The sequence below is a fragment of the Ictidomys tridecemlineatus genome, chromosome 7, assembly GCF_052094955.1.
Source record: "Ictidomys tridecemlineatus isolate mIctTri1 chromosome 7, mIctTri1.hap1, whole genome shotgun sequence".
Taxonomy (NCBI): Eukaryota; Metazoa; Chordata; class Mammalia; order Rodentia; family Sciuridae; genus Ictidomys; species Ictidomys tridecemlineatus.
The window spans coordinates 171,680,030-171,824,208 of NC_135483.1; the positions used below are offsets into that span (position 1 = coordinate 171,680,030).

Consider the following 144,179-nt stretch of genomic DNA (forward strand, 5'->3'; position numbering starts at 1 on the left):
CTTTCAATCAGTAATGAGGACATTAAAAGATAGAACATATGCTATTGTTTGGTTCTTGAAGTCCCTGAAAGGTCCATGTACTAAAGTCTTGGTCCTCATGATCACCATCTCCAAGGCTTCCCGCTACTGGGAGATGGTGGGACCTTTAGGAAATGGGGTCTATGGAAGGTCATCGAGGTCATGCACGTAAGGGGATTGTGGAACCCCAGTCTCTTCTTCCTCTCTTGCTCTGTTTTCCTGCTCATGATACAAGCAGTTTGCTCAACCATATGCTCCCCACCATTGCCCGCAGACACTCCTACCAGAGCCCCAAAGCAATGTGTTCACCCAATCTTGTAGGGGAACCTCCAAAATCATGAGCCAAAATAAGCCTTTTCTCTTCTAAAACATTTCATCACAGTAATACTACACACAAACTAAAACCAGCTCCCTTCACCAATCCCACCTCACTCTGTAGTTTTTGTTAGCTTACCTTCTATCAACCAGTGAGGAGGCAGTTCAGTCCCCTCTCTTCACCAGTTACTTACATAAGCTTCTAGAAAGAATAATTAACCATGAAGACACATTTCTGTACAGCTATAGTTTTAATGTAATCAAATGGGTTTGAATTCTGTGTCTACCATGTGCCTCTCAGCAGTATTACCTATAAAATTGGAGGTAAAAATATACAAAAAATATAAAATTGCAAAGAGGAGTAGGTAAGTTATTTGTATTATTTCACTTAATCCACTTAGAAGAGTGTCATATAGCCATGCTCAATAAATACTAGTTTTCCCCCCTTAGATATCTTCATATCAATTCATATAGTTATCTCATATATATCTATTATATATAACTATTTTATTATATGTATATATTTTTATTGGTACTGGGGATTGAACCCAGATCCTCACACAGGCTAGGCATGTGCTATATCACTGAGCTATATTTGCAGCCTATAATACTTACTAAAGGCAATATAAAGCTTCCCTTAATGGCTATCTACATGTTTTCCAATTTTCCTATTACATCTTTGCAAGTTTTTGCAAGTACATCCATTTAGTAATTTTTTCATATTTAAATGAAGAATCAAAGAATGTGATATGTTTAAATTTTAAAAGATATTACTAAATAGTCCTTTAAAAAAATTATACCAATTTGCATTTCTACCTACAGAGTATGAGAAAATCTGTATCCAATATACTTTATAACATTCATTATTAACTAGCTTTGTAATATAGTGAACAAATTCAACACACCTTATGGTTTTTTTTAGATAAACTTTAAAAAAATAACCTTATTGATATATAATTCATATACCAGACAACTTATGTATTTAAAGTGTACAGTTTAATGGTTTTAGTATATCACAGAGTTATACATAAACCAAAAGAAATTCTTTACCCTTTTTCAATCACTCCCAGTCTTCCCTCAGTTCCCATCTATACCAGCTCTAGGCAACCATGAATCTGTATTCTGTCCTCTGGATTTGCCTATTATGGACAATTCATGTAACTGGAATCATATGACAATGGTCTTGTGTCTGGCATCTTTCACTTAGCATAATGTTTCCAAGGTCCCTGAGTCCAAATTTCACCCCCTTTCATGGCTAAATAATAGCCCATGTGTGAATGAGTGGGATCCCATCTTGTTTGTCCATTCACCAGTTCATGAGCTTTTGGGTTGTTTATACTTTGGGGTTATTATTAATAATACTGATTTTTATTGCCAGATAACTTCATTGTATGGATATATTAATTGTTTTTAGTTATCATTATTTAATTGTGAATAAGATGAAGATATTAATGCGTTTAACCATTTTCTTTTTGATTTGTTTCAACTTTTCAAGTTGTACAAGATGGCCTACACTTTATCTCTTTATTTGCCAAATATAATGCAGTTTTTTCCAGTTTTATATGTTCAATTTTTTTGTCCTCTTTAAGTGATTTGAGATTGTGTACCTTACTTAAAAAGTCCTTTTATACTCCAAGATTATGCAAAAATAAATTCACCAAAGTTTTGAATTATGTATATTCTTTATCTGTATATTACAATTCAATCTTTGAAGCTTCTGGAAAGTTTTGAGATATAAAGAATCTGATTTTTTTTAATTTTTCCTAGAGAGTTTACCCATCACTACTTATCAACTTCCTTCCTCCATCAAACCCCACATAAATTTGACTCATCTGCCTTTTCTCACATTAAGTTTGTACATGTATTTGGGTTTATTTCAGGTCATTCTATTTAGCTAACTCATTCTTCTCTAGAATAAAATATTTTATCATTAAAAATTAATTGCCCTTCACTACTCTTATTTTTCAGAATTTTTATAATTCACCATGTATATTTCCTGATGAATTTTAGTATTTTTAGGTTAATTTTGGTGTTTTAATTGACTCTGCATTGAATTGATAGATCAATTAAGAAAATTAATGTCTTTATTATTATGAATAGTCTTCTCTCAGTGCTGTAGGCCAAGAGGAGAAATTTGATGTTAAAAAAAAAAGGAAGAAGAGGAGGAAAAGGAAAAAGAGGGAGATTTTTAAAAACAAAACAATTTTCCTCATAATTTACATTTTAAAATATAATATAACCGGGTACAGTGGCACACATCTGTAATCTCAGCAACTCAAGAGGCCATGGCTGGAGGATTACAAGTTCAAGACCAGCCTGGTAATTTAGTGAGACCCTGTCTCAAAATTAAAAAATAAAAAATAGGCTAAATTGTAGGTCAATAGTAAAACACTTCTTGGGTCTATCTCTAGTTCCACAAAAATAAAATTCCATCTATCTATCTACCTACCTATCTATCTACCTATCACATTTTCCTCTAAATAGCACCGAACACTTTAAAAAATCACTTTAATTTCTAAAACATTCCATAATCATGCCTTGACTGAAAGTTCAAAACAGAATCTTGATCAAATTTTCCCTTTTGTATAATCATTCTCAAGTGATGTCTTTTGGGGGGCACTTATGAAAAATTGAGTAAATCTTTTATTCCTTCAGGTTTTTGGCAGCTTCTACAAGACTAAAATAGAGTAATGGATGGGTGTGACAGAAAACTGGAAGAGAGAGGGGGGGGGGAGGGAGGGAGGAGTGATAGATAGGTAGATAAAGATATCTATACAAGCAATCCAATTGATGGTTGTTATATCTGATATGAGCTACTGTATATAAATTTGGACTCTTACCCTGACTTTAACTCTTATCCTGCTGTCAAAACTATTTCCAGTTTATCCAAAGTGATAGGCAATAAACAGTAGCTTTTCATACCTTATAAATTTGAAGTTTCCCTTACAGAATCATAAAATTAAAGGTTATTTTTCTGCAATTTTTCTCCTTCTAAATATTTGGGAAACACACTAGGGTGACTAAATGGATAGTTCGAATCTACCACGAAGACAGCCAATCTGTAAAGAAAAGCTAGAGAACAGGGACTCCAAATGCACTTGGAGTACCTGGAAATTACACCTGGCAGCCAGCAACCTTTTGTGCTTCTTTGTTGTACTGTATTTTCTGGCAGCGAGCTTTCAAGGGTACCTTTATTTCGCTGATTACTAAATTAGTGTTGGATTTAATGAGAGAGATCTGTCCTTTTATTTGTGCCTTTTTTCCCTTCTTCTTCTTACTTAAAAAAAGAAAAAGGATCAGCATCACAAAAGCTTTGTACATCCCTAGTTTGCTTTTGATGATGTGACCATTTGCTCCCATCTGTCTCCATGGTAATAAGCTTCCTCTACCCCCACTTTTAGAAGCCTGGGATAGTCGGGAGGCTTCTGGAATAGGGTTGCATGCTAAAATAATGCAGAGAAACAAATTGGTCTCTGTAAATAGGCCTCATCTTCAAAGACTTCACATTTTCTTCAAAATGTGATCCATTTTCCTTAGCTTGAAAACAGGTGCATTGCAGATAAGATATTTGAAAGTAAAAATTTGCATCTCAGAAAATGTATCTCAGCAAATGCCCATATTCCAAAATAAGACTTGGACAAGGTTTTAAAATTGGAAGAGGTCTCAGACTTCATCTAGTCCAAGATGTTTATTGGGCACATAACTGAGACTCGAAGTAGTTTATCGTCTTGTGTCTAATCATAACTTGGAGCTAGGACTTAGGCCTCGCAGCAAGATGTTCTTTCCTCTGTTACTAATATTTCACTAAAGGTTATTGTTATGTTAATGACATTAGCTACTACTGATACTTAAAGAGATAATTTATGTCTGATATGCTATAAAATCTAAGTAATTGGTATGCCTATGCTAGACAACTTTTCATTATAACTTTAAAGTTCTTTTAGAAGTCGATCTTTCAACTTTCAAATCATGTTCTCTTAAAGAAAATACTCGTAGAAGTCAGTAGTCCTAAAAAGGTGATTTCTCTATATAAATATATTCACATAAACATACATGCATATCTGAAGTATATGAGTAAAAATATTAACAGATAGTCTCTAAGTAGTGGTTATAGCTAATTTAAATGTTCTTTTAAAGATCATTTTATGTATTTTTAATTTGTTTATATAAAATGTGCATTATTTTTCTTAAAAGAAAAAATCCTTTTGTTTCCTGGAGGAAAACATTTCATATATGATGCTTTAAAACATAAATCATTCATACTTGGTCTAATCTCATTGTTCTTTTTCCACAAAATGCAAAACAATACACAATTCACAGTGGCTGAAGACATTCTGCCTTCCTCTATCTCCTATTTTTCCACTATTGAGGCCCAGAGTGTTGTGGCCTTCAAAACATTCCCACATTCCTCCATTTCTCTGCTGTTTTTCCTCTCCCCAGAAGAAGCTTGGCTCAAGCTCTGGTCATCTCTTGCATGATCAGCAAAATGACTCCTACCCGGTCTCCCATTTGTACCCTCACTACCATCTGTTTTCTCCATGGCAGCCAGATGCAAGATGTAAATCAGATCGCATATGTCATCCCCCTGCTGAAAGGTATCCCATTTCACAGAACAGAATCCCAAATCCTTTTATCTAGAGTGTCTCCCTGATCTAGGCTCAGCTGACTTTAAGCCTTTTTCTGCATGTCTTTCCCTGGCTTTCTCCTCTAGCTGTGCGGACACCCATGATGTCCCTTGCTCTGCAGGTCCTCCAAGGACCTTCTGTGGTTTAATCAATGCAATTCAAGTCTTCCTAAGTGGCTCTCCCAGGAAGGTGTTCCCTCATAGCAGCCCTCCCTTTCTCTTCCTTCCTTCCCTTTTCTAAAAATTTAATTATATTTTGAACTGTGCTCTATCATTTAGCTTGTTTTCTGTTTCAGCCTCCAGCATGCCATCTCCACAAGGAGGGATGTAGTCTTTCTTGTGATCCACTCCGTGCTCAGCTCCAGAGCAGTGCTTCACATGTAGAAGGCACTCTGATATTTGTAGAATGAATAAATGGTCTCATCATTATCCTTTCTTCTTCCATAACTATTTTGAGAATGAGGCTTCATGTGAGAGGTAATCAGGATACCCGAAGACTATAAATCAGCATGCCAGAGGAAATATGAAGTGCAAACAAATTTCATTTCCACCATGGGCTGTTTGCAAATACTGGATGTTTGGACTGCAGATTTCAGTGGCTCAGAGAGACGCTAACCTGAAAGATACTGTATTGAAAGCTATGAAGCCTCACTAGAATCATTTATATAAGTGCTTCTCACCTGCTTCAGGTGGCTATCTTCTTGAGGACAGAGACCGACCCACTCATCTTATATTCTATGATAGTAATTTACAAACAGTAGGTGAAACAAAATACTTGCTGAAATTGGTCCTTTCCACATCTGGGATGAGTTTGTAGAATCTGTTGTGCATGTGTGTGTATATTTAAAATATCTAGTTTAAAGTCATCAGGTTTAGGGGACATGTCAGTTTTTCCTAAATCAATTTATTGCTTACCCATGAGCAAGTCCACTGTGAAATCCATGACAAACATTGTTTTGTTTTGTCTTTTTAAGGGAACAGTGAGCAAGGCTGAGGATGTAGCTCAGTGGTATACACTTTGCATGTGTAAGGTTTTATGTTCGATCCCCAGAACATACCTATGCACGCACGTGTGCGCGTGCACACACACACACACAAATGAGTTAATTGGAAACAAATATTTTTAATATGTACAGAGATAGACTATTCTTAATATGTAAAGAACTTTTAAAAATGGAGGGGTATTAGACCAAAAACCTGATAGAAAAATGGGTTAAGTACACACTGGTAGAAAATCTTCATAAGGAAAGGGGGGGATTTTCAATTTTGTCACTTTAAGAAATAGAACATCTATATCAATCTCCATTAGTTTTTTTGAAGTGGGGGTGGGTGGGTACTAGGGATTGAAACCAGGGGCACTTTTTCACTGAGCTACATGCCCATTCCTTTTTTTAATTTTTTATTTTGAAACAGGGTCTCTCTCACTAAGTTGCTATGGGTTTCACTAAACAAAGGGAAATTAGCCACATGTCAGTAAATTCATTAAGGCTGGCCTTGAATTTGTAATCCTCCAGCCTCAGCCTCCCAAGCCACTGGGATTACAGATGTGCGCCACCAAACCCAGCTTCTATTAACAGAAGAAAATACTCTACTAGGAGAATTTAATCAAGAATCAAGGTTAAGGGAAATAAACAAGAGTGGTACAGTACTCTAGAGATAGCAAGAACCAGGAAGCCATTACCATGCTAGGCCTGAGCAAACTCAGAGAGAAAATGGTGTCAACAAAAGGAGAAGGTAGCATCATGAAGCCAAACCATAGTGACTCCGCTGAGAAAGAGGTGGGGGACCAAACACAGCGACCCCACTCATCCTCATCTGCTTCCAGTGAACTTCAGCTAGAACCAGAGTCAGAAAATAGGAATCAGCTTCCTGGGGCATGGAGCAGTGAAACAGAGTAAAGACAGTCCCTGGAGAAACGAAAGGGAAATTAGCCACATGTCAGTAATTTCAAACCCAGTGGTTCTGTGTGCTGAACTGAGCATCAAAATGATCACAAGAACTTGAGGCCACCTGCTTTGTGAGAATGGATCTGTGCAGAAGTAAAATCACATCTAAATCTTTGTATCCCAGAGCTTTACTGTATTTTAGAATAAAGGTATTAAAAGCATAGGGGAAGAACGATAACCACACATTATTTGACACTATTCTCACTAAGAAAAAGGAGCCTATGACTCCTCCCTTTCTGTTTTGGCCAGCAGAATATTGTGAGAGTGGCACCAGTCCTGTTCCCAGGCTTGGCCTTTAAAGTCTGGTAGCTTTCATTTGCTAATGCTTGGACATTGAGTAGAGCACCCAGCTTCCAAGTAAGAAGTCTGACTATGAGTAGATGCCAGCAAAGGAGGAAGCTAAGCTGCTGCAGGAAGAAAGTGTGTGGAAATAGGGGAAAGAGAGAGAGCACAGTGCAGCCAGCCCCAGACATTTTGTTCCTTGTTGTGCCATTTTGGAATATGGTAATAATAAATTGTTGTTTCAAGCCCCTAAGTTATGACACAGCAATAGATAATGTGAGCTGATTTTGCTCTAAAGAATAAATTGTCCAAGTTTTTAGCAGAATTGGAAGGAAATACAGGGACACCCAGGATTTGCTGAGTTCTAAAACAAAACTATAGCTCGTTTCAGCCTCTCCCATCAAAAGATTCACACAGCAACTGGGGTAGTGGCTCAGTGCACTGAGTTCGATCCTCAGCACCACCTAAAAATAAATAAATAAAATAAAGGTATTGTGTCCACCTACAATTGAAAAAATACTTTAAATATAAAAAAAAATTCACGCATAAGAAGTGACTTTGGAGCTGATCACTGCTCATGATTGTAATCCTAGTGACTCAGCAGTCTGAGGCAGGTGGATGGCAAGTTTGAGGCCAAACTCAGCAACTTAGTGAGGCCCTAAGCAATTTGGTAAGACCTTGTCTCAAAATAAAAAAAATAAAAAGGGCTAAGGATATGGCTCAGTGGTTAAGCACCCCAGGGTTTAATCCCTAGTAAAAAAAAAAAAAAAAAAAAAAAGAAGAGAAGGAGGAGGAGGAAGAGGAGGAGGAGGAGGAGGAGGAGGAGGAGGAGGAGGAGGAGGAGGAGGAGGAGGAGGAGCTTCAGAGCTAAGATCAAGAGGCTATGTTAGAGGGCTGGGGATGTGGCTCAAGTGGTAGCATGCTCGCCTGGCATGCACACAGCCCTGGGTTTGATCCTCAGCACCACGTACAAATAAAGATGATTGTTGTGCCACTAAAAACTAAAAAAATAAATATTAAAAAATTTTTAAAAAAAGAAAGAGGTTATGTTAGAAAAATGTAAGTGCAGGCGTTAGAATCCCAAGGCCGTGGGGCTGGGATTGTAGCTCAGTGGTAGAGTGCTTGCCTAGTAAGGCACTGGGTTCGATTCTCAGCACCACATATAAATAAATAAGATAAAGGTCTATTAACAACTAAAAAAAATAAATTAATTAAAAATTTTAAAAAAGAGAATCCCAAGACTGTGCCTCATAGACCATTTCAGTAAACAGCAGAACTTTTAGGAAACTTAAAGCAGTGTCCCACATCACCCTCAAGGGAAGCCTTGGTGTTTCCAGAGGGTAATGTAGACCCATTCACATCTACTGCATAGAACCTCCATGACTATTAGACACAGTAACACCCACTCATTCTAACTGTATGTGGAGCACCTACTCCCATGCCAGGCACTGTACCCTGTGTTTGAAAATTCCTGATAGATATCAATCTTTAGGATTCTGGAACAAGAAATTAGAATTCTCAGGGAGTCCTCAAAATTTTAAGTCATTCTGTGCTTTCTCCAGAACACCTTCTTTGTATGTTTCAAAATAATAAGGACTGGAAGTAAACAAAGAGCCATTTTCTGTGATGGGGTTATACTAAAAGTTTCTGAGGTTTTTCTGCCAAACGAAACACACAAACAAGCAAAACTCAAGAACTAAAACATTGGTAATAAATTCTAGAGTTGTATGGTTTATTATTACCATAGGCATATATATTTGGACAAGATTATGCTACATTTTAAAAATATATATTTATTTTTCAATTGTAGTTGGACACAATACCTTTATTTTACTTATTTATTTTTATGTGGTGCTGAGGATCAAACCCAGGGCCTCCCACATGCTAGGAGAGAGCTCGACCACTGAGCCACAACCCTAGCCCCTATGGTACATTTTGATGATCTCTACTTGATATTGGCATTTGAGAATATAAAATATTAAAAGAAGGGAGCATTAATTCACAGTAAATGCCAAGTAAAATGATTTAAGCAATTGAAAGATAATAGCACAAACATTTAAAATTTAAAGGTTATCTTTTCTTAAAACGAAATTCCAAGAGACATTGGCATTCCCACATTCATTGCAGCCTATTCACAATAGGCAAGAAGTGGAAGCAATCTAAGTGCCCATGAACTGATGGATGGATAAAGAAAATTTGGCCCATGTATCATGGAATATTATTCATCCATAAAACAGTGAGATCCTATCTTTTGTGACAGACAGCATATAGAACTGGAGATCATTATGTAAAGTGAAATAAACCAGTCACAGAAAGACAAATACAGCCTGATCTTACTCAGAGGGATCTAAGAAAGCTGATTTCATAGACGTTGACCATTGAGTGGTGGTTACCAGAGGCTGGGAGAGTGAGCAGGGGGAGGAATGGGGACCAGTTTACCAATGGGTACCACGACAGTTAGGGGAAAGCAGTTTTGGTGTACCACCATACAGTCGGTGACTTGGATGACAGTAATTTACTGTATGTTTCCAGAGGCTAGAAGACAGAATTCTGAAAGTTTTTACCTCAAAGAAATAATAAAAGTTTGAGGAAATGCATATATTTAAACTAATTTAAATATTATATAATCATTCATTATATCATTATATATTCATTATACTATTCATCATGTATGTTATCTCATTAATAGGTACAATTTAAATTTTTTAATGTAACATTAAAAATAAAGTTAAAATTTTATTTAAAAAATGAGATTTCTGAAATCTCTAAGACAAGATTGACCAGTCAAGGGATAGTTTCTAGTCTTCATTTAATTAAAAAATAAAAACCTTCCCTCCAAAAAAGAAGTTAAAAAAAAAATCAGAAAGAATGAATTGTGTAGGGCTGGGGAATGAGGCTCAAGTGGTAGCACGTTCGTCTGGCATGCGTGCGGCCCAGGTTCCATCCTCAGCACCACATACAAACAAAGATGTTGTGTCCTCCGAAAACTAAAAAAATAAATATTAAAATTCTAAAAAAAAAAAAAAAAAAAAAAAGAATGAGTTGTGCTGATTGTCTTGGTCTTTGTTTCATGTAACATATTCCATATGTTGAATGTTTCTTTAATTTTGTGCTAATGTTAATTAAATTATTAAGAGCATGTCTAGAAGCATCTTCAAATTAAGATATATATTACTTATCATAAACTCATTCTCTTTTTATAATGATGAAAAAATTGTCTTTCTGCCAGGCATAATGGTGCATGCCTGTAATCCTAGCGGCTTCGGAAGCTGAGATAGGAGGTTCAGGAGTTCAAAGCCAGCCTCAGCAAAAAGCAAGATGCTAAGCAACTCATTGAGACCCTGTCTCTAAATAAAATACAAAAAAGGGCTGAGGATGTGGCTCAGTGGTTGAGTGTCCCTGAGTTCATTCCCTGGTAACAAAAACAAAAACAAAAAAAAATTGTCTTTCCAATCTGATTTTGATTTTTCTTTTAAAGTCAATATTTGCCTTTGCTAATTCAGATTTTAGATCAATTTCTGACTTCATGGTGGAATAGTCCTCAGTGACATTCACTGTTCTTTTTATTTTTTTTCCCCCAGTGCTGGGGATTGAACCCACGACCTTATACATGGTAATCACACATTCTACCGCTGAGCTATATTCCAGCCAGTGTATTTCTTCTGATAAAGCATATTTTCCTACACAAAAGTCTTTCCATTAATGATTCTGCTAATTGAGCTATTCCATTTTTGTTTGCCAAGGTAAAAAAGTTTTCTACCTCATCAACTACTAACATTGCTTAAATATTTAATGAGAAAGTACATTTCTATGCATTAAGCAATTTGATTATAATGTCTTTTAAAAGCAGACTGCTCAAAACAGAAGTCTGTTTTTGATAACAAGATTTGCATTATGTTTACTTAATGCTTCAATTACTATCAAACAGATTTTAAGCAATTTAACATCTCTCTCAATTTCATAACATTTCTCTTCCATCAGAGCTAGCTTCAGTGGTTATAAAACAATTTTATCTCAGCTACCTGGTACACTGAGGCAGGATGACTACAACTTCCAGGGCAACCATAGTGAGAATCTGTCTCAAAATAAGAAAAAAATTGTAAAAGGCCAGAGATGTAAGTCAGGGGTGAAGTGTCCTTGGGTTCAATCTCCAGTAAGGAAAAAAACATTTTTTTTAAATTACAATTTAGGGTCTTTAAAATTTTTTCAACTATTTTCTTGTGTATGTTTTAGTGTTTTGCAGTTGAAATGACACACAGTTTCCTTTTTATTGTTTTTGTTGCAAAAGAGAATTTCTCAGACAAAATTTAAAGAGTCTTATCATTTTTCTTATTCTAAAAATTGCCATGAAGACATCATCTTATAGAACATATAAACTGGTTCCAGGTTCAGCACCTGAATCAGTGTAATTGCTTTCATCCATCTTATATTCAGAATCCGCACTAGATTTGCTTTCTCGGCTAGTTGTTTTTGACGTTTCATCTTCAAGTTTTTGAGCAAAACACTTTTGCTACACTAGGGTGACACAGCATACCTACCTTCTGTTTGTCTATAGCATATAAAATTGTACTAGTTCATTAGCTGCCTGAATGAGAAACTGTTATTGTCATATACCAGATCCACAATGGAATACTTTCTGTAAGGAATTTGGGGTGCAGCAGATGTAAGGAGCCTGGTAGTGGAGGGGAGGTATTAATAAGTAAGAAAAAGTCAGAGTGTCTCCGTCTTGCAGTCTGCTCTCTAAAAATGTGTGAAAGTCAAGAAAAGGCTTTTCTTTAGATAGATTCCTTTCATCAGGCCTTAATAACTTTTAATTTTTTTTTCTTTTTAAGGTCATTCTGCATTTGGTAAAGAATCTGCATTTTGTTGTTTGGCGGACTAACTAGCAGCATCTAAATTTCTAATTTTGCCCTCGAATTCTGAGGTTCTGTTGAGTAATTTGTGCTCCTCCAAAACTATCAAAGAAAGATGAGGCTAAGCAAACTTCATTAGGAATTGCCATAAATGCCTGTCTGTGATCGCCCTCTAGTGGACCACATTCGCCTAACGTCTAAAGCTACTTACGCATCAATCTTTTTGGACCAGAGCCTTTTCAACTCACCCTTTAGACTCAGGCTTCTCGTATTCTTCCCACCCCTACTCCTCACCATCCTTGCATATTGATTTGAGTGGTTATTTGATTGACATGGCTCCTCCCCTTTCTCAACTCCCCCCTCCTTATCCCTCCTATATTGATTTGTGTGCCTATTTGATTGGTATTTGTCTCCTCCCCTTTTACAAGTTGTACTTTGTCTGAGGCAGGGACTGTTTCCCTGGCATCATTCTGCAATAAATATATGTTAAAGGGCTGAATGTCCAGAGTCTCTAACACTTCTTCCCTCTAGCTGACTGCAGTGAGTAATAGAAAATTTAAGTTTAGCCCGGCGCAGTGGGGCACACCTGTAATCCCAGCAGCTCGGGAGGCTGAGTCAGGAGAAAACTGTTCAAAACCAGCCTCAACAATAGCCAGGCACTAAGCAACTCAGTGAGACACTGTCTCTAGATAAAATACAAAATAGGTCTGGGAATGTGGCTCGTTGTCAAGTGCCCCTGAGTTCAATCCCCAGTATCAAAAAAAAAAAAAAAGTAAGTTCAAAACATCTGTGCTGGAAATTTTCTTTAGAAAATTTATGTTACTTAATTTTAGAGAAATCATTTTTATTCATATAACATACATATAGAATAGCGTACAAATTTTAGTGTATATACTGTTCAATAAATTTTCAAAAATGATCACATACATGCAACCAGTATACAGATCAAGAAACAGAATGTCCCAGAAATGCAGAATCCTTTCTGTTCCCTACCCTACCTGAGGGTAACCACTATTGTGGCTTGAACAGTATATATTCATTTTTCCTGCTTTTATATTTTATAAAATATAACCTTGTACAATATGTACCCATTTGTGTGTTTTTATCTTTTTTTTCTCCATATTACATTTGTGATTACATTTTGTGTTACATTTTCATCCATGTTGCTGTCTATATTGCTTTTTATTTTATTTATTTTTAATATTTATTATTTTTTTAGTTTCCGGCAGACACAACATCTTTGTTGGTATGTGGTGCTGAGGATCGAACCCGGGCCGCACGCATGCCAGGCGAGCGCGCTACCGCTTGAGCCACATCCCCAGCCCTATATTGCTTTTTAAGTAGTGATTCCAAAGATCCGAAATTATATTTGTGTTAAAACAGGAAAAGGCTGTTTCAATTATTCTAAGTGGTAATTAATAATGTCTCTTTTTTTAAAAAAAAATACTTTTTCTAGTAGATAGACACAATGCCTGTATTTTATTTTTATGTGGTGCTGAGGATCAAACCCAGTGACAGGCAAGCGCTCTTCCTCTAAGCCCCAGCCCCAGCCCACAATGTCTCTTAAACTGAGCATAATCTTGCTTGATCAGTCAGAAAAGCAATCTCTAAAGATAAACTTGAGACTTGAAACAGTGACTCAGAGCTGCCCAGCTCCTCTCTGCAGTTCGTTGTATTCCACCTTGTGTGGCTGTTTCTCTCCTAGTCCACAATGCTTTTGGGTTCTCTCCTAGTCCGCAGTCCATTCTGCTCTGATGTCCACTCCCATCTCTGGGTTCCATGAACACTGGCTTCTTTCTATGTATCTTCCTATCTTTTGACTTCCTTGCTTCTTCTGCTGTGTGTGTGTGTGTGTGTGTGTGTGTGTGTGTGTGTTCCTTTCCTGCTTGGAGGTGAATAGGTGGATTGGGGTACGGAATGTGAAGCTGAGTGCTTTGAGGTCTGAGGGAAGAAGGTGAAAAATGATATAAATAGTAAAAGGAACTGAATCTGGTAAACTGTTTTGCAACCCATTTATTTTTCCTTAACAAATCTGAAATGTGTAAAGACACATTTCAATGTATTGGTGTTGATAAAGATGTGCAGAAAAAGTGAATGATGCTTTTTGGAAAAGCCTGAAGGCTATACAACTATAGGACAGATGACGAACATAGCACAAGACAATGCTCACTCAACCTGACCACTCCACTCTCCACATAGAGAGGGTACAGAAACTTCCTTTTCTCTGGGGAGGTGATTGTGTGGAGGTAAAGACAACACTAAACTTATGGTTAGACAAACTAGGACTTACCGGTCATGGGCCACCACAGCAACTTGGGAGGCGGAGGCAGGAGGATTACAAGTTCAAGACCAGCTTCAGCTACTTAGCAAGACCTTGTCTCAAATAAAAAGGGCTGGGAATGTGGCTCAGTGGTAAAGCACCTCTGAGTTTAATCCCCAGTAGCAATAAATAAATAAATAAATAAATAAATAAATAAAAAGAAAGAAAGAAAAAGAAAAGAAAGAAAGAAATAAGAAGAACTAGGGTTGAGTTTGTACTTAGTCATTTACAATTTCTGCCCTTTGGGCAAGTCATCCAATATCTGAGTTTCATCTGTTAAAATGAGGGTGCTGATACTTATCCTACAGAGTCATGTAGAGGAGGAACAAAATAATTTCCCTTTACCCTTACTGAGTACTTAGCTCAGGAAATGAGTGCTTCCCTGGGAAGTACTGTAACAGAAGACAGATTAGCAAGAAAAAAAAAAGTATGCAAATTTATCTACTACAAATTTATATGATATAGAAAACTTTATAAGAAAATAAAGACTCAGCTGAGCATGGTGGTACACATCTGTAATCCCAGCTACTCAGGAGGCTGAGGCAGGAGAATCATAATTTGAGGCCAGTCTCAACAACTTAGTGAGACCATGTCTCAAAATAAAAAATAAAATGGACCAGGGAATATAGCTCAGGTAGAATGCCCCTGGGTTCAATCCCTAATATCACTAAATAAAAAAATAAAATAATTGAAAAAAATAAAGACACAAACAAATAGTTAAAAATGAATGTTTTTTGGTAGGTTTGGTGAAGAATGGATAGTCAACAAAAGAGTATGATCTAATGGTAATAAACCAGGGAAACTTAGCAGGCCTGTTGGTTCAGATTCTTCTCTGTGACCTTTCATCTTTGCAGATAAGATGTTCCTTTCCTCTGGATACAGGGAGAGGGAATACCTCTCATATAACCTTTAAGGGAAGGTCAGAAAATCCTTGCTAGGTTTTCTGATCTGCTCTGGGAAACAGGGAAAATGGAAGGCCATAGTCACTTGCCTGCTTCTGCAATTTACTCAGAACATTCTATTGGCTTAAAATATTCAATGTGCCAAGGTGCCATGTTTTGAGGTAACATGTCCTATACCCCATCAGTTGGAATGGGGATTAAGTAGAAGGCTGTGGCTTTGTAATCCCAGTGGGTAATGATGAGCTCTGAATCCGTCTCTGAGCACTGTCGTTTCTTGCCTGGGTTATTGTAATAACTTCCTAATGGCTATTGTCCCTGTCCCCACCTTTAATAGACTTAAAGTTCTGAGAAGAGTCTGGACTACACATTTACACGTGAGCTTGAACCCAGGAGGCTCTGGGGTGTCATTGCAATTTGTCCTTATGTATTCCTTCTGAAACACTTATTAGATTGCTTTAAACGGATGATTTATGTGTCCCTTTCTCCCAGTTTCTGCTGCCACCTTGACATGGGATACAGTTTGGATCTGGAATTTTCCCAAAGGCCCATTTGTTAACAGCTCAGGCCTCAGCTTGATACCATTGGAAAGTGGTGGAAACTTAAAGAGGTGGGGTCTAGGATCACTGGGGTGTGCCCTTGAAGGAGACAGTAGGACCTTGGCATATCCCTCTTGTTTTTTCCCATTTCCTGGCCATGTGGTATGTGGCTTAGCTATACCACATGCTCCAGCCACGACGTGCTGCCTCCCCCACCAGAGGGCTAAAAGCAATGGTTATACCCAATTGTGGACTGGAATTTCAAAACTATGAGCCAAGATAAACCCTTTTTCTTATTGAGTTGATTATCTTCATATGTGATAGTGATATCTTGAGGGACAAAAATTGTGTATACAGTCGAGGGGGAGAAATAAAGAATGTCCACGCACTTCTGCTTTATTCACTCAAATCACTCAATACAATTTTACTCTATAGGTTTTTAATCAAGAAAAGGACAATGTTTAATGCTAGGCACTGCAATAGACGTGATCAATTCACAGCAAATGATTCTAGATTAATTAATTCTAAGCACTGCAAACACACTTAATCATGACAGGCTCATGACAGACATTCCCTCTGCATGCTAAGTTCAAGTGTTAGATCAAAAGTCTCAAGCCTTAGGCTCTAAGTCCAGCAGTTACACACTCACTCAGACCGTGGTGATCCATCAGGAACCAAGGCAGGCTCCTCCTGGAGTGGAGCTGACGGCCAGTTGAGGAGAAGGTCTTAGGGAGAAGTTGTGACTCTCACTAGGGTCAAAATGTGACTGGAGAGTTTGAGAGCAGTGAGGAAAATGCAGAGGATCAGCAACAGGCTCTCAGCATGAGGGCACCAGTATCGGCTGGCTGAATATCTGTTCATTTGCTCTATTACTTATACAAAATTTGGGGGCTTTTGACCCCCTTTTCAATCCTTATCAGCTGCCACTAAATTTCTCAGTGACATCATTTATCCTGGGGTTAAAACATCTGGTCTGGTGGTCCCCACCCTGATCTTTTCTCCTTTCCCTCTTATCAGCCAGGATAGCCTGACAGAGGCTTTACTCTGAGTTTATCAGGGTGGGGAGAAGTGTGCTTGAGGGCCGTACTGGAGGGCTCTGTTAGCTGTGCCTGCTGAGACTGCAGGTTTCAAACTGGAGTTTTTTAAATGGAGTTGCTTAGGCTCAAGTTTAAGGCCATCCTCACAGATGAAAAGCTAACACAGGCAGGCATTAGCCAGTGCATTGAGACCCCAATAGAACAACACGATGTAGGAAGGATGAATGTAACCGTTGAATGGGACATCCATCTTTCTCTGCCAACACATTTAGTACTCTTGATTCTCAGGCCTTTGGGTTCCAACTGAGATTTACAGCATCAGCTCTCCTGGTTGTCAAACCTTCAGACTGTCTTCCCATGAGATCACACCATCAACCAGCTTTCCTGCTTGCAAGAAAGATTCCTCTTTAATCTTTAATCTCACAGCCTCCATAATCATATGAGCCAATTCCCATAGTTCATCTTTTATATGCATATCCCATTGGTTCTGTTTCTCTGAAGAATCCTAATACGTGGGGAGACTTGGCCATTGAAAGGGATGGGACTTCTTGTAGATCACTCCAGTACTTTGCCTGTAAGACTTCAGCAAGTTCATTGGCCCTATTTTCTTTCTTTTTTTTTATTAATTTTTTTTAAAAAAACAAATGACAGCAGAATGCATTACAATTCTTATTACACACATACAACACAATTTTTCATATCTCTGGTTGTATATTAAGTATGTTGACACCAATTCGTGTCTTCATACATGTACTTTGGATAATGATGTCTATCACATTCCACCATCCTTGCTAATCCCCTGCCCCCTTCCTTTCCCTCCCACCCCTCTGTCCTCTCTAGAATTCATCTATTTCTCCATGCTCCCCCTCCCTACCCCACTATGAGTCAGCCTCCTTATATCAGAGAAAACATTTGAAATTTGTTTTTGGGGACTGGCTAATTCACTTAGCATTATCTTCTCCAGCGCCATCCATTTACCTGCAAATGCCATGATTCTATTCTCTTTTATTGCTGAGTAAAATTCCATTGTGTATATGTGCCACATTTTTTATCCATTCATCCACTAAAGGGCATCTAGGTTGGCTCCACAGTTTAGCTATTGTGAATTGTGCTGCTATAAACATTGATGTGGCTGTGTCCCTGTTTTGTTTTTAAGTCTTTTGGGATATAAACTGAGGAGAGGGATAGTTGGGCATTGGCTCTATTTTCTAGACAATTCAACGTAGAAAAATCTTGTGACTTTACACAGTAATTTCACTCCAGAATCTTCTCACCCTTACCAAGATGAAGCTCTTACCTAGTTCTAAATCCTTCCAATATTTTTTTTTCAAAAAACATTCAAAATCTCAAGGAATTTACTCAGTTCCGGCATACCCAAAAATGATACCCAGGCTGGCCCTAAACTCCTGAGCTCAAGCAGTCCTTCTGCCACACCCTTCCACATAGCTGGGACCACAGGCATGTGGCACTGCACCAAGCTTGAGGTAGTTTCCACTCACTTAAAATTGAGAATCCTTCCCAATACATTAAAACAGTGATCCCATTTGGGACTCTCTGTATGCTGATCCCAGGTAGACTAATCTTACCTTTCCTATTCTGCTAGAAGACAGAAATGTGAGCCAAGGATAGATCAACAGGGGCTGCTAATCTTCTGTTAAATGCTCTCTAAACAAAGTTGGATCTCAAGGGTTTGGGGATTAAGTGTAAAGCATCTTATCTTTAGCTATGGAGTTACTTGTTCATTCAAGCATCTTCTTTAAGCAGTCAATTCTATCTTTAATTATAAGTTCAGGTTAGGCTATTACAAATCTCTACAAAAATCTATTGCTGAAAAAGTTAGACTTTTTATATCTTTTTTTATTACCATGCGTGTGAAAACTGAAGACAGGATCTTTCTTTCTTTCTTTCTTTCTTTCTTTTAGGTTATCATAGTTACTTGTGGTACTTTAACTATAAAGAAAAAGTCAACTCTAATTTATAAAATGGAGAATGACACATCAACTAGACAATAATACAAGGTACAATGTATAAGATAATACAACAGATACAACAGAAGCTTATATATTGAGCACTTACTGTATGCCAAGTCCTGTGCTAAATGCTTAAATACATTATTCAATTTATATTTATCTTTCACAGAAACCATGCTAATGGTCTTGTATCAGGAGACTCAGAGAGGCAATCTAAATTGCCCATGACCTCCTGGTTGGTTAGTGGAAAAACCAGAATTCAAACCAAAGCTGAACTGACTCCAGGGATTAATAACCAAATTACACTGTCTGGATTTTAAGTCTCTCTTTTATTCCTAAATGTGCAGAAATTTAACTGAGTATGTTTTGCTTTCTCTTTGTGATGATTTCAAAACATTTAAGAGACATTAAGAACCAAAGTGGGGGTAGATAGTAGCATTTGAAAGTACAGTTTAGATTTTCATCAATAATGAGAAGCTCTGGCCACCTTGGGTCCACATTTCCACAGCATGGGGTCAGGAGTGAAGTCCAGTTGCCTCTTTTGACATGACAAGTCCACCTGGAGCTGGCCCAGTTCTCTGCAAATACTCTTGTGGCTCCCTGATATTCAGCTTTGCCAGTTCTTGGGAAACCTGGGCTAACGGAAGACTTCCATGGTGCCCTGTTATTTGAAAGTCCTTCATACCCTGCTCTGACCCCTTACCTCCACCCATCCCTTCTGCCTTGCACTCCCGAGAGGAGCTTCCCACGTACACACTATACTGTGCCTCACCTTGATCATGTGCCAACAACCCCTTCTTCTTTCTCAATTGCTAAATTCCTATGTGTAATTTAAAACCCATCAAGCGTCAACCCCTCAGGAGATAGAAGATCCTGCTCTGCAATTCTCCTTACCTACTCATGGAGGGTGCTTTGGTAGCCCTTCACATCCTTGTCTCCTACACACTTTTACCTCAATGAGATCATTGTAGGCTGGGTTCCTCTGCTAGACTCTGAGCTCCCCAAGAGGAAAGGCCCATCTTATTCCTCTTTGCATTCTCAAACCTGTTATCATGATCGGTGCAGAGCAAGTGTTCAACCAGTGGTATTTCCTTCCCCTTCTCCTTAATGGCAGTGACTGACTTATCCTCTATGAAATTTCTCTGCTTAACTCAGCAGTATTCAGATCTGATTGTTGTGACTGGTATCTCATCTCTTAGCCCGTGTCTCAGGCCATATTGAGCCTGGCTGTTCTAGTATCCTTCTTAGTCCCTCATGGCTTGCGTCAACCCAGCTATCAGCCATATATGTTACCTTCAGGTTCTGACCTGATCAGCTGAAGAGAAAGTTTACTTGTTAATATAAAGGAACCTTGACTCTCAGGTGTGGGAGCTTTTACTACCCACATGTGTTATACTCAGGGTTCTCAAAGCAATAGAGGGATACAATACCCCAGATTCTTTTCTTGATATCAAGCTACTTCTGTCTACCAGCCTGCCCACTCTTCTAATGGATTTAGTATTTTGTTTCCCTGGCTTTAATTTCTTGCCTGATTTTCCATGGATCACGCCTTTCCTGGTCTTTCTGGCCACCTTAAATAAAATGACAGAAGTGACAGTATCCATCTTGGGCTTCCGGGGCCTGAAGTCTCCCAAGTAGATTTCACTTTTGAGTTGGATTCCTGTCTTCCTTGCTCTCTGCTTCCAGTCCAGTAGATGGCGAACTTTTTCTGCCTCTCCCTGGGGTCGTTTCTTCTTTTGGATGAGAAAATTACAGCCTTTGAGAAAATTGCTACAAGATGCCACGTCCAGGGAATAACATGCATGTCTCTTTGTAATCATCCCCTACTCCATCTTCCTCTCTCCAATGGTTTTCTTATTGGCACAGAGGCAGATCATTTATCGGTGAAATGTGGGGATTCTGGAATCCGAGAAATCCTGCTTCAAATCTGGTTCTGCTCTTTTTATTTGTGTAGACTGAATTAACCCTTTAATCTCTGAATTTGTATCCATGTTAAGTGCAGAAACTACTGACCTGATTCATGTGGTTGTTGTAAAAGAATCGAATAATCAAACAAGGAGAATGTGACTGGCACAATGCCTGGCACACCAGAAACAGGCTATATATGTCGTCAATTATTATTATGGGCTGCGTGGCAGAAAGACATGTGGTAAATGTGGAAGGACAGCCTCCCAGAACTGCTATCCTTCTCACCTGCTCTGTCATTGCTCACAATGCGTGGGTTAGACCACACAGTGCCAACCAGCCAGAAATAGATATATGGAAATGGATGCTTAAAGAATTTTAGTATGTCCTGTGCAGTAAAATCTCAGGGGAGAATCATCTAAACACTGTAGGTTAGGCTTTATCTCTAAAGCGATCACAATGTGTATTGCACTACATGGGGGGGGGGGGCGGGGAGATTTTTTGCTGCTTGAGTTAATAGATGTATTACCATCAATAGCTCCAGTGAGGAAAGGGATAGGGAAGAAGCCCCTTCTCTCTAGCTCATGATAGTTTAAAGCTCCCTGTAGGGCAGCAGTTACAATCAATCGTCATCAGCCCTGGACAAGCTGAGCTAGAACAATTTAAGTTGTTTCAGCTTTCATCATTAGGAACATCATCAAGTGGGCTCTTGTGTTCCCTTTGTCCCCCTCAACCTCACTTCCCCTCCCTCCCTCCCTCCTTTCCTTCCTTCCTTCCTTCCTTCCTTCCTTCCTTCCTTCCTTCCTTCCTTCCTGTTTTCTAAGCATTTCCTTACTTTCTGGCACCATAAGGCTCCCCAGACCCATATTGTATTTTCTCTGCTCCAGTCCTGGGATGAACCATTCTAGGAATCTTGTTTTCCTTTTATCAAAACAAACAAACAAATAACCCAATCAATAAATGGGCCAAAGACCTGAACAGACACTTCTCAGAAGATAATATACAATCAATCAATAAATATATAAAAAAATGCTCATCCTCTCTAGCAATTAGAGAAATGCAAATCAAAATTATTCTAAGATTTCATCTCATTCCAGTCAGAATGGCAGCTATCATGCATGCAAACAACAATAAGTGTTGGCAAGGATATAGGGAAAAAGGTGCACTCACACATTGCTGGTAGGACTGAAAATTGGTGCAGCCAATATGGAAAGCAGTATGGAGGTTTTTTGGAAAATTGGGAATGGAACTACCATTTGTCCCAGCTATCCCACTCTGGTTTATACCCAAAGGACTTAAAAACAGCATACTACAGGGACACAGCCACCTCAATGTTTATAGCATCATAATTCACAATAGCAAAACTGTGGAGCCAACCTAGATGCCCTTCAATAGATGAATGAATAAAAAAATGTGGCATATATGTACACAATGGAATATTACTCAGCAATAAAATAGAATAAAATCGGGGCTGGGGATGTGGCTCGAGTGGTAGCGAGTGCACCTGGTATGTGTGGGGTGCTGGGTTTGATCCTCAGCACCACATAAAAATAAAATAAAGATATTGTGTCCACCGAAAACTAAAAAATAAATATTAAAAAAAAGAGAGAATAAAATCATGGCATTTGCAGGTAAATGGATGGGGTTAGAGAGGATAATGCTAAGTGAAGTTAGCCAATCCCAAAAAAACCAAATGCCAAATGTTTTCTCTGATATAAGGAGGCTGACTCATAGTGGGCTAGGGAGGGGGAACATGGGAGGAATAGACGAACTCTAGATAGGGGAGAGAGGTGGGAAAGGAAGGGAGGGGGCATGGGGTTAGCAATGATGGTGGAATATGATGGACATTATTATCCAAAGTACATGTATGAAGACTCGAATTGGTGTGAATATACTTTGAATACACTCAGAGATATAAAAAATTGTGCTGTGTATGTGTAATAAGAATTGCAAAATATTCTGCTGCCATATATAAATAAAAATTAATTTAAAAAATTTTAAAAATAAAATAGAATAAAATTGAAGACCAAGATCTAGGAGTGTTCTTATTGCCTTGAATATCAGTGTATTTAGACTTTCTCAGCAGATTGAACTACAAAATATGTGTATGTCTAACTCACATAAACACATATTAATATCTATCTCTCAATCAAGCCATGAGTTTGCATTGAAACCTTAGATTCTAGTCCAACACTCCAGTGTTCATTTTAACATTCCCTTTTCCTTATTTATATCTTCCTACTAATTAACTATAATGCATTTACTTATTTGTACATGCATGTTTAGCAATTCAAGATTGTAATGCACACCCTTATGAGAAATATTTTCACTAACTGGAAAGCAGCATGTATGTGAGGTTCTTTTAGTCTTTAACTATTAAAAGGGGATAGTTCTTAGACCCTCACAATCCTGATGTCTTCTTTAAAAAATAGAACATTTTAGGAATAATCTCTTTACAAATGCATTGCCTAGACTGAGCAATTTATTTGATGAGTTTGAAGAACAGTATTTATTTATTTATTTATTTATTTATTGTATTCCAGGCACTGTAGGTCTATAAATACACTTTTATTGGCATTAGTTGTAGTTAAACTGCTTTATACCTAAGACACTCTTCATTAATATTTGGACTTCATGATAACTTACAAAAATCCACAAATACAAACACTGTAGCTCAGAGAGGTTAAATGGCTTCCCAACATATCACAATGAATTCATGGTAGTTGGAATCTCAGTTTGATTTCCAGAATTAGGTCTCTTGTTCACAAGCTATTGAGAATATAGGAGCAATACCTCCAGCAAGAAACCAGCTGGATGGGTCTGGTGAACTGTAGTTGTGACTACTAACTTATTTTAAAGGTTCTGGTAGTCATTTGTTGAATTTGTTGTTGTTACTTCTTCTTTTTAAATGCAGTATGATGTACCATGAATCCTTGAATGGAGGTTTATAATGGAAGACGAGGGAGGAATAGAAAAAGTTTAAGTGGAGCTTTATTAACAAGAAGAACAAGATTATTGCAAGGGAAAAGGGAACCATGGAACGTGAAAACCATGGAGAACAATCTGAAATGTGGAGAATGGTGGGTTTCTATGGAGAGCGATGCTGAGACTTAGCTAAGGGACTAATGTAATTTCACTGATGAAAAAGATGATGAATTAAGAAAGGGTTTATCTTGTTTTCCAATCCAGGACCGGAGAGTGTAAGGCAGGTGGCTACAAAATCAGAATGAAAAGGAGAGGGTAAAGCTGGAATCTGGTGAATCCGTGAAGGGCTTTGGGATCTGGTTTTATTGGCAGGGGTCTGTGCTTGTAGGAGGGGCTTCCAGGAATGTGTAACAAAGTCCAAAGGGTGTGAGAACACCAACTAGATTTATTAGCCATATCAATAGTTTATATGTCCTAGTAGAAGCCGGAAAGAGAAGGGCTCAGGCAGGAAGACAAACATCTCAGAGCAGCCTAGAGATGCCTTGCTTGGTGTTTTTTCTTTTCTTTCTTTCTTTCTTTTTTTTTAAGGGTCAGGGCTATGGCTTTCAAATGTAAGGAGGGCAGCAGAGGAACAACATTGCCATTATCTCTGAATATACTTAGATTTATTTAAGATGTTTTAAGATGAGTGGTATGATTGCATCCTTATATATCTATAGATATTGAGAGAGGGATAGAGGAGCAGAAGCCAGTCAACAAGATTTAGAATAGATATCTTTTCTTTTTTCCTTTTCTAAAGGAGATTAATCAAGAGTTGCATGAAAAAGTATTCATATACAATGATAAGAAAAAAAATACAGTGCATATCGAAAAGTTGTTTAAGAGAAATCATAAATAAATAAGGATTGGGTTTGAAGGTAAAATGGAGGAAATATTTGGACAAGGATGTGAGATCTACTTTACTCATGAACTCAAAGTTCCATAAACCAGATGCAGATCAGTGGGACATTGAGATCTAGGGATGAGGGGAGTGGGGGGCAGCACTGAGCTCTATTAAAATATGCAGTAGGCATGACAAATTACCCATTTAAAAGGCCTCCACCTGCTCTGGGGAACTCAAGGTCAATGGTCTTGCCACTCATGAAATGCTTATGAGATGTCAAAAATCTATGCTGGACATTGAACCCAGGGCAGGCCTCACACATGCAAACAACACTTCTTTTTTAAATAAGATTGATATTTGCTTAATGAACTCTGGCCAGATTATACATTTACTCTGCACACACTGCATAGCAAAGTATATTCAAAGGAGCAAAATGATTGAAAAAAGTCTTTAAATCACACCTTCCTTCTGATGAGCACTGGGTAGAGATCTGATTAAACTAAATAAAAGCTTTGTCTAAGTGGAAGAAAAATCGGCTATTTTAAAGAGTTGGTACTTCAGGAATTTTTATCTGTTTAATCTCTATGCAAAAGGGACTTCCAACTTTTTGCTAGGGAGAAGAAGAAGTGAAGGAGAAGGGAAAGATAAAAGGGAAGAAAACACAGGGAAAAAATTAAAGAGCCATAAATCAATAATAAAGAAAGGGGTAAGAAATGGGGCACAAAGAGAAAGAGATGCATGCCACATGAATGAAAAACTGACAGTGACTTTAAGTCTAGCTGGGTTCTAAAGATTTTTCGTGTTCTAAGAATCCTGTTCTTAAGCTAAATAAATGTCTTGTTGGTCCTCAGGTGGTTCAACTGGCCTAACCAGTGAAAAGCCTACCTTGGGATAGGTTGTGGCCCCTTTGTCACTAGGCCTCTTCCTGGCTCTCTGCTGGGCCATTTACTGTGCCTAGCTCTGCCACCAGGAGGGCACCTGCAAGTGGACAGCTGCCTCTGCCTGTGTCTGGTAGTTAGGTCAATTTGTAAGGAAGTAGGGACCCCCATCTTGATCCTGCTTTCCACCCAAGCTTTATCTTTCTCAAGTGTTAGGAATATCTGGATACCTAAGGAGAGTTGGTAGAGTTTAAATCAAAAGAGAGAAGTTATTTGTAAGTTGTGTAATTGATTCAGAATTAATGCATGAGTGGGGCCCAAGTATTGACACTCAAAATAGCTTCATAGTGACTGTACAGCTAAACTTGAGAGATCCATATATTATTTATTTTGGGGGCGTTGATGATGGGGGGACACCATCACTCTAGGATATACTTGTACCCTTTAGCTGTGGGATCTCAAACTTGTGTGTATATAAGGACCAGCTGAGAAGCTCATTAAAATGCGGCAGATCTGAGGTGCATCCCAAGATTCTGCCTTTTTAGTGAGCTCAGGGCATGCCCTGTACTGTTGGGTGGCTGCCCTCACTTAATCTAGGGAGTTCATTATGCACCTAGTTCCTATTGCTGGGCTTATTAGAACTTCAAAGTCTCAATCTCTCTTTTAACCAAATATGAGAACATGGACATTATGGTATTTTTCTTTAGTTTTTAAATTTTCCTTAATGAGTCAGTAGGTAGTACTGTCTAATATAATGGGGGGGGAATAAAAAGTGATACAAAACAATTTTATTCCACTTCTGTGATTATACTACAGTGTTCCTGCTGACTTCAATGATCCCAGACTTATCTAAATAATTAGTTAATAGTCGTTATCATTTTCAAAAATTATTTTTAGAAGTTAACTTACTTTAAAGTTAACTTTTAAGTTAACTTACTTTTTTTTCTTTTTCTTCCCTTATTTATTTATTTATTTGTTTGTTTGTTTATTTATTTATTTATTTAGGCTTTGTTACAGCAGGTAGCCTTCCTGACCCATTCATTCTTTTTATTTATTTATTTTTTTAATATTTATTTTTTGGTTGTAACTGGACACAATATCTTTATTTTATTTATTTATTTTTATGTGGTGCTGAGGATCAAACCCAGGGGCTCCCATGTGCTAGGCGAGCACTCTACTGCTGAGCCACAACCCCGGCCCCGCCCCCCATTTATTCTTCTTTGCCTTGCCCTTATAGCTGGGTTGCCCCAGGGCCTTCTCATACAGGTACACACATACCACCTTGGGTACCTTATCCAAACTTATGACTTTAAATCCCATCTCCTCATTAATAATTTGCAAACATTTATACCCAGCCCAGACACTTCTCCCTCCTTTTCTCCCTCCCTCCCTTCCTCCCTTTCTTACTTTCTACTTGGGATTGAATCAAGAGGCGCTTTGCCACTAAGCTACATTCCTTGTCCATTTATTTTTTGAGACAGTCTCACTAAATTGCCAGGACTCAAACTTGCAATCCTCCTGCCTCAGCCTCTTGAGTCACTGGGACACAGAGCCTGGCCCACACCTCTTACTTGAACTCCAGTCTAATGTAATTAGTTGCCTGGTTAACACCTTCTCTTGGATGATCATGGGTATCTCAAACTCTTCTTATCCCAAATAGGACACTTTCCTCCCCAACTCTTCCTTCCCCTGCAGCCCTTCCTATTTGGGTTGAATGCAGTTCCATCCTTTTAATTAGTTGCTTGGACCAAATCTCTTTTGCACTCCATTTAACCCATCAGGAGTTTCTGTTGGTTTTACTTTCAGTATATATTAGAAGTCTGACCACTTTGCACCTTTACCAGTGCCAATACCCTGCCTCAAGCCACCCTCTCCTCTTGCCTGAATGACAGCAGCAATTTGCCCCCTGGCCACTATTTTCTTCCTCACCTCTTCCTCTCTTAAAATAAAAGTTTCTTTAAATAAACTTAGCAGACAATAGAACTAAAATAACCCATGTTATAAAACATTGTTGTGTTAGTCAGTTTTTCCTCACTGTGGCCAAAATATCTGACAATAACTATTAAAGGAGGAAAGCTTTATTTTGGGCTTAAGGTTTCAGAGGATTAAGTCCCTGGCTGGCCAGCTCCATTACTCTGGGTCTTAGGTGAGGCAGAACATCGTGGCAGAAGAGAATGGCAACTGGGAAGCAAAAAGACAGGAAGGGGACAGGACAATATGTAGTCCCACTTGCCTCCAATTACATCCAGGAGTCCATTGAGCTGTCAATGAATTAACCCAGCAAATGGATTAATCCACTGATGCGATCAGAGCAGTAATCTCTGCTTAAAAGCCCCACCTCTGAACCTTGCTGGGGATCATGTTTCAACACATGAGCATTTGGGGGGACACTTTATATGTAAACAATAACAACTGTATACAATATTCCAATTTTTCTTTTTAGAGGAAAAATTGTTTTACAAAAGCTGGAAGGTCTGGATATAGGTAAGTTAAGAAGTCATTAAAATAGTTCAGATGGAGGGAAATGAGAGGAGCAGAAGGAAAATGGAAGCATTTTAAATAGCTTTCATTGATTCTTGTACAACAACCTCTTCAGATTCAGAGTCCACATGCCCCCCATGCTGCAGCTTTGGAAGGAGAATATGGTGGCCTTGCTTGGAGTGGAAGGAGCAGGGCCAATGTTTTATACTGATGCTTCTCTTTAATGTTTTTCTGCTTCTATGAGTTTGAAATGGTTTTGCTTGTTCCATCGTTTTCCTGGTCTCCTTTGCTTTGGAGCTCAGGTTCCAGACACCCATGGTTAGCCCTCTAATGACATCATTCTGTCTCAGTTTAAGCTGATCAGTAATGCCACTTCCCTTCCAGATTTTGGCACCAGAAGAGGAATTCCTGGAGAGGAGTTCCTCAACTCAGGACACCTGAGGTCCTTGATATAGATGGTGGGAAAAAATTTCAGCACATGTCAGAGACTGAGATTTATTTAGAAAAGCAGATACACATTCAAGGGAGAATATGGGCCATCTTAAGAGGAGAATGCACTTTTGGAGTCCCCACCTTTTTAAAAAAAAAGAAAGAAAGAAAGAAAGAAACTTGGTGATGGTGGGCATGGGAAGGTATGTGGGGATAGCATCAGTCTGATTTATGGTAGTCTGGTTGTTCTTGGGTTCTTTAAGCTGACATGGTCTCCATTATTTGATGAACAGATAATACTGGAAATCCCCCTAAATCATAGATTTTTAAAAATATTATACCTCAATTTGCCTAATATTTTTATTGCACAGGCTAGTTAGCAGTGCACAAGGTAATTATCATAAGTGAGTCAACTTATGGCAACTCTAAGATTTACAGATTTCCTCGTGGCAGGCCTGGAACCGAGACTGGCTTGGAGAATGACAGGCGTGGAAAGACACAAAGAAATTTAAATTAAAAGTATATCTCCTTGTGCTTCCTTTTATCTCCTTTGTAACTTTTTTGTTGTTGTTGTTTGTTTGTTTTACTTCTATCCTGCATCAATGTTGCCTGAATTGCCTGACTACTTTCTCTCTAAACTTTCTACTCTGGTTCCCTCATGTCTCTGTCAACTTGAATTACTCAGTGTTTCCTTGGTATATGTCATGCTTTCTTTCTATGATTCTACAGGACAAAATCAGTTCACGACATTTCTATTACCCAAATCTTCAGAACCTAATAGTAATAATAGCAGACACTTGATGAGAAGTGCATATGGTCATTATGTCATTTTAAGCCCATACCTTACAAGGTAGACCCTTCATTCCTACTGCCTTGATCTGCCCAGATCCCCACAGGACCTCTTTAGCAGCTCTCAGTGCTCAAACTGGCTTCTGTAGGCTTTGCTGCTGAAACTTGCCCTGCAATCTTCTGCAGATTGCCCCTCACTAGTAAGGAGAGTTAGAAGGCTCTGAGAGTCCTGTGTCCTCCTTTCCCATGACAGAAGAGACTGATGTGGGATTCAAGCATCTGGAACCTTTGCGATTCTGTCCCAGGGCTCTCCCAAGATCAGGCCCAGCCAGCTTCTTCCCAAAGTATGTCTTGCTTCCCAATTCCCTCATCTTTTCCCCTGGAAGAACTTCCCTAGTAATAAATCACCTCCCCCTGAGTCACTGGTTCATGATCTGTGTCTGGGGAAACCCCACTTGAGATTCTTGTTTGTAATACAAGGTGCAGTTCAGAGTCAAGCCCTACCACTCAGATTTCAATCACCTTTCAGAGTTCCAATCCCTTAATGGTATTGCCTGTCATGTCAGTGTGACGACTGTTTCAATTTCTTTTTCTATAAAATGTTAGATATTTTACCAATCAGTTTTGGAGCCGCATCCTTGATACTTGCGCACAGTGATCTGCATGGTCTTGGGAACATTCAAAATCGATCCTAGCTGTGGTTGCATTTGGAGCACTTCAGAAGACTGCCTAGTGTCTTGGGTCCTGTGCTCATGCTCCCACCACTCTTTAGACCCACGTGCTGCTAGTCTGTTACTGGGATAATTATTGTACAAATTCTATAGGATCTTCAGCTCTCCCATTATGAGCTCTCAGGTGTGTCATTCTGATCATTGTTGTTTCCCAGTGAAAAGTGCAGTATGTAAATAGGGATGTGCATGTTTTGGGATATAATTCTGTATTACAAACATGTGATTTAGAACTGTGGTTCTCAAACGTCATCTGCATAATAATTACCTGGGATGGAGGTCTAGAAATTTGAACTTTAACAAGCATGGGTGTGGGGAGGAAGATTCTGATGCAGTTGATCTTTAACCCACTATTAAAACACTAATATACAATCCAAATAATAATAAGCAAGGTTATAAATCCTTATTGTACAGTAATTATTTTGTGGCATCATTGTAAGAGAATTACTATTAGTAGCTCTTTTCATCTACCTTTAAGCCTCAGGAGGTGAAAAGCATATTACCCCCACATTTTTACAAACTAGGAAACTGAGGCATAGAAATGCTAAATTACTTGTCCTACACCGGTAGCTAGTAAGTGGGACCCAGGCACCCTGGCTCCAGAGGTTGTGCTCTTAATGCTACTCTATACCACCTTTTACTTATTTATTTATTTTGAGAAGAAAATCCCCATTATTCCTGGTTACATTTTTGTTGAGCCTTTCGAAGGAGGCTGAAAGGAACAGAGCGGTCCATTATTGCATGAAACACTCAGGAAATACTTTATTAACTTCCAGATGGAGAAAAAGGAAGAGTAAAAACATTTCAATAGAAATCTATAACCCTCCGCAAAGAGCCCACTCGGGCACTCAGGGCGCCCCAGTCGAGGTAGCGCCTGTACTCCCCCGGCCTCAGCAGGTACTGTCGCCCCCGGTAGTTGGGCAGCTCATAGAGGACCCAGTAGCCCTCTAGCACGTGGAAAGAGTGGATGTCACTGAAGTGGAAGCGGTCCTGAAGAGAGGAGCAGTCCTCGGTGATCTCTACCATCTGGCCCCTGTAGTCCTCTCGCTCATAGATCCTGATCCTGTGAGAGCTGGACTGTGGGTCCAGCAAGAGCAGACGAGGGGACATCAGAACACCTGACCGCATTTTAGCAACCTATCGCACCCGCCCCTGGGTATGGGCACTTCTTTACTTTTTCATAACAAGGTGACCAAATTAAGAGACTGCCCAAACCAGCACCTCTACAAAAGTGAAACTCAAGAGGGCGCCATCCACCATTCCTTTAACATGAAGGACGCTCCTTAGAGTTTTCTGGTACCACAAGCTGCAGGAACCATGAGTGGCCCTGCTCAGGACCATTTTGAAGTAATTATTTTTTGTGTATTTGTTTTGTTATTTCTTTCTTAGATTTGTGGTGGTCTAACTAAGGCTTTCCTTGGATGACATACAAAATAATTAGACATTAGAGTAAAAAGACAAATATACCTCTAGCAAAAGGCATTATTTTGAATCTCAGTAGCATTAAGGGAAGCTAGAGAGAAAGTCAGGTTGTTTTTCCTGCAAGAGGCACAGACTGGCTGCAACTCAGGAAGAAAGTTCAGCCTAGGCAGCCCTGTTGTCCCTTTCCGTTTCAGAAAAAAACAGAGCAACTTAATATTGGGCTTGGGTTCCCGGCTCTGATGAACAAAAATATAAATTCAAGCTCATAAAGAAGGCCTGAACAGGGTCAAGAGTATAAAACTTAAAAAAAAAAAAAAATGGAGGTGAGAATGTCTGTACAGAGCAAATCCTCTCTGGTATGTTGAGCTCCTTCTCTTCCTGCATCTGCTAGTTCCTTCCCAGCAGGCCCCTGGTGTCTCAGTGACTTTCTTCTTCCCCCATCAAACCCTCTGGAGGAAGGATTCTCATAAACAACTCAGTTTGAGGTATAAACGATTGCTCCTAATGTATCTTCCCTCGGATCAGTGTTTCACAGTTTGCAAAGGACTCACATGTGTGCAGCCAAATTTGATCTGCAGGACTGTCTGGCCCATGTGAGACTACCATTATAAGCCCTTCCTTCTTTTATGAGAAAATGAAGCCCAGAGCTTGCAGCCTGGAATTAGAAGTAACAGGACTAGGAAGTGAAAACCCAGGATTTTAGGCTCCTAATTGCATCCTGGGCCTTACCAAGGTATTCACCCCGCCCCCCGCACCCCCCCAGGGGTTCAAACTTCACAGAAGTGGTTCATTTTCCATATTAGAGAAGCCGCACTGAAATTCTCTGGGCTTCCTTTGGGTAACAGAGGGCTCTGCAGGAGCTTTTGGAATCTTATTATTGGTTCCTTGTTTTGCCTCATCAAAAGGCCAGAGACCCTTAATGTTCATAATAATAGTTAATACTTTGGGAGGGGCAGCTCTCCAAGTGCCAGGTGACCTCCTTTTATCCTTATCACAACTCTGTTAATGAGTTCCTCTTATTAGCTCCATTTTACAAGGTAAAGAAAGTGAGAAACCAGCCCACGGCCTTCTATTGGAAGGAGTTATCCATTGCCCATTTATCCCCTGTGGCCAATAAGTTCTGAATTAAACCTTGCACTATGCATTCCCAGCAGAGCTGAATTTGATTTAGCAAAGTAAAAATAAACTGTCCAGTTAAAAGCTTTGCACCATATACTTTTCAGTGGAAGGAAACCTTGGAGATGTTAATAAACGAAGAGAGACCATAGTTGGGGCAAGAAAGAAGGCGACAGCCATCACGCCCTTAGTCCAAGGTGTGGACAACACGTCTGGATCACTGGATCACAGGGCAGGAAGGGACCCGGGAACCGGACTTACGTGGGGGATGAGGCGACAGGAGCGGACAGAGTCGCTGAGGCCCATCCACTGCTGGTAGTCAGGGTAGTCGCCCCGCCGCAGGAAGTACTGGCCGCCCAAGTAGTTGGGCTGCTCATAGAGCATCCAGCAGCCGCTGTCCACGCGCACCGAGTTGCAGCGGCTGAAGTAGGGCTGCAGGTTGGAGTGGTCGCTGCTGCACTCATAGTGGCGGCCCTGGAAGCCCCTGTCCTCATAGAAGGTGATCTGCAAGGCAAGGCCAGGCGCGGGCTCAGAGGCCTGAGGCGGCGTCGGGTCCCCGGGTGCCAGCGCCCCTCCCCGGGCCCCTGGCGCCCTCCGGGCTCACCTTCCCCATGGCTGGTGGAGGCGGACGGTGCGAGCTCAGTGTGTGGGGCCGCGGCGGGCGGTCTATATAGTGGAAGGCTGCTGCGTTGGCAGAACAGCACAAAAGGGGCCCGCGGGGGCAGGGGCATGTCTCTCTCTTTTCTATAGAATGACCGTGGGGGTGGGGGGGGGTTGTTGTATGTTTTCTCTTAGAATCTCCAGAGCTTTCGAATTGATGACCTGGTTAGCAGTGTCACTTGATGTCGCTCGGGCCTTTAAATGAAGCCTGTTTAGGAAATTGAAATTAAGCAGAGATGCTTAATGAGTTAACCATTGTTTTAAATGCTTGATTACTTTTTTTAAAAAAAAAAAACTTTAGGGTGTCTTTTGGATCAAGGGAAGGGAGTGTTGAGTCTGAGGTTAGAATGGGCCATACCAAGGAGCATTTAGATTAGAGAGCGTTTTCTTCTTGTGAAAATGTGGAATCTGAGGATGAATTTATCTTCTCCAGGAGGTGTTTAAAGGAGGATGGGGTTTCCTCCAAGTGAAGTTCGCTGTGATCCTGTGTGCTGATAAGCAGAGAATCAGATCACTGATGGGGGGTGGGGTGAGTGACAGGAGGTTCCCCTGGAGGAAGACCTGATTAAACCCTGGCCTCAACGCTGCTCCCTGGGCCTCAGCACTGTGCCTGCCACTTCACAGCCATTGAAACCTTCAATTTTGGGATTCCCGGGGTGGGTGACCCACGGTGATTGTTATACTAGTAACTTTCTGTTTAACTCGTATATTTGTTAATTAAGGATTCGGCTTAGGTGGTTCTAACTGCCTACGAATATACCTTTAACTCACAAATGTAACACTTTTCAAATCCCCAAATCTTGCAAAGATTCTACCTTCTTTTTTTTACAGTTAAGTAAAAGTAACTTTATTTTTATTTGTTATTTTTAGATATATGTGACTGTGGAGTGTATTTTGACATATACATACATGGAGTATAACCTATTCAAATTAGGATTTCATTTTTACAGTTGTACATGATGTGGAGTTTCATTGATGGTATATTTATATATGATCATAGGAAAGTTATGTCCAATTCATTCTACTGTCTTTCCTATTTGCCATCTCCCTTCCCTTCCCTTCATTCCCCTTGTCTACTCCAATGAACTTCTATTCTCCTCCCCCTCCCATTATACCTTCTTCACCCTGTGGCAAAAACCTGGTTGGTTTCTAACTGCAGGTTCTGGATCTAAAAGCTAGAGACTCCATATGTGTACCCAAAATAGCAACTCTGGATGCTCCACTCTCTCAAAGAGTGTTTCTCAACCTTGGCACTATTTTGATATTTGTGGTCAAAAAATTCTGTTAGGAGAGGTTGTCTTGTGCATTACAGGATATGTGGCAGCATCTTGGCCTCAACCAATTGAATACCAGTAGTGCCACTCTCCAGTTGTGACAACACTAGCATTGCCAAGTGTCCCCTGGAGAACAAAGTCCCCTTCCTTCTACTTTGAGAATCATTGGTTTAGAAGACTCTAGTCCTCTGATGGATATAACCTTGCCAAACTCTCATTTCTTAGTAGGGATTCTTGCTACCTAAGTCTAATACTAAAAACAATTTTCCCTCTACAAATTTCATTTGGTTTGCAAAAGCTTAATAAGCCTAGTCACATCTTTTTCTTTTGAAAATTATAACTTTGATGGAAAATTTGGAAACTATAGAGGTGTAAAAAGGAGAAGAAATTTAAATCCTAGTCTTGTATAATAATAAGCACAGTTGATGTATATTAAAAATTTAATTTTCACTCCTTTGGCCATCTCCAGGAATTTGTTCAACAGAAGTAAATACTTATAAAGATTAATTAATCAAAACACTGTTCATAATATAGAAAATTAGATACTAATAGAATGTCCAAAATGGCCCATTCAATAAGTTTTGTATGTAACATCTATTTGATAAGATGCTATGGAGCTACCAAAACCCACATCCTTCAAAAATTTATTTAAAGATATGGAAATACACACCAGATGTTAACTTAAAACAAACAAACAAAAAAAGTCACATATAAGATACACTGGAAACTACAAAATATGGCTGAAAGAAATTAAAGAGAAATAAATGGAGAGAAATCTTATGTTCATGGATTGGGTGATTTAATATTATTAATTTGGTAGAACTAACCCAAACAAGCTACATAGTCAATGCAATCTTCTGCCCAAACTCCAATATTTTATGCAGAAACAGAAAAATTTATCCTAAAGTTCTTTAGGAATCTCAAGGGACCCAAATAGCCAAAACAGTTTTCAAAAAGAACAAATTTGGAGGACTCATGCTTCCTGATTTCCAAACTTACTATAAAGCTATAGTAATCAAAACAATGTGGTATTGGCATCAACCTAGACATATAAACCAATAGAACAGCGAGTCAAGAAAAAAGATCCTCATGCATTGCTAAATTATTTTTGACAAGAGTGTCAAGATCACTCAATGGGTAAAAGACATTATGCTTAGTGAAATAAACCAGACACAGAAAGACAAATATGCTGTTCCCATTAATTTGAGGTACCTAGAAGATTTTGATGCAAAGAGAGCAAGAGAGAAAATGGAAGCCTGGTTATCATGGCCTGGGGTGGTGGTGGTAATAAGGAGTTGTGTGTGTGTGTATGTGTGTGGTGTGTGTGTATGTGCGCGCACCTGTGTGCATGGTACTGGAAATTAAACTCAGGGACACTATCACTGAGCTACACCAGAATCCCTTTTTGAGGCAGTGTCTCCCTAAGTTGCTGAGACTGGCTTTGAACTTGTAATTCTTCTGCCTCAGCCTCCCAAGTTGCTGGGATTACAGGAGTGCACCACTGCACCTCATGAGTTATTATTTAATGGATATAGAGTTTCAGTTGAGGATGATGAAATAGTTCTAGAGAAGGATAGTGGTGATGTCATATTTTAAATATTATTAACTAGTTAAGAAAAATATATGCATTAAAAATATCGCATGAACTAAAAATTTTAACAGTGTTTATTCTGTTCTTATTTTTATTTCTATAGAGTGGGGTAATTTTTATTATTGCCTCAATAATTTTTCCTTATGTCTCAATATTTTGGGGGACAAAAATGTTTTACTTCCAAGTCAGAATAAAGAGAGTAATAGGTGCATTGTTTTTAAGCAACTATTAAAATTCTGTTGTATTTCAGCAAGAAAATGTAACACCTACCAGGAAAACATACAAATATAATACATACAAATATAATTTTGAGTTTATCGATTTCAGTGAATATTACATCAAATGGCTTTTCAGGTTACCACTTCATAAATAATTATTTGAAAAACACTGAAGTATATTCATTAAGTATAAGTGCCACTGTTGATTATTCCTTTACTGCTGGAAAAGTCGTCAATTTCCACTTGTTTTATTATGTAACTATTACTTGAATGATTCGTTTGTGCACAACATTTTTTCCATGTTTAGAATTTGTATCTTAGGACAGTTTCCTAGAAATGAACTCACTGGGTCAAAAGTTTATGTTTCTTCCTCTGCTGCTCTTAAAGACATTCATTATCACACAAGCATAAGAGACTATAAAAGTTTTTCAATAGTAGGTACTATTAAAATGCCCCCCAAAAATGTGATCAATTCCAGGGATTATAAGAGAATTAAAAGTATCTAAAACACTTTATCTTAAATTTTTGTGGTCGTCTTACTTTATAATGACAAATAATATAATTAACACCTTAATCTTTTTTTCTATTACTACCTTTCTCTTTCTGGAATTCCTCCCTTTATCTCCCTTTACTCACTCCATGTCTTTATTCCACCCAAAAATACATTCAAGAACCTGATAATATGAAAGATCCTCTTGAATCCTGGGAATTTGTGGTCTGGGCATAATTGTATTACATAGGTCAACTTTGCTCTTGGCATTTTCCTTCATCAACCTTTCTTGTATATTGCCTCAGTTGCAACTTACAGTTATCCCATGGTTACCAGGAATACCAGCTTCAGGATAATGCTAAGTATGGTGGGAAACAGACAAAAACCTGGGGCCCAGATGATAGTGTTGAGCTGCTGAATCAACCATCCCTAAATCCTGTGCTATCTCAGGACTTCCTGCCATCTGAGCTAATAGGTTTCTATATTGCTTACCTCTTGCATATGCATGGCGTTGCTGCTACTTTCACTCTAAAGCATCCTAACTGGCTCAGATGCAGTTTGGGATGGGGGATTAAAGACAAATTTTGACCTTGCTTTGAAGGAAAAGCAGAACACCAGAAGGTAGGGACAAGTAATCCAAGTCAAGAAAAGATGTGAACAAGGACAAAGAGATGTGGCCGTTTTTGGTGTGCATGGAGGATTCAGCGAGACGGATGCAGAGAACTACAGGGGCCAGGTAATAGGTAATGAAGTGGGCAAGTTGGGGCCAGGTTCTTGAAGGAATTTAATTTTTTCCTCTGTGTAATAGAGAAACAGCAAAGATTTTTAATCAGGAAAATGATTCTAGGCACTTAGTCATTCCTCCTTTCTAAAATTCTAGCAGTGAGAGCACAAGTAAGATAGAACAGGGTGGGAAATGTAGCTCAATGGTAGGGTACTTGCTTAGCATGCACAAGGTCCTGGATTCCATCTCAAGTACACAAAGGAAAAAAAAAAGGAAAAGAGAAGCAAGGGGTGGGGACAGAGCGTGTATAAGTAAATACAATGTTCTATTTCCCTGTGTTCTTATAGATATTATACTAACACACATACTATGTATGTATAAAGCTAGATAAAAATATGTAACTGCATGTATGTGGATGTGTGCATGCCTGCACAGGGAGAAATGTCATTCTGGATTATCCAAAGTATTTAATTCAATTTCTGATTGGTTGTTTGCAAAGATTTCCTGGTAAGAATCCATAAGCCAGTGCTGTCATTACTTTGACAAAAATCTTCCTGATTCCATAATGGGAAATCAGTAATTTTCTGAGCTGTGATTCTGGATTCTGATGCCACATTATTATAACTGACCATGTGACAATAGAATTGGACTTCAGTTTACCTTGTATAAAATGAATTTTCTAGGTTAGCTGGTCCACAGGGTCTAAGTTATGTAAAACATGACTACATTATTCCATAATGTCTACTTTCTCCTTCTCCTCCCTCTCTTTTTTTTCCTCCCTCCCTTTTCTTTTCTTTTTAATTTCTCATTTTCAAACAGGGAACTCTGAGATTCTGAATAAGGTTTAAACAAGAAAATTCACCTGTAGTTCATCTGGAAATCTGGGTTGAACTGCAGATAACACCCAGTTAACACTGAGCTTAAACAAACATGGGTTTGTTTTACTTCCTTTCTTGGAAATCTCAAGGAAAAGGGGTCTTGGCATTGCTTCAGAACCTCCACTAAATCAAGACAACATCTCCGCAATTCTCCTGACCTTTCTCTCATACTTGTCACTTCTTGTGTATAAATTGACAGAAATGAGGGAATTGTGGCACCAGGAACATCTGCTCCCTCTCTTTGGAAAGAAAGACATTTTTCCAGAACCATCTCTTCTATCTCCCTATTAACATTTCTCCAATTATGTTTCAATGGCCAGGAGAGTGTTATGTTACATGGTCACCTCAGCAGGAAGGGAATCTGACAGATTCATGAACTCAACTATTGTCTACAAGTTTAGGGGATTCAGAACCTTCCAAAAATCGTTTATAGTAACCAGGTTTAGAATCTCTGATCTCAAAAGTAGGTCACACTGTCTGAGTCTTGATTTTAAGAGTCTCAGTCTTCAGAGAAAACTAAAAACTGAATAGATTTCTTAAAATCTCGTTTGAAGCAGTAAAATTGTTTAAATGTCTAGAGTACAAGGTGATATTATGAAAGTATTTTGTAAACCGTAAAGTTCTCTTAATATGAAGGTGTACTTCTATTTGTATTGTGAGAATTTCCTTTCTTACCTGTGGATCACACATCTGGTTTGCCATTTGCACTGTGGTGTGTGTATGTGTGTGTGTGTGTGTGTGTGTGTGTGTGTGTGTGTGCGCGCGCACGCATGTGCCCGCACAGATGTATGCAAATAAAATTATTATTAGGAGGTAGGAGAGAAGAAAACAACACAAGCAAATAGATGCCAGGAACACAAAGAAAATATTTTATTAGTTTCCAGATTGAAAAACAATGAAGGAGAACACATTTCAATAGAAATCCATGACCCTCCGCAAAGAGCCCACTCGGGCGTTCACAGCGCCCCAGTCGAGGTGACGCCTGTATTCCCCCGGCCTCAGTAGGTACTGCCGTCCGCGGTAGTTGGGCAGCTCATAGAGGACCCAGCTGCCCTCCAGCACGTTCAGGGAGTAGATCTCACTCAAGTGGAAGCGGTCCTGAACAGAGGGGCAGTCCTCAGTGATCTCTACCATCTGGCCTCTGTATTCTTCCCTCTCATACAGTCTGATCCTGTGGGAGCCAGCCTGGCAGGCCCAGAAACAGGAAGGGGAGAAAAGCAAAAAAGAAATCACGTTAACACATTAGTGCAGGCCAGTTTGGAGAGAACTGGTTGGAGTCATTTTGAAGTAGATTAAAAAAAAAAATCCCTAATTTTTAGGACTTTCTCCTTACTGAGGGCAGAGGTTTAGTATCTTTCCAAGATAAAGTTTGACTGAATGACCAAGAAAGATATACTGCTCCTGAATACATTAAGATATTACCCCTGTACTACAGAGAAACCCAAACTTTAACACTTGATATCTCTCTCTCTCTCTCCCCCCCCCCCATTTTAAGGAAATGTTTTACATTAAAACAGAAATAAAATATAAAATGTAAAACACTAAACATCTTAGGTCTCAGACAATCCATACTCAGTTTTTGAATAGAATATGGAAAATCAGGAAGTTCAAGGACTAAATTTTCACAAATTTTAGTGTTTTAAAACCCACATAAATATATGTGGCACATGGGCAAATTCTTTGTTGCTCTCCATTGAGAAAAGTACTTCGAGGTGAACTAAAATATTCACATTGGGAGCAAAGAAGGGAAAGAGTCTTTTTAAAAAAAATCACTTATGCTCAATAACTACCATACCATCAGGCACACAATCACTCTTCTATTAGGTATTAGTGATTTTTCTACATTGCCATTCTAAATGATTCCAGGTCAGGACTTGAATCATATACATCCCTTTCCCAGGGCTGCTAACACAATTCTAGGTAATAAATATTGATTGATTAGTGGGTATCTGAGTAATGCTTTGCTTTTGTGTCTGTGTGTGGGAGGGTGGGTGAGGGGACTGGACTGAAGGAATCCACTACAGCTTTTGTGGATCTTTTTCCCAAACAGGCTGTTTTTCATTCTGGATGATCACCTGTACTTCAAATGATTAACCTTTGCAGGAAACTATGCAGTCAGGGTCCTCAGGGCCTCGTCCTGGGATGAACCGGACTCACGTGGGGGATGAGGCGACAGGAGCGGACAGAGTCGCTGAGGCCCATCCACTGCTGGTAGTCAGGGTATTCCCCCCGCCGCAGGAAGTACTGGCCGCCCAAGTAGTTGGGCTGCTCATAGAGCATCCAGCAGCCGCTGTCCACGCGCACCGAGTTGCAGCGGCTGAAGTAGGGCTGCAGGTTGGAGTGGTCGCTGCTGCACTCATAGTGGCGGCCCTGGAAGCCCCTGTCCTCATAGAAGGTGATCTGCAAGGCAAGGCCAGGCGCTGGCTCAGAGGCCTGAGGCGGCGTCGGGTCCCCGGGTGCCAGCGCCCCTCCCCGGGCCCCTGGCGCCCTCCGGGCTCACCTTCCCCATGGCTGGTGGAGGCGGACGGTGCGAGCTCAGTGTGTGGGGCCGCGGCGGGCGGTCTATATAGTGGAGGGCTGCTGCGTTGGCAGAACAGCACAAAAGGGGCCCGCGGGGGCAGGGGCTTGTCTCTCTCTTTTCTCTTTGCTGTCATAGTCCACGGGACTCATTGTGGTCCCATTCTCTCTGGAGGATTCGGGTTGGTATCACTGGCTGATGCTATTGAGATGGTTTGGGGAAAAAAAAAAAACTAATTTGGGACATTGTCTATTTAATAATAGAAATAGAGCTTCAGCCATTTCATATATAGTCCACACTTTTATTCATACAGGTTGGGAAAAAACAAAAGACGTCTAAGTGGGGGAGTAAGAAAAGCAAAGTCTTAAAATGGTAAATATAGGTTAATCTGTTAAGAACTTCCATGATGTCTATGTGCACCCATCTAGAATACTGGCTAGGAAAAAGGATGGAAATGGGTCCAAACGAATGTTGAAAATTTCAAGTTAGTCCCTTGGAAGAACTTCAGGATTAGAAGATGGAAGAAATTGGAGTGTTTTCCCCTGAGGGTTCATAGAGTTTCAGATTTTCCATATGGTAGAAAACACGGCTGACATGGATCTTCATGGTTCTGCTTTTGTTGCAGAGGCATGGGCAAGAAGTCTGAGAATTAGACCTTTCTCTGAGCTAATTGTGGTTCTGTGATTCCAAAGGGAAAATTGTTTTAAGATACTCAGAAGAAGTAAAAGAAGATGTCTAAGGAAATAAGAAAACCGAATACATTTAAAACACCAAAACAGATTACCTCTTAGCTTATTATAAGATAAAAACAAATTCCTAAGAAACACATTTCTAGTAGGATCAAAGACAGGTCTTTGTTCTCTGGTGAACAAGAGTAAACAGAGCCCTTTGACTCAGAGGAAATTAATTGTACAAACACAAAGAGGAGCTATGGCTGGAATGGTGTAGGGAGAGGAAGGAATAAATGTCTAGAAGCTGGGACGCTAGGAAGACTTTAGAAAATATTTATTCGTCTGGAAAACAGTTTGATGGACTGGAAAGAGCACTGGAGTGGAAGATATCCTATGTGTCTAGCCTTTTTCATGTTCAAAGACTGAGTCACAGCCCTCTGTCAACCCATGGAAGCCTCTGAGACATAAATCTTTGTAAGTTGATATTTATGAATAAATGTCGACTATGTGCAATATGCTTTTGATTCTTATTTTCTGGTTTCTTGTTAGCCACTATGTAAAGATGTATGTTGAAAGTTACTTATGTTTAAGTAGTGGAAAATAAGTAGCCAGAACATAACACATAAAAAATAACCTTATAATTAAACATTAAAGTAATAAAGAATAAATTGAAACCATGTTTTTCTCAGTGCTATTTCTGAGTCCAGGATTCTGTGGGGAGAAGGTTGATGGATGCAAGCAGTAAAACATGAGAAAGAACTAGAGCCAGGTGTGATGGTGCATGCCTGTAATCCCTGCAGTTCTGGAGGCTGAGACAGGAGGATGGCTAGTTCAAAGCCAGCTTCAGCAACTTATTGAGGCCCTAGGCAACTTAAGGAGACCCTGTCTATAAATAAAAAGGGCTGGGGATGTGGTTCAGTGGTTAAGTACCCCTGAGTTCAATCTCTTGTACTTTTTTTAAGTAAAAAACAAAACAAACTAACAAACAAAAACTAGAATTCAGAGTCCCAGAGAGTATGCACCGTGTGGTTCAGGAAGTAAATAAGTAAGGCAAAAAAACTCAAAAAGCATAGTGGGGACACTTGTGGGGACCACTGCCCTTGTTGACAGGAAATTATAGCTGAAATATAGGATGCATGTGGAAAATACAATCAGGGGGATTTGAACTTGGATTTTTCTTTGATCAGGAAGAGAGAAGATTTTATATCAGCCTAGCATTAAAGAAACAAGAAAGTACCCCAGACTTCTCATAGAGCTTGAAAGCTAATGACTCAGGCCAAAATGTAGCTTGATTAAATATTCTACAGAAAGTTCCAGGAGTGACAAATGTATGTGAGACTTAAGTTCTAGTTATACATAGTGTGCTAGGTAAATATGAGGCCTGAGAATCCTTACAGTGGTGGCACAAAAGCTATGGCAGAGAGCTCTTCACAATTTGCCTAGGATAACTAATTGGAGGGGGAAGCAATGATGAAGGACAGGCACTATGGTCTTGAGCTCTGTCTAGTCCAGTAACATTGCCTACATTTTGGGGTGGTTTCAAACAAAATTGATGGTGAAAGAGACTTGCTCAGGTTAGGGATTTGCTGTATGCAGGGTCAATCATTTTTATAGTTAGTGTAAATAATAGCCTATAAAATGAAGCACATAAAAATACCATTCTTATTTTCTAGAACTCAAAATATTTTATGAAGCTAAGTCTCATTCCATTAGGATGGAAAGAAAATTTAATGTTCGTCATTGTCAGAATTTCTTTTCTCACATCCACAAGCTCCATAGCAAGATTGTGTATGAGTGTGTGTGTGTGTGTATATATAAATATATATACACACACACACATAGTGCCACAGCATTTCCTCATGGGGAGAGAAGATGCATGGGGAATTACTACAGTGTCCATGGTTAGATATTTTGTTTGGCTGGTGCAGTGTGTAGATGGTTTTTATAATGCTTTGTATTGGTTCACACTGTTCACAGTTCAACATACTCCACAGCATTCCTGTTGTCTTAATGGAAGTGTTTCACTTATTGACACTATCTCCCTGGCACCCAAAGGCATTGATTTGCAAACTCCAAACAAGAGTTTTCAAATTTGCTCAACTTTGGCCAGTTTTTTACCAACTGAGAAACCTATACATCGTGTCAAAGTTTCCAAGAATTCTTTCCTGGACTGCAGTGTATGTTAGTAGAAACTTTTGTAATTTGGGGGTCTAAAATGCCCTCTTACAATTGTCTTTTATAAAATGATGTAAGAATAGATGGTACTTAGTTTTTAATTTCTTCTTTTGTTTTTATGTTTTAAATGTCTTTGCCCATCAAAATACAAGTTGGCAATATTATGTACCCATTTGAAGAAAATTGGCCTGGGAAATCTAAAATGTTGAGAACTGCTTGATTGAAATTATGTGAAAAATAAGGTAAGCATTTGGGGTGGTGGATCTTCTTGTTACAGTGTTTTCAAATCATTATAAATTCTGAAGATTCTAGGATAAATTCTATCCTAGAATTATTTCAGAAATGATTCCTCCATAGAACTCCCCATATTAGAACAAACATGAACTTAGGGACATTAGACAAATTGAGTGGCAATCTTATCCTTACTTCTGACTAGCTATGAGAAGCCGGGTGTGTTATTTAGTGTAACGGAACATCTGTTTCTTCATAAGTATTGTAATAATAGGCTTCTTGTTCAGAATAGAAGCTGCCTATGTGATTGAGCTATTTTTTAAAAACTTCAAGATAATGTTCTTTATTAACAGCTTCTATTATAAAACTGTCATTCTCTTTTTGTCACATGACATTTCACGTTGAATGAAGTGGTATTACCCAGGCACCTTCATCCCTATCTGCCACCTAAATTGTTAACTATCATTAATATTTATTGTTCTTTAAAACCCTTCACTAAGATGTATGATTCACCAAGAAAGGCACAAACCTGACTATAAAAGTGATGGGAAACTGGTTCCTTAGTATTTCTCTTTTGAAAGTCTCAAGAAAAAAGAGGCCATTTTCATGTTGGGTGGCAAACTCACTTTAATTTTGTGGGAGAGAAAGAAAAAAATAAGTTGTTTACAAAATATTTGGATTATTTTTAGGATTTTCGTTCCTTAGAAGATTTATAAGTGGACCTTAGATAATTTTAGCACAAGGAGCTGACAGCACTGGATCTTGTTGAAATTCCTCCCTTCCTATAGAATGGGGGGGGGGCGATATTGGAGGATTCACTTTGCTTGTACCCCAAGACCTGTGTACTGGAGAAGTGAATGAAAGGGAATAAAGGTAGGAGATGGAGGTGGGATGGGAGGAGGATCAGTTGGAGGTAGCAGAGGAAGAGAACCTGGGACAAGCTCCTTCTTGGCCTCCTGTTCCCCAGCCAAAGAATCAAAGGCAGGAAGTGGTTGTTCCTACAATGCAGCTCTTCCGCTGTTACCCAACTATCATGGCGAGGATAGTGTTTCCTACACACTAGAAACTTTTTCCATTGGAGATATTATTCTATAGCAGGAAAAAAAAAAGAAGAAGAAATATAGAAAGATTAAGATGCATAAGGAAGTATTAAATATGTATGTCATGTCAGGAAAACATTTTCCCAACCCAAATGTTAACAAATATAAGCACATAACAGGAGAAATATATAAACAAATATTATTCCATTTAATTTTCAATAAAAATTTGTCATGAAATGATTTTAAAATGCTTAGTAAAAGTATTCAATGAATAAGTGATTAATCTGTATTATTTTGCACTTGGTAATGTGCTTGACTTAAATAATGATTAGATATTACTAGCTAGATTTAATACTTTCTTCTATATAGAACTCTGTGGCAATAAAGATAATGCCATTTGTTCATTTGGGTGGTTATTTTCACCCTCAGTGCCATGTATACCTAGTCCATAATAGATGCTCAAATAAAAAGATCCTATCTCAGAGAAGTAAGGATCCCTAGTATCTAATAATTAGGCGGTCTTTTAAAAGAAAAAATAAACTTACACAATGAGCAGGAAGTGTCACTTCTAGGTTTCTATTCTATTGAAATTATGCCATGTCAAGATAAGAGAACATTTACAATGATATTGTTTGCAGCATTATATATAAAAGCAACAATGGAAAATCCCTATGGCGATGGAGAAAGGGTACAATAATTTAGGGGTCCTCTGGAATGGGATGTCATTCTGCCATAAAACAGAATGAGATTGATTCTAACCTAGGTACATGTCCATATTATATTCCACTTTACAAGTAAGTTGCAGACTAATATGTACAGCATGATTTCATTTTCATAAAGAAAAGAAGCACATGTTTCACAAGGTATCTATATAAACAAGGAAAGATTTCTAGAAGAGAAATTATAATTATTATATATTTATATATAATTTATTTCATATAAAAATTATATGAAATTGATATAAATTATGGCTTTCTCTAACATGCCTTTAAATTTGAGCCTATTTTGGGTAGTTAAAGATCTTTTTGTTTGTGGCATATACTTGCATTGGCTGGGTGCCATGTTATGTCCATTCAGTTTCTGCATGTTTGGTCCAAGGCCAGTACTGGCCAGGAGTCACACTCAGGGGAACTGTTTTTGAAGAAGGTGGAGGGCCTGTAACTTTGTACAAAAGCACAACAATGATCATTGGCAGCCCTGGCCTTAGTTACGTAGTATAGTATTTGAAAGTGAATAAAACTACCGTTCCTTATATAGTCTAGTTAGGCTTTTTGCCAAGTTGAATTTGTCCTCACAACTCATCTGGTTCTGTCTTTTGGGGTTTCCAACCACTTCTTGGGTCAGAAAGAAACTTCTAGAATACTGTTCTTCAAGGCCCTCAGCTGAATGCTTTTTTTCCCAGCAATTGCTCTCTCCCATGTCTCTAGCTTTTTATAAAATTTTATTGGTGCCATATAATTATACATAATAGTAGGATTCATTATTACACATTTATACTTGCACATAATATAACAATATAATTTGGTCAGTTTAGTTTCCCGATACCTCTTCTTTCCTTATTCCTTCTCCCCTAATTGCCTTTCTCTACTGGTCTCCCTTCTATTTTCATGAGACCTCACCTTCCCCACCCCACCCTTTTTTTTTTTTCTTTTTTCTATCTTCCTCATATGAGAGACAACATTTGACCCTTGACTTTATGAGTTTGGCTTATTTTGTTTACATAATGCTCTCAAGTTCTATCCACTTTCTGGTAAATGACACAATTTAGTTCTTCTTTTTGGCTGAGTAAAGTAGTAAAGTCCACTGTGGTGTGTGTGTGTGTGTGTGTGTGTGTGTGTGTGTGTGTGTGTGTGTATCACATTTCCTATATTCACTCCATTCACCAGTTGCCATGTCTCTCGCTCTGACACGTCCCCCCCCCTTCCAACTTATGGGACTTGTTCAAACTCACAAGTTCTTGAACAGGTCCCTCCCCCATTCTTTTTCTTTCTTTCTTTTTTTCCTTTCCTATATTGGAGATTGAACTCAGGGCAAATGCTCTATCATTGAGCTATATTTCCTCTTTTAAACATTATGAGACAAGGTCTCACAAAGTTGCCCAGGCTTCAAACTTGAGATCCTTCTGCCTCAGCTTCCCACGTAGCTAGAATTACAGGAGTGCCCCATATCTCTTAAACTTTAACATTTACAGGTGGCTTGATTTGCACACAATTAAAGAAAAACAGAAGTCAAGCAGTTGCCGACAATACAGACTAAATACTTTATTAGGTTCCAAAATGAGAAAATGGAAGTGTTAACCTATTTTAGTATAAATCCACCACCCTTCTCAAAGAGCCTGCCTTAGCGTCCACGGCTCCCCAGTCCTGGTAGTGCCTGTACTCTTGGGGCCGCAGTAGATACTGCCGTCCCCTGTAGTTGGGCATCTCATAGAGGACCCAGCAGCCCTCCAGCACATGGAGGGAGGGAAACTCATTGAGGTGGAAACGGTCCTGTATGCAGGAGCAGTCCTCGGTTAGCTCCACCATGAGGCCCTTGTGGTCTTCCCTCTCATATAGCAGTATCCGGTGGGAGCCTGCCTGTTCCATCCACAAAAAGAAGAATGGGAAAAAGCAAGTGAGTCTCTTCCACAATTCATCCAAACACCACATGAATCTGGAAGCCGGGGTGTTGTGGTTGTGAATATAGAATCTGAGACTCCAAAACTGCTGCGAGGGCTGTACATGGAAGTTTTCTGCTATTATTTAGCAAATATTCATATGCTTAGTTCCTTCCTTCCTTCCTTCCTTCCTTCCTTCTTTCCTTCCTTCCTTCCTTTCTAATCTAGGAGATGGGATTTTAAAGAGGTGCAGACTCTGAGAATTGATTACAAACTCAAATATCTTGATTACTAACTCCCTGTGTTAGCTTAAACCTGTATTTTGGGTAAAAACAAATAGTCTATTTTGACCAGTATTCTCCTAATAAGAATAATATCTTCCAATTAATACACATATAAACTTAACAGCAGATTTAAGATTTTAAAAATGTAATTCAATGAAACTTTGGTTTTAATAGTCACTTCCAAATTAAAAGACTTTTCCAAACTTGGATACTACCTTTCCATAACCTATTTTGATAAACTGAGTTTTCAAGTCTATAGTACAACGTGTTTAATTCATTTATTAGAAATTCCTTTCATGTAGATAAAAATATATTTGCTAGAAACAGTGCCATCTTATGCCCAGCCAGCTTTCCATCTGCAAGTTTTGTTGTGTATCTCATTATGATATTACATTTGTCACAAACAACTTTGACCTAATGGTGACAGAAATTAAAAATAAAACTGGCACTTCTAAATGGGTTCTTTTTTTCGTTATTTCCATGCCTGTACACATCTAGGCCCAGGCAGGTATCTAAAGCCCACTTAACTTTTAAAGGGAAAATTCTTTCCCCTCAAACCCACATCAATAAAACATCCCCCAAGTGAGTCCCTTAGGCAGCAGGACTCACTTGGGGGGATGAGGCGACAGGAGCTGATGGAGTCGCTGAGGCCCAACCACTGCTGGTAGTCCGGGTATTCCCCGCGCCGCAGTAGGTACTGGTTGCCCTGGTAGTTGGGACGCTCATAGAGCATCCAGCTGCCGCTGTCCACGCGGATGGAGTTGCAGCGGCTGAAGTAGGTCTGCAGGTTGGGGCAGTCGCTGCTGCACTCGTAGCAGCGGCCCTGGAAGCTCCTGTCCTCGTAGAAAGTGATCTGCAAAGGAAAAGTAATTTGAATGAAATCATTTGTTCCCAAAGCACAAAGGCTTTGTTTCCTCTTTCTTTATTTTTCTTTAACTTGTGTTCTGCTTACCTTCCCCATGGCCGGTTGACACAGACCTTGCGAGCTCAGTACATTGGAAGCGGCCAGCCCCAGTAGGTCTATATAGCAGGAGGCCTGCTGCGTTGGCAGGAAAACACAAAAGGGGCCGGGGAGGGTGATAAGGGGATTTTATGGATCCCTTTTGCACGCTGCATTCAGGGGCAGTGATTAAAGATTTGCCCTCGTTCTCTGGTATATTCTAACGCTGTCCTGTATGTGCTGCTCTGTGTCGCTTTTATTTGGATTCTTACTGTTTTCTAAATTTATCAGCACACCAGTCTGAACTTCTGACCTAAAATTCATGTCTCCACACTATGATTCCATTATACCTCGTGAGTCTCCTGGGAAAAATCTGTGCCTTTGTGGAAGTATCTCCAGAATTCTGGGAGGTTTGAATTCTGAGAGAGAATTTTCCTGATATTTTTAGATAACAGAGGCTGGCCTATCTTAGTTTTTTTTTTTTTTTCTTCTTCTTCTTTACGTAAGTTGCCAGTTCAATGCAGGACACAAATCTAGATTCAGATCTCGTGACTGTTTCTGATTGTGTTGACCTTATGCTTTAAAACATAGTTATTAATGCCTAGTTTGGTGGGTGCACCCTATGTAACTCTATTAACTTGTTATAAGAAACAGAGCAAAGGTTTCTGTGGTCATGGGGCCCGAGACTGAGAGGCACATGACTTTATGGATGGCTTCCCCTTTTCCAAGGGCAGAGGAAGCTCTTCCCAGACAAGAGGGGACCTTTGGACTGGGGCTGTCCTGACTCAAGTCCACTGAACAGCAGCATGGCCTGGCCATGGCAAAGCGCAAACTTCTCAAAGCACAAACTACTTGGGAGAGAGAATATGAAGAATGAGGAAGAAAGCAAAAGAGGAGCAGGCCTGACATTTAGAAGCTGCAGCTAAGCCCTGCTTACTCTTCTATTAGACATGAACAATCCCATAAAGTGCCAACTTCTGGCAAGATTACTCTGAGACATGATAAAATGAGATGAAATAAGGCCACTTCACCATTTTGTCTAAACTCAAGCATAAATAAAGTTGATGTGTCACCCACAAAATAATAAACACCCCCTTCTCAGCCAAAATAATTAACTGCTACTTGTTTGTCAATTATAATTATCCTCATGCTAGCCTCCTCTTCCCATGGGCAAGATTTATAGAGATAACCAATCATAAAGCTAATCCTGCTTTATGATGATTTCTAATCAAGAGTGAACCCCCACTTTTTAGACCCTTCCCCAAATCACACAACCAAAGTACAAGTCCTAGAATAGGTTCCTTTCAACCTCTTCTCACGGAAAACATTACAGTTTTCCCTATCATGTGAGTTCTCCCAGGACACAACCAGACATAAGCCTAACTTGTTTAAAAACAGGCATATTCCTGGTGGTTTTTAGCTAAAGGACTTTGGCATGAGTAAATGGGATTATGTGTATAATGTGTGTGGCACATACCGGGCACAGATGAGCTTTAGTAATCCTAGTGACATCAATACTGGTAATGAAGTGAGTGACATCATCAAGGATAACTTCAGCCTACTTATCTCTCTTAAAGATAAAGAATCTTAAGGATTCCTGAGACAATTATTCTCTACAAAGTCTTTTTTTGGGAGGGTGGATAAAAAACAAAGTTAGGTTTGGAAGGAATTTTAGTTTTTAAAAACTCTGTTATGCCTAAGAATCACCTTGTTCCAGGCACCATGGTGCATGCCTATAATCCTAGCTACTGGGAGGCTGAGACAGGAGGACTGCAAGTTCAAAGCCAGCCTCAGCAAAAAGCCAGGTGCTAAACAACTACACCCTGTTTCTAAATAAAATACAAAAATTTGGGCTGGGGATGTGGCTCAGGGGTAGAATGCCCTGAGTTCAATCCCCAGTACCCATTCTCCCAAAAAGAATCACCTTGCTTGTTAAAAATGCAAATTACTACAAAGAAAAGAAAATGCAAATTACCAGTCCCAAGATTTGACATCATTAGATCAGAACAAGACCCCTATATTTTTAACCAGCATCAATTAGTTCTTGGACCAAATTCAAAAATACTCTTCTGTGATTTATTCCTTCATTTTTTGAGAAGGACATCATGTGTTTTAGCCATCCCCAGGTAAGGCCTTATTAACATCTCTGCTAAGATTCTCTTTAAACCTGTAGACAGAAACATACTCTGCTTTGTAGCACTATTTCTTGTTCTTCATAATTTGGAGAACCAAAGCAAGGTTACCAGCACTTAAATCACACCCTGGTAAAACAGGCAAATAACATCTCAAAATCATTTTGAAATTTGTCCTGACAAATTTGTATTCATGAATACTTTGAAAATGTCTTGGGAACTCCAAAGGTCCCCATACCACACTATGAGATCTACATTACCAACAGCCTGGCTTGGATGCTGTCCAGCATCTCAAGCCCAGGAAACACAGTGGGATGCTAGGATAGTTCTGCATTATGCTTTACCCTACTCAAATCGCTCCCCCCCAAGGGAGCAAGGGATTTAATGGTGAAGAAGAAAGAAGGGTATTTAGGGTCCTTATTCTATCTTGGTGATTTTTATCAGTCTCCAGATTCTGCCTAGTCTTGCCTCCTCTCTACAATGCACTCTGCTAAGATGCTGGGATGATGGGAATAGAAACACATCAAGTTACATGCTCATCTGTTCCAAATGCTTCCTGACTCCCATTGCCTTCATGATCAAGTCCTGATTTCTTAACACCAGGCATGACCTCCTCTGTCTCTTGCCACACTGTCCGATCACGCTGAACCACTTGTCATTTCCCAAACACATGATGTTATTTTCACACTGCTCTCGGTTTTCAATATAATGATCTTTCTCATGGAGACACCAATTCTCTACCTTTCACCCAGAGGAGTGTTACCCTTTCTTCGAAGCTCAGCTCATGCATCAATTCCACTGTAAAGATTTTCTAGAACCTTTTCTAATTCTTCTGGGTTGAATTTAGTATATTTATATATACTAAATTCAAATTTATACTTGGTCCCCAAGTATTGTGTTCATACCACTGTAACAGTAACCTTCACTTATTTGATTATTTTGTTTAGAGATCACGTATTCAAAATAGATATGGGGAGCCCCAGGAGGGCAGGGACTATTTTTGTTTTAATATTCTCACTAATTGACAAAACAAATTGGCACATAAAGTTTACTCTGTAAATGCTTAGGGTGGTGGTGGGGGAATGAATGAATGTTTTTCTCTAGTCTGAAATTCATTGTCATAGTAGTCCCTGGGACTGATTTCCAATGCTCAGCTCACAGGAGCTCATATGGTATCATTCATATCTAAGTTCAGCATTGGCAACCTTCCGTGTGTAGAATGACACACTCCATGCTTCATCTATCTAATGGGCTTTTATAATGGTGGAGAAGAGTAAGCAAAAGGAAGAAAACAAGAATGTTGTGTGGTCTCCAAAGCCCTCGACTCTGCAGTCATTTTAACTGTTTAATTGTTTTATCTTGTGAAATGACCAGTTAGTGTTGCAACAGCAGCAGCAATTCTCAGAGTTTTGCTTGTGTCTGAGGCCCAGATAGCAGTTGATGTTATCGTCTACCTTTCTGCTTCTTAGCAATTAATGTGGTGTTTGTATTAAATACATGCTTGCTTAAATAATCATAGATCATTTGGGTGGTGACCATGTAGATCAAAGTGTCCCAAACAAAGAGACTGGACAAGAGACTGGCCTCTGGTTCTCTTTCTCAGTTTATCTCTCATGACCATACAACCAGTGGCAAGAAGAGAGGAGTAATCACTGACCTGCCTTTGCTAGACTCCTATAGGATACCCCTTGGAACAAATTGACGATATATTTCTTCTTGTCTAAGCAATAGGTAGTTGTCTTTGTCACTTCTGCTCTGACGAACTCACAAAGAAGAAAATTTGAACTCCCAAGTTCCAAAGGGAAGAGAAAAAGAATACATACTAAAGTCAGGACCTAACCCCATAGTAGCAGGGTGGGAAGATTAGGGAAAAAGCTCATGATGAGACCCCTTTGGGGACATAACTCAGTATGGCAATATTTGGCACTCATTTATGTAGTAGCTTCCACTCTGGTTTCATTGTTTGGTGGACATTTTAGTAAGATTAAATAGGCAAAGATATTGCAGATTCAAAGGGCGAAAAGAGAAGGAAAAAAAAAGAAGAGAAAGTTTTAAGTCTGGACTTGGAAATACCTGTGTGTGTATGGGGGGCGGGCAGTATCTAGAGTGTACAGCATGTAGGTTGAACTGGGGTTGTCTCAAATTCTTGGTTCATTTTAGTTCCTCTTCCCATTCAACTCTCTGAGGTCCCAGCGTTTGCACTAGAGAGAGGAGGGAGAGAAAGGAGTAAAGGGTAGAATTAGGAGTGGGTTTGGGTATATCTCTTCCCCAGGTCATTCCCCATGTGACTTTCTCTTCATGTTGGGATTAAGGGGAGAGCAACTTTCTCTTTGCCTAGATACTAGGAATAGGAACAACCAATTTTAAAGAATAATTTTTAAGAATAATGATTTGATTAAAGAAATTCAAGAATTCTAATTTTTATGTATTTCCAGTTCAGGTGTATAATTTCCATTTCTAAAGTCTATGATTTTATGTCTTCTAAGCAAATACTATGAAATAAATAGATAAATAAATAAGTAAATAAATAAAATAAACTTTTGGTTTTCTAATTCATGTTCCCTATATCACTGTTAGCAAATAGAGGACTCTGATTAATGTTTCCAGGAAACCAACACTACCTTTGGGAGTTTAAAGGTTAAAAAAGCTGGGCTTTAGGAATAGTTAATACAAAATAATCTGAGAATTGAACTACTTTTTTTTCTTTCTTCTTCTTCTTCTTCTTCTTCTTCTTCTTCTTCTTCTTCTTCTTCTTCTTCTTCTTCTTCTTGTTCTTCTTCTTCTTCTTCTTCTTCTTCTTTTAATGCTGGGGATTGAATCCAGGGCTTCATACATGCCAAGAAAGTGCTATACCATCAACCCATATCCCCAGCCCCAAATCAAACTATTTTCCAGGAAAGAACCTTCACATGTAATATATGTATACAATAGGCTATCCATGAGTCCTGGTTTTCCCAGAACAATCTTAGTTTGTGCTTCTTGTCCAAGTGCGATTATTAATAATAGGTCAGAAGTGACCCAGTTTAAGACAAAGATTACATGTTCACTCTGTTTCTATGCCATGTGAGGTGGGATTTGAGTCAATTCATTAGAACCTCAAAGGATGGGATACTTTCAAAGAATTTTGACCTGAAGTCATCTGTTTCCTTGATGAACTTCACAAGAAACAGCCCCAAGAACCTTATTTATTCACACAAGATGTTTTTAGGGATGTTGTTTACTCAATATCCTCTTTACCAGGACTTACAAGAAAACTTCATTTTAGGTGTTGGTACTGAGGATAATGAAGCTTGTACTGATTAATTTATTTGTCTTCTAAACTCTGTGAGTTATGAAACTGATCTTGTTTCCTTCTCTGCCTTGGCTGCTTGAGCAAAATCTATATCTATCTTCGGTTAACTTAGCATGTTCCAGTTCACAACTTGAGTTTGAACTTCACTTTTGGTTCCATCTCATCTCTTCCATTTTTGTTTTTCCTCTCACCCAATTTCCTCATCCACTTATTTTTAAATTTATTATTATGAGTTTTACTACCCACTTTAATTCACTTTGAAAAACTAAGGGGAACAAATATGCAATCACACAGTCTTCTCCAGAAAATTTAGATTGCTTATTTTCTATTCAGCAATATTTTCTATGTATTACTCATAGTACATTATTTCCTATTAAAATGATATGAGGCTGAGTTTCTTCATGGGTATGTGTTTTTGGAAAATGCCATTAAATCTTCTACAGAGTTCATAAGGTAAAGAGGCAGTGAATTATATTTGGATTGCAAAACTCATGGTGGAAAGAGGGGAAATGGATTTGGGACAGAAGGGATGGTGGCTGTTAGCAGGATAAGGGCAATGGGTAAGATAAGCTCGTTTATTTACAAAGCTAAAATAAGAGTCTAGCTGCTGCAAATGACTCCTAATCAGGGATAGCAATGGGGCCAACCTGAAGGGATAACTTGAGGTGTTTCAATAAGTACTTACTTATTTATTATTGTAGCCGCAGATATATCCTTATGAAACAACCACAGATTGCTTTAGCCCAGTTGAATGGAACTTTTCTTTGAGCCTGTATATTTTAGTCATCAGAACATGCCAGAAATACTGTTCTCCACATTATTCCCTTTATAAGCAGTTGCTTCCCATCTTGAAAACATGCTATTGTGTTTGGCCTAGTGCCGTTACTCCTCATGAATGCTTAATAGACTGAAAGAAAGACAGGACTCTATTAGTGCCAGAATCACAAGCTACATTCTTTATTAGATTCTAAAGGAGAAAAGTGGAGAATGTTAATACTTCAATAAAAATCCATGACTCGTCTTAAAGACCCAGCTTTGGCATTTGCAGCTCCCCAATCAAGATATCTCCTGTATTCCCCTGGCTGTAGCAGGTACTGCCGTCCCCTGTAACTGGGCATCTCATAGAGGACCCAGCAGCCCTCCAGCACATTGAGGGACTGGATTTCATTGAGTTGGAAGCGGTCCTGAAGAGAGAGACAATCGTCTGTGACCTCTGACATTTGTCCTCTAAAGTTCTCTCTCTCATAGATCTTCATTCTGTAAGTGCCAGAGTGCTGGGAGGGCAGACAGGAAAGAAAAGGAAAATCAACACAAACAGAGAAACTAAAGTTCCAAGCCCCATGCTTCCTTGGGTACACCTGTCCAGAAATGCTCTGGATCCAAGTTTGCTTCCAGAACAATCATATTGCAGTATTCAGAACTCAGGAGCCACCTATAGCTCACTGCTAATGAACCTAGTGATCCATGGGCAAAGCAAGGACGCAGCTTGGCAGCTTTTCAGCCTCCACCCACCAGCCTCCATCCTCAGGTATTAAGATATGCTTAAAATAAAATAAATTTACCACTGCATTTTAGTGCTTGTTTTTTTTTTTTTTTTTTTTTTTTTGAGATAGCGCTTCTCAAAGGAGAAAAGTGAGAGTCATTGGGAGGGAAGGTATCATTTGATATATCACTGTTGTTAAAATTATATCAGCATTTGCTTGGAAAAATATCAACATTTAGCTATTTTCTGTAAGACTGATATACTGATTTTCATGTATTTTATGGAGCATAGGATTATTAAGCTCTTGGGACAGAGAAGATGACATGTTTCCCTCATCCCTGTTTTTCATATCTGCAGTTTGGGTTCAAATCTCAAACCAAATGACTCCTCAGCTCCCTCCCTAGCCTCTTATCCTCAACTTAGCCATTTCCCTGGGCAGCTAGAATAGCCTTAATGAGTTCTGACTTGATGGCACTATATCTCATACCTCCCACAGTCCCCTTTTCTAAATATTCTGCAATCACTTTCCAGAAAATACTGATCTCAAACGTTGGTTTGGGATTGTCTTTTCCTCTGATTTATATCTATAAGTGAGATAATTAGTTACTGATCATTACATTGGAATAGAAACCAGAAGATAAGAGGAATCATCAAGGAGAAAAGTAAGGCCAAACAAATCAGAGAATTTTTAGTCAAGCAAACAGCTCCAGATTGTACTCATAAATTTTGATTCATTTGATTTCTAACTTTATATGGCTTGGAATGAACACTTTAGGCAATGATATCTTGAACAAATAGTAAATTCCATCTCCCCAATATCCTAATTTTTCTGATTTGATTTTTGTTTTCTTAATTTTTGATTGCACGTAAGATGTAAAATCTGGGAACATGACTTTTTAAAAAATCCCACCACCGAGTTCATGAAGAAAGGCTTTACGTCTAAGGTATCTGTGTACACGGGCCTGCGGGCCTGCGCTCGCTAAGCATTTCCACTTCCTGCCCTCTAGTTGGAACTATTATGTTTAAGATAAGGTTTTGTTTGGTTTTGGTGCTGGAGATGAAACTCAAGCCTACTGAGCTTGTGCTCTACCACTGAACTACACCCCCAGTCCCTACCTAAGATAATGCCTTCACATGGTTTTTATTTCCAGAAGCCAATGGCACAGACAGAACCACACTCACTTGGGGAATGAGGAGGCAGGAGCTGATGGAGTCGCTGAGGCCCATCCACTGCTGGTAGTCGGGGTATTCCCCGCGCCGCAGTAGGTACTGGTTGCCCTGGTAGTTGGGACGCTCATAGAGCATCCAGCAGCCACTGTCCACGCGGATGGAGTTGCAGCGGCTGAAGTAGGTCTGCAGGTTGGGGCAGTCGCTGCTGCACTCGTAGCAGCGGCCCTGGAAGCTCCTGTCCTCGTAGAAAGTGATCTGCAAAGGAAGAGTGGAAGCATGAGCAATTTGCCTCCACTGAGGATGCTACACCAGGGCCCAGATGGAGCGTTAGGTCCCCACCCAGGACTCACCTTTCCCATGTTGGAGGGGCAAACAGGGACGTTCTCTCGGTACTGTGGATCTCTGGATCGCTGTATATATAGCAGCCCTGACTGCTGCCTCCACAGGAAATCACACAAAAGGGCCCATTGCGGGAGTGAGGGGATTTGCAAGCTCCGCGCTCTCCCTCCCCCTGCCCACTGGGGTTGGCTGAATGGTTTACTCTCATTCTTTCTGGTAGGTTCGAGTTGCTCTAATTCACTAAAGCTGTTGTTGCCACCAAAGTGAAAAGAGTCTTTACTCTTTTAGTTGAGCAAAAGGGAGAGCGAAACTCTATCCCTATGATTTTATTTTATAGTTTACTGTGCGTAATTGACTTCTCAAAGGTGATTTTGTTTAGCACTCAGGGACCGGTGTTTTGTTTTTTAACTTTTTAAAAAACTTGAATTTAAGTAATAAGGAAGAGGGAATCTTAAGGAAGAGGGAATCAAGAGAAGTAATCTGTAATCTGTGAAAGCGTTTTGAAAAGCATAGAGCTTACTTAGAATTCAAGATTCCATGATCATCACTGTTATTTGGGGAATCACCCTGAATAGAATTATTACTAGACTGGGATTCATAGGCTCCTGGAGGCAGCGGAGTCTCTCTTGTTCATTTAGCCTTGAGCCCTAGAACAGAGGTTTGGCACACACATTTAGTGGGCCTGCAATACTGGAAGGAAAGCAGATAATTGTGATCTTCCTCCATTCCTCTCATCTCTCTAAGGTCCTAAATGCTTCTTTCTGCTGTGGCTGCCCAAATTCTGCTTCCTCTTTGCCATTCCACCTCTTCTTCAAATATCTTAAGATCTTTCTTCTTAAAAAATCATTAAAACCCTTGCTTTCTTGACAAGGGCAGTTTGAGTAGTGTAAGAAGTTCTGCAGAAGTATCTCCCATCCAGGTCCTTGGACTTAGATGCTGGACAGCATCCAGGCTAGCCTGTCTGGCTTCTTGAAAATGTGGATCTCACAGTATGGTGAACCCTTTGGGTCCCTGAGACAATTTCAAACTGTTCGTACCACCGAGACAGTTTTCAAAATAATACTAAGATGTCATTTGCCTTTTATTCACTCTCATTCTTTCATGAATGGGCAGCGTTGTTTTTCCAGAGGCTACATGGCAATTAAAGAGATTTTGCAAAAATGTAAAAATGATGCTACATTTTTCAATACTTATTCTTTGAAAATTTGGTTGTTAATCATAAGCATGTATTATTTATGTAGCATGCAGTAGGTTTACTGGCTAAGACCCTTCAGGGCAAGAAAGGTAAACCCATACCTGGGGTATGCATTGATTCCTATCAGGGTGAGTCATTATCCCTTCCAAGGGGAAAGAGAATCCAGGTATTCAGCTCATCATCAAGTGGCTGATTGGTTCTTCAAGGTATGAGCCACATTGAGGCACAGTTGGTCCTTCTTGCTGGCAGATTGGACATTGTACAGAGACAGTAGCTGATTTTGCCTTGGCCATGTGGGAGCTAAGGCCTAACCTTCACCTCTGCCACCATGAACACTTTGCTCTGCCCAGGAGGTCATTGTGTCAGCACTAGGGTAGCTGATGGCAGAGAATGATTGATAGCCAATGACCAAATCATTTTTTCTTTTATTTGTGGAGGGAAACGGTATTGGGTATCAACCCAGGGGTGATTTACCACTGAGCTACATTCCTATTCCCTTTTAAAATTTTTAAATTTTGAGACAGGGTGCTTAGGGACTCATTAAGTTCCGGAGGCTGGCCTTGAATTTGCCATCCTCCTGTCTCAGCCTCAGAACACTGAGATTATAAGCATGTGCCACCATGCCTGCTCCTAAATCATTCTTTCTGCTTTGTTGTTTAGTGTGCCTTCCATGGTGGATGCCCTGAATAGGCATTAATATGGGGATACAATCATCTTCATATTTTGTACCCACTCTTATGTTTGCATACACATTTCTACCCCAGATCTGCTTGTCCTTAACCTTTCTCCTCCCTGGCCCTGGACCAACCAGCCATCGACCCTCATCACTGCTCAGTATTCTATATATATCCTAACCTGTCTATTTTTCTTTCTACACAAAGTGGATGGGCAGGGACACTTCCTCAAGGTTGTCCCTGGGAGCATTTCCTTCTCTGCTATTTTTGGGGCCACCCTTGAGGGAGCTGTGATCATGCAGGAGCCCTCCATTTGGGGCTTGTACACACACACCAAGGCAACCACAAGAGAACCAAGCTCGCCCAGCCTTTTTCCTCTTCCATCAAACTGCGAAAAGATGCCTGCAGTGCGATTGTAAGCGTGAGCTGGGAAGGAGCAGGGCAATAGCAGAGCCTCAGCCAGTCCCACAGGGAACTCTCCAGCTAGAGTCCTTGAGGATGAGGTAAGGGGACCAGGACTGTGTCCCCGCATTGCCCAGTCATCTGATGTGAGCTGTGGCTATGGAGGGGCCTGAGCTTGGTAGAGACAGCACCCTTCAGCAGAGGGAAATTCCTTGAGACAAACTCAGCTTTCAGCTGTCAGTATCCGGGAGAAAGAGTGACTGACCCTGAGTGGGAGTCTGGGCAGCGCACCAGTGTCCTCTGTACGAGAAAGTAAGTATTGTTGATGGTCTCACTGTCTGAGACAACCACAGTGAGCCTTTTGGTATTTATCTACGTATAAAACTCATGTGTGGTTGTATTACTTACACAGTGTGGCATGCTCTTGTGTTCTTCTAGGTAGTTTTTTAAATAAAGGGATTAATAAAACTGATTAAGGTGATTGTATTTAGCCTTTTTAACACAAAGGTGTTTTGTTTTGGTGAAGCAAGACTTTTAATGAGAAGTCATTCTGGACCCTCTACCATACCCATACTTAAGGCCTGGTCAATGTTCAAGAGAGGATTCTGTTCAGCTGAGGGAGTCACTAAAAGATATATACAGGGTCATTTTCCTGTGTTGAAAGTTTGAACCCTTAAGGGGACAAAATTCACAACCCCATTTTATGTAAGAGGCTGAATATATTCAGTGCCATTCATAGGTGAGGATTTGAGGATGATAATGAAATATCATGGAGTAAAAATTAATCTGACTTAAAATTACCCTGATTTTTATTTGTAGTATAATGTTTAAATAATTTATGACCCTGGAGAAATGTGCTTTTAGTCACATAGATACACTCCATCTTTGGTTCTGATGCAGAGACACCAGTGATCTTAGGAAAGAAAGTAAATTATCAGGAACACAAGGTCAGGATGTGATCAATTCTAATAGAAGAAATTTAAGGATTAAATATGTCTCAGCATCAATTGTAACTACTCACAGAGGGCCTACTTGGGCATTTGTCCCCACTGGTATGTGCTTTTCTTTTGAACCTTGGGAGCTATTGCCTCCTGGATGATGGGTACCTTAAAAAGGTCCAGGGTCTTTTGTGGGTCTGGAGTTTGAAGGAAGACATCCTTGAGAGGAGATGATCCTGGATGTGGAAATAGTCTTCAGGGAGCTCCCACATGTGGGCTGTGTTGCTATCTGTATAGCCTTGTCTTCTGGGAGCTGGTGAGCTGTGACATGAAACAGAAGAAGAAGAAAGAAATTAACGCAAGCTTTAGTCACCCTGGCTTTATAGGACTTGTTAAAATTTTTAAAAGCTTAACTAAAAATAATGGTTTTTTTTTTTTTTTTTTTTTTTTTTTTTTTTTAGTGCTTAGATAACACAGAACAGAGAGCCAGCCTTTGTTCTGGCACATTCAGTCACATTGTAATCCCAGGCTATGATCAATTGCCTGTAATGAACCTGGGCTTTCTCCTTGGTGTGTACAATGAGGTAGCTACTTTCTCTCCACTTCTCATGCGACTCCAGGTTTATTCTCCTGGCAGGGGCAAGGACCCTAATACGTGATAGGCCCCAAGAATCTCATCTACTCTATAGCTTCCAGATGCCGGGCAGCTGGTATTTCTAGAGAACTCCTGTAAATAGCTGATAACCACCGCCTCCCAAGCCCCAACTGAGCAGCTTGTATATCCCCCCAGTGACTCATGATAGACTATTATAAAAAGTGAACTCCCTAGTGGATAGGTGTCCCTAGAACAGAACTCCCACAGTATCCACACCCCGCCTCTGACCTGGCTCTCTGTGGGATAGAAAAGCATGGGAGGAGGTGGTAATAGGCTGGCTATGGCCCATTCCTAGCCTGTATCGTGTGACATTGTAGAATTTGCCCCAACCTCTCACACAACCAGTAGCAGTCTTAAAGGAGCCCTGGGGTAAACAATTAAGTCATACCGAGCATCACATAAAAATACCTAGAAATAAAATATTGGCTCAAGAATTTCAAGTGTTAGCTTCAGCAAATAAATGTAAAATCGTGAGAATGTCCAGGCTTCAACCAGAGGCCTACACTCAAGACCTCTCAGTCTTGCAGTCAGCTTCTTATGTTGGAGCATGAGGGACTTGAGCTGGGTAGAGTAGGGGGTGTGAATGATGCTTTGGAGGCCTGCATAATTGGCTTGGTGGGGCACCTAGCACTTGCAAATGACACCAACTGGAATGACTTACCCTGACTGACTGCCCCATGGCTTTGCTTTCACACTCCTTCCTCCAGAGCTTTTTAAGTGTTTTCATTGCAATACTAACAATACTGTGAAATTGTTGAATAGGCATTATTTGTTGAGCGATGTCTACACACATCCATGCAGACTTCTGCAGTTTCTGTTATTGCTCATATAATCTTTGGAAAGACAAAGATTAACTTCCTTAAGCCTCAGTTTCCCCATTTATAGAATAAGAGTGACAATGAAAAATCAAACAAAAAATTGGATTTGGAAGCACATAGTAAATAGTGAAATAATACTGATGACCCGAAAATGGAATCAGATATATTGATAAAGAAAAAAATCATTCACAACATTTGCCAAAGATGGTAAGGCAGACTTTGGAGATAGGTATAGAGACCATGGAAATGGGGTTTTGCAGTGGAGAAGAGAAATTGCTTTTGGTTTCATCTCCAGCGTGGCCATGTGGAGATTTGTAACCAAGAAACATGGTGGAGGTCAGTGGACGGAAAATCACTAAGAGGAAACATTAAGAAATTGGATATCTAGAAATAAGATGTTGGTTCAAGAGTTTGGGGAGAAGTTGGCTTCATGTGACTAAGTCCAAAATCATCAGAATATCTGGATTTCTGGCTAATCTGACTTGACAGTATTATTACTGAAGGCAGGCCAGGGTGCGCAGTTACCAGGGATGGGAGATGATCACTAAACTAACTTAGCAGGATTCTTGTTCAAACCAAATTCTACCAGGATAGAGAGGAAAGTCCAAGTTTAGATCTAGTCAGGTTGAGGACTCAGAGAAGACTGACTGAAATATTGGTCAAAGAGAGTCTCTGTTAATATTTTAGTAAATGCTACAGGTGAGTATTCACACCTTTGAACATCAATTAATAATATGTTTGCATTTCTGACCTTTGGTGTCATAGTGTCTATACTTTTGCCTGTGGTATGGAGACTAAATGTGATCAAGGGATAATTTCACACACAGTATTAAGAAACTTTGATTTAACTGATTTAATTTTCTGTTTGGTAATTTTGATATCTCCATCAAATGATGACTCTGTGTTTGTGTGTGATCTTGAGTTGGGTGCAAAGGGAGGTATAACATCTCTGTGCATTTAGAGAGGATGGAGTCATTGAAGTCTACCTGCCCCTGGTGGTCAATGTACCTGCCTCATCACAGAGCATCCAGCTCTGGCAGTCCACCTGTGTGACCACATTGCTGCAGGACTGCAGGTTGGAGTGGTGGCTGCTGCACTCACAAGAGTGAGTGCAATGGAACATTCCAATAGTCAGGAAAATCCTCCAATGAACACATAACCGTGAGTTCACGGCCAGCCCTGTCCTAAAATCACCTCACTGTGGCTGGGGGACTATGGTGCAGAAGCCAGTTTTATTCATCAGCTGTAATGGAGGTTTAGATGTGTGTGTGTGTGTGTGTGTGTGTGTGTGTGTGTGTGTGTGTGTGTGTGATTATATCAGGTCTATCAGGTGATTTGACCTGGTTTGCCTAGCAGCAGAACTTCTCCCTTTTTTTCATACTACTAATGCAGTTTTCTTCCTCCTCCTCCTTCTTCTCTCCTTCTCCCTCTCTTCCTCTTCCTTTTTTTCTATTTTGCTATTCATTACCTTGTAGCTGTGATACTTTTATTAAAATGCTTCATGGTAGCACATGCCTGCAATCCCAGCAGCTCAGGAAACTGAGGCAGGAGGATCACAAGTTCAAAGCCAGCCTCTGCAACTTAGTGAGGCCCTGAGCAACTTAGCAAGACCTTGTCTCAAAACAAAAGTGGGGAGGGGGCAGATATATGGCTCAGGTATTAAGTGCCCCTGATTAATTCCTGATACCCAACCCACTCCAAATGCTTTGAGATCTTTGAAACAATTTGGAAAAGGACAAGTCAGGAAACATGTCCTTCCACTTGCCGTTTAATTGAATGTTTATGGCTAAGTAGAGAAATAGTGGACATAGACAAAATTCACCTGAAAACTATATTTTTTCTAAATTTTGGCAGCCCAGAAGGGCTCACAAGGGAGATTTATTCCCCCCCACCCCCACCCAGAGCATCTATGATGATCTGGGCATATGGAAGGTTGTTGTTCCCAAAGACTAGAACATCTTCACTGTCCCTGAAGTTGACCTCCTCCTTCCCAGTCTTCACAGCAGTCCAGGACCCACTTCCTAGGAAATATCTTCCTCAAACTGACTCTTCCTCCTCTCTCCCTTCCATTCCATGTCTCCATCATTTCATTACCGTCCAACAGCCCTTAAGCATTGTCTTTCTTGTAAGGTGTCTCCTTTCCCAGGTTCAGTCTCTTCATCAGGTTTATGAGCCCAGGATAAGCACCATGCCACACTTCTCCAATCCCTATAACTACTTACTAATTAATAGGATGTGTGAATGGTGCCCCGGACACATGAATGACAGTTAAACCAATGATTGCTGTCCCATTCTGGAAAAAAAATGACTCCCCCACATGAGGTCATTCATGTGGGTGTCCAAAGACCAGACATTACACTCATGTCCCAACACGTGCTTTCTCCCGCTCGCCCACTACCACACTGCTGGTTCTGTCCTGTCATTGGGGACCTGGGAAGACTGGCCAGCTGTGTAGACAGAGTGGAGGCTTCCCTGGGGAAGTGGAGGGCATTGAAATGGGCCAGAGCATAATCAGGCCTGTTGTGTTAAGGTCTCAGAAATTAATAGACAGGAGAGATGGGCTGAGAGAGTGAAAATGGATAGGAAAAAAAAAAGGAAGCAAAAAGAGTTCAGTAGAATTTTTGTGAAGGGAAATGAGAGAACTTATCAGTTTCTTGTATTTTAGAAGATGAAGGGGTCAAGGCCACAAGACAGGCTTTGTTATAACTCTTTGTATTGTCAGCAACCACCACCTCCACTGTCCTAGAGCATGAGGTAGATGAGGAGACTGAAGATTATTTGAGTCCTTTTTATCACAAATAGTTGAATACTGAATATAACACTAAAGTTATATATATATATAATATATAATATATATTATATATATATATATATAATTTGTTTCATTTAAAAATAAGTACAAAACTCAGTCTTAAAAAGATAGGCCTTTTTATAAATCAGAAAAAAAATAAAGCCATTTAAGATCCTTTAGGAACTCATAGTTAAAATAAGAAATTTGCACATCAAAACATTTGAATCAATCAAATACAACCCTGGCTTCAGCCACGTACAGTAGCCTAGCACATGCCCATAATCCCAGCACCTGGTCAGGGAGGTGAGTGATGAGGCAGAAGGACTGCAGTTTTGAGGCCAGACTAAGCAGCAAAGATCCTGTCTCCAACTAAAATTTGCAATGGCTGGGAGTGTAGCTGAGTGATAGGTGGAGCACCTGTCTGGCATGGGCAAGATCCTGGATTCCATCCTTAGCACTGCAAAAACAAACAAACAGATATAACCCTGGGTTCTTCTAAACCTAAAATCATTTAGGACATATCAATTTTACCTGAGGCCTTTTAGAAGCCTTAGTGGTTTATTTCCCTCCCTCCTCAACTCATGTGCAAATGTTTTAGTTTAAAACCTGCGTTCTCCTGTAGCATTTTCAGAACCCTCCTCTCCCTCCATGGATTACGCTTTTCTTTCTAATCCTCACAAATCTGAGCTCCATCCACATCCCATACCCCCAATAGCTGCCCCTTGGCTAACAAGTGTCCTCAGCAGGAGAGTCCTGATGAAGAAGACTCCCTCTGAAGCCTTGGGAGTGAGGTTCAGTCTAATGGAGGCAATTCTGGAGCTCCCAGTATAAGGAGTATGGTTTTGGAGGAGAGATGTGGACACAGCTCCTGGCTATGGGTAAGAGTTCAGCTGGAGGAGGCCAGAATGAAGCTCTCTGAAGTACCCAGTCCAGGCCAGGGGCCATGACTGACCAAGCCTAACTGCAGTATGATCACCATGGAGAGACGAATCCATAAAAATATGCGTAGATAATGAATGGAGGATGCAAGAATTGAACTCATGCCTATGTGTCCCAAGGCCTGAATTAATTATCTTTCCGTATACCAGTGACTTGTTTTAGATGTTATACTTTCAACTGTGCCTATCTTAGATCTTCTTAAATTATACACTTCTCATATCAGGTCCAATGCCATGTTTTGTTTTGTTGTTTTAATTTCCACAAGCCCAAGCACACCAATAGCTTATCTATCATGAGAATCTTTGTCCTTACAGGAGTTCCAGTAAATTTCAGCATTTTGACCAACCGATTGATTTCTTCAGGCTCACTGTAAGATCTCAGCATTTAACCAGTTGTAAAGGGCTCTGTAATTCTTGTTTCATCCATTTGACAGTTACCTATTACTAAGACAGCAGTAATAGGTAACTGTCAAAAGGACACTGAGAATTTCAAATCCCTTTAAAGTAGAGAAATATTCTGGAAAAAGACTCATTTACTCTGATGTTTGTCCTTACAACATCCGTGTATACAGCATGTCCATGTACACAGCACAACTTTAGCAAAACCAATGGAGTTATAACTCCAACATACTAAGCCTCCACTGCATGCTAGCATTTACAGGGGTATTTCATTTATTCCTCATGGGAAGATGAAAGTAGAAAAACTGGGGCTAGGGAGGATAAATAACTTGCTCAAGTCCATACATCCTCTAGGTGGTCAAGCCCAAAACCAAGTTTGTGGGCTTCAAAGCCCACCTTGAACCATTGGCATAACTCCCCTCAAAACTGAATGGAGTCTGAAGTGTTGGAGTTGGAAGGAAAACTAGAACTTATCTTGTCCAAACCCCTCCTTTTATAGAGGAGGAGACATGTGGCCTACTGAGTTTTATCAGATAAAATGCAGTTTTCTAAATCTTTCATTCAGCCAGATTAAAACAAAACTTGAAGTTAATCAAATTATTTTCAGTGAAACATGGTACCTAGGTTTTCTTTTTTGTTAAAATAGAGTTCAGGAACTATTGATCTACCTGTTATCTCTGTAGATCTGCTTGCCATGAGTATTTCCTATAAATGGAATTGCATAATATATGGTCTTATATTATGGTCTTATATTATGGTCTTATATTATGGTCTTATATTATTATGCATAATATATGGTCTTGCTTTTTAAACTCAACATAATGTTTTCCAGGTCCATTTATATTGTAGCATATGTTAATGCTACATTCCTTTTTATGGCCAAATAATATTTCATTTTATATATTTATCACATTTTGTTTATATAAAAATCCATTGATATTTGGATATTTGTGTTGTTGCCATCTTTTGGTTATTGTGAATTGTGCCACTGTGAGGACTTATGCCATAAATTTTTGTTTGAATATCTATTTTCAATTCCTTTGGTTATATACCAGGGTAGAATTGCTGGGTCATAAGATAACTGTAAGTTTAACTTTTTGAGAAACTTCCAAATCATTTTCCATGGAGACTGTACCATTTTACATTCCCACATTTATGATTTATGAAGTTTCCAATTTTTCCACATTATCACCAACACTAGGTATTTTCTGTTTTGAAGATTTAAAAAGATCATTATAGACACCCTGATAGACATTAAGTAGTATCCCATTGTAGTTTTGATTAGCTTTTTCCCTAATAACTAATGATTTTGAGCATTTTTTCATTTGTTTGTTGGCTATTTATATATCTTCTTTGGGAAAATGTATATTCAAATACTTGGCCCGTTTTTAAATTGGGTCATTCTAGTTTTGTTGTTGAGTTGTAAAAGTCCTTTATATATTCTCAACTTTAGAATCTGATCAGATATATGACTTGGAAATATTTTCTCACATTCTGTGAGCTATCTTTTTACCTTCTTTCTTTATTTTTTAAAATTTTTTATTTGTTTTAATTAGTTACACATGACAGTAGAATGTGTTTATGCACTTTAATATATCATACATAAATGGGATATAATTTCTCATTTTTCTGAGTGGACATGTTGTATATTCATTTTGGTCATGCTGTCACATATATACATACAGAAATAATGTTTGTTTCATTCTACTATCCTTCCTGTTCCCACATCCCCTCCCTTGCCTGCACTTCCCTCTACCTAATTTACTTTCTTGATAGTGTTTTTTGGTGCATAAAATTTTTAAATTTTGATGAAGTTCAAGTTTTTTCTTTCATTGCAAATTGTTTTAGTGTCATATTTAAGAAATCAATGTTTAATAAAAGGTCACAAAGATTTATGCATATGTTTTCTTCTAAGAATTTTATAGTTTGAGTTCTAACCCTTAAAGTCTTTACTCCCTTTGGAGTTCATTTTTAGTAAGATATCCAGATTCATTTGTTTTTGCATGTGAGACGTAGAGTTGTCCAAGCACCACTTGTGGAAAAGACTCTTCCTTCTCCATGAATGGTCTTCACATTTTGGCAAAATTCAGTTGGACCTGGGTTTACTTCTGGACTCTCAATTCTTTCCATTTATCTATAGTGTGTCCTTATGCTAGCACCTCACGCTTTTATTACCATTGTTTTGTGGTAAGTTTTGAAACTGGGAAATGTGAACACTTCCTTTTTTTTTCTTATTTTGTCCTTTCTCAAGATTGTTTTGGCTATTCTGGATCACTTACAATTCTATATGGATTTTAGAATCAGAACTTATCAATTTCTACAAAGAAGTCAATAGGGATGGAGCATTAATTTTGCTTATATAAATTTGCAAAATTTATATATTCTCAACTGTAGAATCTGATCAGATATATGACTTGGAAATATTCCAGGAGAGCTGCTCTACTGAGTGAGAAGAAATTCCATGACAGGCACAGTAGCACATATTTAAACCTTATGCTGTACAACTGAGTCTTTGATAATTGCATCTCAATACAAATTCACAGTGGCATGCAAACTAATGATAACCATATGGTGCTGTTGAATTTGAGGGAACACTAAGGACATATGGATTCCTTACATTTGCACTGATATGATAATTTAAATTGTATTCACAATCTTTTCCCATTTGGGGATTTAGTGAAGTGGGCATTTATTATCAGTTGTTATTTTACATAAGGTGAAATTAGACACAAAGCAGATAAGAAGCGACTTGCTCAAAGGGATAAGCTAGAAAGTAGGGTAACTAATCACAGTGGTCTCCCTGAAACTAAGGGTCCAAAGACCTTTGGCACTTAAACTGGGAGAGTCCCAGGGAAACTGGGCTGAGTTGGTCACTCTAATGAGTAGTAGAGACTGCATAAGAAACTAGGCTATTTAATTCTTGTTTAGCACTTTTCTTAGTATGATGATCTAATCAGGTAGTCTTGCCCTTCTCTGCTTTGGGAAATTCTACTTAAAACCCTCTCTTTATTCATCTTTTCTTGACTAGTCTTGTCTGAGACATCAGCCACCCTTGCCCTCCAGCAATCTCTTGTGTTTGGTGTGCCAGCCACAGTAGATTATGCATTTTCTTCTCTCTGTGGGTTCTAATAGTTGTTCATTATATTAATCTTTCCTCTCTCCTTCAGACTGTAGGAAGGTGGGAACAACCTGCCTTCTCCCCAGACAGGAATGTATGCCTGACCAACAGGAATTAAGTGGATATTCAAAACACCTTTCAGGGTCAGGTAAGTTGTCTAGGAGCCACCGAGTATTTACAATTCAATTATTACTTAATGATAAGCAAGAGCCACTTAATGCCAGAAAAAAAAGTTTGTTTATTTATTGCATCTCTATGTGGATCATAAAGAAAAGCACTGCTTCATACAAATGCAGAGAACCGACTTTGGCGTCCATTGTGCCCTAGTCGTGGTAGCACCTGTAGTCTCCTGGCCTGAGCAGGTACTGCTGCCCCCTGTAGTTGGGCATCTTGTAGAGGACCCAGCAGCCCTCCAACACATGGACAGAGTAGATCTTGTTGAGATGGTAGCGATTGTGGATACAGGAGCAGTCTTCTGCGAGCTCAGACACCAGGCCTCTGTAATCACTTCTCTCATACAACCTTATCCTGTGCAAGCTGGTCTGTTGTGATAATCAACAAAAGAACAAAAATGAACATATGTGTGGTACTAACAATACTGACACAGTCAGCCTTTTATTTTCATGAAATGAGCTTTTCCGACAATCCTCTAAAAAGTTTCTCCCTAATCCTACTCCTTGTGTTATTGTTCTAACAAATTAGGAAGAGTATTAAAATAAAGTTGACCTGACCAGTGAACTGGAGATCTTGCAGAAGAAACTAGCATTGAGGGCTGAGGATTTAGTTCAGTTGGTAGAGTGCTTGCCTTGCATGCACTAAACCCCTGGGTTCAATCCCCAGCACCACAAAATAAAACAAAACAAAAACTAGCATTGAAACACAGGGAATAGTAGTGTTTTTCCTTTGTAAGTAGTCACTCTCCACAGCCCTGACCAATGTGTCTGCAGATAGAATTTTAACTCACATTTGCATTTTGGCCACATAGAACTGTGTCCTATCTAGCTTGTTTTAAGGTTCCATTTTGCACTCATGATATACAGTGATTCCTATTTACTCTGGTCCACATGTCTCTTCAAAGGATATTTGGCCAAGTGATTTGTGCAATTTGGGTTTCTGCTTATTTTTATCTCTTTGTGCATCTGAAAATTTTTCTAGCTTAAATTTTATTTATTTATTTGTTCTTTTGTTTGTTTGTTTGTTTGTTTATTGGCAGCACTGGGAATTGAACCCAGGGTCTCTTTCTATTCTTGAATCTCTTTGCCATGCCACATGATTTGGTGACATCACAAAGTATAAACATGTTTCATGTGACTAAGAAACATGAAGCAGCACTTTGGTGAGAACCAAGACCCATGAAATCCTAATCAATTATCTGTCTCTTTCATTTTAAGAAACTACTTGATGATGATCACTTGAAAGCCACAGGTGCCGAAACACAGTGTTCTAGGTTCTGGATCAGTGTGTCATGGAGGGTAGTGAAGAGAACCAGTGGTACAATCAGAGATGTTCTACCTACATTGCTCTTGCATGGGTGGTTAACTTTTTATCATTAAAAAAGAATTACCTGTGTGGGCTTTTTTCTTGACTGAGCAAGATGATTTTTTTTTAAAATTAGAGATTGTCTAGATGCTTTCAACTTTAAATTTATTTTAAAAGTTTATTTAGTTTTGAATTGACAGGTAAATTTGTAATATTTATCATGCACGACGTGATGCTTTTAAGCGTATACTGTATACATTGTGGAGTGGTTAAAGCTAGCTAATACATATAGGTATCGACACATGGTTATCATTTTTGTGGTGAAAGCACTTAACATCCACTGTCTTAGCACTTAAGAAGACAATATATAGTTGGGCATGATGGCGCATGCCTGTAATCCCGGCAACATGGGAGGCAGAGGCAGGAGGATTGCAAGTTCGATTCCCTAAGCAACTTAGGAAGACCCTGCCTCAAAATAAAAAATTAGAAGGGCTGTGATGTAGTTCAGTGGTAAAGTGCTCCTGGGTTCAATCCCTAGTGAGAAAAAAAAAAAGAGAATGCAATATATAATCATCAACTGTAATCATCAAGTGTACAATAGATTTCTGGACTTATTCTTCCTACCTGTGATTATTATGATTATACATCCTTGGAACAACGTGTCCCCAAACCTTCCCTCGTTACCAACTGCCCTAGCTTCTAGTATCACCATTCTCCTTTCTATGAGATCAACGTTTTAAGATTTCACTTCAGAGTGAGATTACAGGCATTTGTTTTTCTGTGTCTGGTTTATTTCACTTAACATAAGGTCCTCTAGGTTTATCCATGTCTTTACACATGACAGAATTTCCTTCTTTTTATGGATGGATGTCCTATATCTCTATTCAGCCAATTTTATTTTTAAAGGTCATAATTTCTTATGCTCCAAAGTAATGTTGAGGTCCTTAAGGAAGAAAAATATAGATTACAGGATATATATATATATAAATGGAAATCAATTTTATTTATATATATATATATATTTTTTTTTTTTTTTGAAGGTAGGATCTTGCTGTCTTTACAGTGAGCTCTAGTACACTTTTAGGAACAAACAACTGACAGGAGCTGACCTCTCACATCAGTCAGGTGGAAGCAAGACTCACATAAGGAATCACGCGGCAGGAGCGGATGGAGTCATTGAAGCCCATCCACTGCTGGTAGGAGGGGTAGTCCCCCCGCCGCAGGAAGTACTGGTAGCCCTGGTAGTTGGGCTGCTCATAGAGCATCCAGCAGCCGCTGTCCACGCGGATGGAGTTGCAGCGGCTGAAGTAGGTCTGCAGGTTGGGGCAGTCGCTGCTGCACTCGTAGCAGCGGCCCTGGAAGCCCCGGTCCTCGTAGAATATGATCTGCAGTGGGAACAAGGTGACAGCACATGGTCAGCCTGGAGGAACATCCCCCACAGAGTAGACACTTGATAGTCACATATGGCACTTGGATTGGCTCACCTTCCCCATGGTTGTGGAGAGCGGATGATCGGCGTCCAGTGTGATGGGGACAAGTGTGGTAGCTGATATATATATATAGCAGGATGGCTGCTGTGTTGGCAAGAACCACACAAAAGCGACGTGGAGGTAAAGCGTAAGGGGATTTCTGTGTTCTCTCTGTTTTTCATTTGGGATCATGGGGCAGGGGGCTCTCATTCTCTCTGGCATTTTCGAGTCGTCCTCACTAGCTCCAGTGAAAGGAATTAAAGTCAGCAGAGCCATTATGACCTTGGAGACAAAGGGCGCACTTCTCATCCTATGCAGCTCTCTAGAAATACATGACATGCCCAGCATTTTGCAGTTTGCCTATAGAAACTGCTGAGACGAGGGTCGGTGGTTCCATCCGAGGGAGCTCACCGGAAATCATACGAACTCCAGAAGGACTTGAAGTGCAAAGGGGAAACAAAAGATCTTAAAATATCCGTTAATCAAAAGACAATTGCATTTCTTCATCAGCATAATATGGTTTTGATTTTTTAAAAACTTTAGCATGTTTAGGATAAAAAGATTAGAACTGTGTATCTACTAAGATGTCAATCATGGTTATCGATGAATGGAAAGATTATAGGTCTTAGTTTTATGTTTTTATTTCTTTTGCTGCTTTCTATTTCCTTAGTTTCTATCATAAACATATATTGCAGTTTCATGTGATAAAAACAGTCACATTAATTTTTAAATGTATGAATTTGAGTTAATGGTGAAAAGCACTTTTGGAAATAGACATGTTTTGTCATGAGAATAAACACTTCTCAAGCTAAAAATAAAGCTATCTCCCAAGAGTCTGAGACACTCAAAGAGCAGGACAATACTCATGATCTTTTCACTCCCCTTCTGTCACCACCCTTCTCCTAGGGTTGCTTGTTGTTTTTAAAATTCATGTTTTGATTTGCTTGTGTTACTGTTTCATTGAGTCCAGTTGACTGCCTGAAGAGCTTTCTCCATTGCTGCCAATTGACATGTTTGGAAGCACTCCTCCGATATGCAGGGATTGGGGATGCTCCAAACCTCAGGTGGTCCTTTGTCATCCCATCCCCTGTGTATGTGGTGTGATGAAATCAAACACCTTTGTGCTTCAGACCAATGGAGGGACTCCAGAAAGATATCTAACTATGGCTAGCAGCACATTCACAATGCTATTTGCAAAAACCCTCAGGCAACACTTACAGCCAGTATGCAGATGGCAAAAGGAGAGACAGAAATAGCCACAAAGAAAAGATCTTTTCTCATAACTAGCAGAGCTAGATTAAAAAAAAAAAAATCTGTACAAAGTCCTGAGCTAGTCCCCTGACAGTGTCTACAGTGACCACAGGTTGCCAATTCCCACTCCTTTCTCCCTCCTAATGTTGCAAGTCTCCTGGTAAATCTCAAAAACAACTACAATCAGATCCAGTGTGCAAAGGCTGGTTTGGACGCCCCAGCCACAAGCCCACATGGAAACATCACCATTTTCAGTCAAAAAACCCCACACGTGCTTTTGCACATGTTAAGGAAACTATTCTTCAGAAAGTTGGCATACCCAAACCTTGAGAAAGGTACGATCTGTACTGATATTCATTTGATCCAACTGTCATTACAAATCTTGACAGGCTAAACCATGTGCCTAGTCGGCATTTTGAAAAAGTACTGAAAGAACAGAACATTTTCTTTTCCTAGTAGTTCTTATATTCTACTGAGAGAAAACTTGCATCCATTTTTCTTTTAAAACTATATTGATGAGAAGCTGAATGTGATGGCACATGCCTGTAATCCTAGTGACTCTGGAAGCTGAGGCAGGAGGATTGCAAGTTTGAGGCCAGCCTCAGCAACTTAGCCAGACCCTAAGTGTGTTAGTGAGACCCTGTTTCAAAATTAAAAACAAAAAAATCAAAATTCAAAGATGCAGCTCAGAGATAAAGTGGTCCTGGGTTCAATCCCCAATACCAAAACAGACAGACAAACAAAAAACTATATTGATGTAATTTTAAATATTTTTCATTTTAGGACATAGCTAAGTCATTCAAGGATAGATTAATTTTATTTTGAATTAAAACTTAGGAAAACTGCCTCCTACTGTACTACTGTGTAATACTCAATACTACATATTTGTAAAATGTGCTACAAAGCCAGCCTGACATAGAAATATTAGGTACTCTGAATTGTCCAAGTCTTTTAGTCATAATGAAGTAGCATAAGATACACACATTTTTGTCTTTTACCAAAATGTAGCTGTGCAATATGCTTCTAAGAGAAGAAACTCAATCTCAATAATAACTTTCAGCACAGTCTGAGTCAAAAGCCAACTGTAAAGAAAAATGTGCCAGCAAGAGATGCAATTTTAAGATGATGTTTCTTGTTTGCTCCCAGAGGCTCTATTATGAAGTTCAAGTTTCTAAGTGACCTGCAGAATAAAAGGATGATTTTGGTATCAAGCACATCAATAGAACATGCACACAAATAACACCAATCTATAGCAAGTTCAGGTCAAATATCAGATATTAATTTACTAACAAAGATGTAGTAGCTACATGTAGGTATAAAAGAATTTCCAGGGAACTATTCTCATAGATTTGGAAATTAGTTACATTTCTCAAAATACAATATGTGATCTCACACTGGATCCTGTGCAGAATGAAAAACATGCTTACAAACAGATTATTAGGTCTGTCAACAAAATTTCTACATAGATTAAAAGTATCAGTGTTAGATATTCTGAAATTGATCATGGTTGTGTAAGAGATAGATTTTGTTCTTAAGATATACAAACTGATATATTCTTGGGCAAAGTGATAGGCTATGTATAACTTCTAAGGGCTAAGGAAAGATTATACATTTGTAACTATATACATATAGAGGTAAGAGACAGAAAATGGCAAAGCAAATGAAATAAAGTATTAACAATTGATGAATCTGGGTAAAAGGTATGTATGGGTTCCTTGAGTTATGCTTGCAACTTTTCTGTAAGCTTGAAATTATTTCAAAGTATAAATTAATAAAGAAAGAAAAGTTGTACTTCTTTTAACAAACCCTACCCACAGCAAATCATTTTTAGTTTCTTAGCAGTTTTTATGTATTGTGCTTGGAGTATATTATTTTTAACTTTGCGTCTATTGCTTTGAATTTAAACTTAAGTGTTCCCTCTCTGTCTTGTGTCATTCATGACCATCTCTCTGAAGATGGCTCACATTCTCCCTCGAATGTGTATTTCTTACTTCACCCCAAAAGATGTCTTTCTTTTTAGATAACCACATTCTCCCTTGAATGCATATCTCCTTTCCTAAGCAAATCTTTGTCTCTGACTGGCATGTTCTGAAATTCTTTTCTGTCATGTATGCCAAGCACCTGCTTATTCCTAGTCAAGGTCCCTCTCTCTGAAAATTCCTAAGGTGGCAGTTGTAGAAGAAAATATATGGAATGAAACTATATTTTCAAAATAACATGAGCCTGACATAGTGGTGCATGTCTGTAATCCCAGGGACTAGGGAGGATGAAGTGAAGGATCACAAGTTCAAGGCCAGCCTCAGCAACTTAGTGAGACCTTAAAGGGCTGGGGATGTGGCTCAGTGGTTAAGCACTGGTCTGATCTCCAGTACCAAATCAAACAAAATACCACTGAATTAATCTTCAGAATTACATTCTCATTACACAGGATCCATATATGATCCAAACAAGTATATGAATCCCTGTTTTAGGATCTGTTTTTTTTTTAATTTTTTATTTGTTTTAATTAGTTACACATGACAGTACAAGATTAGTCTGGATTATCAGTCTATGATTTTGTTCATGCAGGGTGTTTGTGTGTGCTATTTCTAGAGTTCTCACTGGTTTTTGTTTCTTGCCTTGTTTTGCTTTCTTCAGCTTGCTGTCTCCAAAATCATGTAAGAAAATGACCTCATTTGACTTTAAAAAATTCTTCAGAAGCAAAGATATGGTTCTAGAAAACCTAGACTCTCAAATCTCATCCTAGCAAATACCTTCAGAACAAAACTCAATATGGTGATGATTTTTCCATAGTGCAATTATTCTATTTTTAGAATAATGTTTATTAAAGTCCTAACGTGGCTAAAGAATCCAGACAGTTCCTAAAGCAATTTCTATGATGAAGTTAAGTTTCTAATCAATCAATAGTTTGCCTCCAGAATCTAAAGAAATACTGAGCCCCATGTGGCTCAGTTGATTAAGAGAGTCACATTTTAAAATTCTTTTTAAACAAGTTCACTTTTTGAACTTGTATTCACTGTGCATATTATATTTTTGAAATTCTCATTTCAGCAACTGAACTAAATAAAAATGCATATGAAGTTTAAACTTATGCTTCTTTTTTTTCCTTAAACCTTTTTATTGTTGTTATTGGTGGACCTTTATTTTTTATATGCAGTGCTGAGGATCGAACCCAGTGCCTCACACATGCTAGGCAAGTGCTTTACCACTGAGCCATGACCCCAGCCCTAAACTTATGCTTCTTAAACAAACCCATTCATATCTCAATGTACAATTTTCAAAATTCCCTTCTCTCTTTTCTGCCTTAGACCCCTAAAATATCCCAGCCTTTCTCACTTCTCTGATTCTCTCCCCTATTGTCTTGTATTATGTTGGCCACCTTGATCTCTCTGACTTCTTTTTGAACTGTGTTCACTGTGCACATTATAATTGAGAACTCAGAATAGGAAGAAAAAGAACGGCTTTTTTCTATTCCCTCCAGCCCTGTACATGACCATTCTGATTCTGCAACATAAAAATGGGAAATTCAATGGACAGGGCAAGAGCAGGGGAGATGCCAAGCAGGAAGAGATAAAATTCTCATAAGGAATAAAATAAACCTCTTTCATATACTTATTTGATTTAAGAATAATGGCCAATTAACTTGCAAATAATATTTTCTTCTTTTCTTTTGGCACCAGGATTGGATCTAGGGGCGTTCAACCACTGAGTCACGTCTCCAGCCTTTTTTTAATTTTTGTTTTGAGACAGGGTCTTGCTGAGTTGCTGAGGCTGGCTTTGAATTTGCAATCCTCCTGGCTCAGCCCCCACAAGTTGCTGGGATTACAGGAGTACACCCCTGTGCCTGGTGCAAATAGTATTTTTCAAATGCTGAAAAGATAATTATGGCTAGTATTTATTTAGAGTTAACTGCCAAACACTCTTCTAATCTTTTACTATCTAGAATCTTTAGTTAGTCATCTCAACAACTTTAAAGAGATAGATACCATTATTCTTCCCATTTTGCAGAGAAAGAAGCTAGTGCACAGAGAGGTTAAGTACTTTTCTGAAGTCATACAGCTGGTAAGCAGCAGGCTCTAGATTCAAATCCAGAGCATCTGACTCCAAAGGTTCAACATTTAATCACAATATAAGCAGAGTTCTCCCCAAATACTTGGTCTCAGCTTGGTCCAATTCATTGTTTTTAGACCTACTGTGTTCTTTGGTGATGTGCACGAAAAACGCTTTGATGACTTCCACTTTGTGGCGTTTGCTTCCTCTGTAGAGCTGCTGGTGGTGGCATTCTTATTCATTGCTCCCCTTCTTAACTTGATATCTGCAGGCACAGAGAGTAACCGCATCTGTATATAAAACCTAAAAAAAAATAATATATCCCCCACAGTTTCAGATCTTCCCCTCTGGACCACTTCGCTCCCACCACCAAAGGTCTGACAGATAAGACCTTGTGATTTGGGTCACGGGAGTGGGGGTATGTGGGAATCAAGTCCTTCAAGTTCCCCGTTCTTTTTAATTCAATTAGAAACTGAGTTACCATGTCAATTTTAACCTTTGTTTGTGAGCCCACATCCTATTTTATTTAAAATTTCTCGAAACAGATGGAAATAAACAAGCTTACTCTGTTTGCGGGCATACTCTGCTGCTTTGGGTGCTGTTAACATGGCAAAAGGGTGCAGAGAGAGGCGGAAGAGTGGAGCTCGGGGAACCTGCAAGGAAACAGTGCTGCTTTAACGAGCTGCAGGAGCTTCATTTGGTTGAAACGGGTTAGATGTAGCTCTTAACTGCACTCTGTTTCACCCACGCAGGGGGCTTAGATGTTAATAACATCCATCACCGAGGCACACAAAACACAGGGAGCCTGAACTTCACACACAGCCTTTGCTCCTGTACTTGGTTCCCACTGCCCAGAATGCCCCTCACACCCTGGCGCTCTTCACAGTTTCCTTTTCCTGAATAGCCCTTTCTTCTTTTTCTCCCTGGAGGCTCCCACTTTTTCTTTGAGAAAAACCCCCTTTTCTGAGAAACTTGCCCCAAAGTCCCCTTACCCCCATTGCTGAGTGATCTGCTCCCTCATCTGTGAACTTAAAGCATGGAGTCCCATAGAACAAGGCCAGTGGATGGAAGCTGGTCATGACCTTGGGGGCTGCACTACCCTGGAAGCATCTTCAAGGCTGGGACTGGCCCTGCAGGCAACATGTGTGCTGTGGGCACCTGCCATGGGCCAGGCGTGCTGTAGGAGCTGTGGTGTGTGTAAGGCAGACAGGACTCCTGCCCTTCTGGAGCTGCGGGAGGCAAGTGAGGAGAAACAATAAGCTAGTGGACAACAGGGGAGTGACACGTGGAGAGGAGCTCAGTAAATGCACTAAACGAGATGAGGAGACAGGGAGTTACAGGGCAGCCTCCACTGCAAACAGAATGGACAGAGGAGCCTCAGGAAGAAAGTGGGGTTTCAGCCGAGGCTCACAGGATGGACAGCAGCCTGGTGAGGAGGAGCTGGAGAGAGCCATTGTGGGCAAAGCAAAAGGGAAGTTCTTGAGATAAGCTCAAGCTTTCCAGACACAGGAGGGAAGACAGTGGGGTGGGAAACCGAGTGAGGGAGCACCAGATCACGTAGGTCTCCCTCAGTCAGGTGCAGGGCTGGATGTTGCTATCGACTCCAGCATTGCAGCGGGAAGCCAGCGAAGTCATTTTAAGCAGTAGTGTGACAAGATCTGATTTAGGATTTTAAAAAGATCACTCTGGGCTGGGCACAGTGGCGTACCCCTGTCGTCCCAGCAAATTGGGAGGCTGAGGCAGCAAGATTGTAAGTTTGAGGCCAGCCTCAGAAACTGAGAAACTTGCCCCAATGTCTCCTATCCCCAGTGCAGAGTGATCTGTGAACCTCATCTGCTTCCTCATCTTAGTGAAACCGTGTGTCAAAATTAAAAATAAAATAAAAAAGGGCTGGGGATATAGCTCAGTGGTAAGGTGACCTTGGGTTCCATCCCCTGTATGACAAACAAAAAGAAAACCCAGGGGTCACGCTGGGGCTGCAGGCATAGCTCAGTGGTAGAGAGAGCACTTGCCCAGCACGTGCCACAAAAGAAACAAAATTAAATCAAAGACCTCTGTGGCTGCTATGTGGGGAAGAGACTGGAGGGTGGGAGAAAGCAGGCCACTGAGCTCACCCAGTGCCTTAGAAAGTGCCCACCCCATACTGGACCCTCAAATATCATTGACTAATACTAGTCAAGGGACTGGTAGTTAACACCAGGGATTTGGGTGCCCAGATGGCTGTGTTTGGAAACAAGCTGCACCTTGGCAGCCGCTTAACTTCTCTGTGCCTGCTTATTTATGTGATATTAATAATACTGGCCTTTATAGTATTGTGGCAAGGATTAGAGTTAGCATATATAAAATGCTTAGAAAAGTGTCTAGCACATAGTACAGCACTGTATTTTAGCTTTGACGATGTTGATGATAATTATTATTTACACTTCTCATCATTACCATCTTTTCCCAGCCCGGTCATTGTATGCAAGAGCCCGTGGCAGCTCCTGGGCTACCATTTCCTCTATAGGATCCTACCTCATCTACCAGACAAAGGTTGAGGGAATTGCTGACGTTTAACTAATCAGAGCCAGGAAGCCTGAACTTAGAGTCTCTCTTCTTGCAGAATCAACAATTTTCTGCCTTCTCATCAATAGAGATTAGGTTTTTTATTTATAGGAAGGGCTCTTATTTCTAAGAAGTACAAGATGATTACACAATTCTCTTTGTGTATGCATCTCAGGAAATGTGCCGTTTTATTAATAAGACACCCTTTACATATTTGATTGAAGCAAACATTAAGAGAAAATGATAAGAAAATAAATGCTCATTTTTAGTTTTCCAGGCCAGTGGTTTTTCTACTCAATCACTCCAAACTTTCAATGATCACCTTAGTAATGGTCAAGTACCCATTTAACTGGTATCCCTTCAAAGTAGGTATAAATCTGTATTTCCATAGAATTTTAGCTACAGATACTTTGTATGGTTTATGTAGATTTTTTGGAGGGATTTTTTTCTTTTAATGAAAGGGACTATATTCTTATACTATTTTGCAATTTGTAAAAGAATATCAGGGTTCTGTTTTCCTGGCATTAGATGCTGATGTGACTCGGTTTTTTAATGCATGCACTATATACTCCATATTACAAAAGTACACAATGCATGTGACTGTTTTTCAATCAATGCACTTTGAGGTTTTGTTCAATTTGTTTTATTACAAATAAATTGCAGCAAATATCCCCCCCACACCTCATATCTAAGTACAAACTAAATTTCTACATGGAGAATTGCTAGATTTAACTGCTATGTACTTTCATTAAATTCTGATGAAATAAATGGATATATCATAAATATATAGCTCAATGGATTTTCATTAACAGAACAACCTATGCAGTCAAAACCCAGGTCACAAGCTCCCTTAGAGCTCCTTAATTATTCCTTGACACACTGTCTTTCTTCTAAGGAAAAATGTTATCCTTATTTCTAATAACTTAGATTAATTTTTTTCTGTTTTTGTACTTAATCTCAATGGAATCATAGAATATTTACCTCCTTAACCTCTCCCTCCCCAACTGGCTTTGCAGTCAGCCTTGATACCTGCTGTGTCTCCTAGTTTTGCTTTCCTTTTTCAAGATCACTTTGGTTATTTTTGGCTCTTTGTGTTTCCTAATGAATTTTATAATCAGCTTGTCAATGTCCGAGAAAAGAAAGAAGGGAAAAAGGAAAAAGAGAATGAGATCGAGCTTCAGGGATGTTGCTTGGGGTTGAGTTGCATCTCTGGATTATTTTAGGGGTAACTGAGATTTAAATGATAACACACCTTCTAACCCATGAACATTCTGTATCTCTTCATTCATTTGGGCCTTCTTTAGTATCAGTAACATTTGCAGTGTATCAATCCTTGTGCATGTTTTATCAATTTTATTCCTAAGTATTTTTGTGACTATAGTCTAGGGCATCAATTCTATATTTTGCTTTCTCTTTACTCCTGGTATATAGAAATAAAACTAATTTTCATATTGACCTTGTATCCAGCAACTTTACTAAATTCACTTACTAATATATTAACTTATTGATTTTGTGTGTGTGTGTGTGTGTGTGTGTGTGTGTGTGTTTGTGTGGTGCTGGGGATTGAATCCAGGGCCTTGTGTATGCAAGGCAAGCACCTGACCAATTGAGCTATATCCCCAGCCCTAGTTTACTGATTCTTTTGGAATTTCAAAGTATCCATTATGTCATGTTTGAAGAACATGTTTGAAGACTCCTCTCTTCTCTCCCTTCCTGTCCTGTCCTTTCCTCTTCTCTCCTTTCTTTTTTTAACTCTGTTTCTAGTACTGGTGATTGAACTCAGGGGCCCTCTACCACTGAGCTACATCTACCACCCTTTTTATTTTGAAAGAGGTCTTGCTAATTGCCTGGGTTATCTTTAAACTTGCAACCCTCCTGCCTCAGCCTCCTGAGTAGCTGGGATCACAGGTGTGCACTACCCCATTCAGAGATACTTTTCTTTATTTCTATTATCCTTTAATTTTGTTTATTTTTTCTTATTTTCCCCACAGGTTAAGATCTTCAATGCAATATTAAAGAGGACCTATGCCTGGTGTGGTGGCACATGCCTATAATCCTAGGGAGGCATGAACAGAGTGATGTTTTGAAGTATATGCTATATACATTATGAGATGGTTAAGACTAGCTAATTAATATATGTATTGCTTCACATTATCATTTTTGTGGTAAAAGCACTTAGTACTCACTGTATGAGCTTTTAAGAATAAAATGAATAGCCAGACGAGGTGGTGCACACCTGTAAACCCTGCAACACAGGAGACTGAGACAGAAGAATCTCGAGTTTGAGGCCAATCTCAGCAACTCAGTGAGGACCTGTCTCAAAATCAAGAACAAAAAGGCCTGGGAAGTGGCTTAGTGGTAAAGCCCTGGGTTCAATTCTTAGCACCAAAAAGAAAAGAAAAAGAAAGAGGAATAGCAATAGCAAGTATCTGCTCTATTTCTCATCTCAGGGAGAATATTATCATTAAGTATGATATTTGCTGCAGTTTTTTTTAAATTAATTAATTTTTAAATTATTTTTTAAAATAATTTATCAAATTAAGGAAATTCTTTTGTCTTCTTAGTTTGCTAGGTTTTAAAAATTGTGATAAGATGCACACAACATAAAATTTAATCACCTTTGCCATTTAAGTTTTTCAAAAATTAATAGCCTTTATTATTAAGAGCAATCTTATGTTCACAGAAAAACTGAAGGGACAGTAAATTCTGATTTACCCCTTGTCCCCATACATAAAAAAAACTTGCCTGCTATCAACTTTCTGCTCCTTGGTGGTCCATTACAAGCATGAACCTACACGGACACCCTGCCATCCAGAGTTCAAACTTGCTACTTTCTAAAAAATATGAATTGGCACTGAATTTTGTAAAAATTTTTTTCAGAATATATTATATATATACATATATAATATATTCTGAAAAATAATATATATATATATATTTTTTTTTCCTGAAAACACTGATTGATTCTTTAGTGTTAATCTCCCCTGGTATATTTGGAATAAAATCTCTTTAATGGCTGGATTTGACTTGCTAATATATTGTTGAAGATTTTTGCATTTATGCTCAGAAGAAATTAGTCTATGATTTTTTCTTTCTTTTTTGTTTGTTTGTTGGTGTTTTTAGCAGGATCTGAAATAAAGGCTATGCTGGTCTCATATCATGACAACGAAATCTCTGGAAGAGTTTGCGTAAGATGGATGATTTTTTTTTTCCCCTGTTATCTTCCAAGTTGAGATGTGGTGGTTTTTGGATAGTAACATTCCTGCATGTGAGACAAGATCTGGCTACTCTTGGCACTGGCTAATGGATCACTTTAAAGGGTTGAAATTCCTTCAATCTATTAGGAGAAGAATTAGAAAAACAAAATTTTTGTTCACAGCAAATTGACTTAATCTTATGGCTGGTGTGGCCTAGATCATGTGCCAGAGGTTGCTAGCTGCCTCCCAAGAGCCACCTTTCTCCTTCTGATTTTTAGTTAGATGTCCTCTTTTCAGCTAAGGTCTATATCCCAAATCCTCTCTTCTAGCTAGGTGTGACCATATCCTAAATCCTCTCTTCTAACTAGGTGCTAATCAATGGTACAAAGGATCAAGTGTTCTCTGAGATTCTTGGCACATTTCCTTAGAAGAAGAAGGGGTCAATTCTTCTCTTGCCTAAAACATAATGTGATGGCTGGAGCTCTAGCAAGCATATTAGATAATGAGGTTGATGGTCACACTGTAGAAATGACTCACTGGAGACCTGAAAGGAACCTGTGTTTCTCACAATTTGGTGCAACTATGGTACTAACTGGTTGCTCACTTCCCGATTCCCTTCATATAAGTAAACTTCTGTATTTTAGTATCACTCTGGGGTTTCTGTTATATCATATAGGAAACAAAGTGAAGATGTGTTCTTTTTTATTGACAAAACAGCTTATAATACCCCTTAGCAGGAGCACTGCTAAACTTCACCTTCACTTTTTATTGACAAATAATATGGCAAAAATATTTTGGGGAGTTACTTCACAGTGAGAACGGTAAAGAATTAACCATAAGCATCAAATATGACCTCCAACCTTAAGAAGCAAATAATCTATTTAAAAGATGACCCTAAAACACAATTAAAAAGGAGACTATATAGCAATATAGGGCTATTATGGCTGTGATTATAGCCCTACAGGATAATGTGTGTCAGGTATAAGGAAAAAGAAAGTGGTTAATTATATATATATCCGAGCAACTGGGATTACAGGCAAGCGCCACTGTGCCCAGCATAAGTCACTATATCTTTTTGAGACAAGGTCTCCCTATGTTGTCCAGGTTGGTCTTGAACAAATAGACCTACATGGTTCTCATGCCTCTGCCTCCCAGAAGCTGGGATGACAGACGTGCACCACCATGCCCAGCTTTCGTAAGTTGTTCTTCTGCAGTTCTTCACTAAGTAGATGTAAGATTGATGTTTTGCATGCTCTAGTTTCCCCACCCACAGGGGAAACTGAGGATTTTAAAGGACATTTCCAGCTCAAATGGTCTATGAATCTTTCTAGTCCTGATAACCTCATGACTCATGTGAGCCATAAATTAGCTTTCGATACTTTAGGATGAAATTTAGATTGTAATCTAGAGTTAATCACATTCTCTTTTTTAACTCTAAATCTGTTGACTGATATCTTCATTATCTCAGTATAAAAGACTTATTATTTCTCAATTCGTGTGCTGACTGAATGCCAAAGCACATTCAACAGAAATTTCTTCTATCTGTAAGGCTGAGAGGGGAAGATGAGGAAGTATACAGGGATTTAGGAACTTTTCCAATGGAGGGGTACATAATTAGGAATGAAGGGCATAGATAGTAATCATCACCTGCCTCTCAGCCTGGACCAGTAACTTTCAAACCATCATTATGATCATCTCCAGGATGGAAAGTAGAGAGTTTCTGACCTTCAGTGTCAAAGCAATTGGACATGTGCTTATATCAATCAGATTTGCCAAAATAAAAGTGGACTCATAATCTGCAAAGATAGCTTGTATACCTCTAAGAAGTTTTGCAAATGTGATTCAGGTGTTGCAAAATTATACTTACTAAATGTTTTAATGCTTATGAAAACAAAGGGTAAATTTCAAGTGTTGTAAGTATTGGCAAATCTATGACTTGGCTGATTCTGTCCTATAGTAGTTTCTCCAAAAATTGAGACTGTATTGAAAAAGAGAGAGAAAGACAAGTAACTCCACAGAAAGATGGACAGAATTTTTAACAGGCACTCCACAGAAGAGGAAACATACAAACAGTTGTGCATTAGAGATCAGGAGCACAGCAAAACACCATCATGTATTTAACAGATTTAAAAGTCTGAAAGTACCAGTGTGGGTAACCAGTATTGGTGATGGCATGGGCATGATCATTTTGGAAAAACATTTTAATTTTTTGAAAAGTGTTGAAGATGCTCATTTCTTACAGTTTAACAATTTCTCAGACATATACCACACAGACATCTTCCACACAACAGAAAAATATATAAAAGAAATAACCCAAATGTATAAGACTGAAAAAAATGTGCAAGTACACTGACATATTCCTAAGGTAAAATGCAATATGCAGTAATAATAAACTACAGTTACATTAATGACATAGGTAAATTTATTGAATGTAATGTGGGGTAAAAAAAGAAAGCCATAGAATGACATATTTGCCATTATTTTATTTATATAAAATTAAAATGCTGTTCAAAATTAAACAAATACATTGCTTAGAGATTCATCTCTGACAAAACTACAAAGACATGAAAGTAAATAATAATTCTCTTGATTCTGTTCCGTTTCATATACTTGGTGGGTTGGTTTGTTTGCTTAATCTTTGTACTCTAAACATGTGTGATAAGTATTGATTGGACATGGTTAATATTAATGATCTTCAGACTGTACTACCCATAATTAATATTGAAAACATATTTTTTAATCCTTATTAATATTTATTGATATTGAATTTTTGTTGAAAACAAGGTCCCTCTCCTTGTCATGAATTCACTTTCTCTTTTCTGCATGATTCAGTCTGAGCATTCTTCAGGAGGAGAAGACACTTGGCAGCTACTGGAAGAAGTGTGAGAGGGTCAAAGACAGACAGGCCTACAGCAGGCAGGACCAGCCTCCGGCAAGAGGAAGGAGAAGGCCATGCTGCGTGGGGCCAGACTTGGAAATCTTAGCGCTGATAGGAAAAGCTCCCCATGTAACCATCATGTATGTACTTGGTCGTTAATCATGACACCATGTACATCATGGTCTCAATTCTCAGGAGCACCTGGTGTGGCGGGGAGTCAGCCTGCCTACTCAGGTGTGCCTGTTTAAAACTAGGGAATTGGGGCAGGTGTGGTGGTGCACACTTGTAATCCCAGCAATTCAGAAGGCTGAGGCAGGAGGATTACAAGTTTGAGGGCAGCCTCAGCAACTTAGTGAGATCCTAAGCAACTAAGCAAGACCCTATCTCAAAAAATAAAAAAGGCTGGGGGTGTGGCTCAGTGGTAAGCACCCCTGGGTTCAATCCTTGTTACCAAAAGAGAGGGAGGGAGGGAGGGGGAAGAGAGAGAGAATATGAATTGGGGATCAGAGGTGTTAAATAATTATTTATCAGAGGCCATGCAGACATTGGGATGTGGCTTCAGGAAGAGAAGAAAGCAGTGGTGCTGGTGTGGTCTCTATTCCTCTATTCCGTGCTCTGATGTACTCACTCTAACTCTCTCTGCTTTCCTTTCTTACTGCTGCCCCTTCTCCATCAAATGGAGCTGAAGAATATTTTTATTACTTGCTCTATTTTTTGAAAGAAGATTCATGCTTTGCCTACAGTTTAAATCGAGTAAAGCAGTTTCTGTTTATCAGAAGGTAGCTGTAAAAATCCCTGACTTACATAAAGGCCCTTAGTTGAACTTTTGCCCAGTCCAGAGTCCTCAAAAGAAAAAAGTTTTGTATCAGCAAAACACAGCTTCCTCTGAGGAAGGAGGAAGAGTATTGGGCTGTGATCCCTGTCTGTCACCAGGTGGCAGCAAAGAGCCCTGGAGAAAGCCCTCAAGCCTGAGCACAGCACCCTGTTGTATAATAAGAGGCCCATTTATTTCAGTTGCCGGAAATTCTACATAATCTGATTAGTATTCAACCGGGTTTTAAACTTTAGCTTGGGAAGGTTTTCAGCTGTTGCTAAGGAGATGTTTTATCTAAAGGAATCAAAGGTCGTTTAGACATATGAAGGGTTTTTTTTTCCTTCTTTAAAACAACTCTATCTCCTAGTTAAAAGAAAAATTATGTTGAATCCCAAAGATCTGTTTTAAAACACTCTTACAGTCTCATTTTGTAAATGCTACATTTCCTTATTCACAATGTGAAAAATGCCCCTGAATGGAGTTAATGTGAAGCCACAAGAAAAAGGCCTGAGGTGGCATTTTGGATGTGGGGAGGAGCTTGTGAGGCTCAGAGGGATAGGTCCTCAGATTCTTGTATTGGTTCCTCAGATCATACCCTTTGTTATAACTAGTTGTCCAAAACAGGCAAAGTTTACATCGTGTTAATAATACACATAGATGCTTGATTAGCTATACTTTTTGGATAGAGTGGTAGGTCTAAGCAAGATGTAATTTCATCTCTTAGGGGACATAGGCACCTGGAAACTTTTTTTTTTTTTTTGTATTGTCAAACTGGAGACAATCAACATTCATTCAGTAGCTAGAGGCCAGAGATGCTGTTAAACATCCTACAATGCATGTAACAGTCCTTAACTCCAACTTCCTATGCACACAGTGGAGAATAATGTTGTGTTAATAAGAAGAATGTTAAGAAATCCTGATATAGAAGGACACCAGAGAGATCAGATACCCAACCCATGAGTATCAGAACCTTAATCACAACTATTATTTAAAGGTTTCCATATGCCAAACACTGGGCTTCATTGGTACTAACTCACTTAGTGCCCACACAAACCCATCTTCTTTTTCCTGCTTCTACAAATGAAATTGAAGCTGATAGGGGTTAGAAAACGTGCCCAGGATTATTCTGCTTGTAACTGGCCTAGTTGAGGTTCAGACTCAGATAGCTGAGGATTTCGAATCCTAGTGTTTAACACGGCACCAGTTGCCTTTCACATATAAATCAATAAATGATCCTATCTCATAGCAATAAGCAAGTACTGACCTTAAAACAAGAAGTCTCCCACTAGGGAGAGATAGTCTGCTTCTGTTCTAAGCTGGTTCTTTTGTAGCCAATGCATACATCTGGGATTTTCAGTGTTGGTCACTGATTATGAGGATGGAAAGTATGTCTTCCTGTACAGAGGCTCTTTAATGAATGAATAAGTGATGGGGCAGATGAGGAATATTGACTGGCTCACCTCTAGATAGCATGTCTTCCTCTTCTACCCCCCTGCATGAACATGAGTCCCCCAAACTACTCAAACACTCACATTTGCAAACCTTGATTGATGGCCCAGCCAAGACAAGGGTACATAGTGACATCACCACCAGAATGAGACTTTGCATATTTGTCCTCTGGTCATGTGAGTTGGGACCAACCGGTCAAATGTATCTGATGCCTGCCCTAGACCTCCCTAAGCCCACAAGATGAGGGGAGAAAGAAGAATCAATAAAAAAAATTTCAAACTGAAGGAATCAAAAAAAAAAATTAAAAGTTCAATGGAACGCATCACCAATAGTCTAGACCACTTGGAAGACAGAGTTTCAGGCAATGAAGAAAAAATATATAATCTTGAAAATAAAGATCATGGAGAAAAATGTTAAGAGACCACAAACAGAATTTTCAAGAAATATGGGATGTGGGAAGCCACCCCTGAGCTATTTGAGCGCCTTCACTTGGCCTTGAGCCAAGGAGATTTAGGTTTGGCATGGCAATCTGTTTTGTGGCTCCTCCTACTCTATGGATTGCACAATGCACTGACCTCTGCCTTTGCTTGTCTAGGGATTTGGGCGTAACCTGTTGGAAACTGGACAGCCCACCTCCTACTTTATTTGGCAAAGAACATTCTATGGAAAACCTTTGTAGTTTTTTCCATATAATAAAGCAAACACGGGCTCTAGTTCTCTCTCTTTCCAGTGTGGAAGCTCAACCCCTAAGGTGGAAGAGCTGTCCCGCCTTTCTAAAATTACTTCCCTTGTTGTGTGGGTTTTTTTCACTATTTTCTTTTTTAAACTTTATTTTACAGCCAGCCCACTTCACACAGAGGAACCCCAAATTCCACCAGCTGTGTGGGACGTGGGTGAGAATGGGATAACATTAAAAGGCCAAATCTAATATTTGTGGGGGTAGATGAAGGCTCTGAAGTACAAACCAATGCAATGCACAATCTTTTCAATGACAGAATAACAGAAAAATTCCAAATGTTAAGACAGAAATGAAAAGTCAAAGAAAAATGCAAATTACTAAAGCCTGTTGTGAAAATATCACCAAAAACACTATTGAAATATGATAATAGAAAGTTATTTTGAAAACCTATACTCCAATAAGCTAGAAAATCTTGAAGACATCAATAAATTCCTAAAGACATATGACCTGAAATTGAACCGGATGATATAGAAAATTTAAACAGGTCAATTTTAAGTAATGAGATTGAAGAAGTCACCAAAAGCCTACCACACAGAAAAGCCCAGGGCCAGATGGATGCTCAGCTGAGTTCTATCAAACCTTTAAAGAAGGACTAATATCAATTCTCCTCAAATTATTTCACGAAAAGGGGGAACCCTTCCAAACTCATTCTATGAAGCTAGTATCACCCTGATACCAAAACTAGATAAAGACACTTCAAGGAAAGAAAACTTCAGACCAATATCTCTGATGAATATACATGCAAAAATTCTCAATAAAATACTGGCAAATCACATACAAAAACACATTAAAAAGATAGTGCACCATGATCAAGTGGGGTTCATTCTAGGGATACAAGGTTGGTTCAACACATGGAAATCAATAAATGTAATTCATCACACAAAATAGACTAAAGGGCAAGAATCACATGATTATCTCAATAGATGCAGAAAAGGCATTTGACAAAATAAAATATCTTTCTTGCTTAAAACACTAGAAATTAGAGATAAAAGGATCATACCTCAACATTGTAAAAGCTATATTTGAAGAGCTCAAGCCCATCATTATAAATGGGGAGAAACTGAAAGTATTTCCTCTAAAAACAGGAACTAGACAGGGATATCCACTTTCACCACTTACATTAATGTAGTCCTTGAATCTCTAGACAGAGCAATTAGGCAAAAGAATGAAATAAAAGGGATACAAATAAGAAAAGAAGAGTTAAAACTAGCTCTCTTTACCGAATGCATGAGTCTATTCAGAAGACTCAAAAAAAAAAAAAAAAAAGAAAGAAAGAAACTCCACTAGAAAACTTCTAGAACTCACCAATGAATTCAGCAATGTAGCAGGATACAAAATTAACATTTATAAATTAATTGTGTTTCTCTACTCCAATGACAAATTCACTGAAAGAAAAATTAGGAAAACCATCCCATTCACAATAGTGTCAAAAAATAAAATACATGGGAATCGACGTAACAAAAAAAGTGAAAGACTTCTACAATGAAAATTACAAACAGTTAAAGAAAGAAATTGAGGAAAACCTTAGAAGATGGAAAGACCTTCCACATTCTTGGACAGTGAGAATTAATATCATCAAAATGGCCATACTACCCAAAGCACTAAACAGATTCAATGCAATTCCCATGAAAATTCCAATGATGCTCTTCATGGAAATAGGAAAAGCAGTCATGAAATTCATTTGGAAAAACAAGAGGCCCAGAATAGCCAAAGCAATCCTTATTGAGAAAAGTGAAGCAGGAGGCATCATAATACCAGACCTAAAATTATACTATAGAGCTATAGTAACAAAAACATCATGGTATCGGCACCAAAACAGACATGAAGACCAATGGAACAGAATAGCAGACACAGGAACAAACCCACATAAATACAGTTACTTAATGTTAGGCAAAGGTACCAATTATATAAGCAATAACATACATTGGAGAAAAGATAGCCTCTTCAACAAATGGTGCTAAGAAAACTGGAAATCCATGTGTAGTAGACTGAAATTTAGCCTCTATCTCCAACCCTGCACAAAAATCAGCTCCAAGTGGATCAAGGACCTAGGAATTAAACCAGAAACCCTGCATATACTAGAAGAAAAGTTAGGCCCAACACTATAACATAACAGCATAGGAACTGAATTCCTTAATACAACCCCTAAAGTGCAAGAAGAAAAGTCAATAATAAATAAAGGGGATGGCATTAGACTAAAAAGCTTCTTCACAGTAAAGGAAACAATCAAGATCATAAATAGAGAGCCTACAGAATGGGAGAAAATAATTGCCACCTGCACCTGAGAGAAAGCATTAATTTCCAGGATATATAAAGAACTCAAAACACCTAACACCAAAACAATAATAGCAATAACAACAACACCAACAAATAAATAAATGGGCAAAGGAACTGAACAGACATTTTACAGACTAAGAAATATGAATGGTCAACAAATATATTTAAAAAGTTCCACATCTCTAGCAATTAGAGAAATGCAAATTAAAACTACATTGAAATTCCATCTCACTCTAGTCAGAATGGCAATTATCAAGAATACAAGTACCAATAAATGTTGGCAAGAATGTAGGGGGAAAGCTACATCCATACATTGCTGTGGGGCTGCAAATTGGGGCAATCACTCAGTGTGATTACCGAATCATACTGAATCAGTATGGAGAGTCCTCAAAAAACTAAGAATAGAACTACCACTTGACCCAGCTATCCCACTCCTTAGTATATACTCAAATGACTTAAAATCAGCATACTACAGTAATGCAGCCACATCAATGTTTGTAGCAGCTCAATTCACAATAGCTAAGCTAATGAACCAATCTAAGGGCTCTTCAATAGATGAATAGATAAAGAAAATGTGGTATGTATATGCAATGGAGTATTACTCAGCCATAAAGAAGAATGATTTTATGAGATTTGCCAGGAAATGAATGAATCTGGAGACTATTATGCTAAGTGAAGTAAGCCGATTCCAAAAAACCTAAAGACGAATGTTTTCTCTGATAGATTGAAGTTTGCCCACAGTAAAGTGGGGTAGTGAGGGGAAGACTAGAAGTTCACTAGATTAGACAATGGGGAATGGAGGGAAGAGATGAGGGATAAGTGAAGGAAAGACAATGGAATGAATTTGACATAATTTTCCCATATACACATATGAAAACAACACAGTGAATCCCCTCACCATGAACATCCATAAGAATGGGACTCTTTTAATAAAAAAAAAAAAGTTGGTTCTTCTTAGTTATACATGACAGCAGAATCCATTTTTATATCATTATACAAGCATGGAATATATTTTATTGTAATTAGGACCCCTGTCTTGTGGATGTACATGATGGTGAGATTCACTATGGTGTATTCATTTTTTTTTTAAAGAGAGAGTGAGAGAGGAGAGAGAGAGAAGAGAGAGAGAGAGAGAGAGAGAGAGAGAGAGAGAGAGAGAAAGAGAATTTTTAATATTTATTTTTTAGTTCTAGGCGGACACAACATCTTTGTTGGTATGTGGTGCTGAGGATCGAACCCGGGCCGCACGCATGCCAGGCGAGCACACCACTGCTTGAGCCACATCCCCAGCCCCACTATGGTGTATTCATAAATGTACAAAAGAAAGTTATGGGGGGCTGGGGATGTGGCTCAAGCGGTAGCGCGCTCGCCTAGCATGCGTGCGGCCCGGGTTCGATCCTCAGCAGCACCACATACCAACAAAGATGTTGTGTCCGCCGAGAACTGAGAAAAAATAAATAAATGTTAAAATTCTCTCTCTCTCTCTCTGTCCCCCTCTCTCTCTCAAAAAAAAAAAAAAAAAAAAAAAAAAAAAAAATGTTTCTCTTTAAAAAAAAAAAAAAAAAAAAAAAAAAAAAAAAGAAAGTTATGTCAGATTCATTCCATGGTCTTTCCATTTCCTATCCTTCCCTCCTGCTTCCCTCCTGCTACAGTCCCCTCAATGACATTCTTCCATTTCCTCTTCCTTCCTCCAGAGGTATCTAGAGCTAAAGCAATTTTAGGTCACCTTTAACAGCAGTCAGAACTTAAATTCAAACGGAATAGTCATACATCCATAACTGGCGAACACCGAACTGGCCTAAGGATCATTCAGAATACTCTCTTTTTAAAGCTCAGTATACGGAGACCCAAGGAGGGAAAGGGGCCTGTTCAGCTCTGTAGTGGTACAGTCAGAGCTCAGACCTGGTCTCTGGATTCCCTGTCCTTCCCTCATGCTTGCATTACTGGTGACTTCTGAGGAATCCCAGGAGTCTTGTGGGAAAGGGACAGGTGGTGTCAGTAAATGAGCTCCTGTGTCTGGGGAATGTGCCTTGGAGATGGAGTCCTAGCTCCAGCTGACATAGTTCATCACAGAGAACGTGGCTTAGCAGATGTATGTTACAAAAGGCAAGAGGGGAAAATCAGGCAGGAACAAAGCAGAATTTCGAGTCCAGGTCTGGTGCTCTACTTGCTGCCCTACCAGGCCTTATGCAAAATAAACTTGTTATAACTGTGTAAACCTATGTCTAAAAGCATTTTACAAACATGTTCCTCAAATAAATGTGGTTTTGTGCATTTAGATATAAAACAGTTATTTCATTACTGCAGCCTGAAAATACATCATTATGAATGTATTAGCTAAGTAATCTCTCTTTCAATCTCCCCTCTATTGATAGTCCCAAATTACCCTTACCTTGGTAGTACCAGAATTGGCAGAAGAATCAGCCCCATAAATTTTAAAGACTTCCTCAATTGGGATACTGTTCTGTTAAATAAAAACAGCAATATCAAGGTGTTGTCATATCTTGCCTTTTATTTTATTTCAAAACAAAGCTATCAGAGCTTGTTTGTCTAGTACTATATGTGGTGTCATAGTCACTAAATAACTAACTTTCGAATAAATGAATAAGTCAGTCTTCCCGATACCAATTAGTTATGTCTCTCATTTTTATTTTTTTGTTGTTGTTTCTTAAATAAATGTTCTTGCAGTACAGTATAGAAGTCAAAATCTTTTTTATGATGTCATTAAAAAGGAAACATTTGCTATTAGTAGATGCTAAACATTTATCAAAAAATAACCTATATGCACAATAACATTATAAATTCGCGTAGTGGATATAAGATACTAATACATGCAGTATTCTTTTCCTTACCATTAAGATTCCAGCATAAGATGATAAAATCATTGCTTCTCTTTCTCTGTGGTTTGGATATCTGGGTCGATCATGAAGAGGCATTTTCCTAAGAAGGAATATAAATAAGAGTTGAAGATTTATTTGTATTCCTCATGACACTCGCTAAGTCTGTGATAATAATCCATAAATAATCTGCATTGGCTATGTGCTACCCACTTATTGATAAAAAAAAATCAATGTGATTAATCCTCTGTCAGTAATACCACTTTGAAGTTTTAATCTTCTAATGTTGATGACGAATTTGTCCTCTTTACTCATGTCTTCATAGCTATCAAACACTGACAGACTGGCCATTGTGGCAGATGTTGCTGGCTTCAGATCCTTTTTCCTGATTGTGGTAATTTGCTTGTGGTGAACTGCCTAACCCCACTGCAAGCTTATGTGCCTCTAGGAAGACCAATCACTCCCCTAGAATCCAAGAATGGAAAGAGCACTGTGGACTAAGCTAGTCAGTATATCCCCTGCCCTGTCCACGCAGAGCAAATGGGGCAAGAGGCAGGTACCAGGGACATCAACAGAGTTTTGTATGAAACTATGCCAAGCACAGACTTGTCTACAGATCTCTGATAGAGGCAACTTGTTTTTTCTCTCTTAAGTTTGTTCAAACTGAATTTTCTGATTATTACAACCAAATCAAGCTACTACATTCCATCCAGATGTATAGTCCAAGGCCTAGGGACAGAAAAAAAAAAAATAACTGGTTTCTGGAATAGACTATTTCATCCTGACCTTGTTAGTTCCCTCTCTTATCAACTAAGTGCCTGTCTGACACTACATGTGGAAGAAAATGCTAATAATCCTGGAAAGGAAATTATTTCATGATTCAAGCAGCTTGGCTCAGGTACCTATCTGCTTAAACTCTCCAGAGATTGGGTTTGACAGTCCTTAGGAAAAGATTGCAGTTTTCACCCACCAAATTGATCATTTTGAAAATCACAGCTTGTACACAAAAAAGCATGGGTCATGTTTTTCGGTGGGAAGTTTATGCAAGAAAAATTTTTTTAATCCGATAGAAACCAATTGGTAGAAATGCAAAATATGTAAACACATCTCTGACTTTATTTAAAGTTGGCAAAGATGGTTTTTTTTTTTTCAGGTTTCTAGTTGAAGGGGGATAGTTACCCTGGAGTATACTCAAATCAGAGTGCCTATGGGTGAAAGATGCCAGATAGAGCTCGAATTCCCTGCACCATTAATCCAAGTCAGATGTTAAACAACAACAACAACAAATGTACTACAACTTACACTTCTTCCCACTTGAGCCAAGTTAAATCTTCGGAGTGATCCAGCCACTGCAAAGCAACGCTGATGGCCAAGTCATAGTGTGCCTGGAAGAGGGAGCACAGACAGCAAAGGAGAAGGCTGAGACACTGACCACGGGACTCCCTGGCACTGCTAAGCCTGCTCTATTTTGTCATGTCCAAAAGGGGAAGGATGATTAGCTAAGCCTCATAACCCGATGCTCAGCCAGAAATACTTCAGGATCTTCAGACAGTAAATTTATCTTCCACTAGAGCAATCATTTGATTCCTGTGGTTCCAAAAAAGAAAGACTAGATTAGTGGAAAGAATATCAACCCAGGAATCAGGGAATCTGAGTTCAAATCTGGGTGTTGCCAACAACTCATAGTCTATCCTTGGAGTGAGTGACTGATGCTCTCTGGGCCTCAATTTCCTTAAGTTTTAAAATAGAAAAAGGTAAGAGTAGGGGAAGAGGGCCACAGAGAACTTCTGATTCTGGGTGACATCAGAAATGTGCTTCCAGGATATAGGGGAAGTGCTGTGGGAACTTGGAGGCAGAGACTCTTGTGTCTACCTGGGCAGGTGGTGCAGATAGATGGTTTCAGAGAGGGAGCTTTCTCAAAGCTAGAGCTTGGAGGATGAGGACAGTTTCCCAGAGGGACATCCCAGTGGAGGGACCAACATGAGAAAAGGATTGGCGGTGGACCTGATCAAGGGACACGCAGAGTCACACATACTGCTTAAAGCTGAGGGACAATTTGAATGCTCATTTATATTCTAACAATGACTTTTCCCTGGTCATTTCTAAGAGTTTTTGTTTAGTGAGTATACCATTTATCTCTCCTTCTCATCCCCAAAGAAAAGGGAAAGTTGATTTTGATTTTGTTTATTTTAGATGGGCTCTAAGGTTCTTAACATTCTCCAAATAATAGAATTATTTCTTCCAGGCACTGAACCAAACTGAAATGTGAATCTAAATAAATAAAGAGGGAAAATTGGATAGTGCTCAGTTTTGCAACCTAACCCAGGGTCGGAAACCTGGATCAGCAGCATTGGATTGTTTATATGCTCATTAGAGATGTAAATTCTCAGACTGGCCCAGGCGTCCCAAATCAAAACAACATGGCAACAATAAGACCTCAATAAAGTTTGAGAAGCACAGTTCTAATCTATGTAATTTCTCTGTTCAATATGTGTCCAGAGAGAATCAGACTAAACTCTGCTCCAAGGCGTATTTGAAAAGTCAGTGAACATTGCTTTAATCAGAGTTGGAAGAAGAGGGGCAGGGAAAAGAGAGATTCTTTCTTCTTTCTTAGTGCAAAGGTAGCAAATGGGCAGAGGAAAAGCTGGGGGAATATGAAGTTCTCTTGGATTAGAACTTTCTACTAATTTCTCTTGGATTAAATCTTTCTAATTTCTGTGTCATGAACTTTGAGAACCTAACTTGGATCTGGGTTTCAATTTGAATAACACAAGGGATTTTAGGATTATACATTGCTTTGGTTTGTCCCCCACCCCCTTATCATGCAGATGATGAGGAAATGAGTCTGTTTGAGAACTACATGGTAGCTAATTTTGTCAAGAACTTTTTAATATCTTGAATGCAATATTTTACCTTGCACTCACTTGCTTTTTCATCTTTTCTCCCCTAATACGACTTTTATTTTCTCATCCTTTTTTGCTTTCAGTTTAGTGGGTCAAAATGATCGTAGGGACAATGTCAGGATGAGGAAAATGAGGAAGAGGACGTGCGTGTGCGCGCGCATATGTGTGTGTGTGTGTGTGTGTGTGTGCGTGCGTGTGTGTGTGCGTGCGTGCGTGCGTGCATGCGTGCGTGTGTGCGTGTGTGTGTGTGTGTGTGTGTGCACCCCATTCACTCCATAACCTCAATCCTAGTTCTGCCCTCTTAATACACATAGAACACAAATGTGAGCCGCGTCAGCATGCCTTTCTTTACCATATCATCTAGAAAGGTGGGTTGCCTTCTTCCTTTTGGGTCAAATTCATTTTCCCGAAGTCTGATGCCAATATAATCTCCCCTTAAAAGCAAGAGAGCAGCATTGAACCATCGTGGGTGACTCAGGATTCAGTCTGCCGACAGAGGCTTTCTTCCCAAACCTTCCCTCCCAGACTGAGATACAGCAGAAGTGGCCGATAACCTGGTAGCTGCCTTAATATTCATTTTCAGTTTACACAGTAGTCTTGCCATGCTGCAGGTTTAAAAGGCCTAACCATAATTAACTTCAATCACATTTATCTGAAATTAAACTCATGGGAACAGGATTTACAACAAAGCACAAGCATATCAAATACCCACACACAGAGAAAGTTTCTTGCAAAAGTAGAGTTGAGACCCACTATTTCATGTGAAGATTCCTTTTCAGTTCACGCTAAATTCAGGCAGAACATCCAAAGCTGGTAAATTCCAGATATATAAAGTGCTATAAGAATGTATTCTTTTATGCTAATCTTTCTGCATTGAAATTCAATTGCCCTTAGAAGGAATTATTCATGAAAACTTTTTAGTAATTCCATCTTAATGTATTCATGTTAGATTCTTTTCTAACCATAACTTTTAATAAAAGGAGGGTAGACTAAGCATCATGGGAAAAGAAAAGAAATGGGTTCTATTGTGGGAAAGTCAGAGAGAGGAACTGGATTCAGGAAAAACACTCTGGTGGCTTCAAGATTGATATCCAAAAACCTTACCTTTTTATATAAGGTCAGTTCTGGTTGTCTATTTACCATACTAGGATATTTGGACCCTCCACCGTGTGGAGGGGAAGTTTGTTTCTGGCTTTTAAAGGTTTCTTCTGAGTCCTTAACTTTTCTAGATTGATAATATTCTTAAATTTTTGCTGTAATATTCCAAGTTACCTTCCAAGAAGCCTAAATCTATTCTTTGAATCTAAAATTATGTCAATTTTGAAATTCCATTATTCGGATATATGTAGGGGAGTCAGCATCCTTTGTTTTTAATTTTTTTTTAGTTGTAGATTAACTTTTATTTTATGTATTTATATGTGGTTCTGAGGATTGAACCCAGGGCTTCAAACATGCTAGGCAAATGCTACACCACTAAACCACTCAGTATCCAGCCCCGAGAGTCAGCATTCTTGATTGTGGCTTGTTTATTATTGTATTAGCCTCCAAGCACATAAAAGTAAATGTATGAAAATTCACACATGGCATATTCCAGCATTTCTGAAGGACGTAGTAAAAGACAGTTAACTTAGTAGGCAGAGAAAGGACATTTGATGGGGTCTGGGATAACATCTGATGAAAAGGGATTTTTATTGTTGTGCCTATAATACATATGAAATAGAATATAATCTTTTCCTAGCTTCTTACATGGTCTGTGATTTTTCCACCAACATTTGTTAAGTACCAAGTCAAAGAAAATCTACAGAAGAGGGAAAAAAAATTTCATGCTGACTTGATGTTTTCAGCCCCACCCCTGCCTTTTTTTTTTTAATCAGTTGTCAAGAAAAAGGAAATAAATTATTTGGTCGATAAGGCTGACAATAAATGCTGCAGAGGCTGCAGTTTAAATGCTGGATCCTTGGATACATTTTCCAGGAATCTCTCCTATATCTTTTACCAGCAGGGCCAGCCCCTTTCGTTGGTGCATACCGTGCCCTGCTCTGCTCCCAGGCTGTAGAATGGGGACACCTCCAATCTGCATGCTGCCAGCAGAAACATCCTCCTGAGAGATTCAGCATCCCGCTTTGCACTACATTTGAGATCTCTCTGGCAGGAGACAGGCCAGATCATCTTCTGGCTTTCTCCTGTAGTGCAGGAATAGAGTCTTCCTTAGCTTTTTACCCGCCTGCCAACATCCAAGCTTCTATGACAGCCCACCAAATGCCAAGTGTCATAAAAGTTATTCTCAGTCATACTTACAGGAGCTTTTTCATTTCCTTTTTTACAAGCCTTCTTTCCATGATTAAAGGCTTATCCAGCTGAGCCAGTACCTGCAGCTTACACTGCACCTGATGTCTTTTGGGAAGATCCGCCTCTCGGAGCCTAGAAACTACAGCAGCAAATCAGAGAGAATTTGAATTAGGGATGCTGTCTCTCCAAATACCAGTCATGGAGTCCCAGATTCTGGAATGGATTGAGAATGTGCCTCTTGTCCAGCAGGCTGGGTCAGAAAGCTGTCTGAAGGCAAGTACACTGTACCTTGTATTTATCTGACAACATGCATTCCTTCCAAGTTTTCCTTACACTTATCATGTACTTATCCTTACAATAAGCCAGCAAGTAATTGGCTATTTTGCCAGAATCACGCAAACCTTGATGGCTTGTGATCTGAATCTGTTGGAGGTTTTCTGTGTGTGTCAACATTAGTGACTTCAGGGTGCTCACCCTAGCATGATGGCTCCTAATGGAGTTTTCCTGAAACCTGTCCATAACCTATGGCCAGGAGGTCCTTGAAAGACCATGTGATTGTGGCTAAGGTGTTTTCAGTTCCCAGCCTGACTGAACCAGAAATGAAAGATCAGGAGATTGGGTCAAAAGTGGCCTAAAGTCATTAAAAGAAGTTTATACAAACTCATCCCTATTGAATGGGTACCAAGGGAGAATTATCAATGGGAATCAAGTTTATCACTAAAGTTGAATCCAAAATCTTTAAAATGATTTGAAGTACATTGTGGTAGTTCATTTTATGTGTCAACCTGTTTGGGCTACTCTGCCCAAATATTTGATCACACATTATTCTACATGTTTCAGTGAAAGTGGTTATTTTTGGGGGGTTGGGTGAGATTGACATTTAAACAGGTGGGCTTTGAGAAAAGCAGTATCCTTCATAATGGGAGTGGACCTGACCTCCCTCATTAAGTGAAGGACTTGAAAGTCTAAAAGAATAAGATTTACACCCCACCCCCCTCAGCAGGAAGGAATTCTGCTAGCAGGTGGTCAATTCTAACTGCAGCTCTTCCCAAGTCTCCAGCAGGCTCATCTCCCCCATCAGATTGTGAATGTGAACTGACCAAGCCTCCACCATCTGGTGAGTCAATCCCTGCATGCTGCCAGCAGCAAATATAAATATATTTATATGTGTGTGTGTGTGTGTTCATAGGATATTTGTTCATAGGATATTATTTGTCCTATCTCAATTCCTTCACAGGAAGTGGGCTTAATTAACTTTAAAGCTTAAAAAGTAAAAGATTTAACATTTGAATTTCAGAGTTATAAATTATAAAATTTGCATCTCTGAGTTGCTGTTAGAACCTCTCCCTCTATTCAAGGTGGCACAATATAAAAAGGCTTAAGTATTAAAATTATGAGCATCTCCCACTCCCAAACTACTAGGCTGGAGGTCAGGAGAAACTATGAGGCCACCAACTAGCTGTGTCACTGTGAACCGATGAATTTGCGTCTCTGTTTTTTCATATTTCTTCCTCTGCAAAACATTGAACGATGGGAAGTTTCCTTCTAACTATAGAATATAGTAACTTACATGCATTTAGCAGCCAAGCCTAGTTGAGAGAGGGACATTTGTAAAGATTATCCAGTTAGATTTGGATTTTGCCCACCACCCCTCTTTTTTGTCTGTGGAACTTCAAAGAAAACAAGACCAAGGGCTGCAAACACAAGCAAAAGAGGTACTGGAAAGATGTCAGCTGCCTCAGGCTTTCGTTCTTTCATAGGCACAAAACCCCCAGAAGTCACAGCCCCCGTATTCTCTAGGGTTACCGGTGGCTGAGGAATGCTTGTACATGCCAGCCCTCCCTCCGCCTCTCCTGCTGTGTTCTATCAGGTGCCTGGATCTTAACAAAAGTCCCCTTCAAGAATCTCTCACCCTCTGGAGCGGACTGCAGTGCTTTTGTTCTTTCTCTGCTTTGGAGGCAAATGTGAGCATCAGCAGCAGGCGTGGGCTGGTGCCCACAGACATGGGGAAAACAGATGATTTTTCCTGGTTGCTAGGAAACTATGACTGAATGAAACTAATGGCTTTAAAACTCCCCCCCACCACCACCACCACCACACACACACCCTGAAAGTGGGGGAGGCGCTCATAGACTGGAGACAGGATTGTGATCCTGATCTGAAGTTCAAGTATCTTTTTACCTGAGTAGGCTTCTGTGTCATCTAAATGATTAATATGAAAAGCAAGTCAATGCCAGAAGATTCGAGGAGTCCACTCCCCCGAGGGTTTTTTATAGCATCTGGCTGCAGACATAGAAGTCTGACCAAGCAAGGATTACTGGAGAGGCCAGTGAAACACGGGCTTCTTCGTACATACAGGGCTCTAAGGAAGCACCCCCAAAGAAGGGTGATTCTAGTCAGTGACTCCAGATGCAGAGCAGTGACAGTCCTAGGAGCCATCACGGGGTCTAGCCATCACCTCCCCTCTTGCTGAGTGGACCTCCTATTCCCACACTTTCCTCTTTATCTTAAACCTTTGCCCCTTGCATAGAGTCTGCAGAGGGTTTCCCATTCCTTTTAGAACAATAATCCTAATTCCTGACCTTGGCTTGTAAGTGTCTCTTCTACATTGCTGGACAGAGGCTGAGCTTGCTGCTGTGCCTAACCTAGGGCAGGGTGTCTGATATCAATACTGCTTAATCCTCATTTTTACTTCTCTCCACTGACTCCCTTGGTTATGTAGGAGAGGAAAAATATCTTTTCCTCTGCCATCGCTGGGTTCATGGCTGAGAGCTCTCTAACAATACACAGACTAACAAAAGGAAACATTCAAATTGATTTACTATAAGTTTTACATGACATGGGAGCCTGAAGAATGAAATGAAGACCTGAAGGAACTTATCTTGTGTACTTTTTTTTATCTTTAGTTTTGATAAAGGTAGACTATCATTGTGTGTTATGAGCCCCAGGGGGTATGATCTCATGATAATCAAATGGGAAACTTAAAAAGCCTGTTTGTTCAGATGCTTCTCTGTGTCTCTGTGTCTTTGGCTCCTTTCCTTCAGATCAGGGGGGTTACCTCTTACATGAGTGTCTGAGGATCTGCTGCAGGGGAAGCTTAGAAAATCCTGCTAGGTCTCATGGCCTGTGCGTGGGGAGAGAAGAAAGAGGAAAGGTCAGAGTGAAGATCTTATTTCTATTGCTGTCTCAATGCTTATGAAAGCTCCTATGTCATGTAAAACTTGAATTTAAAAAAATCTGCATGCCTTTCTCTCTCTACCTTTTGCTAGAAGGGCTTCAGCCATGGATCCAAGATTGGTGCAGAAAAGACAGTCTCCTCCCCATAGCCAGCTGATAGTAATTTGGGTATTTGTATTTGGTAAGGGATGGGCTGCATGCACAGACTGTGTAAAGTAACCCATGTGGGCATAGTATTTTTGGCATTAAAAAAAAAAAAAAACCACACAGACGTGATTTAGTAAAACTTCTCTGTGAACACAAGAGATTAGTCATTCTAGGGTAACAAGGTTAAGAATGTGCTCACCCTTGGATTTAGGCATGTCTGGGCACACCTGGGCAGGACCCAGAGCTGTGAGATTATCAGGATCATATTTGTATCAGTGAGGAACTTTAAAAAGTCCCAAGAACAGTAAGCTAAGACTCTCTGAGGGTAAGTGTGGGAAGTCAAACTAGGACATGACTATGTCTGACTCCCCTGCTGACTGGTGTGGCATCTGGTGGTCACACTGTGATCTGATAGCCTGGTTTTCTAGGGTTCCAGCGATTGTGTCTTTGTGCCTTCCCACATCCCCAGGATTCAATTACCTCCCCTGTCCTTGTAACCCTGCCCCCCTTGACCTTCATTGGATGGGAATTCCTAAGAATTTAGAGTCCCTTCTAATAAAAGTCCACAAAGCATGCTCCCTCTCCCATTTGGAGAGCTTGAGGCCGAGGGCAGAGGACCTGTCCCAGAGCTTGGTTTAAAGGTAAATTGTGTATCTGTGTTTTATTATTAATACCTTGGGAATTTTCCCCGAACGACCTTAGTTAGCCGTCTGTGCTGGATGCAGGTGGCAGGTAAGGCTGAACTACCCTATTCTTTAAGAAATTTCTCCATGGGCTCTGGTATACAAATAAGGTTGATAACCAGGGATGCATGTGACAATCAGGGATATCCTAGGTGATGCTTCATTATTGCAGTTGCTCTAATCTTTAGCTTGAGAGCAAGTTTTCTTCACTTATTTATAAAGACATAAGAGATGGATCACTCTTTCTCCCATCATTATTATACTAGATAGAACACCCAGCAATTGAGAGCCAACTTAGTGCCAGTCAGAGGATGAAGCTACTGTGTGGATGAGGGCGGAGTCAAAGTGTTACAGAGTGCTATTACAGACCACCCACACATAATGAGCCAAACTGAAAGAGGAAAAAGGTCCTGTAATGAGCATGCCAGGCAAGCAGTTGGGAGCAGGCTAGCACCTCAAATGCCAGAACCTGAATTTTGGACGGAGTTTATAAAGGCAAAACCACAGGACAGTTGAGGCACCTGTAGGTCAGAAAAGACCTTGTTGAGACATATTTTGATTACACGAGAGACTTGTTTCAATTACACATTTTTGTTGTACTTCAGGGCCATAATCAGTTCAAGGTCCTTCTGTACTTCAACATAGATACCGCTGTCGGGAAGCTGAAAAGAAAACATGTTCAACAAGCACAAAATGGAGTCAGGTCAGAACAAAATGGCATTGCTTTGGTTCTTTTCCATTTCCAAAGAACTTCCAGGTCTGTGTTTTTATGTTTAAACTTCTTTTGTTTTAAAAAGAACTTATTTTTAAAGCCAACTTTAGTTGGAGATTGACAGAAATTTTAGCCAAAGCTCTCCTAAGTAACACCTTCCTCCAATCCAACCTTGAAATTCACGCAGGGTCCTCAGTAGAAGGACATGAATAAAACAAAATAGTGAATAAAAACAAAGTGTATTTTCCCTGTGATTGTAAAATCAAAACTCTTGAGATAGAGTGTTCTCTGAAATAGTTTATTGGGTCCTTATAGATGCTAGTGAGGAAAAGGCCACGTTCTGGAAAAGTGCCCACAAATTCCAGCAGCAAAACTAAGTAATAGTTGGAAGATGTCCACCAGACCTGTTAGTCAAGAACATTTTAATAATGAAAATTTGGGGAAGGAAGGCGGAAGTTTTTGCACTGAGCCTGCATTGGCTAAGAGGGGCAGGTACTCTAGCCAGCAAAGCGTGGGGATAGGAGGACAGTCTTTATGGGGAAGGACTTGTTGCTTTTGGGTTGGTCGGAGCTGTAAGCCTGTGGCCCCGTTACCTGTAGCTCAGATGCCTGTGGTTTTTCAAGTCAAGGTTTATTTTATTTATTTTTTTCTTTTTTTTTTTATTGTTGATTGTTCAAAACATTACAAAGTTCTTGATATATCATATTTCACACTTTGATTCAAGTGGGTTATGAACTCCCATTTTTACCCCATATACAGATTGCAGAATCACATCAGTTACGCATCAGTTATACTTCCTCAAGTCAAGGTTTAAACACACACCCAGGTATGTGGCATTGTTTTGCTGTAGTTGCTGTTGTTGGTTGAGCCTGAAGCTATTAAATGATTAACTTTCCTTATCTTTTCTCCTCTAAGTACTCCTGAAGGACAAATTGGCAGAAAAAATGGCACCACAGCTTTTGCCACGATGGGAGGCAACGTCACCAGCTATGGCAGTATAAGAAGAAGGCACCCTTAACTTTAAACATCAGCAGCTTGGCATCAGCATCACCAGCAGGAGGGGTATAGACTGGGAGAGGTGCCCATGAGAGCTACGGAGGGGTTCTCTTTGGTGGGCACCAGCTGTGCTCTTCCCTTGGGACAGATCCACCATTTTAGGCTGAGAGAGCAACAAGAAACATCATTTTCGGACACATGGCTGCAGGTAACAGAAACTTCGCCTGAGCTAACTTACACAGAGAGTTTATTGAAAGGAGATTAAGAAATCTCATGGACTTCCAGGGCAGGGACATAGCTGGCTGGGCATGAGAACTGAAGCTGGGTGTGTAGTATTTGGTGGATCCAGAAGTCCTCATTCCTCTTTGCTCATCTCTGGGAGTCTACTCCCCTCCTCCTGCTCTTGGTCTCTGTGTGGAGTTCTCCATTTTCCCAGCCTCCAAGCCAGAAAATGTTTGCTTGACAGCTCCCAGGTTTGCATGCTTCACCTAGACACTCAGACAGGCTGCTCCCTCTTTCTCACTCCTTGGCTCTATTCCAGTTCTGAAAGTTCTTCAGATGATACTGTGTGGATTGCTTTGGGCTTGCTGCCAGCCCCATCAATTGCTGGGGAATAGGATGTTCTTTTGGGAATACTGAAGCCCACTGCAGTCATATAGAGAAAAACAGGAAGGTCCCTCCTACACAAGGTGCTCTGGTTGGAAAATCAGTAAGTACACCCCAACAGCACCCTGCCAAGAAGCTGATACTGGAAAGAAAGCTGGTGACCCATGTGCAGTAACCTAGAGATTGAATTTACAGATCATAATGTGACATCTGCTAGCAACGCCCAAAACTACATGAAAGGAGTTTGAAGCATTCTAAAGCTGCTATGAGACTTACATTCTAAGAGCCTGCGAAATATGAATGTGGACTGATCCACCTACTTAATTCTTATGCACTCATCAGTGTGCCCAGGAAATACGTGTCATAGCAAGAAGCATCTGTCAGATTCCACCCACTATCCTTAACACCAATTAGAAGCAACTCCTTTCACCCCTCACCTTGAGAGCCTGTGGTAGAGTAGGGTATAGCAACTGACTACCGCAGTCAGCACACAATCAGCACACTTTCCTCTAACATTGGGCTCTTCAGACCATCTGGTCACATTTAGGGAACACTTGAGAGGCAGCATATCTGGTGCCCCATATATTCATCATTATTTTTTGAAAAAAAAATATTATGAAGTGATTTTAGAGTTATAGAAAAAATGCAACAGAGAGTTCCCATTTACCCCTCAGCCCAATTTAACCTCTTAAATGGCTACAATAAAACTATCAAAATCAGGAAATTAACACTGGGACAACACTATCAATTCAACTACGGACTGTGTCTCAATTTCAATGGATTTTCCACCAATAACATTTTTCTCTTCAGAATCCTGTTCAGGATTCCACATTGCATTTAGTTTTTTCTCCTTAAACTCCAATCTGTAAAAGCCTCTGCCCTCCTCCTCCAATTTTGTTTTGGCAAGCTGGCTCTTTTGAAGAGCAGATATTTTGCAGACTGAGCCTCAATTTTGATTTGTCGGATCAAACCCATGATTTTGCCAAGAGTATAACTGAGATGTTGTGCACCGGACAGTGGGGTTCATGGTGTTCCTAGGTCTTTTGTTGGTGACGTTAACGGGACCTGGTAAAGGCAGTGCCTGTTGGGATTGTCTTCTACTGTAAAGTCATTTTTCAGAGAACATAGTAATGTTGTGGTCAATAAATCGATTGGGAGTGATACTCTCAAAGAATGCAAATCTTGTTCTTTCTCAGACTTTTGCCCTCTGTACCTTTAACATTCATCAGCAGATCCAGAGCAGCAATCATTACTATAGCATTTAAATAACGGTGAATCTCTATTTCCCTCTTCTCCTTTATATTTTTCAATTGGAATTCTACTGTAAGGAAGAACTGTCTTGTTCTGTTTCTCTTATTTGTTTATTAATTGATTATTTATATCAGTATGGATTCATGAATTTTGATCTTTCTATGGGTTACAATCTTATACTGTTGTTTGCCAATGTCTCGGCTTGGCACAGAATCACGAGCCACCACATACCTTGTAGATTCAAACAGCAATCCTTTATTCCCGAACTCACACCGGCCTCTACACAAACAGGTTCTGGGGAAATCCAAGTTTTCCCAGCCCAATTCACCTACTCCACGAGGCTTTTTCCCAATCCCCTTGAATCTCATGAGAACTCAACGGGAACAAGCAGCAGGAACACCCCAATCCCAGCAGCAATAATCTTCAACCTCCAACTTCCCTAAAACCCCTATTGTCTTAAACCGGGAACGCCCTAAACTCAAGGAGTGGGGAAACTTCCTCAAACCTGATCAGCTCTAAACCCGGATCCGCCCTGGTCTTTGAGCAAGGTCACCTTACTAAAGCATACATGCAATGTCCCATTGAATGTCCTCTAAGCAGCATGGGGTACGCTGGCAAGGAAATATCGATGCGTCATTCCTACTTGGCAATGGCCCTCAGCGATTGTTATTTTAAATTAAAAAAATTTAACTCACATTGTTACAGTTTGACCTTTGGGAAGGTTTCTGAACCAGGAAAAAAGCTTCCTTTGGGCTGGGGCTACAGCTCAGTGGTAGAGCACTTGCCTAGCATGAACAAGGCCCTGGGTTCAGTTCCTAGCACTGCAAAATAAATGATCTTGTTTTGCATTGAAGCCTTACCATTTGCTGGTTGTGTGGCATTAAGCAACACACTAAACGTTTCTATGATAATCATCTGCAGGTTGTTTGTAATAACAGGTATGTGAAGGGTGAGGATCAACTTAGGCAATGAGCATAGTGTTTGCAACAGAATCTTCTCTTAACTGTCTTGATCCAGCCAATCCAATCAACATCCATGTGTGAAACATGTTTCCTCTAATGAAAGAGCTCTCAGAACAAAGCATGCATCTTGAGGACAAAGGTAAAATCTGTGACTTCCTGAAGCATTCTGAGGTAAAACTTGCAGTATTTGCACTTAGAAGACTCTATCTTTCTGCTAAGTGCTGGGAAGCAGGCTGTCTGAAATATCCAAGTTAGGGGTGTCCCCAACCCCAACACTTATACTAAGTTCTTGAAAGTGGAATTCTCCTTTTATTTTTATAGCAAAACTTGTTCTGAGACAAGAAAGCAAGAGTAACTTTTAAAGCTCAGTCATTTATTCCATCCAATAAGATTAGTAAATTATTTTATAAGTCATTTTGTTGCTGTTGTTTTATGGAAGATATTTGCAAGGGTAAAACATTTCAGGGTGACTTGTCCCTCTTAAGTTTGTTGGGAAATAAGAGTCTGGATAAGTCCAAGCCACTACCAAGCCAAAGAATGGCTTGGAAATAAACATGTGCTTTCTACAGGCAGAATCCTTGTCTTATGGATTTTTATTTCTTTCTTTCCTGCAGGGCTGGTGATCAAACCCAGGACCTCACACATGCTCAGCAAGTGCTCTACCAAGAGCTACACCCCAGCCCACCTTATCAGTTTCTGTATCCTTTATGAGGATACTGAATAGATGCTGTCAACATCTCTCAGACTGAAGCTGAGAATTTCCACCTTTACAGATTCGTGATATAATAAGAAAAATGAAAGAAAAAAAGTCAAAATTTATTTATAAAAATTGTAATTATTTTAAATGTTGAAATTAAATACTGAAAATACTTGAACTTCTAGCTGGGTAGGGTGGTACATAACTTGTGATCCTCCTGCCTCAGGAGGCTGAGGCAGGAGGATCACAAGTTCAAAGCCAGCCTCAGCAACTTAGTGAGGCCCCGAGCAACTGTTTCAAAATAAAATAGAAAAACATGCAAATCTATGATGATCTATAAATAAAATATACATGTAAAGTATACCAGTGAAGATTTTTTGTTTGTCATTTTCAACTTTAAGTGTAGATAGAATAAGAAGTGATATCAAAATGGGCTGAGTGGAGTGTGGCCAAATGGACTCCACCCTGTTCCTTCAGTCCCATCTCCAATTAAAGATAGGCCTAACTTGTTGGATACACACACTATTAAAACACTTAAGATCGAAATTGTGGGGCTGGGGGTGTGGCTCAAGCGGTAGCGCGCTCGCCTGGCATGCGTGCGGCCAGGGTTCGATCCTCAGCACCACATACCAACAAAGATGTTGTGTCCACTGATGATTAAAGAATAAATATTAAAGTTTCTCTCTCTCTCTCTCTCTCTCTCTCCCCCCCCCTCACTCTCTCTTTAAAAAAAAAAAAAAAAGATCGAAATTGTATGTTATAGAAATTGTGTGCTTCAAATATTGCCTATTAGGTATAAACATGAGTATCTATCTTGTCAATACAACGTGGAAAACTACACTGATCTTATCACTACAATTTAAAACTGTGGCTTTTCTTTGTACTGTCTGCTTTGGCTGTTGGAGGAACCTACCGACAGAGGAGGATTTGGGCACAGTATCTTGAGTTAGAATTGTGGAATCATAGGCTACAAGAATCAGAAGGGATTTGGATTTATTTGGTAAACTTTCCTCTGGTTCAGGAGATAAAAACAAAATGTCCTTAAGGCCACTGATAAGCCAAAACTAGAAGCCAGTCCTCCTGAGGGCCCAAGAGGCTTTGTTTTTACAAACACGCTTAACATGAAGCAGATGCCCCCGATTATTCAAGCATGCATCTCCCTTCTTCTCAGAATAAATTTTAGCTAGCTTTGCCATTTGTCCTGGATATCTGATACCATGATAAGCCATGCATTGTGACTCTACAGTGAAGAGAAATGTCTGTGTTAATCCTGTGAAACGTTTCATTCTGTACTCCTAAATTTTCAAAAGCAAATATACCCCCCAAAACTACTATGTAAGCTATACTTAAGTCAGGATGAATCCAATTAACACAGTGGATGGAGAGAGTCACAGCACATAGAACACGCAGGACCTGATTCATATATATATAACGTGCAAAAAAGTAAAAGTGACATTGGCTGGTAGAAGTCAAGGTTCTGGTTACCAATCTTTGTGGCCAGGGTAGTAAATGGAAGGGGCCACAAAGGGGGAGCTGCCAGAGTCTTGCTCTCAGGCAGAAGCTAAGCGTTACGTAGAGTTTATAAAGATCTATGCTTATAGCATATGTTCTTTTGTAATCTGATGAACAGTTTCACAAAAGAAGGGAGGTAGTGATGGGTCCACTGTAATGTGCTTGGGATGAGCAACATTCAGAAACACAGATTTTTTTTTTTTTATTGGTTGCTCATGACAATCATATCATACATTTGATTCAAATGGGGTATGAATTCTCATTTTTCCATGTGTACAGGCTGCAGGATCACATTGGTTATACGACCACATATATACATACAGCAATACTAGCGTCTATTGTATTCTGCTGCCCTTCCTATCCCCCCTCCCCTTCCCTCCCCTCCCATCACCTCACTCTACCCAATCTACTGTGACACATTTCCACAGCTATTATCCTGTTGTTCTATAGACCTCATCTCTAGAGTCACATCTAGAAGCATGAAATCTACTTTCTACTAGACTTTTTTTTTTTACTGCAACAATAAAATGGCTCATTTAAAAAAATTTATTTGGTGCTACCTCAGAAAGAGAACTTTCTATATTGTAGTTGGAGAGAAGAAATTTCCATTGTTCTTGCTGCCACCCCTCTCCCCACCCCCAAAAATGTGTTGGTTTGTGAGTTATGAAAATTTGTGTTATCAGCTGTTACAAGGTCTGCAAAAAGGGGGACATATGAGAGGAAATGGAGAAATAGTGGTTGATAAATGACCTGTGGAATCTCTGCAGTGAATTCTCATATGTCTACTTCACCTGGGACAGAAGGTTCCTAAATGATCCATTCTTTTTTTTTTGTAATACTTATTTTTTAGTTATAGTTGAGCACAATACCTTTATTTATTTTTATGTGGTGCTGAAGATAGAACCCAGTGCCTCATGCATACCAAGCAAGCGCTCCATCGCTCACCGCTGAGCCACAACCCCAGCCCCCTGATCCATTCTTTTTTTTTTTTAAGAGAGAGAGAGAGAGAGAGAGAGAGAGAGAGAGAGAGAGAGAGAGAATTTTTTTAATATTTATTTTTTAGTTTTCTGCGAACACAACATCTTTGTTTGTATGTGGTGCAGAGGATCGAACTCGGGCCGCACACAAGCCAGGCAAGCGCACTACCGCTGGAGCCACATCCCCAGCCCCCAATCCATTCTTAATGACAACTGTCAGAGAACTATTTAAGCATCTGGTTTGAGTCACAGTTTAATTTAAGCTCATTTTTTTCCTTTCGAAAACTGATTACCACTCAAAACCATCTTCTTGAGATATATTATTATTCTTGGATTATAACACAACATAATTACAATTTCTCTAATTTATTGCATCTATTTAATGTATGCATCCAAGGCATCCACTTACCGATTCTCATGGACATCTTTCTACACCTATGTGTGAATATTGGGAGAACCCATCCCCCACTAGACTACCTGACTGGTAAATTTAGTACCTTCTGTGGCTCCTCCATGACAGGTACAGGCCCCACTGGGGAGGACTGTGGTACACAGCAATGCTGTGACTGAGTAGTGAGTAGGCCTCAGGAAGAATGAAGTATTAGCATGTCCTTGTGGCTGGAAATGCAAGCCATTCCTTTTATATCAGTTTTATCAGTGATCAAACTGATATTTTCTCTGCCTGGTTTCTATGTTGTCTAATATGGTTCAAAATTTGGGCAGAGAGGAAAAAGTGGATTTTTTTTTTTATTAGGTTTATGAGCTGCATCTTTCTGTGCCTCATTTTCTCATTGAGAAAAGAAAATCTTAATGATATCCACTTCACAAAGCTGTTAAAAGAACTAAATGGGTTCATTCACCTGTACAACCTAAAATAGGACCTGGCCCATAGAAAGTATTCATTAAATGTTGGATATGATTTATATTATTTTAATTTAATTATCATGCTATTCTGCAACCTCTCGTACCTTTGTTTCAGTCAAACACACAGCATGAGTGTCTTTCCCTATGCATAAATGCATTTCTACAGGCTTGTGACTAGTGGCCCCTTGGATTCCACTGGATAAAGGTTCTACAACTGGTCTACCAATCCCGCACTATTCCCTCTTTAAACACATAGCTTGAAATTTTTAGGAAAAATGTGGAATAAATTTGACCTAATAGACCTTTTCCAAATATTAACAAAAAATGAGCTACAAAGATAAAAATAAAAAGAGAAGTTTTCATTTGCCCTAAAACCAGGAAATGGTTCCAATGTCATTTCATAAATGTTGAATGTTTCCCAGATACAGAACAGCTTGACCCAGATGAAAGAAAATATCTATAATCAACTTCAGCATACTGTTCTGAGTACTTGACAATAATTAACAAAGGTTATCCAAAGATCTGAGCAATAAAATAAGCAAGGTTGAGCTTCGTATTCTCACAATTTTTAGATCATCCTCCATTCCAGTAAATTCAACTACCCCATCTTCCTGAAATATTCATTTTCTGAAAACAAGGTTTTTACAATATTCCCCAAGCAGTTACAATATAACATGGAACGTGCTTTTGTCAAACAACACACTTCAGCTCTCTCCCCCTGCTGCTACTTTCTCCTTACCTTTTACCTTCAGTTGAAAATCACCAATTTGATTAATAGTTGTATATTGAACTCTGAAAGCAGAGGGTACACCTCCTTCTCCAGCTCCATGAAACATTTAATGAAATTATGGAGTCAAGAAAGGAAAGAATTTGAATTTTCTTCTTTATTTTGGTTACATTCCCCAGTCGTTGGTCCCTTCCCTCTCCCCTTCCTGCTCAGGATCTAGTTTAAGTGTTAGCTAAATGGATTGAAGATTTCAGAAATCCACTAAGACTTCTATGATGGGCTTGGTTTTTAAATGTAACTTGGGTTTCCATGGGCATATCAAGCTAAGGGCAGAGTTTACAGCAGTGTTTCAGTCATAATAAGCAACATTAATATTCTGATTCTTTTCATTTGTATTATAAAACTGTTAAATTATTTGATCACCCATAAAGTTACTTCCATTATGAGTGGTGATTTCTTTGTATGAGCTCTCTAGAGACCTCTGGATTCATCTAATGTAGAAAGGTCTCAGGGCTGATAGAGAAAGTTCATTGTTTAGCCTGTAATCCCAGCAGCTCAGGAGGCTGAGGCAGAAGGATTGCAAGTTCAAAGCCAAAACCAACCTCATCATTTTAGAAAAGGCATTAAGCTACTTAGTAAGACCCTGTCTCAAAATTTAAAATCAAAAGGCTGGGAGTGTGGCTCAGTGGTTAAGTACCCCTGGGTTCAATCTCTACTATCAAAGAAGAAGGAGAAGGACAAGGAGAAGGAGAAGGAGAAAGAAAAGAAAAAGAAAGTTCATTGTTTATGTTGGTGTTAAAACTATTGACCTATTACTTATTCTTGGCATATTTTCCATATACTCTTGCACAAACATAAGCATAAAGTTTATGTACTGTTCAAATTATTAAAACATACAGCATTTTTCTCCACACAACTCCCAGTTTCAGATGTTTTTTTTTTTCCTAGTGGAATTTCATTTTATTTTATTTATCGATTTATTTCCCCCCATTTCTATTGAGGTATGATTAACAAATAAAAAATTCATGTATATAAGGGATATGCAATATATTCTGATACACATATGCACTGTGAGATGACCACAATCGAGCTGATTAACATATCCATCACCTTATAAAGGTAACTTTGTATGCGTAAGAATATTTAAGATCTCTTAGCAAAGAGATATGCCCAATACCATATAATTAACTATAGTCACTGTGTGGTACATCGACTCTCCAGAATGTATTCATCCTGTGTAACTGAAACTATGTGCCCTTTAAGCAAGGCTTTCCTACTGCCCCCAGCTCCTGGTAACCACCCTTCTACTCTCTGCATATGTGAGTTCAACTCTACAAGATTCCACATATGAGATCATGAAGTAATTGTCTTTCTGTGCCTGGCTTATTTTCCTTAGCATAATGTCTTCTGTGTTCATCTATGTTGTTACAAATGACAGAGTTTCCTTCTTTTAAAGGGTGAATAAATTATATACATCTATATTATATGTAGGTATATGTCATATGTGTGTGTGTTCACTTTTTTTTTATCCATTCATCCATTGACGGTCACTCAGGTTGTTCCCATACTTTGGCTATTGTGAACAATGTTGCAGTGAACATGGAGTATAGATATCTCTTCAACATACTGATTTTAATTTTTTGGATTGCCGAGTAGTGGAATTGCACATGATATTTCTGTTTTTAATTATTTCAGGAAACTCCACAGTTTTCCATAATTATTCTGTCAATTAACATTCCCACCAATAGTGTGCAAGGATTCCTTTTACTCTTCTTTCTCTCCAACACTTATCTTTTGTCTTTTTGATAATTGCTATTCCAAAATTTCCTTGATATTGATACTGAACATTTTTTCATATACCTGTTGGTAATTTGTATGTCTTCTTTTGAGAAAAGTCCTTTGCCATTTCTCAATGTGTTATGTGTTTTCTTGCTATTGGGTTGAGTTCCTTATATATTTTGGATATAGACCTTATTTGATATCTGATTTGAAAATACTTTCTCCCTGGATTTTCTCTTCACTCTGTTGATTGTACCCTTTGCTGTGCAAAAGCTGTTTAGTTGGATGCAATCCTATTTGTCTATTTTTTTTCATTCATTGACTGTGCTTTTGGAATCATATCTAAAAAATCATCACCTAGACCAAGATTGAGAACATTTTTTCTATGCTTTCTTCTAGAAGTTTTACATTTTGGTCTTATATTCAGATCTTTAATACATTTTGATTTGTTTCACATTTTTTAATATGGTGTGAGTTAAGTTTCCATCCGATTTTATTGTTTTGTGATTGAAATCTAGTTTTACGTAGCTATCCAGTTTTCAAAACCATTTCTTGAAGATAAGGTTCTTTCTTCACTGGGTATTCTTGGTGCCTATATAAAAGATCCCCTTTGCTATAAATAAGTAGATGAGTTTCTGGGTTCTGTATTTGTTGTCATATAACTATTCAGAGTAGCCTTTTAAGATCCTTCACATTTCCGTGGTGCTTGTTGTAAAGTCTTCTTTCATCTACAAGTTTATTTATTTGAATCTTTATTTTTTCCTTAGATGTTTTATTTGTCTTTTCAAAAAACCAGCTGTTAGTTTCCTTGATCTTTTCTATTTTTTTTCTTTAGTCTTTATTTATAGTTCTATTGGACTACATGTCTGTCCTTATTTTCCTACCACCATACTGTTTTTTAAAAAATTAATATAGCTTTGTAGCCTATTTGAAATCAGGTAATGCGAATTCCAGCTTTCTTCTTTTTGCTCAAGATTGCTTGGCTATTTTGGAGGTCTTTTGTGATAACATATAAATTCTAGTATTATTTTTGTATTTATGTGTATTTATGTATCATTGTGATTTTATTAGGAATTATACTTTTATCCTTTGTTCTGTTAATGTGGTGTACTATATGGGTTGATGTTCATGTATTGAATCATCTTGCATCCCAGGGGTTAATATTCCTGGTTCATGGTATGGTGCATGATCTTCCTTAGTGTGCTGTCAAATTCAGTCTACTAGTATTTTGTGGAGGATTTTTGACAATATGTTCATGAAGAATATTGACCCATAATTTTCTTGCTTATAGAGTCCCTGTCTGATTTTGGTATCAGGGTGATACTGTTCTCATAGAAGAAGTTTGGAAGTGTTCATTCCTTCTCAATTTTTAGGAAATGTTTGAAAAGAATTGGTGTTTTAATAAGCTTTCGTCACTGCTATGACTAAAGAACCCAACCAAAACAATTGTAGAGGAGGAAAGTTTACTTAAGGGCTCATGGTTTCAGAGCTCTTAGTCCAGAGCAGGCTGGCTCCATTCCTCATGGGCTCAAGGTGAGGCAGAACATTGCTTGGCTCAAGAGTGTGGCAGAGGGAAGCAGCTCACCTGATGATCAGAAAGCAGAGAGAGACAGGTCTCCACTTGCTGGATACAAATATATATGCCAAAACCACATCCCTAATTCTCAACTCCTCCAGCCATATCCTACCACTTCAGTTACCACTCAGTTAATCCCTATCAGGAGATTAATTCACCGATTGGGTGAAGACAATCACAACCCAGTAATTTCTCCTCTGACCTGTCTTGCGTTGTCTCACATGTGAGCTTTTGAGGGATACCTCATATCCAAAACCATAACAATTGGCATTAATTTATCTTTAAATATTTGATAGAATTAAAAAATGAAGCATCAGATCCTGGGATTTCTTTGTTGAGAGATTTTTGATTACTGATTCAACCTCCTTATTCATTTTGAATTCTATTTCTTCATGATACAGTCTTGGTAGGTTGTATATTTGAAGGAATTTATCCATTTCTGCCAGGTAATTTAATTTGTTGGCACATAACTATTCAGAGTAGCCTTTTAAGATCCTTCACATTCCTGTGGTGCTTGTTGTAAAGTCTTCTTTCATCTACAAATTTATTTATTTGAGTCTTTCTTTTTTTCCTTAGCTGGTTTAGCTAAAAGTTTGTCAGTTTTATTTGTCTTTTCAAAAAACCAGCTCTTAGTTTCCTTGATCTTTTCTGTTGTTTTTTTAGTCTTTATTTCTCCTATTTCTTCTCTTATTTCCTTCCTTCTGTTAACTTTGGGTTTATTCTTCTCTCTGTAGTTTCTTGAGATATAAAATTAGGTTGCTTATTCGAGATCATTCTTTTTCCTTAATGCAGGTTTTATCACTATAAATATCCCTCTTAGAACTGCCTTTGCTGCAGACTCTAAGTTTTGGTATTACACTCCAGTTCTTAATACAGAGTTGAGTAAGGCTTTGTTTTCCACAAAGCCCTCCCCAGAAGCTCAGAAAGTTCCATGTGGTCCTCCCAGCCATCTTGATAGTTTTGCTCTCCTAGCTGCCCTCATGCTCCCAATCCCTGCACCCATCATTGCCAAGAATTCCACCCCCACCACCATCAATTCCTGTGGCTTGGGACTCGGGCCACTCTCAGCTTCTTGGGACCACTCCTTAACATCAACCCCATCTCATGACCCAGTCTAGTGCAGTCACGGCTCTTAGGTGTGGAGGACCCTCTCTCACACACCCAGATTCATTCCTCTGTATAGCTTATAATGCGCTGTGGTTGCTGCCCTTGGTGAATCACTGATTCTAAGGATTTAGGTTTTGTTTGTTGGCTTGTGTTTCAAACAGCCTTCTTCCTCTCTCACGCCTTGACTGCGCTGTTCTCACCAATCACTCCCCTCTCCTTTGTTGACTCTGCAGTGTCCTTGAACCAAGCAAGCTTAAGCGGTTTTACTTGTCCCACAGGGTAAATTCTTTCTGTGATTCTCCTCCATTCTTGAAGGAGCTAGATTCTAGAATACTGAGCAAATATGCTTAGGAAAAGCTACACATCTGAATTTGCATCAGGTACAATTTGAATTTTCTTTCTGAAATCCCTGTTTTTTTAAAAAAATTTATTTATTTACTCTAATTTGTTATACATGACAGTAGGATGCATTTTAATTCATAGTACACATATAGAGCACAATTTTTCTTGTCTCTGGTTGATCACAAGGTATTTTCACACCATTTGTGTCTTAGGGTACTTAGGGTAATGATGTCTATCTCATTCCACCATCTTTCTTATCTCCATGTCCATCTCTTTTCCTCCCTCCCCTTTGCCCTATCTAAAGCTCCTCCATTCCTCCCATGCTCCACCCCATCCTCATTATGTATGGATCAGCATCCACATATCAGAGAAAACATTCAGCCTTTGGTTTTTTGGGATTGGCTTACTTCACTTCAGATAATATTCTCCAACTCCATCCATTTGCCTGCAAATGGCATGATTTTATTCTCTTTTCATACTGTGTAATAGTCCACTGTGTATAGATACAACAATTTGAAATTCCTGTTTTATAAAGGAGGGCTTTGTAGATAAGCAAACAAGATGTAAGGAGAATATTCAAAGTAGTTATATTTTTTCCTTTTTACATTTATTTTTAAAAGTAATTAATGAAATGATACAAATAATGCCCAAATACATGCTTTTTAAAAACTCAACATTTTGGTGTACTGAGTAATATTATAGTCTCTCTATTCCCCAGCAAACATCCTGCTCAAGTTAGAAATAGTATTAGCATTAAGTATTTATCGCTAGAACATGACACTAAACTTTTATATACATACATGTATATATAAAAAGTTCAGGAATTTTTTTTTTTTCAGTGCTGGGGGTTAAAACCAGGCCTCCTGCATGCTAAGCAAGTGCTCTACCACTGAACTACATCCCAACTATTTTAATCTAATAGAATTATAGTAATGCTCTGTGTAGTTCTCCTGTCCTTAAAATTATATCTTATCAAGTTCTCTTTATTGTAACATAAATCTACCTCATTCTTTTTAACTTCGGTGAATATTTCTTAGTATGAGCATACCAGAATATATTTTAACTGTTTCTTTATCAAGAGATATTAAAGTTGTTTATAGTCATTTGCTACAATAAACAATTCTACAGTGACGATTTTGCATAAATGCATATTTGCTTTGTGCAGAAATCAAAGATGTTCTTAAGGTTGATTTCTTGTAGCAGAATTGCTGAATCAAGGGAAGAATGCATTTAAATATTTGTACAAGCTGTGAGAGAGGCTGTATTGATATCTCTTTCCCAACAGTGCATTTGTTAGAGGCTATGAAGTCATTCTCCCTGTGCAACTGGAGCCTCACCAGGATGTGCATGAGCAGCCAAGGAATGGTTTCAGCCTAATTTATTTTTAGAGTACATACACTGGACTCTTCTGCAATTGAAAGCAGACCTTTGATTCCTGAGTTGCAGATTCTGACCCAGAAGGAGAATGATATGCACTCCTTGTGCATTATGGTTCCTGAGGTAAACATTTTCTTTTACACTATGGGGTGTCTTTCATAATTCTGTATTATTAATAATAATTATTGGTTTGTTGCAGTACTGTGGATTGAACTCAGAGCTTTGTGCATGCTATGCAAGCCATCTACCCCAGATCTACAATCCCAGCCTTTTAAATTTTATTTTGAGACTTACTAAATTGACCAGACTGGCCTTGAACTTGCAATCTTCCTGCCTCAGCTTCCCAAGCAGCTGGGATTACATGTGTGTGCCACTGAGACTTGCTATTAATAACACTTTCAAGGCATATTTTCTAGCCTCATCAGGAGTTTGTGTGTGATTATAGTGTGGCGACAGCTGGTAGTTCAGCCAAAACTATCTGACCTGTACGGTACTGGGAAAACCTTTTTTCTCCTCATTAAAGACTAAGGAGAAACTTAAACCATTTTATAAAAACCTCAAAATCATTCTCTTTGGCTTTATCAAAGGAAATGACATAGGGAAAGAGACTTGTTTAAACTTTTAACTTGTCTCCAGTGAATAGCTTCATTATTATTCAGTTTTTAAAGAATAAACCTATAGTTCATATTCTGTTGCTGCTAAATGGTCTGATTATACTATCCTCTCTTGTTGCTAGTATAACCACAACTCTCAATTTTGCAGGACTCTTCTCCATGGCTTTCTTGAACTGGGGAATTAAAATGCCATAGTCTTTAGGACATGTTTAGACAATTTATAATAATAAACTATGTTAAGTGGGAGCAAGCTGTGAAAATGGACATTTGGTCTCTATATTATGCACAGTTGAGTAGTACCTTGATCTGAATGTTTGTCTCTCCAAATGCATTCGTAAAAACCTAGTCACCAATGTGATGGTGTTAGGAGGTGGAACCTTTGGAAGATGATTAGGCCACAAGCACAGAGACTTTCTAAAAGAGGCCCCAGGAAGTGTTTCCCCCCTCCAATAATGTGAGGACACAGGTAGCAGGTGCCATCTTGCTGACACCTTGATTTTGGACTTCCAAGTCTAGAAGTGTAAGAAATCGATTTCTGTTGTCTGTTGGCTGCACAGTTTGTGGTATTTTGTTATAACAGCTTAAAAAGACTAAGACAAGTGGTAATATGGATGGAGGAGGAAGCTAAAAAACATATTTGGAGTTTTAGATATATTTTAGATTTAGAAGCCAAGGGTGAAGCAGCAAACACACCAACAATTTAAGAGAATTAACTAGAGGACATCATCTTGGTGAGCTCTTGTTTGATGCCTTGTGTATATATTACTTCTAATCCCCATGACAACCTATGCAGGAATACTATTTCTTCATTTTAAGATGTGGAGAGTGAGACTCAAAAAGTCTATATTGCATACCCAGACCCTTGTGACTAAGTAAGGTTTCAAACCTGTTTGTCTTTTAAAATAAAAATTGAATTCATTCTTTGTAGATCTACAAGACAGTAGAGTGTATTTTGACACATAAAACCTGTTTGTCTTGTTTCAAAATCTTTGCTGTTCTCACCATGGACTACTTTGTGCCAGTGAAATTGGAATTTCACATGAACAACAATTCAGTTTTTTAAAGTGTTAAGTGTAAACACTTAACATGTAAACCCACATATTCCAGGGGTATGTAATTGCACTAAAAAAAAATATTGATCATTTCTCAGAAATTCAAATTTTACTGGATGCCCTGTATTTTTGTTTGTTAAATCTGGCAAATCAAGACTCTCTAGCGTGTTAGAATCAAGAATAGGCTTGAGGCAGGAGAAGGACTAGAAATCACCCTCCTTAATCTCCATTGTTCTTTTCTTTCTGTCGGTGCTTCCTTTACATCTCTTCCCTTCAGTGAGCATCACCCATAGCTGGTGATATTTTCACCTACACCCGGGGTGTTTTTTGAGTGTGTGTGATGCTGGCGATCCAACCCAGGGCCTTATTCATGTTAGGCAAGCACTTCACCCCGACCTCACCCCAACCCCTATATCCTAGATTTTGATAACAGTGTTTAGAGAGAATGTTACTGTTCTCAGAAACCTGTTCCCTAAATCAAGCGGCCTAGTGAAGGCTCATTGAATCCACGGTTATTTTCATTTAAACGCCCAAGTTAAAGATTTCCAATCTCTGTTTTAGGTAATACAAAAGTGATGTCACTTAGGATCAAGTTGTCAGATTTTTAGCTTAGAAGATACCAAAGCTATCCTGAGGAGAGCAGTGGAGGAGAGCAGTTGTGCCCAATCATGATTTGATCCAGAGCTGTTCTGCCAGGATTGCAAATCCACCAGTTCCTGTGACCACCTCCGTCTGGTCCTCTGCAGGATTCAAAGATAATGTCCTGCTCTTGAGACATTTATAACATAAGATAAAGGTGCTAAAAGATAGAGAAACGTGTGGAAATGGTGCCTTTATGAAGTTTGAGGACATTCGTGGACACCAAGCTGAGTGCCCTGACACACCGAGACTGGGACATCTTTAAATTGCACTCTGGATGCATAAGAAATGATGAATCTATATATAAGTTCAAAAATATAATACAGTTGTCAAAGTCATGAAGCCATTTCTGTTTGGCATTAACCTCAGGATTAAAGAGACACCTTTGTGATTACCTGGCCAGCTCGTCTTCTGGCTGCTCTTAGCCTTGGAGAAGCCAAGGCCCACGAGGTCCCAGGAACTGTGTATCTACTTACTGTGCCTTTGTGGTAATGAAGGGTGTTGCTGTAACTGTGGCACAGTGGACTAAGGGACTTGGTGTCCAGCCAGTACTTAGGGCCAATCTTTAGAAAACTTGTGAAACAGGAAGTTGTTCTTTAACATTGTCTTTTTCTCATGCCTGTCCTCTTTCCCTCTCTCCAAGGGCTCAGAATAGCTGTAACGTCTCTCTCTACTTCCTTCTAGATACCCAGCTAAGTGAGAGCTTGTCACAGAAGGCAATGGCATTCTATCCTCTAACAGGGGACTCTTAGAAGACTAAAAGTTTTTGCAAACCACACAGAGGCCTCTTCAATGGTGGAATTTTCAATCCCACGATGCCAATATTGGCAACCCGTGTGCCATCCTCTGAGTCACTTTTGCTGATATCAAACACAGCGGTAGAAGTCCTAGGTGCCAAGAATGCAGCTATGTTCCACAAAGACATTTTGTCCTCCTTTCAGTATTCCTGCCAGAGCTGGTGATAACATAGCCAGCAATGTCAATGGTATTAAAATCTGCAGTGACATCCTTTGGATGTGCTTAAAGAGTTCCAAAAGTCTTGAGAAGGTGAATAACTCTAATAAGTTTACCTCTTTAGTTTTTTGAGTCTGTACATCTTTGCTGCCTGAAAATCAACCAGTAGACGCAATACTTCCTGAGTTATGATACAAGTGGTGGATTCACAATTGGTGAATGCATTTTGGCATATGGGATGCTTATTAAAGAAGTCTGGAAATGACATGAAAAATGATTTGACAATCTTGTGTAATTGATTGGTAACAGCAAGATATTTGGGGTTTTCTAGCTTGAATTTATTTTCCAGTGATGGAATTAATGCATATTCACTAGAACATAAAATTACAAAGAAAAGATATATCAAAGAAAACTTCACTCTTTAAAACCTTTGTTTGGAAGCATAGAACAACCATCCAAATGCCTTCCATATCTGTATACTCAACCTAGTTAATATTGTAGAACAAATAAGAAAGAAAATAATACATGTGATAGAATAATCTTCTAAATAAAAAGAGAGTTTGGTTTCCTTTTTTTAATGATGTGAGTAAATTTTCATCAATAAAACACTCTTATCATCTGAATAGAGGAGAATGTTACATTTGAATCTCAGCATCTGGAAAAATGAAATTTAGAAGTTACGATTGGCATATGATGTAACTTTGACCACTGCCCTCCTAAGACAATTGTTTTCCTCAAATTAACAATCTTGGCACTAGTAATAACCTCATCACTGGTAAACCCGGAAGTACTAGTTCAGGAAATAAAGATGCGACTGAATTTCAAATGATTTCAGCCATCACTTTGAAAATGCCATGCCAAACAATAGCTAAAGAAGCCTGCATCTCTAGAGGGAATAGCCAGGCCACGGAAGGTTTTTTCCTCCCTGTCCTTCAAATTGCCCTTGTATTTTTCATCTGACAGTGTCACATACAGTGAGCATTTTCTGGTTTTGCTAAATTCTCAATGAATGAATGGGTGGGTGTTAAACCAACACCATCTTCCTATTTTGCTTCTGCCAGGTGCCTCTTTGGCTTTTGGTACTGCTCAAGACAGATGGGTTTCCTGGAGAGCCACAGCAAACGCATTGATCAGGATGAGGAATCCATAGAATGTGGCCAGAGGAAAAAAAAACCCGGGGTGGAGAAAGGCTGTGGATGTGCTACTGTCCCCAGATAGGAGAAGGTCCCATAAAAATTGTTTGAAATTAAATGCTTCATTATGATAAGCAAAATAAGCCAAACTCAGAAAAGTCAAGGGTTGTATGTTTTCTCTCACATGTGGAAGCTGAAGAGAAAAAAGGAAGGTGTGTGTGGGGTGGGGTGGAGGAACCTCATGAAACTAGGAGACCACGAGGAGGGAGGCAGGAGGGAGAGAGAAGGTACAGAGGAATTAAACTGACCAAATTATATCGTTATGTTGTGTGTAGGTACAAATACGTAACAACCAATTCTACTATTATGTATGATCATTATGCACAAACACAAAATTCCAAAAATAAATAAATAAATAAATAAATGAGAAAATGCCATGCCAGTCCCAACAGATCCCAAAGGAAATTATATGATTTACCTAAATATGTGTGCAACAATGGCAGCATTAAAAATAATGCTTATTCATAATTTCTCTAGATGATTTTTGAATAACTTACTATAATGTACTCCTTCAGATTTTTTTGTTGTTTTATTTACTGTATTAATCAGTTTTGCACCACTATAACCAAACAAACACCCCACAGAAAAATTATAAAGAAAAAGAGGTTTAGTTAGCTCATAGTTTTGGAGGTTTAAAGTCCAAGATTGGGTGGGGAGGAGCCAATGGTTTAGCCCCTTCCTGGTGAGGGTTGTGCCCAGCATAGCAGCACAGCATGGTGTGTGTGTGTGTGTGTGTGTGTGTGTGTGTGTGTGTATAAGTCAGAGAGAGAGAGAGGTACCTGAGTTCCACAGTGTCCTCTCAGGACATGCCCCAAAGACCTAAGGACCTCCCACTAGCCACCCACCCTGCCCCAAGTTTCTACCTCCTTTCAACAATGCCATCTTGGGACCAAGACTCGAATCATGATGGACCCTGGGGGTTCCCTAAGATCACACTCAAACCATAACAATCACATTGCTTAATTTTCTACATAAACTTACTTTATTTCATTTTTTAATTATTTTTCTGATTAAAACATGCAGCCAATTTGGAAAGCAATATGGAGATTCCTTGGAAAACTGGGTATGGAACCACAATTTGACCCAGTTATTCCTCTCCTCAGACTATACCCAAAGGACTTAAAAATAGCACACTACAGGGACACAGCCACATCAATGTTTATAGCAGCACAATTCACAATAGCTAAACTGTGGAGCCAACCTAGATGTCCTTCAGTGGATGAATGGATAAAAAAAACCATGTGGCATATATACACAATGGAATTTTACTCAGCACTAAAAAAGAACAAAACCATGGCATTTGCAGGTAAACTGATGGCGTTAGAGAAGATAACGTTAAGTGAAGTCAGCCAATCCCCAAAAAACAAATACCGAATGTCTTCTCTGATATAAGGAGGTTGACTCATAGTGGGATTGGGAGGGAGAGCATGGGAGGAATAGATGAATTCTAGATAGGGAAGAGGGGTGGGAGGGAAAGGGAGGGGGTAGGGGATTAGCAAGGATGGTGGGATGTGATGGATATCATTATACAAAGTACATGTATGAAGGCATGAATTGGGTGTCAACCTACTTTATATACAAACAGAGATACAAAAAAATGTGGTATATATGTGTAGTAATTATAAAAAATATAATTATAAAATTATATAATTTTATATAATTGGGGAAGTGAAAGGAGGGGAAGGCAGGGGATGTGGGGATAAGAAAGATAGTAGAATGAAACAGACATTATTACTTTATGTGTGTATGTGACTGTATGACCAATGTGATTCTACAATATGTACAATCAGAAAAATGAGAAATTATATCCCATCTATGCATGATATGTCAAAGAATATAAGTGCATTCTACTGTCATGTATAACTAATTAAAACAAATAAAAAATAAATCATGCAGGACACTCTATCTGATCAAATGCCATCTCCTGGAATATACTGCTGTGTCACTTGGCTTTTTGCGGAGCCCCCTTGGGGCTCTCCTGAGCACCTGATCTGAAAGAGCCACCACAGGCTTTCCCTGCATCCTTGTGACCAACTGATTTTTGCCATCAGTATCTGGGTCTTTTGCTGGAATATATGCCCATGAACAGGGGGACCCTATTGCTCTTGTTCCGTGCTATTTCTGTGAGACCTAGAACAAAGCCTGACACATGCTAAATTCTCAATAAATGAATTTCTGTTTTACACCAGTGCCTCATTGTTGAACATTTAGCCACTGCTAGTTCTTCTTCTTCCACCAAATCTTCTTGACCATTCTTGCATGGTTTTCTTTTCCAAAACAGATTTTAACTGTTTTTCTAACCCCTCCTCCACCAATCCCATTTGGATTCTGACCGAAAATGCATTACACTTTTAAATTTGTGACCACTTGGCACAGTTTTAATAAGTGGCTCCACATCTGCGTACTCTACTACCACATCTTTTCATTAAAAAAAAAATTTTTTTTCCTTACGACTCTGAGCTAAAAAAAATTTCCTAATTTGTTATTGTAAAATGAATGGCACTAAAATGACTTGAGTAATTTTAATCTATATGAGATTAATACATTCAGGATCGGAAGTCTGGACTCTTAGGTACTGCTTCCAAATGAATTGCAGCTTGTGTGGCTTTAGGATGCTCTCCAAGGGTGATCAGGGACCAGACTGCCTAGTTCATTACCAGGGGTTAGGAAGGCGGGATAGCAGAAGTGGAGGAAGTTGTGTCTACAATATTTGTTCCAAGTGACCATTATCTTCTCTAAGAACAGATGAAATAGTACCATCAGGTCTACAATTCTTCTTCAGCAGTTTTAAAATCTGAAAAGTTCTAAAGGTGGAAATTATTTCTTTTTCTTTAAAACCTGATCTACACTGACACAAGGCTATATTCCTTATGTGTCCCATTCAGTGAGAAGATTCATTTTTGACTGTGAAAATATCCATGTATTTGAATACAGGGAAATGTTCCGGCTCCAGATCCTTCTGAAAGGGTTTGTAATATGTAGAAAAGATTCATTTTTTCCTTTCACCCATCTGAAATCTGACTCAGATTTCAGTCAAAGATTGTGGAACCCCTGCATTACTAGATTGCTGTGTCTTAAACATCTAGGATTTTGTTTTTTAAAGCACAATTTCTAGGAATAGCTATGCTTGGCTGTGAAATGAAAGATTTTATTAAATGAATATCCTTCAGTTTGGAGTTTGTTAGAGTCAATGAACTAAGACATTTTCTGAACACAGGCTCTAATTTTTGAGTGCTGATAGCTGCTAAAATCCATCTTTTTGTATAAAATAAATGCAACCCCAGCCTATTCAGACCTCCACAGTTTCTCTTAGAATTTATACTGCATTCTGAATAATGCGTTTTATGGGGCCCCTTTTGAGAGTGAGATCCTATAAAGAACTTCATTCAGAAAGAAACGATAAATACTCCACTGTAAATCTCTTCATCACAGAATCTAGAATAAAAGAACGCAGTATTTTAACCAGTATAACATAGCACTACTATGCAGATTAATCTGAGGGAAAATTCAAGGAAGTTAGTGACAGTTTTTTTTTTCTCATCATTTCTCATTCTTTAAGTTTCTGATGAAAGATTCTCTAACTTATTATTACTTGATTGTTTTGTTTTTGTTTTTGTTTCTGTTTGCAGCACTACAGATTGAACCCAAGGTGCTATAAAGTGAGCTATATCCCCAATCCCCTTTTTATTTTCTGTTTTGAGATAGGGAGGGTCTTACTTAGTTTCCCAGTCTGGTCTTGAATTTAGGATTCTCCTGCACAGCCTTCTGAACAGCTGGCAAGTGGGATTATAGGTGTGTGCCACTGCACTGACTAAATTTGACTTTTTCTTTTCTTTTTTAAAATTTTGATTTGTTACATATGATAACAGAATGCATTACAATTCATATTACACATATAGAGCACAATTTTTCATATCTCTGGTTGTACACAAAGTAGAGTCACATTGTTCTTGTCTTCTTACATGTATTTAGGGTAATGATGACCTGGATAGGGTGAAGGGGAAAAGTGAAGGGAGGGGCCATAGGGGTAGGAAAGATGGTGGAATGTGATAGTTATTATTTCCCTAAATTTGTCTTTTTATATCCATCTTTGAACAGGGCTTAGTCTCATTCTTGACCAAGTTCTAACTTGGTGAAAGGGTGGGGGCAGAGGGGCAGGGAGTTGTCGGTTAGTTTAAGAGTACTTTGTCTTTTGCAGAGAGATTGATGCAGCTCAGTGAGGAGCAAAAGCCCTGAAATAATAGTCTCAGATTCTTATTCTAGGCCCACCTTTTAGCACCCTATGGTGGGCAGAGGGATCAACCACTTCTTTATTCAGCACAGAAGTGTCCTGCCGCAATCTGGCTGGGCAAAATAACGGGGGGGGGGGGGGGGGGGATGGGGGGGGGAGGGTGACAAGCAATTTGTGAAGGTTGATACAGCGGGAGCCACTTTATTACGGGACAGTAGAGGTATATATACTTAACTAATTACACGCAGCTTAACTTAATTAACATCATCTAGATACAGCAGCCAGTCATTAAGGAATCCTCATCATCTTAATGACTCGCTGGCATTACTTCACAAACCACTCCTCCTGGCAAAGTGCCAGGCGCCATCTTGACTTGATTGTGGCCCTCAACAGTGTCCCTAAGTGGAAAAGATTCTACTGTTTCCAACTATTTCCCTTGTTTGCACTGTTTCCCTTGAGACCTTCAGATAGGCAAGTGGCCTGTCTCCCTGGTTCTTTATCTGTACATCATGGGTAATAGTTGAAGTTAGTCTTGCCTAAACTTTCAGGATCTACTTTCAGTTTTCATTTGATATGATCAAACATGCTGGGTTTTAAGGAAATGCTAGCAAACCCTGTTTTGTCTATATGGTTGCAAAGACACCGTTTTGGTGAGTTACTTGTGCATAAAAACTTTTCTTCTGTGTAGACAATGTGGAGATTTCTTTGCGACTTTTAACATTTCTCAGTTCTGAGAAAACACTGTCAGAATGCTTATGGAAGATAAATAAACACTAGAGAAGCAAGTGAAAGTGCAGGTTTAGAAGTGTCAGATTACAGAAAACTCACTCCTGCATAGCATAAGACTGCCAATTTTTCATTTTTGTCTGTCTTAGGATAGTAACATGATACCCTTGGAATTTGGTTATTTTCCACACTGGACCTCCCATTTCATGGGGGTTCAGAATAAGCTCCACTTTGATATTTCCTCAGGCATTTCATTTTAAACAAAGCCCAAGCTGAAATCATCATCACCCCCTAAAATTACGTGTGTGTGTGTGTGTGTGTGTGTGTGTGTGTGTGTCTTTTCAGTGTGTGGCACCACAGCTTACTCAGTTGCTCCAGCCTAGAGATTTGGGGATCTTCTTTAATTCCTAGCTCTATCTCAACTCCCTCATCTAGTTCCAAATCTCAGGAGCTTTGCTTTCTCATTTCCTTTCATCCCCACTGCCACTAATATAGTTTTGGACCTTCCTTCCTTTTATATTTGCAACAGTCTCCTCATTGGACTTGCTGACCCTAATATGGCTCAGTCATCTCTTATCCTCTCGCACCTACTCTTTATTAAATAAATTAAAAAATTTCAACAATACTTGTTAAAGCATGGTCAGGAAGACTTTATCCTGGACCACTTCAACAGATACAGGGAGCACTGCAATCAGGTCTAGCAATGATTGGAGAAGATTGGGCTCAGCCCCAAATACAGCAGGGGCAACTGGGAATTTACAGCCAAAGAGAAGACTGGGGTTAGTGGGTGGAGAAATTTTTAAAAGGAAAACTCAGAGGTAAGGGGATTGTGCCTAAACTGAGCTAAGAGGATTCTTGTCGAAGGCAGGCCAGTGTGATCAGACAATCCCTAGGGGAAGATGGAGGATGAGGAATCTGATGGTAAATTGAGGAGGAAGACATATTGAGGTTGGGGGATTCTTGCTAAATTGACTTATCAGGGTTCTTGCTAAAGCCACGTTTTACAAGGATGGGCACATATGGGTCTAGTAGAAGATTTAGAAAGCGGACTAAAAGTTGGTCAGGCAGAGAATCTTTTGTCACCTTGTAAAACAATGTGTTCTCTATGCTGCTGTTAGAGCAAAGTTTCCAGAATGACCAATCAATCACTTCCTTAATGAACACATACTTCCTTAATGGTTTAGATTTGCTGTCTAAACCCTGCTGTGCTGCTTATATAAATTGTGCCCTGCTCTGGGCCCAGTTTAACCCAGCGGCTTCATCTGCTGAGGGGATTATAGTGGGTTGTATTGTAATCTCCCCAAACTCAAATGCAAATTATATCCTCTGATACCTGTGAATGGGGCTTATTTAGTCAAAGGATCTTTACAGATGAAATTATGAAAAGGGCCTCTAAGTGAGATCATTCTAGATTCATGAGGGTGGTCCTAATCCAATGACAAGTCTATTTATAAAAAAAAGAAAAAGTACAGACAGGGAAGAGAAAAACACTGAATATTTCTTCATGTAAAGAAGGAGGCGAAGCCCTGGAAAGCCAGAAGCCAGAAGAGAAACAGCAAGTTGATTCTCCCTCAGCCCTTCCGGAAGGAACCAGTTCTGCTGACATCTCAATTTCAGACTGGTGGCTTACAGAATTTTTCCTTTATTTTGATCCACCAAGTTTACAGTAATTTGTTATAGCAGCCCTGGAAAATGAATACAGCTTCCTTTTCTTTGGGGGTGGGAAAAAGGAAACATTTTCTCTACATTACACAGAGATCTTTGCAGAGCTAGCTGTGGCTCTGAGCCCTCCATTATGTGATTGCTGCCTGCCAAGGCCAATGTCTCGGCTTGGCACCAGAATCACGAGGCACTCACAGCTTTGTAGGTTCAAACAGCAATTCTTTATTCCTGCTCTCACACCGCCTCCACACAGGTCCAGGGGCAAACGCGTTCTGCTGTCTCCCGCACCAACCACCTACTCCACGAGGCTCTCTCCTAATCCCATTTTAATCTCACGAGAACTCAACGGGAACAAGCAGCAGGAACACCCTAATCCCAGCAATAATCTTCAACTTCCAACTTCCCTAAAACCCATTATCTTAAACTGGCAACGCCTTAAACTCAAGGAGCCGGTTACTTCCTCAAACCTGATCAGCTCTAAACCCGAATCCGCCTTGGTCCTTGAGCAAGGTCACCTTATTAAAGCATGCATGCAATGTTCCATCAAATGTCCTCTAAGCAGCATGGGGTACGCTTGGCAAGGAAATTTCGATGCGTCATTCCTACTTGGTAATGGCCCTCAGCATCTCCCCCCTTCTGATTAATTAAACAACAAGCAATGCGGCTTAGGACCGTGCCTGGTAGGTTGTCCAATTCAACATATGGTTCTTACCCGTCATCGGATGAACTGACCTCTAGGCGTCAGTCCCCTGTCTTAGGTTGAATCCACTGCAATCAGATCAACCCGTCGCTGACTACCGGTCCAGCATTCAGCCATGCTTGTGGATAGGCCTAAGCACCAGTGGGGGGGTGAGGTTCTTGCCTCACCTCTGTTGGCCCCCAAATTTAACCTTGGTGCCAGTGGGGGGGTGAGGTTCTTGCCTCACCTCTGTTGGCCCCCAAATTTTAGACCATCACTAGTAGAAGGGAGGAAGATACAGAAATGCCACGACACCAAGCCAATTGACGGCTCCTTTGGAAAAATTGCATCACTGGTGACACCATCAGCAAAGATGTCAGCATTACCACAATTAACATGGGGTGCGCTGGCAAGGAAATTGCATCACTGGTGACACCATCAGCAAAAATATGCCAGCAGTACCACAATTCGCTGCACCAGACGATAGTTCACAATGCATGCAACTGATATATAGTCCAGGCAAGTTCTGCAGGCAGTTCAAATCGGAGGAGTCTATCAATATGTCCATTTCCTCCCAAAGTAAATCAAGTCCTTGATTGAGCATTACTTGTTGAGTTATATTCATTGATGCATCAGTTTATACAGTTTCCTGTGGTAGCTATCATAGAAGCTGTAGTTTGGTTTTCTTTGTCTTCACCGGCACCGGGATGGAGATGGGAATTCTGGCAATGATGTTAAAGAGACATTATCCTGAACAGAATTATTAAATATGATGAAAAGGAAAAGTGAAAGTAAACAAACAGATCTGTTAATCACCTTTAAAAACAATAGTAAGCAAACAGATCTATTAACCACCTTTGAAAACAATCATTAACAGCTGTTTACCTAATTAGATTAAACCACTTAAATCACGTGAATAAAAAAAAAATTCGGATCCATTTTTTCATGAGCGCTCCTCATATGGACATACACACATACTGACATGCAACACAAAACAGTGCAGACATAACATACAACACATAAGACAATAATAACGGCCTTGTAGCTTTACCTAGGTAAAATCTCCATTGCAATGTTTAAAAACTCCACAGTCAAAAATAAAAATAAAACACAGTCAAAAACAAAACTGATCAGAAAAACATTAACCTAGGTTTGTATGAGCTCAAAAAATAAAATAGAACTTTACGATGTGGGAAAAAGCAATAATAAAATAGATATTGAAAAAAGGCACCGTGGTTAATCACTGTCGCAGATGTAAGAATAGCCAAGCTGGCGCTCTGGATATCAGCTGTTATGGATTTCAGTCAAATCATCTTCTTTTTCTGTAGAAATTGTTTTGGTTAACCTCTCTGGAATCCAAATCGGCTGCTGTTCTCCCTGTGGGAACACACAAACGGAACCCGACTCCAGACAATAACTGGGTCGGGACCTTTCCATTGTCCTGTTAGAATATCTTTCCAAAGTACCTTAGGCTTATGTACATTTTTCGGATACATATGTCTTTCCGCAGCACTAAGTCCTGATGAATCCAAAGTTAGAAAGTTTAGAGTAAAAAAGGGTTATTTTAAGTTTATCTTTGGGGGATAAATACCCCTTTAAGATCCTTTTAAATTTAAGTCTTTCAAAAGCATTTTGCCTTACTTTTTAGAATTATTTTAGTCCTTATAATGTTTAGATGTGGTTTTAAACCATAGTTGTCTTAGCCTTTTGCATTTTCTATCTGAAATACCTTTACTTGACATTTTCAACCATTTTTTATCTTATTTCTATCTTCTACTTTTCTTCTAAGCTTTTTATATTTACCCTTAGTTGCTTTTTTCTCTCCTAGTTTTCTTTTGTTTCCTATTTTGTGGGTATAAAATTCTTGTCTTTCTACATCTTTTTTATCTTCCTATATCTTTTTTATCTTTCTACATCTTCTCTCTCTCTCTTTTACCTTCCTGTACTTCTGTTTTTGAAGTTTTCCACTTCAAATTTTTAATCTTCTTTATCTAAATATCTTTTATCTTATTATCTTCCCATTTTCATGTTTTTTTTCTCCATCATGAAGGCATCTTAACCACCTTCAATTTAACCTTTTAAAGTCTTTTACAATTTATTTAGACATTTACAACCTTTTACTTTACCACACAAAGATTATCTCATCTCCCTCTTTTTAGTTTAATAAGTATATTTTAATAGTTAATAGTTTGATAAGTAAAGCAATCTTTTATCCACCATGAAGGTATCTCGACCACCTTCAATTTAACCTTTTAAAGCCTTTCAATTATCTTCTATACTGTTCTTTTAAATGTACTTTTTCACCACCTACCGCTTTACTCTTTTAAACGAGGCTTAGATTCTGTATAAATCGCTTAATTGTTAGTTTACATGGCTGCCCTTCAACCAAAGGCTCTTTTTTACTCCATTGAGAAGCTTTGTCTCAATCTGCCATGTACAAATACCTTTTTCTTCTTTCTTCCTTTCTCAAGCTTTTAAAGTAAGTTTAGTTTCCTCAGAATCTTTTTAAATGGCATTTACAACTTTTTACTTTACCATACAGAGATTATCTCATCTAGAAACATTTATTTAACCTTTAACCTTTTATATTAAAATATATTTCCACATCTTGAACCTTTTTATATCCCTTTTTTAACCATTAACACTTTTTATAAATTCACATTCTGAAACAACCCTTATAAAATTACTCCACTTTAATAAGATGAAATACTTTCATGTTTTTTAAGGTACTATTATACTGTAATTGAAACCCAACTGAAACTTCTTATACTCTCTGTATATAAATTACACATGATAGAATCTTAACTCTTAGTAACCTTGTTTAGCAAAGACACAGACCAAAGCAATATTAAACTTCCTTCCATTTACCAATTTATGAAAACACACATAATGCTTAAATTTATTACCTTATGGAACTGAATAAGAGTACTTGATTTCATATTTAGTGGTTGATATTTTAACACTTTAGCTTTGTAAATTAATCAGATATCTGTAAAAACCAAGATCTTAGACAAATGTAGTAAACAGAACTAGCCATCTCTTTCTTGTTGAAGAAAAATCCTTCTACAGGATACCATGATGGTCCCATTGATATACTTAATAACCCGTCTTTAAAAAGCCATGGGCTACATTTTTGTATTGTATCAACATATGCCCTAGCTGTTCTTGGTCTTACTGGGGTGCCTCCTTCCTCTAACAATTTCTCTTCCTCAGAGGCGAACAAATTCAAACCTTGAGTCAACCATTTTCCCCAGTTTGCCTGAGAAAGTTCTAGGAACAGGCAACTTGAAATAAAAACAAAATAAATCAAAACAAGAACACGTTGTTTTTTGAAATGGTCATCCATTTTTTTGCTCTCCTTCAGGATCGAGCAAATTCACTTACCCCCAAGCTTCAGACATCCCACGTACGGACCACCAAAATGCCAAAGCCAATGTCTCGGCTTGGCACCAGAATCACGAGGCACTCACAGCTTTGTAGGTTCAAACAGCAATTCTTTATTCCTGCTCTCACACCGCCTCCACACAGGTCCAGGGGCAAACGCGTTCTGCTGTCTCCCGCACCAACCACCTACTCCACGAGGCTCTCTCCTAATCCCATTTTAATCTCACGAGAACTCAACGGGAACAAGCAGCAGGAACACCCTAATCCCAGCAATAATCTTCAACTTCCAACTTCCCTAAAACCCATTATCTTAAACTGGCAACGCCTTAAACTCAAGGAGCCGGTTACTTCCTCAAACCTGATCAGCTCTAAACCCGAATCCGCCTTGGTCCTTGAGCAAGGTCACCTTATTAAAGCATGCATGCAATGTTCCATCAAATGTCCTCTAAGCAGCATGGGGTACGCTTGGCAAGGAAATTTCGATGCGTCATTCCTACTTGGTAATGGCCCTCAGCAGCTGCCCATGCCCAGGATCACTGGTTGGCATTGCTCCCTCTATTCCCTGGGCTAAGTCCCATTTTCCAGGACTTAAAATGCAGCTCAGGAAATGCAGTCTTTGGGACGCCTTTCCTAAAAGCCATTTCCCTGCCCCTGGTCTAGGTTTTGCCTCCCGTGCTTTGTCATGGATTTATGGCATTATGTCGTGTCCTCTGCTTACTTCATGGCTTCTCATAAAGTCTTTGAAGTTCCTGGGGTGGGGGGTGTGAATGTTTCTAGCACCTGGAAAAGTTCTTGGCTTATGGTAGGCACTGAAATGTTTATGGAACCAATGGGGGAAAATGGTAAGTGGCAGAGCTGTCAAAAATCATTTTGGGGGCTGGGGTTGTGGCTCAAGCGGTAGCGTGCTTGCCTGGCATGCGTGCGGCCCAGGTTCGATCCTCAGCACCACATACAAACAGAGATATTGTGTCTGCCGAAAACTAAAAAATAAATGTTAAAATTCTCTCTCTCACTCTCTCTGTCTTTAAAAAAAAAAAAAAATCATTTTGGGTTGAGTACTCATGAGCACAACCAAGGCCAGGCCATGATATCTGGTTCTGTCTGCCCAGAGAAAGATTGTCTTTTTCTAATTCACACAAATGTACCATTGGCTAATGATGACCTTGGGGTTGGCAGGACTGACTTATTTGTGTTTAGTAGAAATGTTGTGCTTCCAGAAATTTTCTGGAAAACCCATCTGGCAGAAGATAGGACTATTTGGGTTGTCTAGGATAAAAGTGTGGTTCCAATTTTAGTGAGGAAGGAGCACTTCCTAGGTGGTCGACATCCACAGAGTACATCCAGTAAGCAGGAAGTTTGGAGATCAGAAGTTCTGCAGAATAGAAAATGAATTGTATGTGTCTTTTTGACTTCCAGGCTACTCACTTGTTTCTTCCTATCATTTGCCCTCAATAAACATGTAGGATTTTGATCTTGCCAAGCCTTTATGTCCTCAAATTCTTTACTTAAAAAATTAGTACTTGCTTGGCGTGGTGGTGCACATCTGTAATCCCAGTGGCTTGGGAGGCTGAGGCAAGAGGATTGTGAGTTCAAAGCCAGCCTTAGCAAAAGCGAGGCTCTAAGTAACTCAGAGAGACCCTGTCTCTAAATAAATGCAAAATAGGGCTGGGGATGTGGCTCAGTGATTGAGTGCCCCTGAGTTCAATCCCCTGTATCATCTCCCACCAAAAAAAAAAAAAAAAAATTAGTGCTGTATATTTAGCATGTTTATATGCCTTATTTCTTAATGAAGTTCTCAATGAGTTTATTCCCACTGGGATAGGAAGATTGACAAGTTGACACTGTAAAAATAAGGACTCTTGGAGTCAAACTGCCTGGGTTCAAATGCTACCCCTGCCACTCTCTGTCTGTGGTAGATCATCATCAGAACAGTTCTCCTTCGGCTTTTCTTACAAACTGACATTGATACTACTGTCATCAAGGTGTGGAGGGGCTTGTGTTCCCTTCTCTTGGAAATTCACAGATCTGTTTTATGAAAGTGCAATTGTGTGACTTGCAAAGCTAGGACTTAAAAGGTGATATGTGGGATATTATTTATCAGTAAAAGGAACTATTGACACTTGTGTAGTTGGCAGATCCCAAAGGCTTAGTGGAAAAAAGCCTATCTCAAAAGGTCATATACTGTATGTTTCCACTTTTACAACACTCTTGAAATGACAAAAACCATAGGAATGGAGAGCAGATTAGTGGTTGCCAGTGTACAGGTACGGGGACAGGCAGGGGTGGATGTGACTATGGAGGGTCAGCATGAGGACTCCAACTAAGTGCCTGTAAAAGCTGGCATAACACGTGATCATCCAGCCCGTCCCACTGGTGGGCGAGTGCTACTCTTCCCCCAATGGCAGTACACTTGCCCTCTGTGTTTTCGCTCTGTGCTCTTGTTACCGCTGTTGACCAGTGACGAGTTCTTGCTTCCCCGATGTTGAAGAATAACACCAAAGAAGCACGCCGAGGCAAGGTCAGAGTAGAAATTAGAAATTTATTAAAGGACAGAAGAAAAAGACTTCTCCCGGAGGAAGAAGGGGACCCAAAAGGTGGAATCCGTGGAAGTGCGGTTGTTTCCCCTCTTTTTATAGTTTTGGTGATGGAATGTAGGTTGGAAGGCCCAAGGGGTGGGACACAGGTGGGCCTAATTATCACCTTTTGGGATGGGATTATCACTTCTCTGGGATGGGCTATTTCCAAATCTGTTGGGGCTGTTGGTTAACACTTCTTTGAGGTGGACTTTGGCCTAGGGCCTTTTCAGGACTTCATAAACATTCCATGAGTTGTCCTGTTTTTTCCCTGAGTCATTCTCAGCATGGCCTCCATTTTAGATTTCACTCGGTATTAGACCCAATTTACCTAACTACACTAACTACCTAACTTTAAATCTGGCTTCATTCCCCCCTCTAATTTGGGAACTCCTTACTGCTGTAAGGAAAGGGGGCGAAGAAGATCTTTCTGGCTTCTTCAGGCTGAAAAGGGACGATGTGGGGCAAGCAGTTTGGAGTCCCCCTTTTAAAAATCGGGTCTATCGAGTGGTCCATGATAGGCTGGAGGGCCATTTGAGTGATGGGTGGTCTATAAGAGAAACAAGAATTCATTAGTACTGGAACCATATTGATGCAGCAATAAATCCCACAGCACAGGAATATGCCAATGAGTATGATGGCAAAGACAAAGACTAACAATATTTTCCACCAGGAAGTACCAAGAACCAGAAGCTAAGATATTGTTTCCATGACAAAGTTGCTGAGGACATGGCTTCTATCTGAGCATGTAAATCTTTAAGGATATTTGTCACATTGCCAGAAATGTCAGCGATGTAAACACAACATTTAACTTTTAGGGTTACAGTTATCCTTCCCTTAAGATATAGTTTAATAATTTAATATCATCTGATCTTGCAAAATCCTTTTACTAGTATGACTTCTGTGTCTAAGAGAAATCTTTAATTCTGTTACTTAGGGCTGGATAATCATACTAGCAAACACCAAGCCTACCTGTGTAGGTTAGGAATATCTGTGGGTCTTAAAACTAAAAACTACTCTGGCAGTTCCTTTTGATAGTTACCAGGCATTCCTACCTAAGAATCTCTTTTGCAGCCTCCAGTTTACTTATTGTTGGAGGTTACATTTAACTATTATTATTTAAAATGTCCAGGAATAGCTATGTTTTGGCTTTGACTGTCTTTGCTAAGTGTTTAAGATGAAGCAAGTCAAACTGACTTTGTTCCCATCTATTGTTAAGAGTCAGCTGAGTCTCTGGGAGTCCTTGGGAACTTCACAGCAGCTTCTCAGTTCTGCTAGTGCCATTTGCGCTAGGATGGGTCCAGGCCTTGCTTGACCATCCCTCGGGAGCATCAGGGATGTCTCCCTTTTCTGATGACCCTCCACTTCACAGCAAATGCACTGATTGGCTTTCTGTCCTCCACTGGTCTCATTAATCTCCCTGATCAGGAGGTTATGTGGCCTAGAGTTGCAGAGCCCTTTGGAGAAGACCCTATCCCCTGATTCAGACTGACTCAGAGGGCAAGAGCCAAACATTGGTTTTCTTGGCCCCTTTTAACTTTAACTTTAAAACTTAATCTTAAACATCCAGCAAATAAGTTTCAACAGCCTTATACTAAGTACTGGGCTTTAGTACCTATCTCTCTATCTTGTAGGTGATAACTCCTTATCTTAAGTTAACCCAGGTTGTGAGTTCTTAAAGCAGTACCTCTTTAAAACATTAACAGGCAATCCTTAGACCATCTAAAAGCAAACTACAAAACAAAACTAACTAGGATAAAAACATATTTAGTTTATGTAATAGCTACCTTGAATTCTGGCAGAGTTATACATTATAATCCCCTGTTTGAGATCCTGGCAATCGTGACAAAAACCAACTTTTGGACACAACCTTAAATGCACTGAAATCTGGCCTACTTCTTTCATAGTCACTTTCACATGCAGTGAGATGGGACATAGAGCCTTATCTCAAGTAAGGTGGGGCTCTTCATAAGTCTTAAATACTATAGTTCTGAAGCTGATCTTTGCTTTTTAGACATCATTTTACAAAGCCTACATAAATTGTTGTGAACTTGAGCAAACACAACATAATGTCACATCTAAAACAAGAATTAAAGAAAGGCCGAAAGCTTTTAACCTTTTGTAGAAAAGTAGCAAAGTACTTTTGTGTTTTGCAATAAAACCTTCACATAGATTAGGCTCTCATTAAGCTTTCATTAACTTAAAAATACATTTAAATTGTATCTCAATGTAAAAAGTAACATGGAACTTTACATAACTTATTGATAACAAGTCCAGTTATAGAACACAAATGATAAACTTCCAACATGTTTTTCTTTTAAGCCTAAAATTACCATACAATTTGAGAATACCTGCTTGATATAATGCTCTTTCTAAAGCTTCTACCTTACAGACTTGTATATCTGGAAGATATGAACACATTAATGGCACCAATTACATTGATGTTTTTATATTAATCAAGTTTAGCTTTTAAAGGAATAACATAGCACAATTTTCTAAAACAACAGCACTTGTTTAACCAGCTGTTTAATTTCTTTAATATTACTTTGTTCAAAAACTTACACTTATAACCAACTTGCACAGACCTTCTTTATCACTTACTTAAACCCTCTTAATTACTCAATCCAGAAACACATTTTCCCTCTATTAAATCCATATCTAGAACCTTCTAGTTTCTCTTTCATCTGTTAACCTCCTTCTGTTCACATCTTGAAACAATATTTGTAAACCTTTGAATCTGAGCAGATTATTTCATAGACAATAAATTTATTAGGGCCTTTTTTTTGAACACTTAGAATAACTTATAAGCTTAATTTAAGATCTCCTTTTTTAATCTATTTACCAAATTTAAATTGAGCCATTTGAATCACATGAATCAAAGATATTTGGATCCATTTTTAATTTTTCATGAGCGCTCCTCATCTGTCAATTGTCATATCACTGCATGATATATGGACATACACACAGACATACCGACATACAACACTAACATAAGTGTAACACATAACACAAAAGGCCTTGCAGATTTCTCAGGTGAAATCTCATTGCAATGTTAAAAAAAAACTCCAGTTGATCAAAAATAGAACTTATCAGAAAAACATTAACTTGTCTGTAGGAACAAAATCATGAGCTCAAAAGAATATAGAATCTAAGAAAAGGCAAAAGTCCTAGAAAAAATTGACCGGCCAGTAATTAGTAAATGCCATACAATTTACTCTTTGGTTTAATCCAGTTTGAGTTCCCATAAAAAGACACTTTTACTCTTTTTTTTTCCTTGGGCCTGAGCTTCAGGCTGCTTCTGTTTGCATATCAGCGTAAGCCTGGCTGAGGTCTGGAAGGACCTGGAAAACCGGAATTCTGAGCAGAAATTTTATGCCTAAGGCATTTTAACCATAAGTCACAATTTTTAGGTTTGGAAGTAGAAATAAGATACAATTTACAAAATTTCATCTTTATATCTTCCTACACTAGAAAAACTTGCTCACACAAAACTGAAAATAGGATCTTTCTTGATAATATAAAAGCCACCATCAGAAGAATTTCCTTCAGGATCATTAAGCTACTTTCTTTGTTCTGAAGTTTCTAAAGTTACATTAAATCACCTGGAAAAAATCCACACGCTACCATGTATATCTAAAATTATGCTTTGAAAATTTCCAAGACTGTTGCTAATTAATGTCATTTTAGTAAGCCAGACCAATGTTTTAATTCAACACTTTTCCTAAATCGTACACACTGAGAGAAACAGATACCAAATCATAATTTACTATCCTTGCCCAAATCAATGCACTGTAATACCTAGTGAAATCTCCTTAGGCTACCCAGTTCAAAATTGATGAAAAAATAAAACAATGATTGGGAGTTACTTGCCAACTTGGAAGTAGAGTTCTTTTAATTTTCTATCCTAAGTATTTAAGTTCTCTGGCATGAATTATCTGAAATCACAAACTTAACAATTACCTAACCCTAACTTTTAACTGCAAGATTATGCAATGCTTCAAACTCATTTAGATACCAGATTTTACAATGAAACATCTTTTAGACACACATTTAGCCTAGATTATCCCAAAGAAACAATCTATAATAACCTTTAAAACAGACCAGATAAGAAAAATTCTCTCCAGGTTTTGAACTTCCATTTAATTATGACTCCTATCAGTGGCACCTTAGATTTCCCATGAGTGGACCAGATGTTCTCACATAGGGGCAATTATAGGTGTAAAATCAAGGGTCTCCGTGTGACTGACTTTACTGCATTTAGGTGGAGTAATCCTTACAGTGCAGGGAAATTATGAGGAAATTTCCCCAAAGCGAAAATGGCTTTGGCAGCTGCTGGGAATTCCTCAGTTTCCCCTTCACTTGCAAGATTAGCTCCTTTGGATAGATCCAATCCCAGGCAATCTGGCTTATCTCCTAACCTTCCAGTAGAGTCAGTTTTTAATCTGCCTTAGGTCTTGAAGGGGGAGGGGGTATGTACTTTGATCAGCCCAAATTTTTCTCTGATTCTTTTTCCTCAGTGAGTCCAAGATTTTTTCTCTCCATGGCAGATATCATAGCTAAGTCTACTTTACACTGTTGGCATAATTTAGGATTTTCCCTTAGAGCAAAGAAAATCTGAATATACAGCATCTCACACCATTTCCTTTTTGTAAATTTATCAAACTGTAAAACTTAAAATTGATATTTCCCTCTGGTGGCCAGGTCTCTCCATCAGAGAGTTTGTATTGAGGCCAGGCCAAGAAAATGAGGCGCTTTTTCCTTGAGCATCTGAGGTTCAAATTTATCCCAATTTTTCAATACGCAGGCTAGTGGTGCACCTGGCGTATTGGAGAGAGAAGCTCCTGTCTGAGTGAGGAAAACAGGACTCAGGCGCCCATGCTGCGCCGGAGAAAACTGTTCTCCTTAGGGACGTCTCCCTAACCTTGAGCTTCCTAAACGGTCCAGAAAACCCGTCTCTCACCTGGCTTTGCCAAGGGGTTTCTGGTCCCCTTTAGCAAAGTGCTAGGGTCTCAGTTTGCCCTGTGCCAAAGACCCTGGGAGGATTCAGACTTAAGGGCCTTACTGCTTTCCTCCTGACCACTAAATACCCATTGAATCGTGTGCTCTTTGTCGCCTTTGCTCTGTAGACTAGCAGATTACCAGAGTTGATTCTAAAAAATGCTTCTCTTAGCAGCTTAAGGAACACAGCTCATTTTAAACATTGGGTGGTAAAACAGACTATTGAAAGTTACCTATGCACCTTAGGGAACCTGGGCAGATCTTACTAATTTTCCCATGCCTTTTTCTCAGTCCTACAACCTGAATTGCTAACATTTCTGACCCGCGGAGGAAGGGGAACATCCAGGAGGGATTGGATGTTGGGTTGGGAGTGTTGCATGGCCCATACGGAGGCAAATGTGATTGGAGCTTTCCCTCAGTGTCATTCATCTACCGATCACCCTAGATACCCCTGAGGGCTGTCGGGAGAGGGATCAAGAGAAAGGAACCTTTGGAAACGTCTGAGAGTAGCCCAGACCGGGATTCCGCAGTTGTTCCAAACTCTTTCCTCCACCTCCACGCATCCGAGGCAGATCGGGATTCGGGACACTGTGTACTCACGCCAATTGCTCTCCAGGCCCAGACAGAAAAGTTGGAAACGGCTTTGGCAGAACCCAACATGCCTGCTCTGTACCGAACAGGTGATTGAGAGCTGCTTAGGCTGAGAAACCTCTCACCCGAGTCTTGAAGAGTGGCGGCTGCACTAGTTGCGTTTAAGTAGCCGACGGGTGCCCACCTCACCCTCCAGAAAGAAAGAGAGAAAGATGCACCTCAAACAGACATGGGGTGCGTAGAGAGGCGCTTACCTCGGTGTAGAATATCTCGGTATGGGACCTCCAATATGTTACCGCTGTTGACCAGTGACGAGTTCTTGCTTCCCCGATGTTGAAGAATAACACCAAAGAAGCACGCCGAGGCAAGGTCAGAGTAGAAATTAGAAATTTATTAAAGGACAGAAGAAAAAGACTTCTCCCGGAGGAAGAAGGGGACCCAAAAGGTGGAATCCGTGGAAGTGCGGTTGTTTCCCCTCTTTTTATAGTTTTGGTGATGGAATGTAGGTTGGAAGGCCCAAGGGGTGGGACACAGGTGGGCCTAATTATCACCTTTTGGGATGGGATTATCACTTCTCTGGGATGGGCTATTTCCAAATCTGTTGGGGCTGTTGGTTAACACTTCTTTGAGGTGGACTTTGGCCTAGGGCCTTTTCAGGACTTCATAAACATTCCATGAGTTGTCCTGTTTTTTCCCTGAGTCATTCTCAGCATGGCCTCCATTTTAGATTTCACTCGGTATTAGACCCAATTTACCTAACTACACTAACTACCTAACTTTAAATCTGGCTTCACTCTGACATTTCATGCCAAAACCAGGCCTGTAAATCCTTGTGGAAATGCTTTTTCCCTTTTCTATATAGTTTTTCAAATATTCTAGGACGCTTTCATGGCCAAAGGTGAGCCTTATCTATTCTGTTTTGACAAAAATTTGCCTGGGCTAGAGTATAGCGCTAGAGTGAGTGCCCTGCATTCAGGAGGTTCTTGTTGAATAGCCATCACAAAAAAAGAAAAGAAAAAGAAAGGAAGAAAAAAGGAAAAATAATAAGAAAGAAATTACCCCAAATCTGTTATCTTTTTTGGTTTGTTAGTATCTTCCTTTAAAGCTAGTCCCAGTATTAAATGTATGTTTCAAATAGATATGGAATGTGTAATAATAATTATCAAATTGAATTAAAATGAGGTAGAGTTAGGATACTAGCAACTAGCAGGACATTTTTTTTGGTAATGGGGATTGATTAAACTCAGGGGCACTCAGTCACTGAGCCACATCCCCAACCCTATTTTTTATTTAGAGACAGGGTCTCGCTGAGTTGCTTAGTGCCTCACTTTTGCTGAGGCTGGCTTTGAACTGACAATCCTCCTGTCTCAGCCTCCCCAGCCACTGGGATTCAGGCATATGCCACCATGCCTGGCACCACCTCTCTCTCTCTCTCTCTCTCTCTCTCTCTCTTTCTTTTTTTGGTACTGGGGAAATCTCTAGTACCACCACCAGCACACAAAAAAGAAGAGAAAAGAAAAAAAAAGACACAAAATAAACCCCCAAACTGGCAAAACAGAATAAGTTCTGTCATTTTGCAAATGCTAATTTCCTAGTTATGATATTATTTTATAAAAACAGAAGATCTCATCATTGGGAGGAGTCAAGTAAAGAGTACACTGAATTCCATTGCTATATTTGTAATTCCTGGTTAACCTATAATACTTCAAAGTTTAAGAAATTAGGAAGGCAACACAACTTTTACCTGTCCCATTGGGATGATGGCTTTTAGAGACTAGCATCAATCCTGTGGGGAAGTTCAGGCCACATAGACCATAAGTAGGGTTCTGAATGAGCAGCCTATCTAAGGTCCCAGCCATAGCCACCATCTAACTTCAACTCCATGAAGACCCTAAGTGAGAATTGCCTCCCTGAGCCCAGTCAACCCCCAGGACCAGCGGAGGTAAAAAGAAAGTGATTATTGTTGTAAGCCACTACATTTTGAGATAATTTATTTTGCCATAAAGGATGAACAGAATACCATAAATATCACCTGAACATCTCTGTACCTCAACTTTTTAAATTTATGAAGTGAAGTAACACACAAGTTTACTATAAGCATGAAATAAATAACCAAATAAAGAACCTAAGGAGTGATTAAATGCGATTTATAAATGAGATAATAAATTATTGATTAATACATGTCATTATCCTAGGGTATTCAAAGTATAGAAAAAGGACAA

General features: G+C 39.3%; 6 protein-coding genes and 2 long non-coding RNA genes across 13 annotated transcripts in view; 2 read left to right on the forward strand and 6 right to left on the reverse strand.

Moving 5' to 3' along the window:
• The window catches only part of LOC110599100 (uncharacterized), a 28,482-nt gene extending 20,542 nt beyond the window's left edge, over positions 1-7,940 (forward strand). The window contains exon 4 of the long non-coding RNA XR_002485028.3: positions 5,254-7,940. This is a non-coding gene — a long non-coding RNA (uncharacterized LOC110599100). The remainder of the gene's footprint in view (positions 1-5,253) is intronic.
• A 22,615-nt stretch (positions 7,941-30,555) lies between these two features.
• LOC144365613 (gamma-crystallin E) lies at positions 30,556-33,210 on the reverse strand. The gene is made up of 3 exons (XM_078017911.1): positions 32,964-33,210; positions 32,621-32,863; positions 30,556-30,898 (listed from the first exon to the last, which is right to left on the reverse strand). Exons 1-3 carry the CDS (start codon positions 32,970-32,972, stop codon positions 30,626-30,628), a joined length of 525 nt encoding a protein of 174 aa, XP_077874037.1. The 5' UTR covers positions 32,973-33,210; the 3' UTR covers positions 30,556-30,625.
• A 5,830-nt stretch (positions 33,211-39,040) lies between these two features.
• LOC101965914 (gamma-crystallin D) lies at positions 39,041-40,851 on the reverse strand. Its single transcript, XM_078017912.1, has 3 exons — positions 40,695-40,851; positions 40,352-40,594; positions 39,041-39,379 (listed from the first exon to the last, which is right to left on the reverse strand). The coding sequence occupies exons 1-3, from the start codon at positions 40,701-40,703 to the stop codon at positions 39,107-39,109; spliced, it is 525 nt and encodes a 174-aa protein (XP_077874038.1). The 5' UTR covers positions 40,704-40,851; the 3' UTR covers positions 39,041-39,106.
• Positions 40,852-47,065: 6,214 nt separating this feature from the next.
• LOC101976328 (gamma-crystallin C) lies at positions 47,066-49,238 on the reverse strand. The gene is made up of 3 exons (XM_021721641.3): positions 48,662-49,238; positions 48,322-48,562; positions 47,066-47,410 (listed from the first exon to the last, which is right to left on the reverse strand). Exons 1-3 carry the CDS (start codon positions 48,668-48,670, stop codon positions 47,133-47,135), a joined length of 528 nt encoding a protein of 175 aa, XP_021577316.2. The 5' UTR covers positions 48,671-49,238; the 3' UTR covers positions 47,066-47,132.
• Positions 49,239-55,062: 5,824 nt separating this feature from the next.
• On the reverse strand, positions 55,063-57,085 carry LOC101964739 (gamma-crystallin B). Its single transcript, XM_005342049.4, has 3 exons — positions 57,077-57,085; positions 56,739-56,981; positions 55,063-55,347 (listed from the first exon to the last, which is right to left on the reverse strand). The coding sequence occupies exons 1-3, from the start codon at positions 57,083-57,085 to the stop codon at positions 55,072-55,074; spliced, it is 528 nt and encodes a 175-aa protein (XP_005342106.2). The 3' UTR covers positions 55,063-55,071.
• Positions 57,086-69,211: 12,126 nt separating this feature from the next.
• Positions 69,212-73,796, reverse strand: LOC120883628 (gamma-crystallin A). The gene is made up of 3 exons (XM_021721276.3): positions 71,957-73,796; positions 71,615-71,857; positions 69,212-69,535 (listed from the first exon to the last, which is right to left on the reverse strand). The coding sequence occupies exons 1-3, from the start codon at positions 72,287-72,289 to the stop codon at positions 69,317-69,319; spliced, it is 795 nt and encodes a 264-aa protein (XP_021576951.2). The 5' UTR covers positions 72,290-73,796; the 3' UTR covers positions 69,212-69,316.
• Positions 73,797-73,990: 194 nt separating this feature from the next.
• On the reverse strand, positions 73,991-101,181 carry C7H2orf80 (chromosome 7 C2orf80 homolog). Of its 5 annotated transcripts, none has more exons than XM_040294810.2 (9): positions 101,082-101,164; positions 99,179-99,308; positions 97,233-97,314; positions 95,280-95,362; positions 93,993-94,080; positions 93,533-93,604; positions 77,808-77,895; positions 77,386-77,507; positions 73,991-74,372 (listed from the first exon to the last, which is right to left on the reverse strand). In XM_040294810.2, exons 2-9 carry the CDS (start codon positions 99,217-99,219, stop codon positions 74,364-74,366), a joined length of 585 nt encoding a protein of 194 aa, XP_040150744.1. In that variant the 5' UTR covers positions 99,220-99,308; positions 101,082-101,164; the 3' UTR covers positions 73,991-74,363. The 5 variants fall into 5 exon arrangements, with proteins under 5 accessions (XP_040150744.1, XP_040150742.2, XP_040150743.2 ...); XM_040294808.2 differs by lacking the exon at positions 101,082-101,164 and adding an exon at positions 98,909-99,063 and having other exon boundaries at positions 99,179-99,319; XM_040294809.2 differs by lacking the exons at positions 97,233-97,314; positions 101,082-101,164 and adding an exon at positions 98,909-99,063 and having other exon boundaries at positions 99,179-99,319.
• LOC120893110 (uncharacterized) lies at positions 99,500-108,761 on the forward strand. 2 transcript variants are annotated; one of them, XR_013424273.1, is made up of 5 exons: positions 99,513-100,286; positions 103,782-103,879; positions 104,648-104,714; positions 104,804-105,092; positions 107,759-108,761. It is a non-coding gene; the product is annotated as an uncharacterized LOC120893110 (long non-coding RNA). The 2 variants fall into 2 exon arrangements; XR_005738099.2 differs by lacking the exon at positions 107,759-108,761 and having other exon boundaries at positions 99,500-100,286; positions 104,804-107,456.
• Positions 108,762-144,179: the final 35,418 nt, after the last annotated feature.

Coding starts and splice junctions, on each gene's coding strand:
- LOC144365613 (XM_078017911.1), bottom strand. Junction 30,899..32,620: donor CCTGTCGCCTCATCCCCCAC/GTAAGTCCGGTT, acceptor CTGGACCCACAG/TCCAGCTCTCACAGGATCAG.
- LOC101965914 (XM_078017912.1), bottom strand. Junction 39,380..40,351: donor CCTGTCGCCTCATCCCCCAC/GTGAGTCCGGTT, acceptor TGGGCCTGCCAG/GCTGGCTCCCACAGGATCAG.
- LOC101976328 (XM_021721641.3), bottom strand. Junction 47,411..48,321: donor CTCCTGTCGCCTCATCCCCC/CAAGTGAGTCCT, acceptor TTTTGTGGATGG/AACAGGCAGGCTCCCACCGG.
- LOC101964739 (XM_005342049.4), bottom strand. Junction 55,348..56,738: donor CCTGCCTCCTCATTCCCCAA/GTGAGTGTGGTT, acceptor CTGCCCTCCCAG/CACTCTGGCACTTACAGAAT.
- LOC120883628 (XM_021721276.3), bottom strand. CDS start 72,289: ATGCTGGGCATGTCATGTATTTCTAGAGAGCTGCATAGGATGAGAAGT. Junction 71,858..71,956: donor TCTCCACAACCATGGGGAAG/GTGAGCCAATCC, acceptor TTCCCACTGCAG/ATCATATTCTACGAGGACCG. Junction 69,536..71,614: donor CCTGCCGCGTGATTCCTTAT/GTGAGTCTTGCT, acceptor TTATCACAACAG/ACCAGCTTGCACAGGATAAG.
- C7H2orf80 (XM_040294808.2), bottom strand. CDS start 98,997: ATGCTGAATCTCTCAGGAGGATGTTTCTGCTGGCAGCATGCAGATTGG. Junction 97,315..98,908: donor TGGGAGCAGAGCAGGGCACG/GTATGCACCAAC, acceptor CTTGCTTTTAAG/GGGAGATTATATTGGCATCA. Junction 77,508..77,807: donor AGAGTATGCCCGCAAACAGA/GTAAGCTTGTTT, acceptor CTGTGCCTGCAG/ATATCAAGTTAAGAAGGGGA.